This window comes from Convolutriloba macropyga, chromosome 9, assembly GCF_964194025.1.
Source record: "Convolutriloba macropyga chromosome 9, txConMacr16.3, whole genome shotgun sequence".
NCBI lineage: Eukaryota > Metazoa > Xenacoelomorpha > Acoela > Convolutidae > Convolutriloba > Convolutriloba macropyga.
In genome coordinates this window covers 10,104,807-10,226,818 of record NC_134476.1, presented here as the reverse complement: position 1 = coordinate 10,226,818, position 122,012 = coordinate 10,104,807, and the positions used below count along the sequence as shown (strand labels likewise).

Sequence of the window (122,012 nt, the reverse complement as noted above, 5' to 3'; positions counted from 1 at the left end):
GGAATAAAGGTAAGCAGCCAAAAACTCAGTGCAGCCCTCCCTCCTCCACGACGGCGCTAATCGAAGTCTCGCTTTTTTTAAATTAAAATTCCCTCGTATATAATCATAATTTTTTTCTTGATATCAATTGTTTTTCTTTTTATTTTGTGAAAAATACAGTGAAGTAATTAGTTTGTTTCATTAAGATGCAGGCTGCTCTCGTTTTAAGATCTGTTTCGTGTCCATTCACGGTTGACATTATACGTCTTTGTTTAGACAGAAGATTTTTTTATATACTTTAATGAAATCAGTGTCATCAACTAAAGGGAATATCAAGAACAGAGGCTTCCGCAATAGGAAACAGAGTAACAACAAAATTGATTAGAATTTTAACAAGAATCTTAAAAAAAACTAGGGGGCTACTTAAAAATAGGGGAAAAAACTTTTTCAACAAATGAAAACAATTAAAACAACTGAGGCTACCAGAACAGCTTTAAAGCGATAAAAACTATTCCGTCTGGAGAACCCATTGACTATGTAAACTGTTATTGGTGATTTTCACTGTTTCAAAAGTCATTACGATCTCCATTGTTTAGTTTCAGAGTTTTTAAAAAACGCAACAGTTTTGGCCTCATTCCTGCTAATAAAATGTATAAATTTTTGTCATCATTATATATTAGAAATCTGCAATTGGTACTCAAGTGTTTAAATAAAAACATTGTAAATTGGTAAACATAAATATTTATTTGACTTTACGATGTCTGTATGTCTCACTCCCTTAGCTGGTTACTAACTGAGTCAGACCTGATATAACGATAGTATATTTTCGTCGCTTCACTCCGCTCCTCGTTTAGATTAAGATATAAGTTAGATATTAGGATTGGGGCCGTGCACTGTCTACTGATGCTCAGAATAGACGAGCTCTAGAATAGAGACGCACAACTTTAATTAGTCAGGTAAGCCTGTAGATATTAGTAATAATATTTCTTGAGACGCCATAAGACCATCTTTAGATTACATAAAAGGTAATCTATAGGTCTTAACCGTTCTAAGCTATATGGCATGGAATCCGGAGGGAGCTATGAAATAGGCGTCCGCGACTATGGTTTAGAGGCTGTTTCCGCAAAATGACGTGATGTCGCTCTAATTACACTTAAATTTGGCGTGGCATCATGACAGTCTGGTTTATTAATAATTTTTGATTTCAGATTTGGTTGCTTTTAATCAGTGATTTCGTGGAATGTTAATTGTATAAGTGCATACGTTCTGTGACACTGTTTTCTTATCAGTCATAAAAGCAACATCAAATGTTACCAAAATGTCATCCAAAACAGGTGCCAAAAGCAGCGAATCTAGCAATGATAAAGCCCTGGCTACTACCGGACCGCCTTCAAGTCCAGCGCACAGAGCTGGCTCTTCTAACATGAACGCAACTGAATTTGGTCAAAGTACGATGGCTACAAATGTAAACAGTGAAATTAGCACCGGAGTGCCATTGACGAAAACGATGACAATATCGCCATATATGGACTTCAGACCTGACACTACGACAGGTGATGATGACTATCTACGAGAGACTCGAGGTTAGTGGTTTTGAGATATTGAGACAGAATTTTGAAATTCTTTGCAGAGTCACGAAACCTTGCTTAGGAGCAACTTGCAATTTGAAGACGCCAAAAGTTCGTGGCATTTTTACTTCTGGTGTTGTATAAAGGAACTTCTAGAATTGCAAATTTAAGCTCTGTAGGCTTAAAGCAGTTTCCAGCTCCAAGATTTCAGAAGTTTATAAATAACCTGAAACATTGATTGTCTGTGTTTAGAAAAAGCGCTCGAAAGCTACGAGCAACTTCGCCAGACACTCGATAGCTCGGGTGGTATGGCAGCCCAAATAGCCCAGGCCAATAAAGAGAAATCAAAACATCCCACAGACTCAACAGTTGACCTCCCTGACGTCCCCAAGGGCACTGAAGGTTCTTCTGCCAGTGGAGGGGCAAGTGTTGTAACGGGGGGATATCGTGGAGCAAGTGACAATTTGAGGAAGATGCTGAAGTCTCATGGGATTACAGTGTCGTCAGTTGATGAAATGCTTTCACCCTCTGAGCAGCCGTCTCAGGTTACTTAAAAAGTGAAATCTTGACAGATTTCTTTCCTGGAATGTCTTTTTTCCAAGGAAAAACCCTTTTTAATTGCGCTCAAACAAAGTGTAGCAATTATATTAATCCTGTTGTTCTTCGCGGTTGTTCATACTACAGACTTTTCTGCTAATAATTTTTTGATCATTTAACTTTTCATCATCAGAAGGGGGATAAACAGGCTATGAGGACATAGTCATGGTGCGACTGGCTGTTTGTTGGTGGTGTCTTGCTTTTGAGTTGACCTTACACATTTATTGTACCTAACCGCATTCTTGATGCCATATTCATTATTAATTGTTTGAATAGCCCAATTGAAGATAAATAAGTAACTTAAAAAAATAGTTTTCATTAGCCATTTGTGTGGCGAAATTGGACAAGATTCCTTTCTGCTACAATGTCCCCCGCGATAATTTACTCCTTCATTGCACGAATTGGATTTTCAATGGTGAAGACCCGGTTTTGAAGTAGTTTTCTTTTCCTCGTTAACAAAATATTTATCTTCATTGCCATCTGTCTCATAGTAATGTTTGTTTAATTTCTCTGGAACCAAATTCGAAGCAACTATTGCAGTCGTGTATGTCTGTCTTCCGGTTTTCATGCATTTTTTGCTTGATCTTTTCGATTGACGATTACTTTCTTGGCTTTGAGATTTGCGAGGTCTAAGTTGCTCCTAAATCACGATTTTAAGCAACTGAGCGCAATTGGCGACAGTTTACTACTAAAAGTCAAATGAAATATTATCGCTATTGGTTTCAGTTTTTCCGTTTTAAATCTTATTAGTTCTATATAATAATCGGATCTATTCTGTTTTGCTCCCCCAGCGTTTTTTACGCCCTCCAGTTACAAATTATCTGTTATATAGCACGTTACTATGTAAAATAGCAGGGGTGCCTGGGGGGGGGGGGGGGGGGGCATAAAAATGATCAACCCACTAAGCCTGGGGGCCGAAACAATAGATCCTAATAATCTATAGTATAGTGAGTGTTTAGCATTTGAGCTTTATAATGAGCGCTTTAACCCCGCCCCCTCCCTGAAAGGGACCACAATTATGGAATCGAGCCCTCGCCAGTCGTTAGAGAGCAATTCGTCCTCTATTAGCCATATATTGGTTGTTATAACATGCATTGCCTTCTAGAAGCATTTTATTCATTATTTGTGATTTCGAAAGCTTTTTGGTTAAAATGATCTGATGGCCCGCTTCCTAATTTGAAGAATGAGTTTCTGGTCGTTTTGGTAGTTCTGTCCGTTTTGTTTTTGTTTAAAAAATGTTCTATTTTTGATTGAGTTTTGCATCCGTTTATTTTTCTTGATCTCAATTGCTAACTCGCTCAATTTTAAGCATCTCTATTCATTTGGTGTTAGCAAAACTACCAAAAGTCAAATGACAAGTGCACAGAAGTTGGTTTCATGTTTAAGTGCTCTTGAATCAATTATTGTGACTATAAGGGTCTCTTTTAACGCTAAATTTTCGCCTAACCGGTTTTGCTCTATCGTTCCGGAACATTCTGTGACTTCGGAAGTGATATTTTTACGCTTCATTTCTTCATGTTGAGTAATTTCAATTGCTCTCATTCCGAAATAAAGTTTGTTTATAATATAAAAGTGATTATTAGCGGTTAAATCTCAAAGCCGTTGTAGCGTAGTGGTTAGAAGGCTTACTGCTATCGTGGAGGTTTCGGGTTGGAAGGCGTATGGGGTCCGAGTTTATGCACCCATAAAATAATTATTAGGCTACACCCCTAAAAAAGATTGCCCCTCGCCTGTCGTTTGAGAGCAATTCATCAGACGTTAATTGGTTTTTGTTTCCTTTTTAAATCCTTGCGGTTGTTTTTAATAAGCTCTAGTGATATCATTCGAAGCCGTGTGCGGAAATTACGCCCTCCCCAGCTTCAGCAAGCTACAACTGTATAGCTAAAAATGGCGAAACTAGGAAGTACAATTAATGCATTTCACGATGAAAGGAAGACGGAGCGGTTACCTGTAATTATGTTCTCGGGGGGAAAAGAGCAGGAAAGCTATAGTGTTTGATAATTTAACCCGAAAAATCTCAGAATTCTTTTCCAGGGCGAAGCATACCAACGTGCACATAACATTTTTACCTCTACGCCTGCTAACTTGGCAGAGATAGACAAGCGACTGAAGGGAGAGGAGGTGGTGACGAAAGAGTACTTAGATGATATACTAGACAGGATGAACAGTGATATCAGAAACTTAGAGAACGAAAATAAAGCACTCAAGGTAAAAATTTAACTATCCAATAGCTTGACTATCCAATAATTGATCAAAAATGACTGAAATCTACGACACACGACAAAAAAATTACGTACGCTTGCGAGTTAGACCTTGTTAGAAATTAATAAAAGTTTTATTGCTCTGTGGGCTATCAGCCTCATTTCAATCCATTAATATCTTGATAATAGTATAATAAAAACATCTTTTAAAGTATTTGCTTTTTTTTCTTCTTTTTTCTTGGGCGTTCTCTTTTGAGAGAAAACAACAATTTTTTAGTACTAATATTGCTTACATTCTCAAAGATCTGTTTAGGAATTCCAAATGAAGGTAATATCTATCCCTTTATTATTTCTCTGTATCACATTGACGCGTTTGCAAGCAACCCTATAGTCTTAAATTAATCAGTGCGTAGTATCTACAATGTTCATCAGCCAACGCTCATATGGTATCTTACTAACCATAAAACGGACCACAATTGTTTCCCATAAATTATCAGCTTCTCCATAAAAAGGAGAAAAAATGAAAACTTACTCATAAAATGAGCCAAATATGGAAACTTACGAATCATAGCAAGATCATAGAACGAAAACATTTTATGAATTTTAGGGACCATATATGTTCCGTTTTATGGTTAGTAATGAACCATATATGGTTTTTATGGTAAGTAAAGAACCATATATGGTTTTTTATGGTAATTAAGGAACCATATATGGTTTTTTATGGCAAGTAAGGTGGGTCGACCAGGGCAAATTTGCGAAAATGATCAAGAAGGGAATGAGCAGATATTACGAACGAGCCACAAAATGTTATCAATTAACTTTTCAAGTTGAAACGGCATTTGAGAATGTTTTATGGTACTTTCGGTAACATCTCGTTTGTGTTTACCCTTACGCTAATTTGAAGATAATGGCAATTTCCGGACCTCTGTTTTGATTCTGAAGTAGAAAGTGGCTTAATCGTTAACACTGCAGTTTTTTGCACTTTAGCACAAATTAGAAACTGGTTGTAATATTGAAGTATCATTTGCCAATTAAAAATGATTTACGAGGTTCGGCATTTCATTTCCTCAGTTTTGAATAAATCTTGGGTTTTTCCCATTTTAGCCCCCCATGAAAATATGGCCCCCATTATGGTATATTTACCGTGATTGGGGGGGGGGGGGGGGCTCTAGGTTATCTGACCACTAATCTGGGGGGCTATAATGCGAAAGAGCCGAAATCTTAGGAGATATCTCTCACTCCACCGGGAAATTGTGTAGAAAATTTGCTGAAAAGTGGCTCGTATGTCGGGATTTTTGGTATTCTTTTCCCAAGTTTCCCGCCACAAAAATTCGCAACAAAATTAGCTAAAGAGTATTGAGAATTTGCCACTTGCAACGAAAAAGGACAAATTTGGTGATATTGCAGAAAGAATTAGCGTCTTGTTACAGAAACGACTGCTCGTTTTTTAGAGTGAAAAATGGCTGTCGAAACACGCGCAAGAGTTGCTCGAGTCTGATGGGCCTAGAGTAACAACGGGAGCAGCGCCAGTAGCAAGCAATACTCCTAGCAATAGAGGTAGGGCGTCTACGAGGCAACAAGGCTACAACCGACAACAGCAGCAGCAACCATCTTCGAATGTCTTCCGACCCATGAGATCACAAAGTCCAGCAAGTGCGTCAGTAATGGAGCGACAGCGTAGGGTAAGAATTTATCGCTATTTAGAATAAAATTTCTGTCTTCAATTCGTGCCTGTGTGCATTTCTACGGGAGATTTAACACCTGTTAAGTCTGTAGTTGCTGCAGACTACTGCAAGCGGATCTACTTAGCCAGAAGTTCTGTAACGGCTGCTCTCCTTGTGTTTCACAAAGAAAGTTTTACACCGCCCAGTTCGTTCTGAGTGGTTACAAAATCTGTCCGGATACTTCGTTTATGCAGTTTGCTTTTGTAACTGTATATCCGTTCTGCTGTACTTACCGTTGCATTAACTATTTTAGTTCGTAACTATTCGCTGATCTTCGTTTTTTCAACTATCAATTTGAACTGGATTGCTACAGATCACACAATACGGGATCTCTTTATGTATACCACTTCAATCCGATAGAAAAAACAAATCGAAGACAAAGATATATGTCTAAGACCTGTTTGTCCAAAAATATTTAAATTTAAACTTAAGTCGGCTTTTGCTGTTTGTACTCACAAGCTGAGAATACCAGAAGTTGGGGTTGTAACAGTTGAATTTCAGCTCCAATAATTCGTAAATACAAGACACAGTAACAGAATTTACTGCTCAAGAATAATATTTTGAATACAAGACACAGTAACAATTTACTGCTCAGGAATATTTTTAGACACAGTAACACGTTATTTACTGCTCAAGACAATTTGTTTTTGCAATATTTTGCTGAGTTATACTTTAAGCCGTTTTCTGCGGCTGCTACGTTGAGTTCTGTGTGTTGCTTTTTGTTATTTCCCCCTTTTCTCTTTTTTCTCACGTGACAAACTGTAACTAGAACTAGAACTATAACTATTAAATGACTAGGACAACAGAAAGTTTTTTGTTTCTATTTTCCCGCCTACGCAAGGTTAGCGAGCTCAGCTCCAACATCGCCGGCCCTGTTTTCCTTCGTGAAAACATCTTCGTCCATTGATAGCACTGGAGCGAGCTTCACTACTGGTCTCTTGTAGTGTCCATCTTTCGTTCGGATTGTAGCTGATCGAATCACTCCGTCGGAACCTTCAAATGTTTCGGTTACTCGACCCAGATCGTAATATCCACGTTTGTCACTGTCTTCCACTAACCACACAAGATCACCATGCTGAAGACTTCTGTCCGTTGTGGTCTGCCATTTCTTTCGACTATTCAACGTTGTCAAGTACTCTTTGCGGAATCTGTCCCAGATGAGGTCTGCATAAGCTTGTGTTTGTCGGAAGAGCTTTCTATGATCAACAAATTGCTCTGCACCTGATAGATACGGTAAACAAAATTTCTTGTTGCCAAGTAGGAAATGGTTTGGAGTAATAGCTTCTAAATCCGTAGCATCAGAACTGACCTGTGTCAGCGGTCTAGCATTCAGCGTCTGTTCAACAAGACACATCGTGGTTGACGGAACATCTTCCGTGACTGATCGATTACCCAGCACTGCATACATTGCCTTCTTGCATTTCCTAACCAGTCTTTCCCACACTCCTCCAAAGTGTGGTGCTGCAGGTGGGTTGAACTTCCATCTGATACCTTGTTGAATCAGATGTTCTTCAATTCGCACCTTGTTCCATGCTGCTATATACTCTGCCAGTTCTCTTTCAGCTCCAACGAAGTTTGTCCCGTTATCGCTAATCATTTTGACCGGTTTGCCTCTTGGTGCAATGAATCGCATAATTGCGTTCAGACAGCAATCAGTGTCTAGTTTTGGTACAATCTGTATATGTACCGCACGTACAGTAAAGCATGTGAATAGACAGCACCAACGCTTTTCGTTTCTTCGACCAATCTTTACTGTGAATGGTCCGAAATAGTCTACGCCTACATTCGAAAATACTGTTGATGCGACTAATCGCTCTTCAGGTAGATCTGCCATTACTGGTGCCTTTGTTTGGGCTCTTCCTTTTCGACATCTAATGCATTTGATTTTGATCGATCTCAAAGCATTTCTTATGCCTAGGATCCAGAATTTCTGCTGAACTATGTTTCTGACATGTTCAGTACCTTCGTGATGATTATTCTTATGTTCATTTTGCAAGAATAATTCAACTACATGGTGCTTCCAATGTAACAGTATTGGATGCTTCGTTTCGAAGCTCAATTGACTTTTACCTATTCTGCCTTGGGCACGAATAAGTCCTTTGTGGTCTATGAATGGTGAAAACTGGAGGATTTTGCTGTTTTTTGGAATTTCCTTTCCAGCCTTGAGAGATTTCATCTCTTCAGCAAACTGTTCTTGCTGCAGTAGTCTGAAGATGCTTGCTTGTGCACCCTCTCTTTCTTCAACACTTAGTGTTTTGGTTGCCGGTTTGTTTTTTAAATACACGCTGTACGTATGCCATTGTATTTACTAGTCGATTGAAGTTGCTGAATCGTCCCCACTGAATCATCGGCTTCTCTTCAACTTTTGCTGAGAAGACCATTTCGTCGTTTTGTTCGTCTGAAGCTAATGTTAAATTCACCTGTTCAGGCCATTCGTTTTCTCGTTGCTTCAACCAGGCCGGCCCAGTGAGCCATTCGCTTCTCTTAAATTCGTCAACATTGATCGCTCGTGTCCCGATGTCAGCTGGATTGTTCATACCACTCACATGATTCCACTGTGAAACATTAGTTGTATCCAAAATCTCAGCCACTCTGTTTGCAACAAACACCTGTTGCTTACGGTGGGAGCTATGAATCCATTGCAGAACAGTAGTGGAGTCTGACAAAAAGTTGCAACTGTGAATCTTCGTTTCGTGTTCTTTCACTATCTGTTCTTCAAGTCTCACCGCCATCACTGCTGCTTGTAGTTCCAAGCGTGGTATGGAAAGGTGTCGCATCGGTGCAACTCTGCACTTTCCGATTTCAAATGCTAAGTCTGCTGAGTATTCTTTGGGCTTTGAACGTAGGTATGCCACTGCGCACATTGTGTCTTCAGATGCGTCGGCAAACACATGAAGTTCCCATTTGTCCTTGGCTGTGCTGAAGTATCTTCTATCAATGCTGGTTTCTGCTACTTCTGGGAGCTGGTCTTTCCAATTCAGAAACTCCTCTTCTTCGTTAGGTTCCACTGACTTGTCCCAATGTTGTCCATTTTTTGTCCAGATGCTCTTCAGGAGTCGTCTCATATGAACACTGAATGGTGCAAACAGTCCAAGAGGATCAAACACCGAAGAAACTAGAGATAAGATCTTCCTTTGGGTGATTGGGGTCTCAACTTCTTTGCTTGTACCTCTACAAACCTGTAGATTATCATCGATAATCGTCCACTGAAGCCCAAGCACGGATGAAACTTCCTTGCCGGGTTCTACTTCAACCTGCTTTGCGTTGCTGATTGATCTTAAGTCCTCTGGGATTGCATTGGTTACCGCTTCGCTGTTGGTGATCCACTTCTTCAGTTCAAATCCATGTTTTGAGAGAAGAGGTTGCAGTTGTTTGGAAACCTTGATTGCTTCTTCAGGTGTTTCGACCGACTTGATGAAATCATCCATGTAGAAGTTGTTTTGGATTGCTTTTGCTGCAATTGGGAACTCGTCCTCGTTATCGATCGCTACTCGCTTCAAAGCGTAGTTGGCTCATGTTGGTGAACTCTTTGCTCCGAAAACATGACGTCGATACTCGTAAATTTGCACAGGTTCGTTCATTGTTGGTCGCCACAGGAATCTCAAGCAGCTTTTATCCCGTTCAGGAACTTGCACTTGCAGAAACATTGATTCAATATCTGCGGTTAGGGCTACTGGTCCTTCTCGAAATCTGAATATTGTTCCAATCAATCCGTGTAGTAGATCGGGTCCGGCTAACAATTTGTCATTTAGGCATATATCCTTGTATTTTGCTGCAGCGTTGCAAACACGGCGAACTTTACCCGGTTTGTTGGGGTTTAGTACTGGATGGTGTGGCGAATACCATTCCTTCCCGAAAGTGCCTTTGACTTCCAATTTACCAAGGATCTTCACAAATCCCTTTTCAACGTCTGTATCAATTGACTGGTGATACAATTCTTTTAAATTTGGGTCTCGTTGGAATCTTCGTTCCAGTGAGTAGAGCTGACCAAGGGCTGAGCCGTAGTTGTTTGGAAGATTGGGTTCCGGTTGACTCCAGAGCATGCCCACTTCGTACCGCTCGCCTGTAAACTTTGTCGTGCTCTCTAGAAACTTCTGAGCTTGCTGCTCTTTCTTTGATTGACTTACAACATTTATTTTGGAAGCATAGGTTTCTATGTCCCACCATGATTGGATATTTTCTGCCACTTTCACATCTTCTGTGAAGGCAAAATGACAAACATTTTGACTTTTCTTGCCTGTCATGGGACCACTGACTACCCATCCTAATTCTGTTAAGACGGCGAAAGGCTCACTTCGTGTTCCAATCTTATAGTCCAATGGACGTTCAATTTCGTAGGCATCTTGTCCAAGTATGATGCCTACTTCCAGCAGGTTGAATGTTCTGTTAGTGAGAATATTCAGGTGTCTGAATTTGCTCTTCAGTTCCTTGTAATCATATGTTGTGTCTCCCAACGAGATTGATGGGTGTACAAACGCTTCAATTGAATGCACTTTTGAATGTAGTCCCTTTATTGTGATAGAAACCTTCTCTGTCCTCAAATCTTGCGTCCCATGTATGCCAGTTATGTTCAAGGTAACGTCCGTGCCTTTGGCTTGTAGTTGACCCTTAACACTTTGATCGATGAATGATACTGTTGACCCACTATCGAGGAAAGCGTAGGTAGTCAACCTGTTACCACCGCTCTGAACCGATACCGGAGCTATTTGAAGAAAACTAGTAACTTTATTACTCTGGTTGATCGTTGCTGCGCTTACATTAACTGCGTGACTACCCTCGTCCATTTGGTTTTCTGAGTGTAGCAGTCTGTTGTGCTTTTTGGTACATCCATTTATACCGCACGGGTGGACTTTACAATCTTTGATTACATGCCCTTTCCCCAGACATCCATAACATAAACGTTCCTTTCTCACTGCCGTATAGCGATCGGTGACATTCATATTCTTAAATATTGGACAGATCCATATTTTATGAGTGCCATCCGCTATTGGACAGTGGTTGTTTTGCGTCTGCTTGGTTTCTTGCAGATTTGAACTTGCACTGATGTTCGATGTCTTCGAGAATCGTTTTTCTCTATTTGTGTTGCGTCGGTCTTCTTCTTTTTGTTCCCCTTTAAACGATGAAAACCCTTCATGCACGAATGCCATTCGTGATAGCCATTTTTCAAACAAGATTAGATCAGGCCAGTCCTCGTCTTTGTCATCGACGTAGAACCACCATTTTTCTTTAAGAACTTGAGGTAGCTTATCAACTGCCATGTACAATGTCGAACTTGATTGCAAATCACCAATATGTTTGTACTCTTTGAGCACGTTCACGAAGTTAGATACAATAACAGAAAAATTAATCAGGCTGGTTGAATCATGAGGTTTCACTTGATTAGCTTTTTGTAGGCTCTCGAGCTGCGCATCTATAATTACATGCGGTCTTCCAAATTTTCTTTCTAAAATGTTCCAGGCAGCACTATAAAACTGTCCAGAATAGCCCATTCCCGAGATTGCAGATTTTGCTTTGCCTGTTAGCAGAGTCTTCAAATGGCTCATTTTCTCTGAGTCGGGAATCATGCGTTTATCTACTGTTGCTATGAACATGCTAGACCACTCAGGCCACTCCAGTGGGTTTCCGTCAAAGTTTTCCAACCTCAATTTTGGTAAACTACTGCTTGAATGTCCAGTGTTGTAGTGCCTTCCAGCTATCGGCGATATATCCCGCTCTTCAGCACTTACTGAGCGTTCACGAGAGTTTGGGTACCATGGGTAAAGCCTATGCTTATTTCGTTCAGGTCTGACGTCGAAGCGAGCTCTTGGTCGAATTGGTGTTTGCGTGTCGTTCTTCGATTTCGCCCACTCCGAGACATCTCTCCCTTTTGGGGTCCAATTGAAAGGTGACTTGTCACGCGCCTTAGTCGATTGAGAACGTAAGTCATCTTTCTCCAATGCTGTTCTTTGCAATTGGCGCTCTAGGTCTCGCTCCTTTTGCCGAAGCTGATGTTGCATCTCTAGTTCTTTCATTTCCATTTCTAGCTCCAACTTCTTTCGATCAAATTGGGCTCGTTCGATTTGCAACTTTCTTTCGAATTCAATTTCAAATTCCTTTATTCGTTCTTCAACCAGACGTTTCACTGAAGATGTTTCCGAAACGTTTTCTGTATCCTGGTTGATTGTCTGCACGATTCGTGTAACCGTATTCGTCGTTGCATAGCTTGTGCTATCATGGTTTTGGTTAAACTCTGTAATTCCAACGTTTTGTTCTAACTGATGCACATTATTCGCAGGCGGTTGCTCTTCCTTGGCATGAATAGTTGACTGGCTTTGCTGGCTTGACATGTTTGTCTCTCCGTGGATATACGGTAACCACTCTGCGTTCAAGTATTGAAAGTATTTTTCTGTCTCAAGTTTGCGTTTTCAAGAAATATCTGGGTCTCGGAGAGTCTCAGCTTTCTTATTCACGAGTTTTTGAACGCTGTCGTCCAATTGCAGTATCTGCTGATAAAGAGTCTTGAGCTTGCTTGGTCGATCTCGATTCTTAATGAGCTCAAAACCTTCTTCCTGCTTCTCAATCCAGTTGTTTCGCAAGTTGTTGATCTGTCGATCCAAAATGCTTTGACTCTGTGACGGAGTCACTTCTTGTGTACTTCGGTACTGCAGCTTGAATCTCTACAGCTCCTTTGTCTGTTTGCTTTAATTGAGTTATGCTTTTCAACGTTCCTATCTGCTTCGCCTAATTGGCTTTGCGTTGTTGAATTGCTTGTTGAGTTTTGTTCTCGTTCGTCGATGACTTCGTCACTTCGACTGTTGGGTTGGACAGCAGTTTATTCCACTTTACGGGTCGGCGGACCAAATGTAACGGCTGCTCTTCTTGTGTTTCACAAAGAAAGTTTTACACCGCCCAGTTCGTTCTGAGCGGTTACAAAATCTGTCCGGATACTTCGTTTATGCAGTTTGCTTTTGTAACTGTATATCCGTTCTGCTGTACTTACCGTTGCATTAAATATTTTAGTTCGTAACTATTCGCTGATCTTAGTTTTTTCAACTATCAGTTTGAACTGGATTGCTACAGATCACACAATACGGGATCTCTTTGTGTATACCAGTTCAATCCGATAGAAAAAACAAATCGAAGACAAAGATATATGTCTAAGACCTGTTTGTGCAAAAATATTTAAATTTAAACTTAAGTCGGCTTTTGCTGTTTGTACTCACAATCTGAGAATACCAGAAGTTGGGGTTGTAACAGTTGAATTTCAGCTCCAATAATTCGTAAATACAAGACACAGTAACAGAATTTACTGCTCAAGAATAATATTTTGAATACAAGACACAGTAACAATTTACTGCTCAGGAATATTTTTAGTTCGACAAAGTAACACGTTATTTACTGCTCAATACAATTTGTTTTTGCAATATTTTGCTGAGTTATACTTTAAGCCGTTTTCTGCGGCTGCTACGTTGAGTTCTTTGTGTTGATTTTCGTTATTTCCCCCTTTTCTCTTTTTTCTCACTTGACAAACTGTAACTAGAACTAGAACTACAACTATTAAGTGACTAGGACAACAGAAAGTTTTTTGTTTCTATTTTCCCGCCTACGCAAGCTTAGTGAGCTCAGCTCCAACAAGTTCACTTTTATTGACTTTCGCGTTTCGACATGCGCGTTTCGTGTTTTAGCATGGTTATGTGACTCTGCAGAAGTCACTTCGATATTCTGAAATAATATCTCGAACCGCGATAATATCTCGAGTCGTGGTTCTCGATAAACGCCAGAAGTTCTCAGTGACTTCAAGCAGACTTCATTTAGTCACGTAACCATTACTTCGCTCTCTTCAGCTATTTGAATTTAAGTCCTGAGAAACTGGATAAACTGTGAAGCGCGAGGGCATCAGATCTCTTTATAGCTCTCTTCAGAGCCGTTGTAGGCTCTAAGTGTACGGATCATCGACCTCCTGAAGATGCACAACTTCCTGGTTTGAAGGAAATTTGGGTTTTTGTATGTTTGGACGCCCCCTTCCTCCATTATTTGCCGTCCAACCCCTCCCCCTCTTATCCAGTAGGGGCTGGCTTCAGTCAGCTAAAACAAAAGCGGACCCCTCGCCTGGCGTCCGAGAGAGTCGTGCGACGGTAGTCGGTTTGTTTATCAAAATTTCTTTGATTGTTTCAGTCTCAATCAGCTGAGGGCATGCTGTCAGGACAACAGCATAATTTGAGAACAAGACCTCCCATTGGCACTGGTGCATTGAATGTGTCGCACATGAGTGATCAAGAAATTATCAGGCACAGCATGGACAGAGGGTTGTTAGATGCAGTTGATGGAAAAACTGTGAAAAGACTGCAATCAGAGATAGTTAGTGGTGTTTAATTTGATCTGGTTATAATTTAGTCTTATGATTTGATTTGTTTCCATTTTCACTGTCGCCTCCCTCCCCCCTTCAACAACTTCCGTTCTAATTAAGTACCATTTCGTGAGAGTCAATAATGCTGTACTGATAATGGTTTGTATAAGCTATTAAAAGGTTGATCTGGCTAATACAATTTCAATATTACTATCTCAAGATATCAGCTATATATGTTCATATTGTACCTTTTGCGAGTTATAGGTGAGGTTTTAGTCACATAGTATCGAAATACATATTATGCTGAGCTCGCTGTTTTTTTGAAAAGATGACGGAAGGTTTTCATTCCGTAGTCGAACTTCTCCGGGTATGTGAACCTGTAGAGTTTTGCAAGAATGTTGCAGCACCCGTTATCAAACTGCTTAGTCGTGGAATATTGTGCATAATTCTGGCATCATAACCGCTTTTTCTGAAGAAACTAAAACTAAGCAGTTTCATGCACGGTCATGTAAGATAGCGGAAGAACTGGACTACCGTATTTTTGTTTAAATAGAGTTCGGTGAAAGCAATGTACGAGGCCAAAATGACAAGATATGAAGACCACATTGAGTACCTCAAACAACAGATGCAATTCAACGCAAATGCGACTCAATCCTCGCCCCCGGGAACGCAGACCCATAGTGTCACTAAGAGACACGATGGTGATCAAGGGTTCGTTCAAGATGCAGGACTCTGTATCAAATGTGCCAAACGTGAAGCAGTCATTTCTACAACACATGGAGGCATTTACATGCAGAAGATTGATCACTTGGCAAAGTGAGTTTTTATAGTTGAGAAGCTTTAAGCTGAGCATAGCTGTGTTGCGGTTGTCTTGCTTTTCGTTCTTTGACGCTTATTTTTGGCTTCGACTATTTTCACACTGCAACTCAAAAGAGCAATCATGCTCATCTTTTCATGCAGCAAGGTTTTTTAGGCGTGATCTAAACTTCTCTGTTTTTCAAAATTTTATGCAATTGATCCAGCAAGGTTTTTTGTTGTTGCGTGATCTAAACTGCTCTTTTTTTCAAAATTTTATGCAATTGATCCAGCAAGATTTTTGTTGTTGCGTGATCTAAACTGCTCTTTTTTTCAAAATTTTATGCAATTGATCCAGCAAGGTTTTTTGTTGTTGCGTGATCTAAACTGCTCTTTTTTTCAAAATTTTATGCAATTGATCCAGCAAGGTTTTTGTTGTTGCGTGATCTAAACTGCTCTTTTCCCTTTTTTTATGCAATTGATCCAGCAAGGTTTTTTTGCTGTTGCGTGATCTAAACTGCTCTTCTTTTCAAAATTTTAGGCAATTGATCCAGCAAGGTTTTTTGTTGCGTGATCTAAACTGCTCTTTTCCTTTTTTTTATGCAATTGATCCAGCAAGGTTCTTTTGCTGTTGCGTGATCTAAACTGCTCTTCTTTTCAAAATATTAGGCAATTGATCCAGCAAGGCTTTTTGTTGTTGCGTGATCTAAACTGCTCTTTTTTCGCGATTTTATGCAATTGATCCAGCAAGGTTTTTTGTTGTTGCTTGATCTAAACTGCTTTTTTCGCAACTTTATGCAATTGATCCAGCAAGGTTTTCTGTTGTTGCTTGATCTAAACTGCTCTTCTTTTCACAATTTTATGCAATTGATCCAGCAAGGTTTTTTGTTGCGTGATCTAAACTGCTCTTTTCCCTTTTTTTATGCAATTGATCCAGCAAGGTTTTTTGTTGTTGCGTGATCTAAACTGCTCTTTTTTTCACAATTTTAGGCAATTGATCCAGCAAGGTTTTTTGTTGCGTGATCTAGACTGCTCTTTTCCTTTTTTTTATGCAATTGATCCAGCAAGGTTCTTTTGCTGTTGCGTGATCTAAACTGCTCTTCTTTTCAAAATATTAGGCAATTGATCCAGCAAGGCTTTTTGTTGTTGCGTGATCTAAACTGCTCTTTTTTCGCGATTTTATGCAATTGATCCAGCAAGGTTTTTTGTTGTTGCTTGATCTAAACTGCTTTTTTCGCAACTTTATGCAATTGATCCAGCAAGGTTTTCTGTTGTTGCTTGATCTAAACTGCTCTTCTTTTCACAATTTTATGCAATTGATCCAGCAAGGTTTTTTGTTGCGTGATCTAAACTGCTCTTTTCCCTTTTTTTATGCAATTGATCCAGCAAGGTTTTTTGTTGTTGCGTGATCTAAACTGCTCTTTTTTTCACAATTTTATGCAATTGATCCAGCAAGGTTTTTTGTTGCGTGATCTAAACTGCTCTTTTCCCTTTTTTTGCAATTGATCCAGCAAGGTTTTTTTGCTGTTGCGTGATCTAAACTGCTCTTCTTTTCAAAATTTTAGGCAATTGATCCAGCAAGGTTTTTTGTTGTTGCGTGATCTAAACTGCTTTTTTTTCACGATTTTATGCAATTGATCCAGCAAGGTTTTTTATTGTTGCTTGATCTAAACTGCTCTTTTCCCTTTTTTATGCAATTGATCCAGCAAGGTTTTTTTGTTGTTGCGTGATCTATGCTGCTCTTTTTTCACAATTTTATGCAATTGATCCAGCAAAGTTTTTTGTTGCGTGATCTAAACTGCTCTTTTCCCTTTTTTTGCAATTGATCCAGCAAGGTTTTTTTGCTGTTGCGTGATCTAAACTGCTCTTCTTTTCAAAATTTTAGGCAATTGATCCAGCAAGGTTTTTTGTTGTTGCGTGATCTAAACTGCTTTTTTTTCACGATTTCATGCAATTGATCCAGCAAGGTTTTTTGTTGTTGCTTGATCTAAACTGCTCTTTTCCCTTTTTTATGCAATTGATCCAGCAAGGTTTTTTGTTGTTGCGTGATCTAAACTGCTCTTTTTTACAATTTTACGCAATTGATCCAGCAAGGTTTTTGTTGTTGCGTGATCTAATCTGCTCTTTTTTTCACAATTTTATGCAATTGATCCAGCAAGGTTTTTTTTATTGTTGCGTGATCTAAACTGCTCTTTTTTCACAATTTTATGCAATTGATCCAGCAAGGTTTTTTGTTGCGTGATCTAAACTGCTATTTTCCCCTTTTTTATGCAATTGATCCAGCAAGGTTTTTTTGCTGTTGCGTGATCTAAACTGCTCTTCTTTTCAAAATTTTAGGCAATTGATCCAGCAAGGTTTTTTGTTGTTGCATGATCTAAACTGCTCTTTTTTCACGATTTTATGCAATTGACCCAGCAAGGTTTTTTGTTGTTGCTTGATCTAAACTGCTCTTTTCCCTTTTTTTATGCAATTGATCCAGCAAGGTTTTTTGTTGTTGCGTGATCTAAACTGCTCTTTTTTTCACAATTTTATGCAATTGATCCAGCAAGATTTTTTTGCTGTTGCGTGATCTAAACTGCTCTTCTTTACAAAATTTTAGGCAATTGATCCAGCAAGGTTTTTTGTTGTTGCGTGATCTAAACTGCTGTTTTTTTCACAATTTTATGCAATTGATCCAGCAAGGTTTTTTGTTGTTGCGTGATCTATACTGCTCTTTTTTCACATTTTTATGCAATTGATCCAGCAAAGTTTTTTGTTGCGTGATCTAAACTGCTCTTTTCCCTTTTTTTTTGCAATTGATCCAGCAAGGTTTTTTTGCTGTTGCGTGATCTAAACTGCTCTTCTTTTCAAAATTTTAGGCAATTGATCCAGCAAGGTTTTTTGTTGTTGCGTGATCTAAACTGCTTTTTTTTCACGATTTTATGCAATTGATCCAGCAAGGTTTTTTTGTTGTTGCTTGATCTAAACTGCTCTTTTCCCTTTTTTATGCAATTGATCCAGCAAGGTTTTTTGTTGTTGCGTGATCTAAACTGCTCTTTTTTACAATTTTATGCAATTGATCCAGCAAGGTTTTTGTTGTTGCGTGATCTAATCTGCTCTTTTTTTCACAATTATATGCAATTGATCCAGCAAGGTTTTTTTTTTGTTGTTGCGTGATCTAAACTGCTCTTTTTTCACAATTTTATGCAATTGATCCAGCAAGGCTTTTTGTTGCGTGATCTAAACTGCTCTTTTCCCTTTTTTTATGCAATTGATCCAGCAAGGTTTTTTTGCTGTTGCGTGATCTAAACTGCTCTTCTTTTCAAAATTTTAGGCAATTGATCCACAAAGGTTTTTTTTTTGCGTGATCTAAACTGATCTTTTTTCACGATTTTATGCAATTGATCCAGCAAGGCTTTTTGTTGCGTGATCTAAACTGCTCTTTTCCCTTTTTTTATGCAATTGATCCAGCAAGGTTTTTTTGTTGTTGCTTGATCTAAACTGCTCTTTTCCCTTTTTTATGCAATTGATCCAGCAAGGTTTTTTGTTGTTGCGTGATCTAAACTGCTCTTTTTTACAATTTTATGCAATTGATCCAGCAAGGTTTTTGTTGTTGCGTGATCTAATCTGCTCTTTTTTTCACAATTATATGCAATTGATCCAGCAAGGTTTTTTTGTTGTTGCGTGATCTAAACTGCTCTTTTTTCACAATTTTATGCAATTGATCCAGCAAGGCTTTTTGTTGCGTGATCTAAACTGCTCTTTTCCCTTTTTTTATGCAATTGATCCAGCAAGGTTTTTTTGCTGTTGCGTGATCTAAACTGCTCTTCTTTTCAAAATTTTAGGCAATTGATCCACAAAGGTTTTTTTGTTGCGTGATCTAAACTGATCTTTTTTCACGATTTTATGCAATTGATCCAGCAAGATTTTTTTGCTGTTGCGTGATCTAAACTGCTCTTCCTTTCAAAATTTTAGGCAATTGATCCAGCAAGGTTTTTTGTTGTTGCGTGATCTAATCTGCTCTTTTTTTCACAATTTTATGCAATTGATCCAGCAAGGTTTTTTTGTTGTTGCGTGATCTAAACTGCCACAATTTTATGCCATTGATCCAGCAAGGTTTTTTGTTGCGTGATCTAAACTGCTCTTTTCCCTTTTTTTATGCAATTGATCCAGCAAGGTTTTTTTGCTGTTGCGTGATCTAAACTGCTCTTCTTTTCAAAATTTTAGGCAATTGATCCAGCAAGGTTTTTTGTTGTTGCGTGATCTAAACTGCTCTTTTTTCACGATTTTATGCAATTGATCCAGCAAGGTTTTTTGTTGTTGCTTGATCTAAACTGCTCTTTTCCCTTTTTTTATGCAATTGATCCAGCAAGGTTTTTTGTTCTTGCGTGATCTAAACTGCTCTTTTTTTCATAATTTTATGCAATTGATCCAGCAAGGTTTTTTGCTGTTGCGTGATCTAAACTGCTCTTCTTTTCAAAATTTTAGGCAATTGATCCGGCAAAGTTTTTTGTTGTTGCGTGATCTAAAGTGCTCTTTTTTGACGATTTTATGCAATTGATCCAGCAAGGTTTTTTGTTGTTGCTTGATCTAAACTGCTCTTTTCCCTTTTTTTATGCAATTGATCCAGCAAGGTTTTTGGTTGTTGCGTGATCTAAACTGCTCTTTTTTTCACAATTTTATGCAATTGATCCAACAAGGTTTTTTGTTGTTGCGTGATCTATACTGCTCTTTTTTCACAATTTTATGCAATTGATCCAGCAAGGTTTTTTGTTGCGTGATCTAAACTGCTCTTTTCCCTTTTTTATGCAATTGATCCAGCAAGGTTTTTTGCTGTTGCGTGATCTAAACTGCTCTTCTTTTCAAAATTTTAGGCAATTGATCCAGCAAGGTTTTTTGTTGTTGCGTGATCTAAACTGCTCTTTTTTCGCGATTTTATGCAATTGATCCAGCAAGGTTTTTTGTTGTTGCTTGATCTAAACTGCTCTTTTCCCTTTTTTTATGCAATTGATCCAGCAAGGTTTTTGGTTGTTGCGTGATCTAAACTGCTCTTTTTTTCACAGTTTTATGCAATTGATCCAGCAAGGTTTTTTGTTGTTGCGTGATCTAAACTGCTCTTTTTTCACAATTTTATGCAATTGATCTAGCAAGATTTTTTTGCTGTTGCGTGATCTAAACTGCTCTTCTTTTCAAAATTTTAGGCAATTGATCCAGCAAGGTTTTTTGTTGTTGCGTGATCTAAACTGCTCTTTTCACAATTTTATGCAATTGATCCAGCAAGGTTTTTTGTTGTTGCGTGATCTATACTGCTCTTTTTTCACATTTTTATACAATTGACCCAGCAAAGTTTTTTGTTGCGTGATCTAAACTGCTCTTTTCCCTTTTTTTTGCAATTGATCCAGCAAGGTTTTTTTGCTGTTGCGTGATCTAAACTGCTCTTCTTTTCAAAATTTTAGGCAATTGATCCAGCAAGGTTTTTTGTTGTTGCGTGATCTAAACTGCTTTTTTTCACGATTTTATGCAATTGATCCAGCAAGGTTTTTTTGTTGTTGCTTGATCTAAACTGCTCTTTTCCCTTTTTTATGCAATTGATCCAGCAAGGTTTTTTGTTGTTGCATGATCTAAACTGCTCTTTTTTACAATTTTATGCAATTGATCCAGCAAGGTTTTTGTTGCGTGATCTAATCTGCTCTTTTTTTCACAATTATATGCAATTGATCCAGCAAGGTTTTTTTGTTGTTGCGTGATCTAAACTGCTCTTTTTTCACAATTTTATGCAATTGATCCAGCAAGGCTTTTTGTTGCGTGATCTAAACTGCTCTTTTCCCTTTTTTTATGCAATTGATCCAGCAAGGTTTTTTTGCTGTTGCGTGATCTAAACTGCTCTTCTTTTCAAAATTTTAGGCAATTGATCCACAAAGGTTTTTTTTTGTTGCGTGATCTAAACTGCTCTTTTTTCACGATTTTATGCAATTGATCCAGCAAGGTTTTTTTGTTGTTGCTTGATCTAAACTGCTCTTTTCCCTTTTTTTGCAATTGATCCAGCAAGGTTTTTTGTTGTTGCGTGATCTAAACTGCTCTTTTTTTCACAATTTTATGCAATTGATCCAGCAAGGTTTTTTTGCTGTTGCATGATCTAAACTGCTCTTCTTTTCAAAATTTTAGGCAATTGATCCAGCAAGGTTTTTTGTTGTTGCGTGATCTAAACTGCTCTTTTTTCACGATTTTTTGCAATTGATCCAGCAAGGTTTTTTGTTGTTGCTTGATCTAAACTGCTCTTTTCCCTTTTTTATGCAATTGATCCAGCAAGGTTTTTTGTTGTTGCGTGATCTAAACTGCTCTTTTTTTCACAGTTTTATGCAATTGATCCAGCAAGATTTTTTGTTGTTGCGTGATCTAAACTGCTCTTTTTTCACAATTTTTATGCAATTGATCCAGCAAGGTTTTTTGTTGCGTGATCTAAACTGCTCTTTCCCCTTTTTTAATGCAATTGATCCAGCAAGGTTTTTTTGCTGTTGCGTGATCTAAACTGCTCTTCTTTTCAAAATTTTAGGCAATTGATCCAGCAAGGTTTTTTGTTGTTGCGTGATCTAATCTGCTCTTTTTTTCACAATTTTATGCAATTGATCCAGCAAGGTTTTTTTGTTGTTGCGTGATCTAAACTGCCACAATTTTATGCCATTGATCCAGCAAGGTTTTTTGTTGCGTGATCTAAACTGCTCTTTTCCCTTTTTTTATGCAATTGATCCAGCAAGGTTTTTTTGCTGTTGCGTGATCTAAACTGCTCTTTTTTCACGATTTTATGCAATTGATCCAGCAAGGTTTTTTGTTGTTGCTTGATCTAAACTGCTCTTTTCCCTTTTTTTATGCAATTGATCCAGCAAGGTTTTTTGTTGTTGCGTGATCTAAACTGCTCTTTTTTCACGATTTTATGCAATTGATCCAGCAAGGTTTTTTGTTGTTGCTTGATCTAAACTGCTCTTTTCCCTTTTTTTATGCAATTGATCCAGCAAGGTTTTTTGTTGTTGCGTGATCTAAACTGCTCTTTTTTCACAATTTTTATGCAATTGATCCAGCAAGGTTTTTTGTTGCGTGATCTAAACTGCTCTTTCCCCTTTTTTTATGCAATTGATCCAGCAAGGTTTTTTTGCTGTTGCGTGATCTAAACTGCTCTTCTTTTCAAAATTTTAGGCAATTGATCCAGCAAGGTTTTTTGTTGTTGCGTGATCTAATCTGCTCTTTTTTTCACAATTTTATGCAATTGATCCAGCAAGGTTTTTTTGTTGTTGCGTGATCTAAACTGCCACAATTTTATGCCATTGATCCAGCAAGGTTTTTTGTTGCGTGATCTAAACTGCTCTTTTCCCTTTTTTTATGCAATTGATCCAGCAAGGTTTTTTTGCTGTTGCGTGATCTAAACTGCTCTTTTTTCACGATTTTATGCAATTGATCCAGCAAGGTTTTTTGTTGTTGCTTGATCTAAACTGCTCTTTTCCCTTTTTTTATGCAATTGATCCAGCAAGGTTTTTTGTTGTTGCGTGATCTAAACTGCTCTTTTTTCACGATTTTTATGCAATTGATCCAGCAAGGTTTTTTGTTGCGTGATCTAAACTGCTCTTTCCCCTTTTTTAATGCAATTGATCCAGCAAGGTTTTTTTGCTGTTGCGTGATCTAAACTGCTCTTCTTTTCAAAATTTTAGGCAATTGATCCAGCAAGGTTTTTTGTTGTTGCGTGATCTAATCTGCTCTTTTTTTCACAATTTTATGCAATTGATCCAGCAAGGTTTTTTTGTTGTTGCGTGATCTAAACTGCCACAATTTTATGCCATTGATCCAGCAAGGTTTTTTGTTGCGTGATCTAAACTGCTCTTTTCCCTTTTTTTATGCAATTGATCCAGCAAGGTTTTTTTGCTGTTGCGTGATCTAAACTGCTCTTTTTTCACGATTTTATGCAATTGATCCAGCAAGGTTTTTTGTTGTTGCTTGATCTAAACTGCTCTTTTCCCTTTTTTTATGCAATTGATCCAGCAAGGTTTTTTGTTGTTGCGTGATCTAAACTGCTCTTTTTTCACGATTTTATGCAATTGATCCAGCAAGGTTTTTTGTTGTTGCTTGATCTAAACTGCTCTTTTTTCACAATTTTTATGCAATTGATCCAGCAAGGTTTTTTGTTGCGTGATCTAAACTGCTCTTTCCCCTTTTTTTATGCAATTGATCCAGCAAGGTTTTTTTGCTGTTGCGTGATCTAAACTGCTCTTCTTTTCAAAATTTTAGGCAATTGATCCAGCAAGGTTTTTTGTTGTTGCGTGATCTAATCTGCTCTTTTTTTCACAATTTTTATGCAATTGATCCAGCAAGGTTTTTTGTTGCGTGATCTAAACTGCTCTTTCCCCTTTTTTTATGCAATTGATCCAGCAAGGTTTTTTTGCTGTTGCGTGATCTAAACTGCTCTTCTTTTCAAAATTTTAGGCAATTGATCCAGCAAGGTTTTTTGTTGTTGCGTGATCTAATCTGCTCTTTTTTTCACAATTTTATGCAATTGATCCAGCAAGGTTTTTTTGTTGTTGCGTGATCTAAACTGCCACAATTTTATGCCATTGATCCAGCAAGGTTTTTTGTTGTTGCGTGATCTAAACTGCTCTTTTTTCACAATTTTTATGCAATTGATCCAGCAAGGTTTTTTGTTGCGTGATCTAAACTGCTCTTTCCCCTTTTTTTATGCAATTGATCCAGCAAGGTTTTTTTGCTGTTGCGTGATCTAAACTGCTCTTCTTTTCAAAATTTTAGGCAATTGATCCAGCAAGGTTTTTTGTTGTTGCGTGATCTAATCTGCTCTTTTTTTCACAATTTTATGCAATTGATCCAGCAAGGTTTTTTTGTTGTTGCGTGATCTAAACTGCCACAATTTTATGCCATTGATCCAGCAAGGTTTTTTGTTGCGTGATCTAAACTGCTCTTTTCCCTTTTTTTATGCAATTGATCCAGCAAGGTTTTTTTGCTGTTGCGTGATCTAAACTGCTCTTTTTTCACGATTTTATGCAATTGATCCAGCAAGGTTTTTTGTTGTTGCTTGATCTAAACTGCTCTTTTCCCTTTTTTTATGCAATTGATCCAGCAAGGTTTTTTGTTGTTGCGTGATCTAAACTGCTCTTTTTTCACGATTTTATGCAATTGATCCAGCAAGGTTTTTTGTTGTTGCTTGATCTAAACTGCTCTTTTCCCTTTTTTTATGCAATTGATCCAGCAAGGTTTTTTGTTCTTGCGTGATCTAAACTGCTCTTTTTTTCATAATTTTATGCAATTGATCCAGCAAGGTTTTTTGCTGTTGCGTGATCTAAACTGCTCTTCTTTTCAAAATTTTAGGCAATTGATCCAGCAAAGTTTTTTGTTGTTGCGTGATCTAAAGTGCTCTTTTTTCACGATTTTATGCAATTGATCCAGCAAGGTTTTTTGTTGTTGCGTGATCTATACTGCTCTTTTTTCACAATTTTATGCAATTGATCCAGCAAGGTTTTTTGTTGCGTGATCTAAACTGCTCTTTTCCCTTTTTTATGCAATTGATCCAGCAAGGTTTTTTTGCTGTTGCGTGATCTAAACTGCTCTTCTTTTCAAAATTTTAGGCAATTGATCCAGCAAGGTTTTTTGTTGTTGCGTGATCTAAACTGCTCTTTTTTCGCGATTTTATGCAATTGATCCAGCAAGGTTTTTTGTTGTTGCTTGATCTAAACTGCTCTTTTCCCTTTTTTTATGCAATTGATCCAGCAAGGTTTTTGGTTGTTGCGTGATCTAAACTGCTCTTTTTTTCACAATTTTATGCAATTGATCCAGCAAGGTTTTTTGTTGTTGCGTGATCTAAACTGCTCTTTTTGCACAATTTTATGCAATTGATCTAGCAAGGTTTTTTGTTGCGTGATCTAAACTGCTCTCCCTTTTTTTATGCAATTGATCCAGCAAGGTTTTTTTGCTGTTGCGTGATCTAAACTGCTCTTTTTTCACGATTTTATGCAATTGATCCAGCAAGGTTTTTTGTTGTTGCTTGATCTAAACTGCTCTTCCCTTTTTTATGCAATTGATCCAGCAAAGGTTTTTGTTGTTGCGTGATCTAAAGTGCTCTTTTTTCACGATTTTTTGCAATTGATCCAGCAAGGTTTTTTGTTGTTGCTTGATCTAAACTGCTCTTTTCCCTTTTTTATGCAATTGATCCAGCAAGGTTTTTGGTTGTTGCGTGATCTAAACTGCTCTTCTTTTCAAAATTTTAGGCAATTGATCCAGCAAGGTTTTTTGTTGTTGCGTGATCTAAACTGCTCTTTTTTCACGATTTTATGCAATTGATCCAGCAAGGTTTTTTGTTGTTGCTTGATCTAAACTGCTCTTCCCTTTTTTATGCAATTGATCCAGCAAAGGTTTTTGTTGTTGCGTGATCTAAAGTGCTCTTTTTTCACGATTTTTTGCAATTGATCCAGCAAGGTTTTTTGTTGTTGCTTGATCTAAACTGCTCTTTTCCCTTTTTTATGCAATTGATCCAGCAAGGTTTTTGGTTGTTGCGTGATCTAAACTGCTCTTTTTTCACAATTTTATGCAATTGATCCAACAAGGTTTTTTGTTGTTGCGTGATCTATACTGCTCTTTTTTCACAATTTTATGCAATTGATCCAGCATGGTTTTTTGTTGTTGCGTTATCTAAACTGCTCTTTTTTCACAATTTTATGCAATTGATCCAGCATGGTTTTTTGTTGCGTGATCTGAACTGCTCTTTTCCCTTTTTTATGCAATTGATCCAGCAAGGTTTTTTTGCTGTTGCGTGATCTAAACTGCTCTTCTTTTCAAAATTTTAGGCAATTGATCCAGCAAGGTTTTTTGTTGTTGCGTGATCTAAACTGCTCTTTTTTCACGATTTTATGCAATTGATCCAGCAAGGTTTTTTGTTGTTGCTTGATCTAAACTGCTCTTTTCCCTTTTTTTATGCAATTGATCCAGCAAGGTTTTTTGTTGTTGCGTGATCTGAACTGCTCTTTTCCCTTTTTTTATGCAATTGATCCAGCAAGGTTTTTTGTTGCTGCGTGATCTAAACTGCTCTTCTTTTCAAAATTTTAGGCAATTGATCCAGCAAGGTTTTTTGTTGTTGCTTGATCTGAACTGCTCTTTTCCCTTTTTTTATGCAATTGATCCAGCAAGGTTTTTGGTTGTTGCGTGATCTAAACTGCTCTTTTTTTCACAATTTTATGCAATTGATCCAACAAGGTTTTTTGTTGTTGCGTGATCTATACTGCTCTTTTTTCACAATTTTATGCAATTGATCCAGCAAGGTTTTTTGTTGCGTGATCTAAACTGCTCTTTTCCCTTCTTTTATGCAATTGATCCAGCAAGGTTTTTGGTTGTTGCGTGATCTAAACTGCTCTTTTTTTCACAATTTTATGCAATTGATCCAACAAGGTTTTTTGTTGTTGCGTGATCTATACTGCTCTTTTTTCACAATTTTATGCAATTGATCCAGCAAGGTTTTTTGTTGCGTGATCTAAACTGCTCTTTTCCCTTCTTTTATGCAATTGATCCAGCAAGGTTTTTTTGCTGTTGCGTGATCTAAACTGCTCTTCTTTTCAAAATTTTAGGCAATTGATCCAGCAAGGTTTTTTGTTGTTGCGTGATCTAAACTGCTCTTTTTTCACGATTTTATGCAATTGATCCAGCAAGGTTTTTTGTTGTTGCTTGATCTAAACTGCTCTTTTCCCTTTTTATGCAATTGATCCAGCAAAGTTTTTTTGTTGTTGCGTGATCTAAAGTGCTCTTTTTTCACGATTTTATGCAATTGATCCAGCAAGGTTTTTTGTTGTTGCTTGATCTAAACTGCTCTTTTCCCTTTTTTTATGCAATTGATCCAGCAAGGTTTTTGGTTGTTGCGTGATCTAAACTGCTCTTTTTTTCACAATTTTATGCAATTGATCCTACAAGGTTTTTTGTTGTTGCGTGATCTATACTGCTCTTTTTTCACAATTTTATGCAATTGATCCAGCAAGGTTTTTTGTTGCGTGATCTAAACTGCTCTTTTCCCTTCTTTTATGCAATTGATCCAGCAAGGTTTTTTTGCTGTTGCGTGATCTAAACTGCTCTTCTTTTCAAAATTTTAGGCAATTGATCCAGCAAGGTTTTTTGTTGTTGCGTGATCTAAACTGCTCTTTTTTCACGATTTTATGCAATTGATCCAGCAAGGTTTTTTGTTGTTGCTTGATCTAAACTGCTCTTTTCCCTTTTTTATGCAATTGATCCAGCAAAGTTTTTTGTTGTTGCGTGATCTAAAGTGCTCTTTTTTCACGATTTTATGCAATTGATCCAGCAAGGTTTTTTGTTGTTGCTTGATCTAAACTGCTCTTTTCCCTTTTTTTATGCAATTGATCCAGCAAGGTTTTTGGTTGTTGCGTGATCTAAACTGCTCTTTTTTTCACAATTTTATGCAATTGATCCAACAAGGTTTTTTGTTGTTGCGTGATCTAAACTGCTCTTTTTTCACAATTTTATGCAATTGATCTAGCAAGGTTTTTTGTTGCGTGATCTAAACTGCTCTTTTCCCTTTTTTTATGCAATTGATCCTGCAAGGTTTTTTTGCTGTTGCGTGATCAAAACTGCTCTTCTTTTCAAAATTTTAGGCAATTGATCCAGCAAGGTTTTTTGTTGTTGCGTGATCTAAACTGCTCTTTTTTCACGATTTTATGCAATTGATCCAGCAAGGTTTGTTGTTGCGTGATCTAAACTGCTCTTTTTTCACAATTTTATGCAATTGATCCAGCAAGGTTTTTTGTTGCGTGATCTAAACTGCTCTTTTCCCTTTTTTTATGCAATTGATCCTGCAAGGTTTTTGGTTGTTGCGTGATCTAAACTGCTCTTTTTTTCACAATTTTATGCAATTGATCCAACAAGGTTTTTTGTTGTTGCGTGATCTATACTGCTCTTTTTTCACAATTTTATGCAATTGATCCAGCAAGGTTTTTTGTTGTTGCTTGATCTAAACTGCTCTTTTCCCTTTTTTTATGCAATTGATCCAGCAAGGTTTTTGGTTGTTGCGTGATCTAAACTGCTCTTTTTTTCACAATTTTATGCAATTGATCCAACAAGGTTTTTTGTTGTTGCGTGATCTATACTGCTTTTTTCACAATTTTATGCAATTGATCCAGCAAGGTTTTTTGTTGCGTGATCTAAACTGCTCTTTTCCCTTCTTTTATGCAATTGATCCAGCAAGGTTTTTTTGCTGTTGCGTGATCTAAACTGCTCTTCTTTTCAAAATTTTAGGCAATTGATCCAGCAAGGTTTTTTGTTGTTGCGTGATCTAAGCTGCTCTTTTTTCACGATTTTATGCAATTGATCCAGCAAGGTTTTTTGTTGTTGCTTGATCTAAACTGCTCTTTTCCCTTTTTTATGCAATTGATCCAGCAAAGTTTTTTGTTGTTGCGTGATCTAAAGTGCTCTTTTTTCACGATTTTATGCAATTGATCCGGCAAGGTTTTTTGTTGTTGCTTGATCTAAACTGCTCTTTTCCCTTTTTTTATGCAATTGATCCAGCAAGGTTTTTGGTTGTTGCGTGATCTAAACTGCTCTTTTTTTCACAATTTTATGCAATTGATCCAACAAGGTTTTTTGTTGTTGCGTGATCTATACTGCTCTTTTTTCACAATTTTATGCAATTGATCCAGCAAGGTTTTTTTGTTGTTGCGTGATCTAAACTGCTCTTTTTTCACAATTTTATGCAATTGATCTAGCAAGGTTTTTTGTTGCGTGATCTAAACTGCTCTTTTCCCTTTTTTTATGCAATTGATCCTGCAAGGTTTTTTTGCTGTTGCGTGATCAAAACTGCTCTTCTTTTCAAAATTTTAGGCAATTGATCCAGCAAGGTTTTTGGTTGTTGCGTGATCTAAACTGCTCTTTTTTTCACAATTTTATGCAATTGATCCAACAAGGTTTTTTGTTGTTGCGTGATCTATACTGCTCTTTTTTCACAATTTTATGCAATTGATCCAGCAAGGTTTTTTTGTTGTTGCGTGATCTAAACTGCTCTTTTTTCACAATTTTATGCAATTGATCTAGCAAGGTTTTTTGTTGCGTGATCTAAACTGCTCTTTTCCCTTTTTTTATGCAATTGATCCTGCAAGGTTTTTTTGCTGTTGCGTGATCAAAACTGCTCTTCTTTTCAAAATTTTAGGCAATTGATCCAGCAAGGTTTTTTGTTGTTGCGTGATCTAAACTGCTCTTTTTTCACGATTTTATGCAATTGATCCAGCAAGGTTTTTTGTTGTTGCTTGATCTAAACTGCTCTTTTCCCTTTTTTATGCAATTGATCCAGCAAGGTTTTTTGTTGTTGCGTGATCTAAACTGCTCTTTTCCCTTTTTTTATGCAATTGATCCAGCAAGGTTTTTTGTTGCTGCGTGATCTAAACTGCTCTTCTTTTCAAAATTTTAGGCAATTGATCCAGCAAGGTTTTTTGTTGTTGCGTGATCTAAAGTGCTCTTTTTTCACGATTTTATGCAATTGATCCAGCAAGGTTTTTTGTTGTTGCTTGATCTAAACTGCTCTTTTCCCTGTTTTTATGCAATTGATCCAGCAAGGTTTTTGGTTGTTGCGTGATCTAAACTGCTCTTTTTCACAATTTTATGCAATTGATCCAGCAAGGTTTTTTGTTGTTGCGTGATCTTAAACTGCTCTTTTTTCACAATTTCATGCAATTGATCCAGCAAGGTTTTTTGTTGCGTGATCTAAACTGCTCTTTTCCCTTTTTTTATGCAATTGATCCAGCAAGGTTTTTTTTGCTGTTGCGTGATCTAAACTGCTCTTCTTTTCAAAATTTTAGGCAATTGATCCAGCAAGGTTTTTTGTTGTTGCGTGATCTAAACTGCTCTTTTTTCACGATTTTATGCAATTGATCCAGCAAGGTTTTTTGTTGTTGCTTGATCTAAACTGCTCTTTTCCCTTTTTATGCAATTGATCCAGCAAAGTTTTTTTGTTGTTGCGTGATCTATACTGCTCTTTTTTCACAATTTTATGCAATTGATCCAGCAAGGTTTTTTTGTTGTTGCGTGATCTAAACTGCTCTTTTTTCACAATTTTATGCAATTGATCTAGCAAGGTTTTTTGTTGCGTGATCTAAACTGCTCTTTTCCCTTTTTTTATGCAATTGATCCTGCAAGGTTTTTTTGCTGTTGCGTGATCAAAACTGCTCTTCTTTTCAAAATTTTAGGCAATTGATCCAGCAAGGTTTTTTGTTGTTGCGTGATCTAAACTGCTCTTTTTTCACGATTTTATGCAATTGATCCAGCAAGGTTTTTTGTTGTTGCTTGATCTAAACTGCTCTTTTCCCTTTTTTATGCAATTGATCCAGCAAGGTTTTTTGTTGTTGCGTGATCTAAACTGCTCTTTTCCCTTTTTTTATGCAATTGATCCAGCAAGGTTTTTTGTTGCTGCGTGATCTAAACTGCTCTTCTTTTCAAAATTTTAGGCAATTGATCCAGCAAGGTTTTTTGTTGTTGCGTGATCTAAAGTGCTCTTTTTTCACGATTTTATGCAATTGATCCAGCAAGGTTTTTTGTTGTTGCTTGATCTAAACTGCTCTTTTCCCTGTTTTTATGCAATTGATCCAGCAAGGTTTTTGGTTGTTGCGTGATCTAAACTGCTCTTTTTTTCACAATTTTATGCAATTGATCCAGCAAGGTTTTTTGTTGTTGCGTGATCTTAAACTGCTCTTTTTTCACAATTTCATGCAATTGATCCAGCAAGGTTTTTTGTTGCGTGATCTAAACTGCTCTTTTCCCTTTTTTTATGCAATTGATCCAGCAAGGTTTTTTTTGCTGTTGCGTGATCTAAACTGCTCTTCTTTTCAAAATTTTAGGCAATTGATCCAGCAAGGTTTTTTGTTGTTGCGTGATCTAAACAGCTCTTTTTTCACGATTTTATGCAATTGATCCAGCAAGGTTTTTTGTTGTTGCTTGATCTAAACTGCTCTTTTCCCTTTTTTATGCAATTGATCCAGCAAGGTTTTTTGTTGTTGCGTGATCTAAACTGCTCTTTTTCCCTTTTTTTATGCAATTGATCCAGCAAGGTTTTTTGTTGCTGCGTGATCTAAACTGCTCTTTTTTTCACAATTTTATGCAATTGATCCAGCAAAGTTTTTTGTTGTTGCGTGATCTAAACTGCTCTTTTTTTCACAATTTTATGCAATTGATCCAGCAAGGTTTTTTGTTGTTGCGTGATCTTAAACTGCTCTTTTTTCACAATTTCATGCAATTGATCCAGCAAGGTTTTTTGTTGCGTGATCTAAACTGCTCTTTTCCCTTTTTTTATGCAATTGATCCAGCAAGGTTTTTTTTGCTGTTGCGTGATCTAAACTGCTCTTCTTTTCAAAATTTTAGGCAATTGATCCAGCAAGGTTTTTTGTTGTTGCGTGATCTAAACAGCTCTTTTTTCACGATTTTATGCAATTGATCCAGCAAGGTTTTTTGTTGTTGCTTGATCTAAACTGCTCTTTTCCCTTTTTTATGCAATTGATCCAGCAAGGTTTTTTGTTGTTGCGTGATCTAAACTGCTCTTTTTCCCTTTTTTTATGCAATTGATCCAGCAAGGTTTTTTGTTGCTGCGTGATCTAAACTGCTCTTTTTTTCACAATTTTATGCAATTGATCCAGCAAAGTTTTTTGTTGTTGCGTGATCTAAACTGCTCTTTTTTCACGATTTTATGCAATTGTTCCAGCAAGGTTTTTTGTTGTTGCTTGATCTAAACTGCTCTTTTCCCTTTTTTTATGCAATTGATCCAGCAAGGTTTTTTGTTGTTGCGTGATCTAAACTGCTCTTTTTTTCACAATTTTATGCAATTGATCCAGCAAGGTTTTTTGTTGTTGCGTGATCTAAACTGCTCTTTTTTCACAATTTTATGCAATTGATCCAGCAAGGTTTTTTGTTGCGTGATCTAAACTGCACTTTTCCCTTTTTTTATGCAATTGATCCAGCAAGGTTTTTTTGCTGTTGCGTGATCTAAACTGCTCTTCTTTTCAAAATTTTAGGCAATTGATCCAGCAAGGTTTTTTGTTGTTGCGTGATCTAAACTGCTCTTTTTTCACAATTTTATGCAATTGATCCAGCAATGTTTTTTGTTGTTGCTTGATCTAAACTGCTCTTTTCTCTTTTTTATGCAATTGATCCAGCAAGGTTTTTTGTTGTTGCGTGATCTAAACTGCTCTTTTTTACAATTTTATGCAATTGATCCAGCAAGGTTTTTTATTGTTGCGTGATCTAATCTGCTCTTTTTTTCACAATTTTATGCAATTGATCCAGCAAGGTTTTTTTATTGTTGCGTGATCTAAACTGCTCTGTTTTTCAAAATTTTATGCAATTGATCCAGCAAGGTTTTTTGTTGTTGCGTGATCTAAACTGCTCTTTTTTCGAAATTTTATGTAATTGATCCAGCAAGGTTTTTTGTTGTTGCGTGATCTAAACTGCTCTTTTTTCACAATTTTTATGCAATTGATCCAGCAAGGTTTTTTGTTGCGTGATCTAAACTGCTCTTTTCCCTTTTTTTATGCAATTGATCCAGCAAGGTTTTTTTGCTGTTGCGTGATCTAAACTGCTCTTCTTTTCAAAATTTTAGGCAATTGATCCAGCAAGGTTTTTTTGCTGTTGCGTGATCTAAACTGCTCTTCTTTTCAAAGTTTTAGGCAATTGATCCAGCAAGGTTTTTTGTTGTTGCGTGATCTAAACTGCTCTTTTTTCACAATTTTATGCAATTGATCCAGCAATGTTTTTTGTTGTTGCTTGATCTAAACTGCTCTTTTCCCTTTTTTATGCAATTGATCCAGCAAGGTTTTTTGTTGTTGCGTGATCTAAACTGCTCTTTTTTACAATTTTATGCAATTGATCCAGCAAGGTTTTTTATTGTTGCGTGATCTAATCTGCTCTTTTTTTCACAATTTTATGCAATTGATCCAGCAAGGTTTTTTATTGTTGCGTGATCTAAACTGCTCTGTTTTTCAAAATTTTATGCAATTGATCCAGCAAGGTTTTTTGTTGTTGCGTGATCTAAACTGCTCTTTTTTCGAAATTTTATGCAATTGATCCAGCAAGGTTTTTTTGTTGTTGCGTGATCTAAACTGCTCTTTTTTTTCACAATTTTATGCAGTTGATCCAGCAAGATTTTTTGTTGTTGCTTGATCTAAACTGCTCTTTTTTCACAACTTTATGCAATTGATCCAGCAAGGTTTTTTGTTGCGTGATCTAAACTGCTCTTTTCCCTTTTTTTATGCAATTGATCCAGCAAGGTTTTTTGCTGTTGCGTGATCTAAACTGCTCTTTTTTCACGATTTTATGCAATTGATCCAGCAAGATTTTTTGTTGTTGCGTGATCTTAACTGCTCTTCTTTTCACAATTCTATGCAATTGATCCAGCAAGGTTTTTTGTTGCGTGATCTAAACTGCTCTTTTCCCTTTTTTTTATGCAATTGATCCAGCAAGGTTTTTTGTTGTTGCGTGATCTAAACTGCTCTTTTTTCACAATTTTATGCAATTGATCCAGCAAGGTTTTTTATTGTTGCGTGATCTAAACTGCTCTGTTTTTCAAAAATTTATGCAATTGATCCAGCAAGGTTTTTTGTTGTTGCGTGATCTAAGCTGCTCTTTTTTCAAAATTTTATGCAATTGATCCAGCAAGATTTTTTGTTGTTGCGTGATCTAAGCTGCTCTTTTTTTTTCACAATTTTATGCAATTGATCCAGCAAGATTTTTTGTTGCTTGATCTAAACTGCTCTTTTTTCACAACTTTATGCAATTGATCCAGCAAGGTTTTTTGTTGCGTGATCTAAACTGCTCTTTTCCCTTTTTTTATGCAATTGATCCAGCAAGGTTTTTTTGCTGTTGCGTGATCTAAACTGCTCTTCTTTTCAAAATTTTAGGCAATTGATCCAGCAAGGTTTTTTTGCTGTTGCGTGATCTAAACTGCTCTTCTTTTCAAAATTTTAGGCAATTGATCCAGCAAGGTTTTTTGTTGTTGCGTGATCTAAACTGCTCTTTTTTCACAATTTTATGCAATTGATCCAGCAATGTTTTTTGTTGTTGCTTGATCTAAACTGCTCTTTTCCCTTTTTTATGCAATTGATCCAGCAAGGTTTTTTGTTGTTGCGTGATCTAAACTGCTCTTTTTTACAATTTTATGCAATTGATCCAGCAAGGTTTTTTATTGTTGCGTGATCTAATCTGCTCTTTTTTTCACAATTTTATGCAATTGATCCAGCAAGGTTTTTTTTATTGTTGCGTGATCTAAACTGCTCTGTTTTTCAAAATTTTATGCAATTGATCCAGCAAGGTTTTTTGTTGTTGCGTGATCTAAACTGCTCTTTTTTCGAAATTTTATGCAATTGATCCAGCAAGGTTTTTTGTTGTTGCGTGATCTAAACTGCTCTTTTCACAATTTTATGCAGTTGATCCAGCAAGATTTTTTGTTGTTGCTTGATCTAAACTGCTCTTTTTTCACAACTTTATGCAATTGATCCAGCAAGGTTTTTTGTTGCGTGATCTAAACTGCTCTTTTCCCTTTTTTTATGCAATTGATCCAGCAAGGTTTTTTGCTGTTGCGTGATCTAAACTGCTCTTTTTTCACGATTTTATGCAATTGATCCAGCAAGATTTTTTGTTGTTGCGTGATCTTAACTGCTCTTCTTTTCACAATTCTATGCAATTGATCCAGCAAGGTTTTTTGTTGCGTGATCTAAACTGCTCTTTTCCCTTTTTTTTATGCAATTGATCCAGCAAGGTTTTTTGTTGTTGCGTGATCTAAACTGCTCTTTTTTCACAATTTTATGCAATTGATCCAGCAAGGTTTTTTATTGTTGCGTGATCTAAACTGCTCTGTTTTTCAAAAATTTATGCAATTGATCCAGCAAGGTTTTTTGTTGTTGCGTGATCTAAACTGCTCTTTTTTCAAAATTTTATGCAATTGATCCAGCAAGGTTTTTTGTTGTTGCGTGATCAAAGCTGCTCTTTTTTTTCACAATTTTATGCAATTGATCCAGCAAGATTTTTTGTTGCTTGATCTAAACTGCTCTTTTTTCACAACTTTATGCAATTGATCCAGCAAGGTTTTTTGTTGCGTGATCTAAGCTGCTCTTTTCCCTTTTTTTATGCAATTGATCCAGCAAGGTTTTCAGTTGTTGCGTGATCTAAACTGCTCTTTTTTACAATTTTATGCAATTGATCCAGCAAGGTTTTTTGTTGTTGCGTGATGTAAACTGCTCTTTTTTTCACAATTTTATGCAATTGATCCAGCAAGGTTTTTTATTGTTGCGTGATCTAAACTGCTCTGTTTTCAAAATTTTATGCAATTGATGCAGCAAGGTTTTTTGTTGCTTGATCTAAACTGCTCTTTTTTGACAACTTTATGCAATTGATCCAGCAAGGTTTTTTGTTGCGTGATCTAAGCTGCTCTTTTCCCTTTTTTATGCAATTGATCCAGCAAGGTTTTCAGTTCTTGCGTGATCTAAACTGCTCTTTTTTACAATTTTATGCAATTGATCCAGCAAGGTTTTTTATTGTTGCGTGATCTAAACTGCTCTGTTTTCAAAATTTTATGCAATTGATGCAGCAAGGTTTTTGTTGTTGCGTGATCTAAACTGCTCTTTTCTTTTTTTTTATGCAATTGATCCAGCAAGGTTTTTTGTTGTTGCGTGATCTAAACTGCTCTTTTTTCACAATTTTATGCAATTGATCCAGCAAGGTTTTTTTTATTGTTGCGTGATCTAAACTGCTCTGTTTTTCAAAAATTTATGCAATTGATCCAGCAAGGTTTTTTTGTTGTTGCGTGATCTAAACTGCTCTTTTTTCAAAATTTTATGCAATTGATCCAGCAAGGTTTTTTGTTGTTGCGTGATCTAAGCTGCTCTTTTTTTTCACAATTTTATGCAATTGATCCAGCAAGATTTTTTGTTGCTTGATCTAAACTGCTCTTTTTTCACAACTTTATGCAATTGATCCAGCAAGGTTTTTTGTTGCGTGATCTAAGCTGCTCTTTTCCCTTTTTTTATGCAATTGATCCAGCAAGGTTTTCAGTTGTTGCGTGATCTAAACTGCTCTTTTTTACAATTTTATGCAATTGATCTAGCAAGGTTTTTTGTTGTTGCGTGATCTAAACTGCTCTTTTTTTCACAATTTTATGCAATTGATCCAGCAAGGTTTTTTATTGTTGCGTGATCTAAACTGCTCTGTTTTCAAAATTTTATGCAATTGATGCAGCAAGGTTTTTGTTGTTGCGTGATCTAAACTGCTCTTCTCCCTTTTTTATGCAATTGATTCAGCAAGGTTTTTTTGCTGTTGCGTGATCTAAACTGCTCTTCTTTTCAAAATTTTAGGCAATTGATCCAGCAAGGTTTTTTGTTGCGTGATTTAAACTGCTCTTTTTTTATGCAATTGATCCAGCAAGGTTTTTTGTTGTTGCGTGATCTAAACTGTTCTTCTTTTCACAATTTTATTCAATTGATCCAGCAAGGTTTTTTGTTGTTGCGTGATCTAAACTGCTCTTTTTTCACAATTATATGCAATTGATCCAGCAAGGTTTTTTGTTGCGTGATCTAAACTGTTCTTTTCCCTTTTTTTATGCAATTGATCGAGCAATGTTTTTTTGCTGTTGCGTGATCTAAACTGCTCTTCTTTTCAAAATTTTAGGCAATTGATCCAGCGAGGTTTTTTGTTGTTGCGTCATCTAAACTGCTCTTTTTTTCACATTTTTGCAATTGATCCAGCAAGGTTTTTTGTCTTTGTTTGATCAAAACTGCTCTTTTTTCACAATTTTATGCAATTGATCCTGCAAGGTTTTTTGTTGTTGCGTGATCTAAACTGCTCTTTTTTCACAATTTTATGCAATTGATCCAGCAAGGTTTTTTATTGTTGCGTGATCTAAACTGCTCTGTTTTTCAAAAATTTATGCAATTGATCCAGCAAGGTTTTTTGTTGTTGCGTGATCTAAACTGCTCTTTTTTCAAAATTTTATGCAATTGATCCAGCAAGGTTTTTTGTTGTTGCGTGATCTAAGCTGCTCTTCTTTTTCACAATTTTATGCAATTGATCCAGCAAGATTTTTTGTTGCTTGATCTAAACTGCTCTTTTTTCACAACTTTATGCAATTGATCCAGCAAGGTTTTTTGTTGCGTGATCTAAGCTCTTCTTTTCCCTTTTTTTATGCAATTGATCCAGCAAGGTTTTCAGTTGTTGCGTGATCTAAACTGCTCTTTTTTTACAATTTTATGCAATTGATCCAGCAAGGTTTTTTGTTGTTGCGTGATCTAAACTGCTCTTTTTTTCACAATTTTATGCAATTGATCCAGCAAGGTTTTTTATTGTTGCGTGATCTAAACTGCTCTGTTTTCAAAATTTTATGCAATTGATGCAGCAAGGTTTTTGTTGTTGCGTGATCTAAACTGCTCTTTTCCCTTTTTTATGCAATTGATTCAGCAAGGTTTTTTGCTGTTGCGTGATCTAAACTGCTCTTCTTTTCAAAATTTTAGGCAATTGATCCAGCAAGGGTTTTTGTTGTTGCGTGATTTAAACTGCTCTTTTTTTATGCAATTGATCCAGCAATGTTTTTTGTTGTTGCGTGATCTAAACTGTTCTTCTTTTCACAATTTTATTCAATTGATCCAGCAAGGTTTTTTGTTGTTGCGTGATCTAAACTGCTCTTTTTTCACAATTATATGCAATTGATCCAGCAAGGTTTTTTGTTGCGTGATCTAAACTGCTCTTTTCCCTTTTTTTATGCAATTGATCCAGCAAGGTTTTTTGTTGTTGCGTGATCTAAACTGCTCTTTTTTTCACAATTTTGCAATTGATCCAGCAAGGTTTTTTGTCTTTGTTTGATCAAAACTGCTCTTTTTTCACAATTTTATGCAATTGATGCTGCAAGGTTTTTTTGTTTTTTGCGTGATCTAAACTGCTCTTCTTTTCACAATTTTATGCAATTGATCCAGCAAGGTTTTTTGTTGCGTGATCTAAACTGCTCTTTTCCCTTTTTTTATGCAATTGATCCAGCAAGGTTTTTTGTTGTTGCGTGATCTAAACTGCTCTTTTTTTCACAATTTTATGCAATTGATCCAGCAAGGTTTTTTGTTGTTGAGTGATCTAAACTGCTCTTTTTTCACAATTATATGCAATTGATCCAGCAAGGTTTTTTGTTGCATGATCTAATCTGCTCTTTTCCCTTTTTTATGCAATTGATCCAGCAAGGTTTTTTTGCTGTTGCGTGATCTAAACTGCTCTTTTTTCACATTTTTATGCAATTGATCCAGCAAGATTTTTTGTTGTTGTTGCGTGATCTAATCTGCTCTTCTTTTCACAATTCTATGCAATTGATCCAGCAAGATTTTTTGTTGTTGTTGCGTGATCTAATCTGCTCTTCTTTTCACAATTCTATGCAATTGATCCAGCAAGATTTTTTGTTGTTGCGTCATCTAAACTGCTCTTTTTTCACATTTTTATGCAATTGATCCAGCAAGATTTTTTGTTGTTGTTGCGTGATCTAATCTGCTCTTCTTTTCACAATTCTATGCAATTGATCCAGCAAGGTTTTTTGTTGCGTGATCTAAACTGCTCTTTTCCCTTTTTTTATGCAATTGATCCAGCAAGGTTTTTAGTTGTTGCGTGATCTAAACTGCTCTTTTTTAAAATTTTATGCAATTGATCCTGCAAGGTTTTTTGTTGTTGCGTGATCTAAACTGCTCTTTTTTTCACAATTCTATGCAATTGATCCAGCAAGGTTTTTTATTGTTGCGTGATCTAAACTGCTCTGTTTTCAAAATTTTATGCAATTGATCCAGCAAGGTTTTTGTTGTTGCGTGATCTAAACTGCTCTTTTCCCTTTTTTATGCAATTGATCCAGCAAGGTTTTTTTTGCTGTTGCGTGATCTAAACTGCTCTTTTTTCACAATTTTGTGCAATTGATCCAGCAATGTTTTTTGTTTTTGCGTGATCTAAACTGCTCTTTTCACAATTTTATGCATCTGATCCAGCAAGGTTTTTGTTGCGTGATCTAAACTGCTCTTTTCCCTTTTTTTATGCAATTGATCCAGCAAGGTTTTTTGTTGTTGCGTGATCTAAACTGTTCTTCTTTTCACAATTTTATGCAATTGATCCAGCAAGGTTTTTTGTTGTTGCGTGATCTAAACTCCTCTTTTTTCACAATTTTGTGCAATTGATCCAGCAATGTTTTTTGTTTTTGCGTGATCTAAACTGCTCTTTTCACAATTTTATGCAACTGATCCAGCAAGGTTTTTTGTTGCGTGATCTAATCTGCTCTTTTCCCTTTTTTTATGCAATTGATCCAGCAAGGTTTTTTGTTGTTGCGTGATCTAAACTGTTCTTCTTTTCACAATTTTATGCAATTGATCCAGCAAGGCTTTTTGTTGTTGCGTGATCTAAACTGCTCTTTTTTCACAATTATATGCAATTGATACAGCAAGGTTTTTTGTTGCGTGATCTAAACTACTCTTACTTTTTTTATGCAATTGATCCAGCAAGGTTTTTTGCTGTTGCGTGATCTAAACTGCTCTTCTTTTCAAAATTTTAGGCAATTGATCCAGCAAGGTTTTTTGTTGTTGCGTCGTCTAAACTGCTCTTCTTATCAAAATTTTAGGCAATTGATCCAGCAAGGTTTTTTGTTGTTGCGTCATCTAAACTGCTCTTTTTTCACATTTTTATGCAATTGATCCAGCAAGATTTTTTGTTGTTGCGTGATCTAAACGGCTCTTCTTTTCACAATTCTATGCAATTGATCCAGCAAGGTTTTTTGTTGCGTGATCTAAACTGCTCATTTCCCTTTTTTTATGCAATTGATCCAGCAAGGTTTTTAGTTGTTGCGTGATCTAAACTGCTCTTTTTTACACTTTTATGCAATTGATCCTGCAAGGTTTTTTGTTGTTGCGTGATTTGAACTGCTCTTTTTTCACAATTTTATGCAATTGATCCAGCAAGGTTTTTTATTGATGCGTGATCTAAACTGCTCTGTTTTCAAAATTTTATGCAATTGATCCAGCAAGGTTTTTGTTGTTGCGTGATCTAAACTGCTCTTTTCCCTTTGTTATGCAATTGATCCAGCAAGGTTTTTTGCTGTTGCGTGATCTAAACTGCTCTTCTTTTCAAAATTTTAGGCAATTGATCCAGCAAGGTTTTTTGTTGTTGCGTGATCTAAACTCCTCTTTTTTCACAATTTTATGCAATTGATCCAGCAAGGTTTTTTGTTTTTGCGTGATCTGAACTGCTCTTTTCACAATTTTATGCAATTGATCCAGCAAGGTTTTTTATTGCGTGATCTAAACTGCTCTTTTCCCTTTTTTATGCAATTGATCCAGCAAGGTTTTTTGTTGTTGCGTGATCTAAACTGCTCTTTTCACAATTTTATGCAATTGATCCAGCAACGTTTTTTGTTGTTGTGTGATCTAAACTGTTCTTTTTTTCACAATTTTATGCAATTAATCCAGCAATATTTTTTGTTGCATGATCTAAACTGCTCTTTTCCCCTTTTTTATGCAATTGATCCGGCAAGGTTTTTTGTTGTTGCGTGATCTAAACTGCTCTTTTTTTCACAATTTTATGCAATTGATCCAGCAAGGTTTTTTGTTGTTGCGTGATCTAAACTGCTCTTTTTTCACAATTTTATGCAATTGATCCAGCAAGGTTTTTTGTTGTTGCGTGATCTAAATTGCTCTTTTTTTCAAAATTTTATGCAATTGATCCAGCAAGGTTTTTGTTGTTGCGTGATCTAAACTGCTCTTTTCCTTTTTTTATGCAATTGATCCGGCAATATTTTTTGTTGCGTGATCTAAACTGCTCTTTTCCCTTTTTTTATGCAATTGATCCAGCAAGGTTTTTTGTTGTTGCGTGATCTAAACTGCTCTTTTTTTCACAATTTTATGCAATTGATCCAGCAAGGTTTTTTGCTGTTGCGTGATCTAAACTGCTCTTCTTTTCAAAATTTTAGGCAATTGATCCAGCAAGGTTTTTGTTGTTGCGTGATCTAAACTGCTCTTTTTTTTCACAATTTTATGCAATTGATCCAGCAAGGTTTTTTGTTGTTGCGTGATCTAAACTGCTCTTCTTTTCACAATTTTATGCAATTGATCCAGCAAGGTTTTTTGTTGCGTGATCTAAACTGCTCTTTTCCCTTTTTTTAATGCAATTGATCCAGCAAGGTTTTTTGTTGTTGCGTGATCTAAACTGCTCTTTTTTTTACAATTTTATTCAATTGATCCAGCAAGGTTTTTTTGTTGTTGCGTGATCTAAACTGCTCTTTTTTCACAATTTCATGCAATTGATCCAGCAAGGTTTTTTGTTGCGTGATCTAAACTGCTCTTTTCCTTTTTTATGCAATTGATCCAGCAAGGTTCTTTTGCTGTTGCGTGATCTAAACTGCTCTTCTTTTCAAAATTTTAGGCAATTGATCCAGCAAGGCTTTTTGTTGTTGCGTGATCTAAACTGCTCTTTTTTCACAATTTTATGCAATTGATCCAGCAAGGTTTTTTGTTGTTGCTTGATCTAAACTGCTCTTTTTTCACAATTTTATGCAATTGATCCAGCAAGGTTTTTTGTTGCGTGATCTAAACTGCTCTTCTCACAATTTTATGCAATTGCTCCAGCAAGGTTTTTTGTTGTTGCGTGATCTAAACTGCTCTTTTTTTCACAGTTTTATGCAATTGATCCAGCAATGTTTTTTGTTGCGTGATCTAAACTGCTCTTTTCCCTTTTTTTATGCAATTGATCCAGCAAGGTTTTTTGTTGTTGCGTGATCTAAACTGCTCTTTTTTTCACAATTTTATGCAATTGATCCAGCAAGGTTTTTTGTTGTTGCGTGATCTAAACTGCTCATTTTTCACAATTTTATGCAATTGATCCAGCAAGGTTTTTTGTTGTTGCGTGATCTAAACTGCTCATTTTTCACAATTTTATGCAATTGATCCATCAAGGTTTTTTGTTGTTGCGTGATCTAAAATGCTCTTTTTTTCAAAAATTTTTGCAATTGATCCTGCAACGTTTTTGTTGTTGAGTGATCTAAACTGCTGTTTTTTTCACATTTTTTTGCAATTGAACTTAATTGGCGGAAGTTTACTTTCAAAGGTTATCCGGAAGTGTTCTCATTATTTGCTAGGATCATTTCAAGTTCTGCCCCCTCCCTTGTACGTTATGCACCCCCAGTTATTGAGCACGTGCCATTACATAGTTAATTTTTATATAAAAATATGGCACGTGAGTCTTGGGTATGCAAATAATTTTCACCCACTAAACGGGGGGGGGGGGGGGGGGGGGGAGGAGGCATAAACGGAAAAGATCAATTTGATTATATAGTTTTTTTTACTATATATTTTTTTTATCTGATCATATGCGTTTTGTTCCAGAAGTAAAGTGCACAGCATTAGCTAAATCTTCTGCGACTCCCATTGTGTTATATAATGGTAATTCCCACTCAAGACCCAAACATGGAGTACATCGGAGTACATTGGAGTACTCAAAACAATAGTATACTCAAGTAGACTATTAAAGAAATTATTTATTTGCTCTCGGACGAAGTTTGAAGCTTCTATTTTTTGTGCGAGATTTTTGCTTGACCTTTTGACTTCTGAAGTGAAATGTTCTTCCTTGAGTTGTCCGATTTTGTTTAATCTAAGTTGTTCTTTCATTCTCAATTTCATGCAACTGAACTCAATTAGCAGCAGTTTTCTTCTAGAATTGAGACTCCGTCCGTAGTTCGAGAGCAATTCTTCGGACATTCGGTTATGTTTATAACTTGACAACAGCTTCCCTTTTTTTTTTCTTTTCTGATGTTTCTCCGTTTCTCCATTCCAGAGAAGTGGCATCATTAACAGAGAAGAACGAGAGTCTGAAAGAGAGATGTTCCTCAATGCAGCAGAGGGAGTTTGACTCCTACAACCAAGTTAAACATTCTGTTCAATTAGTGGAGCAGGCTCAGTTGGAGAGGACGCAGGCTGTCCTGGAATGTCAACAGATGAAGGAAGAACTGAATAGGTATGGAAACATAGCATTGATTATAATAATTTGAGGCTCTCGCTTTGAAGTCAACGATAAAATCGAAAGACTGATTTTTGCATTTGCTAATAACGAAGAGTGCAAGCAAAGATGACCAATAACACTGTCTAGTGATAAATTGGAAATATAATCGAACTCAAAAAGACGTACCTATGAAGTAGGATTTTCAAATTAGCTGAGTTTTGTGAGCTTCATTGAAGGTCACTTTGTAGCCTAAAGTTCTTTCAATGAATTAGTAACTAGATCTGTCGAAAAATGGGAATCTAGTATTCACCTGCATGGGGCTTTTTAACCTTATTTGAAGTGTAATAATTTATTACATTGACCACGTGTGATTTAATTCTGAAGGACAATACAAACCTGACTTATTATAGTTTTTAATTGCGCTTATACATGGTGATATTTTAAGGCAAAATTTTTGCTCGACCGTTTTCTTCTAGAACACTCTTTTGATTTCACTTCTCGAGTGACTTCTTTTCATGCTAGTCGTTTTATTTTTCTAAGTGATTTGAGAAGCCCCCATTAAGAAATTTAGTCTGTTGCTAAAATAAAACCGATTGTTAGATAAGTTTGCGTCAAAACAGTTTTCTTAGCTAGTATCTTTTCCAGTCGCCATCAAGATTCTCCTATCAATAACCTATCAATGTGCTTCTCAGGTGCCAAAGAAAACTGCAGGATTCATACACTGATGCAAAGCAGAGAGCCAATCAAGAGAGGGAGAGTGTGCGAAATGAAGTCAGACGAGAAATCGACACGCTCAATGCTAAGGTAGGATCACGATGTTTTAGCTAGAAAGAGAATTTGACCTTTTTCTGTTGTGTAGTTCGGATGGAGTTTGCTGGGGAAATGTCATTGAATTACCCTTGAAGAATCTTCTTGGTAACATTACGATTCGGCGATTGAATTGTTCTGACGGTGTCGTGTTTTTTTGAAAAAAAAATCGTGTTGATTTAAGATTTCGACTATGATTCTTTTTCTACTATGTTTTTTTAATAGCTACACAGCGATAGCTGGATCTATTGTTGGCCTTCTCTTGGTTTTTTATTACGACTCGAAGAACAGCATTGGTTTTCTTAAGCTTTTTTAACCGGATTTGTTCAGACAACGCTTTGACCTAAAAGCGAAAGAGTAAAATTGCCGTTGAGTTAATTTTTTCTGACCGAGAGAAGTTTTTAGATCATGCGCTTCGATCAGTGAATGACTTTTCAACTTTTAAAGAAGTTTTTTTTGACAGAATGCGGCATAGATAACCATTTTTAGCCGTTTTTTGTCCGATTTGCCCATTTTTTGCTTATAATTTAGTTTTTTTGTAGAAATAGTTTTTAATAGACGCTGTATTAATGACAAATTTAAGCAAATTTTTGGATAAAACTTGCATTTTTTCAAGTTTTTTGAAGTTTGTCAATTTTAGGTTTCTCCAGCCTCAAGAGCCACCGAACCTCCTTCAGGGTTTGATAATAGTTTACTGCATAGTTTCTAGTGGTAATAGAACGGTTTTTCAACATTTTAACATCGCGAATTTTAGCAATTTTTTTGTAAAACATTTTTCAAATTATAAAATTTATTGTCATTATCTAAGTTTTCCGAGCTCCAGGAGCCAGGAAGTTTCCTATAGCGTTTCTTAATAGGGTACTTAAATTTTTTATTGGCCATGGAATGGTTTTCATCATTAATCACAAATTTTAGCAGAATTTTGATAAAACTTGCAATTTTTTCTTCAGGTTATTTGAAATTTTGTCATTTTTCAGGTTTCTCCAACCTCAAGGGCCAATGAACCTCCTGCAGGGTTTGATAATAGTTTACTGCGTAGCTTCTAAAGGTAATGGAAGGGTTTTCAACATTTTATCATCACGAATTTTAGCATTTTTTGACAAAACCTGCAATTTTTTACAACTTTCTTGAAAATTTGTCGTTTTTTAGGTTTCTCCAAACTCAAGGTCCAGCAAACCTCTTTGAGGGTTTGATTATAAGTTACTCAATAGCTTCTAGATGTAATTGAATGATTTTCAAGTTTTTAATATCAAGATTTATTAAAAATGTTTGCAATTTTTTCCTTTTTTTAATCTTTTTAAGTTTTTGTCGTTTTTTTCTGACACCAGGATCCTAGTTATCTTCTAAAATTTGATGATAGGATGTGACATAGTTTCTAGAGTGAATGGAATGGTTATCAATTTTTCAAGGACTCCAGCTTTAGCAATTTGTTGATGAAATTTAATTTTTTTGTCAAATTTTTGGAAAATTATTATCATTGTTTATGGATCTTTATGAGCCAGTGAAACTATTTAAAGAGAGAGAGAGAGAGAGAGAGAGAGAGAGAGAGTCTCTTGAGAACACGAAATGGTTTTGAAGATTGTAATATTTTGAATTTCAGCAAGATTTTGTTAAAATTTGCGATCTTTTTCAAAATTTTTGAATATTTACAATCATTACTGGCCAACGAAGCTTTTCAAGTCATGCAGATGAGTTGCTTGACATAAGTCCAGAGACAAAAATAGTTTTGAACATTTTCACTGCGAAATCTGAAAGCTTTTTAAAATTTTGCAATTTGCAATTTTTCAAAGTATCAGTTTTTTGACTAAAAAGGCTAGAAAAGAAAAAGTTACAGAGTCGAATCAAGCTAAAGCTAGCCTCATTCAACTCTGGCTAGCTCTTGACAAATCCAACCGCTCGCCGGTCGTTTGACAGCAATTCGCCCTACATTAATTGGTTATGTTATAGAATTGTACACATGCTTGCCCGATTTTGGCAGTTATTTGTCCAATTTTTCTGGTTTTGTTTGCTTTTTGGATTTAATTACTAGAATGGGCTTGGTGTACACTGTCACTGATCCTAATTTATTTTAACTAATTATCGAATGGTTTTGTGGCGTTCAGTATTTGAAATTCAGCAAGGTTTTTTTCTTAAGTGCAATGTTGAATAAATTTTTGACAATTTAATGTTAAAAATTTTCTTGTTTCCAATCTTTGAACTATAATTCTACATTTTAATCTATACAGAAGGATACTTACATAATTGTATACGAAATAAGGAAATGTATTTGTTCATATTTTTATCAGTTTGATTTTAAACTTCAAAAAATCATAAACATGTTTTTGTTTTTCGTGTGTTTTTGCTTCTGTCCTTACTCTCCGCATTCTAACATGTATCAGTCTCATTTTTTTGAGACCTATAGTTCTAATCAGCGCTGCTTTTTTCAGTTGTAAAAATTAAGGATTTAGCCTTTTTTTCTCAAGACTTTTAACAGCCGCTGTCAGCCTCTCAACGGGTATTATGTTGTCGCTCTCCTTTTTAAATTCGCTTTACCTTTTGATCACGTTTTTTAATAGCCGCACAGCGATAACTGGGGCTATTATTGGCCTTGTCTTGGTTTTTTTATTTCGTCGTCGCGATTTTTGTTACGAATATATGACGTCCGAACCACTTCAAATCTGCTTTTTGTTCATTCGTTCATGCAATTTCAACTGAAGTGCGTGTGTGACGTCATTTTTCGCTCTTAGTGGAGCGAGTTTTTTCATCATTCGCGTGATTAAATTTTTGGTCACATTTGACTTACCTCAGTCTCAAAAATGACTTCCTCACTCTGAAATTGACTTTTATCTGCTTTAATTCAAAGAGATAAGGTCAAATGGGTGTGTGTCACTCTAAATGAAGGTTATTTGAGAGCAGCTAATAGAGGCAGCGAAAACTTATACAGATTTTAACTCAAAAGATAACATATCAGCCTTCAATGGAAAAACGAATATTTTTGGTCTGTCTTTTTTCCTGTTTTTTTAGACTGCAGATCTATGAAGCTATTGCGGCTATTTTCTGGCAATCTGCCAGCTATGTTTGTTTTACATAAGTCAAGATTTTCACGTTTGACTTCTGACTTACTTCACTCACATTCAGTTACGCAATGTGGTGAATACTGTTAAAGTCAAAAGATCAAAAGAGACGGGATAAACCCATAAAGAGCGGTCATTATGCAATTGAGAATTAGGTTATCGAAGTTCATTAGAGTGTTTGCTAGCTGACATTGGCATTAAACTTATTAGCTTCCAGTTTAGAAGCTAAGTTAATTTTCGTTTTAGAATCCAACTGAAACTGCAGGCTAAATTAGAACACTTTTTGACACTGAAACAAAAACAATAATTTCGGTCAATTTATCTTTTTTCCTTTTTTTTGTTTCTATTCTGATGTGTATCAAATGCTTCAACGGTGGCTATTTTCCGGCAATCTGGTATGTTTTTCTTTGCAATTCGTTTCATTTGTCATAATGCGGCATTAACAAATTGCATGAAACGCCGTTGAGAAATTTGGGCTGGTAATTACTTTCTACGAACAATATTGGGGTATTAGTTTTTGTTCTAAACGTTTTTTGCCTGTATATCCTTTTTCTTTTGTCTTTTTGGTGAGTAATTTGTAAATTTTTCAACTACTTGGCTGATTTTCAAGTCTTTCAGATTTTTGGCCCATTGTATCGTTTTTTTGATTTTATTGTCAATTGAATTGAGGGCTTATGACTGCAGGCCTTATTACTACAAATGTTACAAGTTTCTTTTGCTACAGTGGTCTGTTTCTATGCATTTCGACAAAAATTGAGAATTTTATTCACAATTTTCCCTAAATTTTTCCTTTTCAAAAATAGAGGTGTTTGTGAGCCCATTAAGGCTTGGCTGATATTTTGTAGTTGAATAACTGGTTATCATAGCATGAAACAACGTTTTTCGTTTGTATGTGTATTTGTACTACATGAAAAATCAATTGAATTTTCCAATTTTTTTTTCTTTTGCCGAAATTTTCTCGTTGTTTGACTTTAGATTGTTGTTTTCTCTGCTTTGATATTTTTTTGCATGGAGACATTAGCTATCTGAAAAACCAGTTCTTTCGGTGATACGACTTCGAGTCGTTTCCGTAATTCTTGCGGCTATGTTTTTTATTTCGTCGTGAAGATTTTTATTACCAGCATATGACCTCCCAACCACTTCAAATCTGCTTTTTGTTCATTTATGCAATTCAACTGAATTGCGTGCGTGACGTGATTTTTCACTCTTTATGGAGCGAGTTTTTGTTCATTCGCGTGATGAAGTTTGTGGTCTTACGTGACTTACCTCACTTCGAAAATGACTTCCTGATTCTAAAATGGACGTTTCTTTACTTTAATTCCAAGAGATAGTCAAGTGAGTGTGTGCCAATCAATTTGAAGGTTATTTGAGAGCAGCTATTAGAAGCGGCAATAAGTTTAACCGATTCTTAATCAAAATGTAACATCTGCCAGCTATGTTATTCCATTCTGGTCTGTAAAAACTACTCATCTAATTTTGTCAATTTTTGTCAAAAGCCTGAATTGTCTTCAGATAGCTGATCTGATTGACCAAGAAGCGTCTCTACGAGTGGCTGCTGAGAAGTCAGAGAAAGACAAACAGGAGATGAAAAAACAATTGGAAAAGGCCAAGAGAGACGTAGAAGATAGTTACTTCAATGTGAACAAAGTAAGATTCCTCAACTTTTGTTCATGATTCGCTCGTTGGTCTCGGCTGTTGAGAGTATTATGAACTCGAAAGCACTTTGTAACTGACTTAAAAAAGGTAAAGGAGACCAGCGCCCTCGTTAAAATTTTTGGTGCGTTGACCAAATTCTGCTCCTTTAAGCTAGCGTCTTTCATATTTAGAAGGTCTAACTTTTTCAAGTAAAATTAAGTACCTATTTTTCAGACAGAACATAGACCTTAGGACAAATCTAGACAGAATTGACTTGGCTTAGAGGGCAAATCTCCGAACAGTAGAATATTTTGGACAGTTCCTTTAAAAAATACGATGGGAAACTGGGTTTTGTGTCCAAAAATCGGATTTAATCTCCAACCCTTGTTCCTTTTACTCATACTGGCGTAGTTAAAACTAGTTAAACGTTCTGGTCTAAACTGAAAGGCGAGATTATTAATGATGAATGGATGTTGCAGGTATCGGACAGTCTGAAATCGGAGCTAGCAGCTGCTATTGTGGAGAGAGATGATGCGAAACAGGATCTGGAGAACACAAAGAGACAATTCAGGCAAGAATCTAGAGAAAATCAACAGGTACAAATCAGTTCTCATCTCTTTTATTTGCTGGCTAATATCTGGCCAATTTTGAACTGTGCTACTTGAAACACTCAACTGGCAGTTTTAATTTACCAGAACTCTTTTGACTTGCACATTGAACCGCTATCTGTTCGCTCGGTTATCGACCATATTTCGCAGTGACTGCATCAGAGTCTCAAAACCTGTATATTGAAATTGGTTGCAATAATCCATGAATATTACCACACAGTTGGTATCGCCATTGAGAAGCTCTCGAACTCGAGTAGCTGAGACGAGTTCGAGAAGGGGAGGCCCATTAGGTGAAGAACTTTGCGATAACAACTGTGTGGTTATTCGCTTAAGTTACCGATGGGATAAATTGTTGCGACCGACGCATAAAACTAAAATCCGAAACAGTGGCTGAACTGTGCTTTGTGATTAGTTATCTTTTTTCACCGCTCTTTTCTCGTAACTGTTGCTATATGAAGAGTGGCATATAAAAGATAGTTTAATCAGCTACAATGTGGCTTAAGTTATGCTAATGTTGTGATCACAACGAGAGTTGATTAAAGTGAATTGGACTTTCGTTATCTGTTCTCATTATCCGCCTAGTTTTTCAGCTTTTAGAGATTTTCTTGAATTACTGTTAACATGTCCTCTTCTTTTGAATAGTAGTGAAGCGCGTTTTCTTCTGATCAATAGTCGCAAATTGATAGCTGAGGCTATTATTTGCCTTCTCATGGTTTTTTACGACTCGAAGAGTATTGATTTTTAATTGCTCTCAAACGAAGTTTGTAGCAATTATATTAGTCCTCTCGGTCTTTTTTTATGCGATTTTTCGCTAGACCGATTTTTCGTCTGACGCTTTTGACTTTTCGTCCTCAAAAACGGGATAAACACGTAGCGCCCAGCGGGCATTAAATGATCTTAGAGCCTTTCAGCTCTGTTTCAGCTCAAACTCTTTTGGAGAGCTATACTTGTGGTGTGAAGGGCGGTTCTTAGAGGTTGAAGACACCCCACCCCCACTGTTGACCCCCCCCCCCCCACTATTGCCCCACCCCCACCACCGACGCTGTTGCCCCCACTCCACTGCTGCCCAACCCCCCTCCCTCCCCTTCAGCCCCCAGTGCAATGCCCCCCCCCCCCCCCCCGGTGGCTACTGACGAACAACCGATCGCTAAAAACACGCAATTTTATACTATTTTTCGCAGTTTTTTTCAAGCTTTTTGAAATTTTTTGTCAGTTTTTGAATACCTTCAGCTCTGGGTGTCCAGGAACCTTCTCTAGGGTTTTATAATAAGTTACTGCATAGTTTCTTATGGTAGTGCAATTGTTTCAATAAATTTAACATCACGAGTTTTACCATTTGACAAAACGTGCAAATTTTTCAATTTTTTTATTCATTTTTCATTATTCACGTCTTTCCGGACGCAAGGAGCAGAAAACTTCCTTAAGGGTTTGATAATAAGTTACTGAAAAATTTTTTTTGGCATGTAATAGCTTTCAATTTTTCAATATGACACATTTAAACAATTTTTTTGAAGAAACTAGCATTTTTTCATGTTTTTGGAAGTTTTTTTTCGTCTTTTTTAGGTTTTTCCGGTCTCAAAAGCCAGCGAAGCTCCTGAAGGGTTTGGTAATAGGTTACTTCCTTGCTTCTAGTGGTAATAGAATGGTATTACTTGTTTTAACATCACGAACTTTGGCAATTTTTTTGATGGAACTCGGAATTTTTTTTCAAATTTATCAAATTTATTGTCTTTGTCTAAGTTTTCCGAGAGGCAGAAAGTCTCCTATAGCGTTTGATAATAGGGTATTAAAAATTTTTATTGGCCATAGAATGGTTTTTCATTATTTTATTATTACAAATTTTGGCAAAATTTTGATAAAACTGTCAATTTTTTTTTCAATTTTATTGAAATTTTTCATTTTTTTCAGGTTTTTTGAACCTCAAGGCCAACGAACCTCCTGCAGGGTTTGATAATAGGTTACTGCACAGCTTCTAGTGGAAATAGAAGGGTTCTCAACATTTTAACATCACGAGTTTTAGCAATTTTTTTTTCAATTTTTATAAATATTTTGTCATTTTTGGGCTTCTCCAACCTCAAGGGCCACCCAATCTCCACCAGGGTTTGTTAATAGGTTACTGCATACTTTCTAGTGGTAATGGAATGGTTTTTCAACATTTTACCATCACGAGTTTTAGCAATTTTTTTTGACAAAATCTGCAATTTTTTCAAGTGTTTTGAAAATTTGTCATTTTTAGGTTTCTCCCACCTGAAGGGCCAGCGAACCTCCTCGAGCGTTTGATTATTAGTGCATAGCTTTTAGATTTAATTGAATGTTTGTTAAGATTTTAATATCAACAATTATTAGAAAATATTTGCAATTTTTTCAAGTTTTTTTTAAGCTTTCTGATTTTTTTTTGTCATTTTTCCGGCACCAGGGTCCTAGTTCTCCTCCAAGGTTTTATGATAGGCTGTCGCATAATTTCTAGAGTTAATGGAATGATTATCAATATTTTAATGACTCCAGCTTAAACAATTTTCTAGCAATTTAATTTTTGTCACTTTTTCAGAAAACTATTGTTCCCAGTTTATTGATCTTTATGAGTCAGTGAAACTATTTAAAGCTTGAAATAGGGATACTTGATTGTCTCTTGAGACAATGAAATTGTTTTGAAGAATTTACTATATTGAGTTTATCAAGATTTTGGTAAAATTTGTGATTTTCAAAATCTTTGAATATTTTTGTCCTACGATCATTACTTGCCAACGAAGCTTTTCAAGTCAAGCAGATGAGTTACTTGACATAAATCCAGAGAAAAAATAGTTTTGAACATTTTCACTGTGAAATCAGGAACCTTTTTTAAAAAAAAATTTGCAATATTTTGCTGTTTTCAAAATATCTTTTTTTTTATTTACTAAAAAGGCTGTAAAACTAAAAGATGCAGAGTCGAATCAAGCTAAAGCTAGCCTCACTAAACTCTGGCTAGCTACTGACAAAGCTAACCGCTCGCTGGTCATTTGAAAGCAATTCGCCCGACGTTAGTCGGTTATGTTCTTAAGGTTTGTGCCGTGTTATCATTTCTCGCCTTAATTTTTCCATTCTGGCATGTATCAGTCTACCATTTTCTGAAACGTATAGTTCTAACTGCTCTGTTTTTATCAGTTGGTAAAAATATTCTAAGTTTTTATTAAAAGCCGCACAGCGATAGCTGGGGCTTTTATTGAGCTTCTCTTGGTTTTTTTTTACAATTCAAAGAATTTGAATTGTATTTGGGCGCTGTCTTTTTTTTAAGATCTGTTCACACATTTTTATGATTTTTGAAGTCAAATTGGAGTAGTGATTATGATCACGCCGAAACAGGAAGTGGAGCGAAAAAGCGAGTGGTTTTGCGGCGTGAAATTTTCTTGCTCTAATTTTAAAGTAGAGTAAGAAAACGGAGTTTAAACAAAAATTCGCTTTCTCGCTAGTGGTTTCTTTGTTCACATGCGGCAATTTGAGTTTTACTGTTTGTTCGTTTTTTTGGATAGGTATTTTTTTAAATGGTTTTCCCAATCCTTTCATGGATCGTTCTAGGCCTAGTTTTTGTTTGAACCAAATTTCCTTTTCTCGCTACTTGTTTTTTGTTTACATGCGTCGATTTGGCATTGATTTTTTAAATTTTTTTATCTGATTTTTTTAGAAATGGTTTTCCAATTCGCTCATTGTCTGTTCTAGGTGTTGTTTTTTGTCTAGTCAATGAAAATTTTTTTGAATTGTATGTCAGGACTTGTCCTGCTTTGTTTTATTTCGTCGTCACGACCATATGACGTCACAACAACTTTTTCAGTCGCTCATGCAATGTCAACTGAAATGCGTGCGTGACGTCCTTTTTCGCTCTTAGTGGAGCGAGTTTTTTTGTTCATTCGCGTGATTGAATTTTTGCTCACACGTGACGTACCTCACTCTCAAAAATGACTTCTCACTTTGAAATTGACTTTTATTTACTTTAATTCAAAGAGGTAAGGTCGAGTGAATTTGTGTCACTCTAAATGAGGGTTATTTGAGAGCAGCTAATAGAGGCAGCGAAAACTAATACAGATTCTTAAACAAAATATAACATCTCAGCCTTCGATGAAAAGACAAATTTTTTGGTCTTTTTTTACTGTTTTTTTTGAGACTGCAGATCTGCGAAGCTATTGTGGCTATTTTCTGACAATCTGCCAGCTATGTTTCTGTTTGCAATTGATTTCATTTGACATAGTGCGGCACTGAGGATTTGTTTGAAATGCCGTTTCAATGCTTGAAATGCCGAATTTGCTTGAAATGCCGTTTAAACATAAAATGCTGAATTTGCTTGAAATGCCGTTTGCTTGAAATGCCGAATTTGCTTGAAATGCCGAATTTGCTTGAAATGCCGAATTTGCTTGAAATGCCGAATTTGCTTAAAATGCAGTTTCAATGCTTGAAATGCCGAATTTGCTTGAAATGCCGTTTGCTTGAAATGCTGAATTTGCTTGAAATGCCGTTTAAATGCCGAATTTGCTTGAAATGCCGTTTAAACATGAAATGCCAAATTTGATTTAAATGCCGTTTGCTTGAAATGCCGTTTAAACATGAAATGCTGAATTTGCTTGAAATGCCGTTTGCTTGAAATGCCGAATTTGCTTGAAATGCCGAATTTGCTTGAAATGCCGAATTTGCTTAAAATGCAGTTTCACTGCTTGAAATGCCGAATTTGCTTGAAATGCCATTTGCTTGAAATGCCGAATTTGCTTGAAATGCCGTTTAAATGCCGAATTTGCTTGAAATGCCGTTTAAACATGAATTACCAAATTTGATTGAAATGCCGTTTGCTTGAAATGCCGAATTTGCTTGAAATGCCGTTTAAATGCCGAATTTGCTTGAAATGCCGTTTAAACATGAAATGCCGAATTTGCTTGAAATGCCGTTTGCTTGAAATGCCGAATTTGCTTGAAGTGCCGTTTAAATGCCGAATTTGCTTGAAATGCCGTTTAAACATGAAATGCTGAATTTGCTTGAAATGCCGTTTAAACATGAAATGCTGAATTTGCTTGAAATGCCGTTTGCTTGAAATGCCGAATTTGCTTGAAATGCCGAATTTGCTTGGAATGCCGTTTAAACATGAAATGCCGAATTTGCTTGAAATGCCGTTTGCTTGAAATGCCGAATTTGCTTGAAATGCCGAATTTGCTTGAAATGCCGTTTAAATGCCGAAATTGCTTGAAATGCCGTTTAAACATGAAATGCTGAATTTGCTGGAAATGCCGTTTGCTTGAAATGCCGTTTAAACATGAAATGCTGAATTTGCTTGAAATGCCGTTTAAATGCCGAATTTGCTTGAAATGCCGTTTAAACATGAAATGCCAAATTTGATTTAAATGCCGTTTGCTTGAAATGCCGTTTAAACATGAAATGCTGAATTTGCTTGAAATGCCGTTTGCTTGAAATGCCGAATTTGCTTGAAATGCCGAATTTGCTTGAAATGCCGAATTTGCCTAAAATGCAGTTTCAATGCTTGAAATGCCGAATTTGCTTGAAATGCCATTTGCTTGAAATGCCGAATTTGCTTGAAATGCCGTTTAAATGCCGAATTTGCTTGAAATGCCGTTTACTTGAAATGCCGAATTTGCTTGAAATGCCGTTTAAATGCCGAATTTGCTTGAAATGCCGTTTAAACATGAAATGCCGAATTTGCATGAAATGCCGTTTGCTTGAAATGCCGAGTTTGCTTGAAATGCCGTTTAAATGCCGAATTTGCTTGAAATGCCGTTTAAACATGAAATGCTGAATTTGCTTGAAATGCCGTTTGCTTGAAATGCCGTTTAAACATGAAATGCTGAATTTGCTTGAAATGCCGTTTGCTTGAAATGCCGAATTTGCTTGAAATGCCGAATTTGCTTGAAATGCCGTTTAAACATGAAATGCCGAATTTGCTTGAAATGCCGTTTGCTTGAAATGCCGAATTTGCTTGAAATGCCGTTTGCTTGAAATGCCGAATTTGCTTGAAATGCCGTTTAAATGTCGAATTTGCTTGAAATGCCGTTTAAACATGAAATGCTGAATTTGCTGGAAATGCCGTTTGCTTGAAATGCCGTTTAAACATGAAATGCTGAATTTGCTTGAAATGCCGTTTGCTTGAAATGCCGAATTTGCTTGAAATGCCGAATTTGCTTAAAATGCAGTTTCAATTCTTGAAATGCCGAATTTGCTTGAAATGCCGTTTGCTTGAAATGCCGAATTTGCTTGAAATGCCGAATTTGCTTGAAATGCCGTTTAATTATGAAATGCCGAATTTGCTTGAAATGCCGTTTGCTTGAAATGCCGAATTTGCTTGAAATGCCGAATTTGCTTGAAATGCCGTTTAAATGCCGAATTTGCTTGAAATGCCGTTTAAACATGAAATGCTGAATTTGCTGGAAATGCCGTTTGCTTGAAATGCCGTTTAAACATGAAATGCTGAATTTGCTTGAAATGCCGTTTAAATGCCGAATTTGCTTGAAATGCCGTTTAAACATGAAATGCCAAATTTGATTTAAATGCCGTTTGCTTGAAATGCCGTTGAAACATGAAATGCTGAATTTGCTTGAAATGCCGTTTGCTTGAAATGCCGAATTTGCTTGAAATGCCGAATTTGCTTGAAATGCCGAATTTGCTTAAAATGCAGTTTCAATGCTTGAAATGCCGAATTTGCGTGAAATGCCATTTGCTTGAAATGCCGAATTTGCTTGAAATGCCGTTTAAATGCCGAATTTGCTTGAAATGCCGTTTAAACATGAATTACCAAATTTGATTGAAATGCCGTTTGCTTGAAATGCCGAATTTGCTTGAAATGCCGTTTAAATGCTGAATTTGCTTGAAATGCCTTTTAAACATGAAATGCCGAATTTGCTTGAAATGCCGTTTGCTTGAAATGCCGAGTTTGCTTGAAATGCCGTTTAAATGCCGAATTTGCTTGAAATGCCGTTTAAACATGAAATGCTGAATTTGCTTGAAATGCCGTTTGCTTGAAATGCCGTTTAAACATGAAATGCTGAATTTGCTTGAAATGCCGTTTGCTTGAAATGCCGAATTTGCTTGAAATGCCGAATTTGCTTGAAATGCCGTTTAAACATGAAATGCCGAATTTGCTTGAAATGCCGTTTGCTTGAAATGCCGAATTTGCTTGAAATGCCGTTTGCTTGAAATGCCGAATTTGCTTGAAATGCCGTTTAAATGCCGAATTTGCTTGAAATGCCGTTTAAACATGAATTGCTGAATTTGCTGGAAATGCCGTTTGCTTGAAATGCCGTTTAAACATGAAATGCTGAATTTGCTTGAAATGCCGTTTGCTTGAAATGCCGAATTTGCTTGAAATGCCGAATTTGCTTAAAATGCAGTTTCAATTCTTGAAATGCCGAATTTGCTTGAAATGCCGTTTGCTTGAAATGCCGAATTTGCTTGAAATGCTGTTTAAATGCCGAATTTGCTTGAAATGCCGTTTGCTTGAAATGCCGACTTTGCTGGAAATGCTGTTTAAATGCCGAATTTGCTTGAAATGCCGTTTAAACATGAAATGCCAAATTTGATTGAAATGCCGTTTGCTTGAAATGCCGTTTAAATTTGCTTGAAATTCCGTTGAGAATCTGCTTGAAATGCGGTTTAAACTGCTAATTCCTATTAATATTTTTGGGGTCTTAGTAGTTTTGATTTTAAACGATTTTTTGCCTTTTTTTGCGATTTTGACCTATTATATCGTTTTTATTGAATTTATGGGTAATTGAAATAAAGCCTGTCTGTAGGCTCTGTTTACGACAAAGGATTGTCAGTATCTTTTGCTACAAAGTTGTCTCTTTCTTTGCAATTTGACAATATATTGAGAAATTTTACACCACTTTCTCCTTTTCTTCAACTATGGAAACTTTTTACTTTCTTTCAATCTTCATAATTACTGGTTCACCGCAGGGTATTTCCATAAGCTCTTGTAAATACACTAAAAATAAACTTCAAATTTATTTTGAATACAAACGTTTCTTTTTATGATCACCTATGTTTGTATCGTGTTGTAGGAAATGAACCTTCTGCGCAGTGAGATAGACGAGCTGAGAAGACGGCTGAATGTGGCAGAGTCCAATGAGAAAGACAGCAAAGAACAACTGCTAAATTTGACAGAGTATGTGGGCAAACTGGAGAAAGAGGTTAGTCAAATATCTAGCGACAATTGGTTTTTTAAAAGTCAATAAAAATGGCAATAAGAAACTTGGGCTTATTTAAGTGCCTGAGATCTTTTCCGTTTGTGACCCCAGCTTAGTGGGTGCATATTATTTGCAACCACCAGATGCACGTGCCATATTTTTACGCAATGGCTTACAATGTAATCGCGCATGCTTTGTATTTGGTGGCGCATAACGTACTGGGGGGGGGGGGGGGGTACGGAAAAGATCCAAGTGCTGTCATTAGGCCTTGATCGTTGCTGTTTGGTCCCTTCTCATATTGGAATTCAATTAAATTTGATGGGTTAGTAATAGCACAAGAGCTCAGATACCGAGCCTTGTTTTATACCTCATTAATTGCTCTCAAACCAAGTTTGTAGCAATTATACTAGTCTTGTTTTTTTGTGCAGTTTTTCACTTGATGAATTTTTGTCTGTTGCTTTTAACTTTTCTTCATCAAAAACGGGATCAACAGGTAAAGCCCGGAGGACAGAGAGTGGCTGAGCAGCTCTTAGAGTCGTACGCTTTGCTAGTCTCTAAGTTTGCGATTCACCGAAACTGTTCAGGAGACATAAATTCATGGTTTGAAGGATGGTTCCTAATCTTAATATTTCGACACCCTCACCCCCCCCCCCCCCCCCGTGCGAGACCCCCAACTCACTTCGCCCCCTCCCCCCATTGCTAGCATCCCAAGCCCCAGCTGGCATCTACCAAAGTCATCAGCGCCTTGGTCGTTTGGGAGCAATTTGCCCGGACCGACGTTAGTTGGTTATGTTTAGTTTAGCCAGTGTCTTTAAACAGATATCTCTGATTTTTAGGCTTATCAATCAAAGCGCAGTCGTGAGCAGGCGGAAATTCAGTTTAAAGACCAGCTTCAAAAGGCTAAAGACACGGAGGACAGTTTGAAGCAGTCTATGGCTCAACAGAAAAACAAATTTGGTACGTTGCTCCTCAATCATCTCCATTATTGAAAGGGCAAAAATGTTATATTTGTCTCACCGAATGTGCGGGGAGTCACTTAAAATATAAGTGTAAGACCCCAATACTCTCAAAATTCAGGTGAGAGAAAGAGCTAAATAAAGTCGAAGATAAGAAGCATCTGAGAAATATGAGTAAATTTTTGCAGATTAAGATGGGAATGCCATTCAAACATTGAATAGTTTATTAATAGCCGCCCTCATCTTCTCAGCCGGCTATTATAGCGCTCCTAATTTTTTTACAATTCAAAAAATTTGAATGGTATTGGGGCGCTGTCTCTTTAAGATCTGTTCACACATTTTCATCATTTTTGAAGTCAAATTGGAGTAGTGATTTTGGTCACGCCGAAACTGGAAATGGAGCGAAAAAGCGAGTGGTTTTGCGGCGTGAAGTTTTTTCGCTCTAATTTTAATGTAGTGAGAAAACGGTGTTTGAACAAAAAATCGCTCTCTCGCTAGTGGTTTTTTGTTCACATGCGGCAATTTCACTTCGGTTTTTATTTTTTTTCGATTTTTGGATCAAATTTTTTTCTAAATGTTTTTCCCAATTCACTCATAGTCCGTTCTAGGTCTAGTTTTTTGTTTAGTCAATGAAAATTCTTTGAATTGTACGTCAGGACTTGTCCTGCTATGTTTTTTTTTACTTCGTCGAACTTTTTTTCGCTTTACCATTTTGCCGCTTTTTCGACATTCTGCGTGAAATCTTTTTGACTTCTCTAGGCTAGTTTCTTTCTTCTCTCATTCTGCTAAAAGTGAATTTGAACATCAGTTGCTCAGCAAAGCAATTCAAAATGAACAGAGTCAGTATAAAAAATTGAAGTCAGAAAGAGAACCGGGATAAACCCAAAAAGCCCAATTTTAGATGCCCGCTATTTGAACGTCGTTCCTATAAGTCTTAGTTACCATACCTTATGCTTATTGGTATTGATAGTAGCCCCTGTAGCCTCTCTCTAAGAAACAAGTATGTTCAACTACGAAATGCCATCAAAATAAATCGGACTTAAAAAATATGTTTTTTTTTTCAATATCTATTCTTTCAATCCCATTCATGCTTATTGAAATCAACGGCGGCTATTTTCCGGCAATCTGTCGGGTATGTTTTGCTTTTTGAATCTAATTTGCTTTGTAAATGAACAATTGACGATCAACCAAGTTCTACTAAAGCAGGTTGAGAATTATCATCAGTGTTATCTGAGAAACTAAAAATTTTAAGTCGCATGAGATTTTCAAAATCTTAGCAAAGAACTACTAGTAATGTCTTAGTAAGAGCCGAGGTAGATCCATGAAGTTCAGAATAATTTAAAAGCAACAAAAAGAGACAACAAAAACTACTTGTCTGGAAAAAAAATTTCAGTAAAGAAACAAAATTTAATGGTTTTTTAATCTGTTTTAGAGGGTGCTTCCAAATAATTTTTAATATGTTTTTGGCAGAGAAATATTTAATCTGTACTTCCAACATTTTTGATGTTTGTGAATTCTGTCGGGGTTTCTAACGTTTGGAACAAGTAGATTGCGACATATTAAGCACATTTCGATTAAGAAAATTTTTAACAATAAAGTGTCGCGGCACACGTACACGCGCAACATACGAAAGCTCCTTGTATATCTTACCAATGGGCAGTCGTTGATGTACCGCAAATGGTACAAGTAGTGGAAAAAGAAAGTGTCTGCCGCACAGATTGAGACACATTTGTGGTAAAACCCCCTGTTCCCACCGGGATTCGAACCCTTTCTGCCACCAATGTGTCTCAATCTGTGCGACAGACACCCTCTTTATGACTACTGTTTTGTGTATATGTTAACAATCCGTTTGTGTGTCTGTTTGCAGATATTGTGAGCAAAGACATGGATGATCTAATGTGTTCTCAGAATGTGTTGATTGGGAAACTGAAGACCGAGTGCAAATTCCTCCTTGATCAACTTCAAACGCTTTCCTTCAAATACCAGTCAGTTTAATGTCAATTGTTTAGCCACCGCTCGCTTGTTATCTGTTGTTCGGGACGAGTTTAACTGACAGCGATTTTGCTTTTTAAGCGTCTATTAACTCCTCGCTAACGCAATAAAAGCCATGTTGTAGCCAGTACGTCTTTTAGAAAGTTGTACTTATACTGGAATGCTTGATTTGATATAGGTGTGTTTAATTGCTCTCGAACGAAGTTCGAAGCAATTGTTGCAGATTTTGACTGACTTTCCGTCCTGAAAAAGACGGGATAAACTGGGCTATCACTCCGAGGGCTATCAGTGTCTAGGCAGTTGACAGAGTTTTAGTTGGCTCTTAGTGTACGGTTCACCGAAGCTGCGAATTGAGCAGAACTTCAGGGTGTGAATAGGAATTTTGAATTAGTGTAGGTTTGGGACCCCTTATTTCTACTCCCACCAACGCACCGAGGCGTGGCTGTTAAACTCCTTCAGTCCAACGCAATTTTTGCTGCTACCCCCACGCACTGTGGCTGTGCCTAATCTTAAGCTAGCTGCAAACAAACAAGCCAACCCTGCTCCAGTTCGAAGGCAACTCGTCTGACGCTAGACAGTTACGTTTAATTCCTCTCGAACGAAGTTTGAAGCTATTATTATAACCATGTTTTTTATGCAAAAATTTTTGCTTGACCGTTTTGCACTAGAACATTCTTTCGATTTTACTTCTCGAGTGAATTTTAGCCTTGTTTTGCGTGACCTAAATTGCTCTTATTCAAAAATTAAGTTTGTTGATAGAACAAAACAACTTGTAAGATACGCTGGTACAAGGCCTTGGTAGCCTAGTGGTTATTGCTTCAGGCAATTACGCCGGAGGTCAGGTTTTTTAACCCCTACTAGGGCGGAACTTTTGCACCCATAAAAATTATCTAATCCGCAGCCCCTCTGATTTAATTTTCCCCGCCTATCTTTCAAGTACAATTTGTCTGATGTTTTTCAGTTTGTGTTCTTTCTGGCTGCGAAGAAGGGAGAAGCTATATTGCGTTGTTTCCAAGAGTTTAAATGGTGTTCAATTGCTCTCGAATGAGAATCATTATTGTAAACATAAGTGTTTTTTAAGCAAATTTATGGCTTGACCGTTTTTGCGCTTTAAAATAATCTTTTTGACTTCTCAAGTGACTTTTTCACGCACTTCTTCTTGATTTTTGAGTGATTTCAATGGCGCTCACTCCAAAATGAAGTTTGTCTTTGAAACAAAACCTTGTTAGAGATACCGTCACAGAACCTGATAGCCGAATGGTTAAGGCCGTTGTCGAGGAGAAGTAATCGGAATCAGGAGGCGGGGGTTCGAACCCTACCTTTGTCTGATGATTTTGCACCCATAAAGAACAATTTCCGCCTGCCTGTCATTAGAGAGCAATTTTTCCGGCATTAGTCGGTTTATGTTTTAAAGAATTTAAATAGCGTTTAAAATTTTTTTTTTGGTTATTCGAGATTTTTTTATGAGAAATTATTTTTTAGTGGTTTTTGCGATCTTGTTATGTAAATCAAATAAGTCAATTTGTGCCTTTTATTTTTTCTGCTTATTAATAGCCGCCTCATCTTCTCAGCCGGCTATTATAGCGCTCCTATTTTTTTTTTTACTTCGTCGAATAAAAAAATTTTTCGCTTTACCTCATTTTGCCGCTTTTTCAACATTTTGCGTGATATCTTTTTGACTTCTCTAGACTAGTTTCTCTCTTCTCTCATTCTGCTAAAAGTGATTTTGAACATCAGTTGCTCAGCAAAGCAATTCAAAATGTACAGAGTCAGTGTAAAAAATTGAAGTCAGAAGTAGAAACGGGATAAACCCATAAAGCCCAATTTTAGATGCCCCCTATTTGAACGTCGTTCCTATAAGTCTTAGTTACCATCTCTAATGCTTATTGGTATTGATAGTAGCCCCTGTAGCCTCTCTCTAAGAAACAGAAGTACGTTATGTTCAACTACGAAATGCCATCAAAATAAATCGGACTTAAAAAATGTTTTTGTATAAAAAATCTTTTTTTTTTCAATATCTTCTATTCTTTCAATCCCAATCATGCTTATTGGAATCAACGGCGGCTATTTTCCGGCAATCTGCCGGGTATGTTCTCTTCTTGTTTTTGTGCTTTTTCAACAGTTTTTGGTGTTGAAGCGTTTAATGAGATTTGTTTCTGTGGTTTTTAACAAATGGTGACACTTGACTGTTAAAAGGGCAGATTTTACTGAAAAAATTGAAACAATTTTAAATGTTTGCTTTTGTTGATAAGTTTATGGCTGTCGGGTATTGATAGGGTCACTGATCAAGCAAACACTAGTAGGCGATATTTAGTCGCTTCATGTCACCGCGACGAACGCAATTTTAATGTGGGAGCCCTTTGCTAATACGACTTAATGTATCTTAGTACTCTCATTTTGTCGTGTCGTAGCCGCATTTATAACAATATGCGTTTGTCTTGTACTGAAAATTTTTTTTATACGTTCTGTTCAGAACAGTTTTGGTCGTAGCACTTTGTAGCAAATTTTGTAAAAATTATCAGGTTTTGATTTTTTCGTTTCTTTGCCTTGGTTTATTATATGTAAAGTTTTGGTAATTTTGACTCTATGGGATGGTCTGTTTGGAATAATTAATTTGACGTTGCAACTTTTGAAGAGCTTTTAGCAAAAAAGTTAACTTTTTCTCCGCTTCTTACTTAGTGGCTGGGACTTAATTGTGTTTCTATTTGCATTTTGCTGCACAGTCTTATAGAGATCGGTTCATTTATTTTGAATTTTCTTTAAGTCAAATCCGATTGATGACCTTGGTAACGCGGAAACAGAATTGGGATTTTTGAGCAAAGGTTTGCCTTTTCAATAGTTAATGGACTCTCTCATCTTCACACGCAGCTATTATCGGAAGCCCTTTTTTACTTCGTCAATCAAAAATATGTGTTCCTATTCACATTGTGAATGATGGGTCGGGACTTTTCGGGAACAGTTCCAAGTATTTGGATTATGTTGGTGCGCTTTTTTAGATCTGTTAATACTCTTCAGTTTTTTCAAATTAGTGAATAGTCAAAGTAGAGTAGTGATTTTAATCACGCTGGGGTAGTAGAAGCAGCGAAAAAGAGAATAGGTTTGAAGAGTGTTTTTTGTTCAAATCAGCTTTCAAGTGCAGTCAGATAACAGGTATTTGTACAGATATTCGGTTTTTGAAAGCGATATTTATTCTTGTTTCATCTCTTGGATGCCATTAATTTAATACATATTTGCTCTAATTGCGCCTAGTTGCAATTGCCAGAATTCATAAATGGGAATTCAGCTAATGTTTTTAAAGCTCAGAAGCTGTAAGCTGAGAAGCTGTAAGCTGAGATGACTACTATTGTTTCGGTGCTCTTTTTTAAAAGTTCGCTACTATTTTAGAGAAGTCTCTAGTATCACACATGATGACTTCTGAGTTACCTCACTCACTATTTCAACTGAACGCATTTTAAATTTTTTCACGCTTAGAGTTACGCAATGTAGTGAGTACAGTGAAAGTCAAAAGAGCAAAATGAAAGGAAACGGTATAAACCAATAAATACTGTTCATAAAGTCATTGTGCATTAGGTTGGCAAAGTGGAGTCAAAAGTGGGCATTTTAACAAGTTTTTTTTTGTTTTCAAAAGCGAATTTTTTTCACGTGCTTCAATTTGACTTCTGTGTTCAGTTTTTCTTCTCTTCAGTGCTTTTATTTTAATTTATATGTGATCTAATTGCGCCTATTTGCAATTGCTCGAATTTCTCCATCGGCAGCTAATGTATTTTAGGATTTTGGCAGTATTTGCGACATAAGTTTAAGTAAATATTGGATTTTCGCCCTATTTTTAATCATTTCTGTTTTCTTCGCATCATTAATGAGAGATGTCATTAGTTTCTTGCGAGACATAAACAGCCTAATTACTGGTTTGAGTTCGTGGCTAGTGGTTTTCATGACAACTTTTTCTTCTGAATTATTTTTGATGATTTTGAATTTTGAGTGTATTTGTTGTACGTATTGTTGTCTTATTAATTGCTCTCAAACGAAGTTCGTAGCAATTTATTAGTCCTGTTGTCCTTTTTTATTGCGATTTTTCGCTTGACCGATTGTTCTTCTGACCCATTTGACTTTTCGTCCACAAAAACGGGATACAGATAATGAGCTTTCAGCTCACTAGTCTCCAAGTATGCGATTCACAGAAACTGTTTTTAATCTTATACTTATTGTGTGGAGGGCGGTTCTTAGAGGTTAACTCCCCAATCCCCACCCTGCACATCGTACAGGCCGTAAGGGCCCCCGTGCAGCCAAAGACCCCCCTACCGCCGGTGCCCCCCCCCCCCGCTGTGCTCACCTCACACCCCTTCAATTAAGCTAAAGCTAGCCTCACTAAACCGTAACTACCTACTGACGAAGCCAACTGCTCGCCGGTCGTTTGCGAGCAGTTCGCTATGACCTTAGTCGGTTATGTTTTTTTTACTAGGTTGATTTTCTTCACGGTTTTGATCTCAACCGAAAGGCCTCAGAAAGTCAGCCTAACTTGAATTACTCAGAACAATGATTTGATACTCAATTAAAGTTAAGTACATGTTTCAAGATTAGTTTCAAGATTAGTTTGAGGTCACGGGAAGGGCGAGGGTATATCAGTCTTGGCTTCATTTTTTGATTTTTATAAAGTTTTGGCCACCCTCTCCACCAAGGTTCTCTGCCCGATTAAGACTCCTATCTACAACCTCCCATCACCCACCTCGCCTACATGTCCGCCCGACTAAACCCTAGCCCAACCGAAACTACCAAGCTCCCACCTACCTAACTCCCAGATCCACGCTCGCCTTCCTACCCTCCACCTAATCAGTCACTCCCCCACCCACTCGAGCCTGCGCACATCTAACCCCTAAGCACGCACGTACCCCCCACAACTACACTACGCCCATCTAGAAATAATGTTTGCATTTCATAAAAAATCTTCTCTGGTTTAATTAGGGAAACTTCGTTTTTTTAAAAAAAATATTTTTTATTCGGGTAAGCTAAAGCTAGCTACTGACAAAGCCAACCGCTCGCCGGTCGTTTGAGAGAAATTCTCTGCGACGTTAGTCGGTTATGTTTACTGTTTCTTGCTGGTAGTGCTGCTATAGATATCAAAAAATAACTTGTCCTGTAATTTAGTACACTGTTGTTTGACAGGAGCGACGTTGAAAGTCTGGAAGTTGCGAATGGGGAATTGGTTACGAGTCTGAAAAAGAGACACAAACAAGTGAAGCACTTTGAGAAAGAGGCTGTCAAACATGGCCGCCTCCATCAGAGAATGAAGACACAGCTCAACAAAATGGCCTCTGCCTCACAATATGCGCAAAATGAGGTAAGACCGGAATTATTATTAGCAATAATTTCTTAATCATGATTTTTCTACAATCCGTTTTTTGTGGATTTAGTCTACAGTTTGTTAGATAAATTTTAAGATTATCGAGATTATCTTTTAACTCAAATCATTGTCAAATTTAGGAGTCTGAAATGCAAATGTACCGCTTAAATGGCCGTCTAAAAACCTTTCCTGAACCATTTTTGCTTATGGGGGCTTCGAAAAATGACCTTTTTTCTAGTTAAATGTTTTCGAACTATATATGTTTGCATTCGAACTTTATAAAAAGCACTTAAAACTGAAGTAAATTCTGTGGTAGAATATATAAATTGTTTTAGTTTCTGTTTATAATTTTTTGGTTTTTTTCGTGTTTAGGTCGCCCATTTGGCAGTTAAGCACAATACTTTAATACGCGAGAGAGACGCGATGGCCCAGGAGTTGAGTTTGTTCAAGCATGAAAATATCGGGGGTTTACTAAACCCTGCTGACATTCAACGTCACTTGGACCACACCACGGCTCTTAAGGAGGCCTCTGATGTGTTGAACTACCCGGAACTGTTCGGGTTCCAACATAGTGATGTTCAAAACAAAGATTTTGACATCAATGTAGGTTTATAAAATTGCAACTCCTGCTTAGGACTGCGTGAGAACGGCTCAAGATTTTACGTCAATGTAAATAGTTGAAATTGGGGGTATTCTACCGCACAGAAAAAGGATCCCTTCACTTATTAGTCTCGAACCCAGTCTTTTGGTAATTTCAAACGTTTCTCATACTTTTTTAGCATATGTGTCTCATTCAGTTATTGGTCTGGAACTATATCTGTGCGGTAGACCACCTCATTTTCCATTACGAATATAGGTTTATAAAATTGAATATTGCAACTCCTGCTTCGGACTGCGTGGAGGCGGATTAAGATTTTCTTAAATTTTCTCATCAGGAAGTTAATCACCTAATTTAATGAACTTGGAAAGGAATGTTATCAGAGCCAGATTTTGCCCATAACTCGTTTTTAGGACGATATTGACGAATGTATAATTGGAAACTGAAGTGAAGAGTTTTGTATGCTCAGAGGTTTATGCTCACCATCTAAGATATAATGTTAAAATATGGGGGTCAAATGAATCGGGGTGAAAATAGGTGCAACTATTGTAACCAATAGGCCATTTAATGCTTAAAAGTGGTTTTAGGATGCATCCATATTTTGTTATCGTGGGTGTGTAATATGCGAATTTGAAAAAAGTCCCAGGAAGATAATTGATAATTATAGGTTGAAGAGTTGATGGGAGAAACAGAACGTCAAATTGCAGCCAATGTATTTAACCCAGAAGAGAAAGCACAAACTTAACCAGAGTATTTCAGACAAGACGTCTGATGTTTAGCCTGAATGCATTCCGAATTGTAAATTCTGTTGTAAATGTGTACACTTTATGATTAATAGTTGTCCTGTATAAATAGAACCCTAATTTAGTTTTCTGCATTTTTTCACGATTGTTAATAGTCGCTAAGCGATGGCGAGGCTGTTATTGTTCACATCGTTGTTTTCAAAATCCAAAGATCTGGAGTGTAATTGGTCTCTGTTTTTTTAAGATCCTTGCAAACATTTTTTAAATATTTCTCAATGAAATCTCAAATTAGATCTGGATTAGAGTGGTGATTCAATCACGCCGCAGGAGTACAGGGCTAAAAAGGTATTAGGTTTCAAATGTTTCTGTTTTCAAATTTCTTTTGAGGTGGAGTGAGGAATTGGTTTCTGTATGAGAATTTTTCACCGTCAATTTGACTTCTGTTTTCAGTGTTTAATTGCTCTCAAACAAAGTTTTTAATTGCTCTCAACGAAGTATAGTAATTATATTAGTCCGGTTGGTCTTTTTTAATGCAATTTTTTGCTTGACCGAATTGTCGTTTGAGCAATTTGAGTTTTCGTCATCAAAAATGAGATAAACAGGTAGCGCCCAGTCGTTAAGTGCTCTCAGAACTTTTCAGCTCACTAGTCTCCAAGTATGCGATTCACAGAAACTGTTTTGGAGACATATTATTGTGGAGATCAGTAGCTCGAACCCATGCGTGATCTTTTTCGGACTTATAAAACGTTTCAAATCTATACCCCTCTAGATTAAACAGCCAACTTGTCGTTGGTGAGGAATTCATCCGATTTAGTCGTGTATCTTATCAATTAGTATCATTGCCAACAAGTCACATTTTTTGCTAGCGAGGCAAAATGGAGTTCATTTTTTGGTTGTGTTATCTGCTAGGCGTTTTTGTTAATATAATACATGTTTAATTGCTCTAAAACGAGTTTTTTTTAGCAAATCATAAGTCTTGTGGACTTTTACGCGTTTTTTCGCCTGACGGAATTTTGTGTCAGACCAATTGATAAGCCCGAGGGCCATAATTTCTCTTAAAGCCTTACGCTTTGCCAGATACCAAGAATGCAGTGCTCTTGTCCACCCTCCTGCACTTGTTGATTTGAACACCCCTCTTGCCCAGCCCTCCGAAATCGACCCCCCTCGTCCGCCCCTGATCAACGCTTCCAACCCCACTACGGCATGCTTTCGATCGAAGGTTTGCGCATTTAATGTAAACATACTGGTCTTTTTATGCAACATTTTTGCTTGACAGTTTTTGCGCTTTTTTGTAGGTTCCCTGACTTCCTCAGTGACGTTTTGGCACATCGTTCCTTCCCTTTTGACTGATCTAGTTTACTCTCATTCTTAAATCAAGTTCGTTGGTTTCAGCCACTGTGAGCTCATGGAAAGGTACGCCATCGTAGTCGAGTGGTTAAAATTTTCATTCTTGCCATCTGGAGGTGGTCAATAGTTCGAACCCCTGTGTGGTCGTATCTTTCGGACCTATAAGTCATTTCAAAGCTATACTTTATCTAAATTGAACTGCCAACCTGTCCTTCAAGAGCGTTTCATCCAACTTAGTTGTTTTTAATGGTGTCTTATCACTTGGTTTTTGCTAATATAATACATAAGTTTATTTGCTCTCAAGCGAAAGTTCTAGCATTTATAAGTTTTGTGTTCTGTTTTGAGCGATTGCTTGATTGTGTTTTCGTCTGACCCATTTGACATTTCGTCATCAAAAATGGGAGATGAACAAGCAAGAATCAAAGAGCATTCAGTTCTCTTAATGATGCGATTCACCAAAACTGATTTGGGGAGCCATTTTCGAGGTGTGACTGGCGCTCTCAATCCTAAAACTTTGAACCCTCAGTCACATCAGAACCGCGCAAAATCTATTCTCAATTTTTTTTTGAATTTCTAATTTGACGTGTATTTGTTGTCTTGTAATTTAATCTCATTAGCGATATGTTTCTTTGATTGGCGGCGAGGATTACGGTAGTTTACTCATTTGTTTCAGATCAAAGTTGATGTCGTCTGTGACTTTGAGACATAATGTTTTCAAAAAATCTTTATCGAATTTGAGACCTTTGCGTGTTTCTATTGTCAACGTTGTATTTTTTTAAAATCATTAGACTCATTAGTGTCAGGATGATATAGTAATTTGGGTACGAAACGGTTTTTTTAGTTTTTGGTTATCTCTTGATTTGGTTGACAATTAAGTCAAAAATATAGATCAGCTCGGATCGGAACTCCATGTGCGAACGCACATTAACGATCCTCCTTGTTTCCTGTCTACAATTAAGTGGGGTTTCGTTCCTTGCAGTTTTCCGAAACTTCTTTGCATTTTTATTTTAATGCAATTCCTCACGCTTGAATTTCTGTACTCATTCATTGGTTTTAGGGGGCCTTTATCTTGCGCACAACCATCGCGAACGTGCTAGTCGCTCAGGCACGTACAATCATCATCAAAAATTAAAGATTTTGTTCGTCAAAAAATGGAGACTTGGAGCTTCTGCTGGCCGGCAGAGGCAGGCATGCACTGTAAAGTCTTTTGTATGTTCAATTAGAAGCTGAGTAGTATTTTTGCGTACTACTTCTATCAATATTAGATTTTCAAGCAGATCAAAAAAAATTCTTTTCAAAATAATTTTGCCAGAAAAAATAAAATATCCATAGTTTTGATAAGTCCACTAATGACATTAGTGTCTGAAGGGTGTCAATTTCGAATTGTATTTACCTGAGTCTGAGATTTTTTCAGAGTTTTGCATTGACTTTGTACAGTTTGGTTGGAAAAGAAAACGCTAGTTCTGCAGTCCGCGTTTAAAGATTGGATTTTCAAAAAAATAATAAGCAAACAGGGGTGTCTTAAGGAGCAAAGTTTTCAACTCCTCGCTAAAAGGTCGTGTCACCTCTCGTTCAATCGAAGCAAACAGTTAATCAAAGGGTGCTAGATTTGACCTTTTTGACAACAGTCTTTTTCATAGAGAATGCAGGTTGTTTGCCTAGTCTGATCATTTGACCTTTTTGACAACAGTCTTTTTCATAGAGAATGCAGGTTGTTTGCCTAGTCTGATCATTTGACCTTTTTGACAACAGTCTTTTTCATAGAGAATGCAGGTTGTTTGCCTAGTCTGATCATTTGACCTTTTTGACAACAGTCTTTTTCATAGAGAATGCAGGTTGTTTGCCTAGTCTGATCATTTGACCTTGCAAAAAAAACATCATCTAGGTAACAAGTCTGCTGTTTAAGATTTGGAAAGGCTTTTTATAATTCCGAAAAATATCAATTCGCCTTATAAATAGTTATAAAGTTAGCGAAAACTTAGCAAGCGTTGCTAAGGGACAAACCTGTTCACGTGATTCTTCTAAATATGAAAATTTTCAATAAAAGAGTTGAAGGCGCTCAGAGTATACAATGCTTTAGCAGTCATAAGAAAAACTGCCGGAGCGTGAGCCGCTTTGAGTAATTGTACAGACTTATCTGAGCTGATTGTGTCGGAAATCAATGCAGAGCGGACCTTCAATTGATTCAGTGCTGAGATTTTTCTCTTTCATGCGTTAATTTTCCTCGATGGGTGATTTCCTTCGCGCTTCATTTGCCCTAAAATTCTAATTGGAAAGTTTCAAACAACTCATTAGCTTTAGGTAATTTCTTGTTCTGACCCACTTCATTGGGGGCGAGATTATATGCTCAAAAAGTTTTTTTGTTCAGACGATTTTGGCCGATCGATAGATTCATTGTAGAGGGTTGTGAATGGTATCATTAGAAAGCCCGTCCAGCGTAGAATATAGAATTTAAAAGATTTTTTTTTAGTTTCGGTATTTACACGCAGTTAACGAGGTTTAAATTTCTGTTCTCATTTTCCGCAGTTTTACGCAACTTCTGCCAATTTCGCACAGAAAATTATGTTAAAAATGGTAACGAAGGTGTTGTTGGTTTTACCTGTAAAAACGAAAGAGTTGAAGTGGTCGATTCAATTTTTGTAATCAGTCGAGTTTTCTTTAACCATTTTGTCACTTTTTGTTTCTTTTTTACATTAATTGCCAAAAAATCCTAACCAGGGTGTACTAATGGCAGGTCCAATTGGCCTCCTAGAGAGTTTCAAGGAAGTCTATCTAGTTCTTTAGTCGGAAACTTGTGTATACTTTTGGTCGTTTCTACTTTTACAAATACGTATTTTTAAAATAAACAATGGATTAATGAGTTTTGCGTTTTTTTGGCCAACTCGTCTGTAAACACAGGTTGTATCGTATTTCTAATGAATTAAAATTTAATATTTTTCGCGGCTGTACGTTTTAAGTAACGATTTTGCTTTGATATTTGCAGTTTTCACGAAAAAGTGTTTTTTTTTTCTCGTGTTACATTATTGAAAGTTCAGATGTCACACTCTTGGCATTGAAAAAACGAAAAATTGAACAACTCAGTGCTTCAGAGAATAGATTTTGGTTTCAAGGTCCTCAAAACCGTTTTTTAGCAGAGCTTAATGGAATTTATATCTTGTCGTTCTTTTCTCTTCATTCTGGATAATTGTTGGCCTAACCGGCTTCCCCTGGATAAACAAAGGAACCTATATAATGATTTCATTTCAAAGCTAGAATTTTTCAAGCCTTTGAAGTCAAATGTTTTTACAAAATTGCGTAGACAAATTATATAATATTGCACTTTGCTGTGCTTTTTTGTCTCCTTATTACCTAGTGTCAATAATATCAGGTTGCATATCAAAATTGGCGTTGAGTAAAAGTAAAATTGAATAAATTGAATATTCTTAGCACATCGCTTATTGTTTTAACGACCGCGTTACCGGTTTTCTACAAACGGTTATTTAATTTTTGATTTTTGTGTTTGTTTGTCGTTCTTTTGTCCATCAAATGATAATTTTGGGATAATTTTGGGCCTTAGCGGTCACCTATGAAAGGAAACAAGAACATCTTTACTGATTTAATTGATAACTAAAGTGCTAAATTTTTCATGAATTTGGAAGCAAATGTTTTATAAAACAATAGATGCTTTTTAAAATTTAAATTTTCGATGTTTTTCGTCTATTTGTTACCTAGTCTCATTAACTACTAGTTGCAAATCAAATTTTTCGCGCTGGATAATGGCATAATTGAAGACATCTAAGTTCTTTTGTGCAATGCTTTTTGTTTTAAGGGCTTCGATACCATTTTTCGCAGAAGGTTTAATTAATTTTTTATCGATCTTTTTGTAGACGCATGATTGCATAATGACAGATCGCAATGTTTTTTTTCTGAGAATTAAAAGAACTGATTGAATGATATCAGTTGCTAGCTGTATCTTTTTGTCTTTGAAGTTAATTGTTTTTGAAAGTTACCCTTGTCTATTTTTTAATTTCCCCTTTTGTTCTTCTTTCTAAAATTGTTATCTATTCTCGTTATTCGGAGACCATATTTCTCCACAATGTTGTTCAAGCAAAAAGGAGGTAATTTTATCTTGTTTTTCAAGGATTAGACTTTGGTTTTAACGCCTTCGACACCATTGTCTTGCAAATTTTAACGGAATATTTTTACGTCTGAATTTGTCGCTTTTTTTTGTAGATGAACGACCTATTTTGGATGACAACAAGTCTCAAAGAAATCACATTGCAGTATAAATGAGCAGAAACCTGATTAAAGATTTCAGTTGACACCTAATGGTTATCATTATTTGGAATTATTTTTTTTCAAGAAAAATTCAACGTATTTTTTCAAATATGTCGCTTTTGTTCTTTTTTTTTGTCTACGTGTTACCGAGGACTGGTCATCAACGACTGGTGCCTTGTTTAGTCTGGTAAAGAACAAACTGATTTGTATAGTTTTTTGACACTTTTTTGACTTTGTTGTTATGTAGTTTTTTTCAACAAAAATGGACATTGAGATCTGGATTTGAATGTTTTTTGATAATTGAAACGTTTTGTTTTTCTTTATGCGTATTCTTAGCAATTGCCAATCACATCGGCCCATTTACGTTGCATTATTTACTTTGCTAAATGATTTGAATTGGGAGCAATTTTTGGTTCGTACGCCAATTATTTTTATCAATGTGTGAGATTTTTTGAAAATTATCTATCGCTTCCTGATTTGGTGGAAAATTAAGCCAAACTTGATAAAGGCGAAGGGGGAGGTCGGAAGATATTGTGCAGATGCACATTGCCGACTGAGCCTCCTTGTTTTATTCAGAATTTATCAATAAGTTTCAAAAAGCGTTTACTATCAGTTTCTCTGTTCACTGTATCTTTCTTCCTCTGGAAAGTGACGAGCGAAGTGTCACAGAACACAACACCTCTGGCAGAAATATTCATGGGACATCTGCGTTCTCCATTCACAAGTTTTGTAATAGCTTTGAGAGTACCATTCACAGACAGTTGCGCTTTTCTCCGACAGACAGTTGCGCTTTTCTAACAAAGACAGTTGCGCTTTTCTATCACAGACAGTTGCGCTTTTCTATTACACAGTTGATCTCTTCACAGCTAAAATGACCTTCTAATTTCACTGTTTTTTCTGCATTCATACTCTGACTAAAACATAGCTTCTCTTTGATTTATTCTCAATTTGATTTATTCTCTCTGATTTTATATCTCGAATTCTACCATGGTTTTGTTCTATCCATAATAAAATTCAAATTCAATCGAAAATGAAACTCCCTCAAGAAGCCTTCATGAAGCTCAATCGAGAGCAAACGTATGATTTATACAAGCTAGTCTATGAAAATTTAGAACAGAAAGAAAAGTTTGTTGAAGACTTCTGTCCACCAAAAATTATCCAGCCTCGGGAGTAACGAGGCAAGCTCTAGTACCACCACATAAGTATCAATAGAGGAACAAATGGTAGAAACTTTCACAATAATAAAACCCCCCGGAGGCAAAAAATATTATTTTTGGGGAGTAGCATTATCAGAAAATTAGAAACCGACAAAACTACTCCAACCGATATAACAGTTCATGCAAACAGGGGCTCGTAGACAATAGAAAAATTGGAATTACTGAAAAAACACACAGAGACAAGAATGAAAACAATAATATTGCAAGATGGGACAAACAGCTTTCTCAAATTCGAACGCAAACCCAGAGATGTATTTGAACAATACAAACATCCGGTCAAATTATGTCGGGAAAAATTCAATCATTAAAGACAAATTTTACCTGATGACAGTAATCCCGATGAAAAATACCAGCGCGAATATGTCAAAAAATAGGATGTATGATGAGTTCATTGACTTAATCAAAACTTACTACGAAAATGATCCTGATATCTATAATTTGGATTGCAACAAATTGATTAAAGAGATTGGGGCAAAAACAGATACCATTGGTCGCTAAATTGATTTAACGGACTACGAGAACAGCGAGTGCAATAAACTGTATCACGACAATGTTCACCTAAATTATCGAAGTGTGATTCCTTTGTTAAAAACCATATAATGCGAATTCTATTGGACACCTCCAATGGTCTGATCTCAAAAACCCGAGAGACACATCCTACTTATGCCAATACGACAAACACTTTCATCTCTAACACTTCAAGCTACAAAAAAATGTCGTCGAGATACCCTCTTTTAAACAGAGAGTACTCTAACACCTCATAGGCATATCCATACAACAACAATGCTTTCTATAGATATTCACCATATCAACGTGAGCTATGTTGAGGTCAGAAATGAGTAGAAAAACATGAAACCCTTCAACAATCAACAATATTTTTTCGTTTTGGTTTCCTTGCTGCTGTTTGAGGCCTTTCTTCGTCCCGCGTCTCTGTCAGCAGTGGGGCGACCACTTTGGGCACATCTAAATTGCAAAAAAGTTCTATACATCAAAAATTAAATGCCTTGCTCTACGACGTAGCGCTTTGATTATGTTTAAGAAATTTTTAAGTAGTTATATTCTATTTGGCTTATTCATTTACCTGTTAAATTTTGGTGATGTTGAAAGTAATCCTGGGCCACTGCTAAACTATGAAAATTTCCTCTCCAAACATCAAAAATTTAAAGATCCATTATGTTTCTTTCAATTAAATTGCCGGAGTTCAGTCAATTAAAGATAACAACTGAAAAAGATGTTAAGAGATTGCTCAAACAAAACTGTATTTGTTTTTACGGAAACATTGTTGACTACTGAAGATGATATTAAGCTATGATGCATAGACAGCATTTAAAATTCTTGCTTTAGATGTGTCCGAATATCTAAAAAGTCAAAGGGGGTGGTGTAATGCTGCTAATCCCCAAAAATTTCAATCAAAAAAACCGTAATGATTTTCCAAAAACGGGCAAAGACTTCGAAACACTTTGGGTTGAGCTCGTTCTGCCCTACAAAAAAATTTCCTTCACTACTTGTGAATGTTTCATATAATCCTGTAAAATCTAAAACTGACATCTTTCTCGAAGAATTAGCATTACAAATAGAGTATGGAATAACAAAAAAGCAAAAAAAAACTATTACTTGGTGATTTCAATATAAATTACCTTAACCACAACGAAAGAAACAAATTGGACACAATTCTCGTACCTTATGGTCTATCAGTGGTCAACAAACACCTACAAGGGGGAAAAATCTGATTGATTTTGTAATCAAAGACGATGAGCTGCCTCATTCCAATGTTTTTACGCTTGAATCACCCCTTACTTCGGACCACAAAATTATTGCAATGATAACGGATGTAACTAAAAAAAAGCAGCCTCCAAGCAGAAAATTAACCTTCGACAAATCAAAATTTTGTAAAAATTTATACCTACAAGACCTGAAACCAATTGATTGAGATGTTCTTTACACGGCATCTGACGCTGAAGACTTGTATCGTATCCTTAAGAAAATTTTAACTAAAGTGATCCACTACCATGCCCCTCCTAAAACAGTCTTCTTACGGACTGAAAAATCCAAAATTAAACTAGATAAAGAATTCATAAAGAGCATCTCTAAAAAAGCAGATTCGGAAAAAAACAAAGTGGAATATTATAAATGACTCAAGAAACTCTACTAAGTTCTCCCAAAATATCTTTTACCTCAAAAACTGTTTTGATGATATTGTTACTGATATCTACAACATGGCTCAATGGCTCAATTTTCTAAATTAGGTGATTACATTGCAAGCGCTTGTATTTTTTTCCCACCAACCATAGGTCATATCAAAACAATTTTGATTTTAGATTCGTAACCACAAAAGAAGTCTTACTGACTCTAAAAAATTTAAACCCAAAAAAGCCATCAGGTCCTTCAGATATCCCATCATGGGCCCTTAAAGATGGGTTTTTCTTTTTAGCTGATCCAATTAAATTGCTTATCAACCAATTTTTAGCTGAAGGAAAATTTACTGAAGATCTTAAAAAGGCTGTTGTTACTCCAATTTTCAAAAAGGAGAAAAAACACTTTGCCTGAGAACTACAGACCAATATCAATTACAAGCTCACTAGCAAAAGTTTTTGAGCATTTGCTTCGTGAGCAAACTTCAGAATATCTCTAAAAGTTTGGGCTGCTTTCTATTACTCAATTTGGTTTTCTTAACAAAGTCTCAACGATTGATGCTCTCCTTTACTGTACTGAAACTATAAGGTACCATTTAAATAAAAATAAATTTATCACTGCAGCTCTACTAGATCTCTCTAAAGCTTTCAATTCCATAAATCGCAAGATCCTTCTTCATAAACTGCATGACTTAGGATTTTTCAAAAATGCGTTAAACATAATAGAAAGTTATCTATCAAACAGGCTACAAAAAACCATAGTGAATCACGTGGAATCCGATTGGATTGGGTTATATCAAGGTGTCCCACAGGGAACAATTTTGGGTCCCCTTCTTTTTAACCTGTACATTAATGACTTGAACAAACAAATACTTGCTAAAACAAAAATAATTCAATACGCCGATGACACTATTATTCGTACATACAACACGGACCTAAATTTAGCAACATAAAATTTTGAAAAATCCTTCAAAAATATATCTGAATATTACGAAAGACACCGTCTAATGCTCAATCACTCAAAAACTCAATTTATTACATTCTAAAAAAATCCAAACTAGAAGAAGCCAAAAGAAACAATCTGTTATTTGGTACTTACAAAATACCAAACGTCAATTGCGTAAAATACCTCGGTATATATCTTGATTTTACATTAAATTTTCAAGAAGAATTAAAACACGTGTTACGGAAAATCGCTACAGGGGTAAAAACAATAAAACGTATTTCACGCCCGTTCCCTAAAAAGACAAGACTACTAATTCTGTACGCTTTAGTGATAAGTCTTTTACACTACTCAGGCCTTTTACTGGCCAGCTCAAAAAACAATTGCTTTACTACTTTGGAGAAACAATTAAGCTGGGCTGTAAACATGTGCTTCAATCGCAAAAAAAACTACAGTTCTTCTGAACTAAAACTAAAACATCAAATTCTGCAAATAAAAAAATTTTTCTTGGAATTCTAAGTACTAAATTATTTTATGAAACTTACCAGTAACCAGCTTCCGATTTTCGAAAAACTATATATACCAACATCAAATCTACGGTACAGCCAGCGACCCAAAAATGAGTGCTTCAACCACAAAATAAACTCATCTGCACTAGAAAACTCTTTCCTGAATATCGGCTCAACCCTTCATGATAAATTTTTTAACGTGAGTTTTTAAAAATATAATTGAAATGGATGCAAGACCAATAGTTCTAGAGAAACATCTTAAAATATTTTTATTTCATTTATTTAAACAAAACTCGAATAATGCGTCGTACGGCAAGGCGTCAAGGAAAAGTTTTAAGTTTTCATAGTACCACTGTCTCAATTTAAACCGTGATATATTTAATTTATTTCTTTTATTCTCTGACCTACACTGCCCATTTAGTTGTTTTGCTGTTAATAACTTAATGGGAATTCAATGTTTTTTTCGTTATCTCAGACTGACTGAGAGCAGTGCAGTCTGCAACAAATGTTTTTGAAAAATATATGGTGAGGTGGGGGGGGGGGGTGCCAGCTCATTAATCTCTAAAACGAAAAGAAAGGAGCAGCTTATTGTGATAGCAGTTGCTTTTCCTGTTGTTATTGTGCTTTGAAATAAGTACTAACTATGAAAAAAGTTAAACTCCGCTGAGAAACAGAAGCGAATGTTTATTTTGGCTTGTGCTTTAGAATTATTCAATAATATTTTTGAGTCATTCCCATTGTAGCCCCCACGAACTTATAGCCCCCCGTTATGGTATAATTTTCATGATTGGGGCTCTGGGATTTATGACCACTAAGCTGGGGGTGGGGGAGGGGGTGTTAAAATAAGAAAGACCCATGTTTTTAGTTGAAGCAAAGTAACGTTTTTCAGTTCATAAAAAGCGCAATTAACGTTCCTGGCAAATAATTGACTGCTATAAACTTCAGTTAGCGAAAGTTTTTAGTTAAACAATTTTGTTGTAAACATTGAAAAGCAGCTAAATTTGCACATAACTGCTTTTAATTTAAAACTCTCACATGAAAAGGCTGTTCAATTTAAATTCCTCTAATTTTCCATTGTTAAGCTCTGGAAAAACAATAGCTTTCAATTACCAGTAGGCGGTAACATTAAGTCAAAATGTGCCAAAATCCAAAATTGATATCCAAAATTTATAAAAAATGGTTGCCAAATTAATCCAAAAACATAAATGTTTAAGTGTTTCGCTCCAGGTGATTTGAACCTTAATCCAACGTTTAAGCTGTCCCCAAATAATAAATTTTTTATTCTCTCTCGTCGACTTTGCTGAAAGAAAACCATGAAAATGAATAAAAATACAGCAAAAAACGTCAATAATTTCTTTAAAAAATGAAACCTATAAAAGAGAACACGTTTTAGCGTTTGAGTGTCGCATTTAAAAAAGCAGGCTTGAATTATGGTACAAGATTATTGGCTAAACATCAAATTTTTACGTCTATTTTACAATGGAAGGTATCAAAAATGGATAATATTTACAATAATGACGGCATATTTGATACGCTAAACAACACAGCTGTTTTTTTAAATAGATAAAACAAAACCGTTTCCATCTTATAAATAATGCTCATACAAAAGCAACATGGAAATATTGCATCCAGCTAATCAAATATTATTTTTCCAATATCTGCAAAAACTGGATAAGTTTATCATTTTGCTTGGAAGCAGGAAAAATAAACAACGGTTCAGTTTTCAACGCTGAATAAGTTCAAATATTTTGTAAGATGTTTTTTTTTTCATTTGGTGTGGTGTACCATGACATATACATAGTTACCGTCAAGATAATTTAATTATTGATATTTCCTTAAAAAAATTTCTGTTCGGATTTAAATCAATGCTGTTTTATCATTCTGTCAACAATTTTTTTTCGAAATTTATTGTTTACATTACCATACAAAAAAAACATACAAATTAAACTTTCACCTTCATTAAATCATTCCTATATTCCATCATTTCTAACAACAATTTTTTCGTAAATTTGTTGCTGTTGTTGTTGTTGTTGTTTACTTTTGTACGGCACATATAATCGATGGCCACCATCAAAATTTGCATTGAGAAGTGTTCAGATTCGAGACCTAAATTGAAGTGCGTATCATTGTTGAAAAAACAAAGACGAATTTGAATTTTATGGTCTGTTAAACTACAATCAAGACAAACAGAAACCAAATTGAAAACAATCAACGTTTATCTATTTTTCATCAGCGAATTCTCAACAAGCGCTTTTGGATGTGCGTGTTTATTACAATTTAGCAAAAAAATGAAACAAAAACAAATGCGAATAACGCATAGTAATACATATGTTGTAATTTATCTAATTACTCAAACAATTTTTACTGCTTTGATTTATTAATTTTAGTCTACCGTTCGTTAACTGGAATCGATTATCATTTTGGCGTCGAAATTAGAAGCGCACACCTGTACTGAACTCCAAGTACGAATCAAAACTGGACAATTCTAAATAAAATTCCTCATCAGTACTGATTAGCGCACAGATTCATGTCAATTTTCTTACCTGCCAGACGTTCGTTCATAATGATTTTGTAATTGTCATTCTGATTTTTTAACTGCCAGACTGGGGCCAATTATGATTTTACAATGCCCACACTTGCACCAATTCTGATTTTTCACCTGCCAGACTTGCGCTAATTCTGATTTTTCACTTGCCAGATTGGGGTCAATTCCGATTTGTGTGAAATATTTTAATCATTCTTCAATTAAATGTTATCGATAACTGCAATTGATTGAAGAAAAGCGAAAAATGAAATAAAATAAAAATTACCTGTCCTGCCAAAGTTTGAAAATTAGCAAAAATGAGAATATTTATTGTTTTTGACAAGGACAGACACGCGGTTGATATAAATGACGGCCAGACAGTTAAAGAAATTCTGGACCACTTACAGAAAAAGTTGCGAATGAACTTTAACGTTGACGCTCAACAGAAGAAATACTTGACCCTCGAAATCCAGGGTTCAGAACTGAAAAATGATTGGATTGTGACTGACCTGGGGTTCGAACCAGGGACCACTTTTAAGTGTTACCTGAAAGAGGAAGAGCAACCGAGTTTGAGAATCTATCTGTCGTTTTCGGGTGATACGATTCCAATTTTTGATGATATTGATTTTTACCATGAACAAGTATCGGATGTGAGGACTGTTATTCAAAGCCACACAGGTAAGGATCAACTTTATTGTCTTTTTAAAGAAATGTTGGAAGTTTCAATTTGCAATAAAAATGTTTATTGAAAAAATGTTGTTCAAATCAGAAACTAGACACTTAAAAAAATTTTGATACAAAATTAAGCTTCCTTGTTTACTGTGCGAAAAATTTTCAGTATATGCAACTACTAAATGCCCATTTTAAATATGTTATGGTAGTTAAATCATGAAAAATGTTCAGATGGAGCTTAGTAATTTACGCCTTCATGATACGAAATGAAGCTTCCATATTAACTGTGCGAAACACTTTTTGGCAATTTCAACTGCTAAAATGCCAATTTTACATAAGTTATGGTAGTAAATTAATCATGAAAATGGTTCAGAAAAGTCTTTCAACGCCGGTTTTTATAATATATAATAATATAATAATACTTTGGTTCCTGCGTAATCGCAGCGGAACAGCATTAGGCTACAGCGGCCCGTTTTCAGCTGCCCTTTTTCTTATTATTTTCTGAAAAAAATTGCTCGCTTTCAAAGCTCGTTTCCATTTTTGTTTTAATTACATTCTTAAAATGCACTGTACTGACGAATTTTTTCAAATAGTTTGTTAAGAAAAGCCTTGATATGTGACGAGTTTTAGAGAGGCAGCAAAACAATTAATTCTCAGAAAATTAAAGGAAAAACAACTTTGGTTTTTTTGGCTAAACCTAGGACAACAAAGAAAGAAAACCCTGAGAATGCTATTCCTGTTTTGTTTATGAAAAATATACGTTAACCACGGTTTTTCGGTTCCCGGGATTATGATTAAAAAAGAGGGAAAAAACTCAATTGCAACAGATGAGCATAAAGTTTAGAAAAACAAATTGACAGTAATTTTCAAAGGTTTAAGTTTATGCAATGAGTTTTGAATTGGAGACCAACTATTGAAAAGTGAATTTAACTTTCGGAGAAAATTCAACTAAAATAATGACTCAGGTAATCGGGAAAATGTTTCTCAAATTTTCTTTTTCCCTCATCAAAAAATTGCAAAATGCCCATTGATCAGGTTATGCCTCAAAGATTTATGCATCTCATGGCTTATTTTTTTAACGTGGAGATATTCATCATTGTTTACGCACCTTTAATCAAATATTCTTAAAATGTGAACGCCAGGTTTTTTTTCATTGTATCTTTGTTAATTGAAAATTCGAACTAGAAATTTCAGGCTAAATTGTAGGAAGAGAAAAAGTTATGCCAAACACTGCTGCGATCTATTTTTTTCTTAAATAAATCTGCGCAATAGGAATAAGAAAATCTGCAGATTTAAAGATCCGTATATTTACATAGAACAGGGCATTAGGGAATTATCTACACCCTACAAACGATGCAGCTCACAGTGCTCCTATTGCGCAGCTTAAAAAATTTTTAATAATCAAAGTAGTCAAGAAAGGGTTTGAATACTAAGGACCATACAAAAGTTCAAAGTAGTTGAATGTAACCAAAACAATATAAGAATGAGAAAATATTTTTTCTCATTCAACTACTATCCGTGAGGCAAAAAATTTGTTTTTGTAAACTTTAGAAAGTGTTGCAATTACAGAAATAAGAAAAATTTTTTGTAATACCAGAAAATTATGATTGAGGCAACTTGTGAGAAAATTGTCAGTCAACAACTTTCAACCATTTTGTCAGAAGTTTTAGAAATACTGCAAACATAAGTTGGAACTGAATGATGATAACTGATGTCAAATCAATTTTGATTTAAATTGTTTTGAAAGTGATTTATAGGCATATCATTGCAGGATTCATCTCCTTATAGCTATCTACTGTTTCGTTACGATCATTAAATGTCCGACTGTTATCTATTCGTTCAATCATTTTTGAAAAAAAAGACAGAAATTTTATTCGAGCCGCTTTCTTTTTTTATTCAGACACTTTTTGATTTTTATGAGAGCATACCAGACTAGCACATAAGGTATCAAATATAAAGCTCTCAGCGTCCAAGAAAACACTGCAAGAAAACTTCAGTAATTTTGCTCTTTTTTTGGAAAAAATTAAATCGGGCCACAATTCAATTACAAAAAAAAGAGATTTTTTTAAGAAAAATATTTCGAAACAATTTGATCAGCATTTTAATTTGAACCACTTTTCTGTTCCTTTTAGAACAACCTGAAAATTTGAGAAACTAAAGGAAGAAGAGGAAAATTGTTTGTAATGTGTCAAAGTTGGTTAATTCTTGATAATTTTTTGACAAAAAAATCACTAAAGTTTTGTATTTGACACATATCGAGCTTTAAAAAGTAAGAATAAGTGCGTGTTCGAAGCGCAATTTTTTCCTCTTGTTCCATGATGTGAATTTAAAAAGTCAGTTGCATAAACTTCAGTAGCCTAACCATAATTAAAAATACTTTTCACTTAAATACACTTCTTTCATAATTTTGAGAAATTTGGAAATATGTTTTCGAACGATATCTTTTGTCAAAATGAGCTTTTTCTCTTTTTTAATCGCGGATATCAATGATACCATTTTTCTTGAGAATTTTTTTTATTGTAGGAAAATTATTCTGAATACTAATTAACATCAGTACGAGCAAATTTTTGGGCAATTTTACGATCAGAGTTTGAGCATAAATTAAAACACTTCTGCTCTTGAGGAAGTATATTTTTCAGCTTTTCTAAGATATTTGGATGAAAATAAAAGCGAGGATAGATTTACAAAAAAACAAAGATGTTCAAACTCAATCCCAACCCTGTGCAAAGACCAGCGCTAACAGATCCAAGATCTTGAAAAGATACACAACAAGACTTGCCAGATCTTACCAGATCTTGGCGTGGTGAATGTGGGTTGACGCACTGGTAATTTTTATTAGTTTTTTCTTCTGACTAGTAAAAGTGCCTTGATCGCAATATGCTTTGAATATTGATTTGGATGTGTGTTTAAGTTATTCAAACCCGTTTTATGTAAAATTGAACTATCAAAAGGTTTTTTTTTTAAAAACTTGTCAAATTTATACAATCGATAGTCAAACAAATTCATGTTGGCGCAGGCAAACCAGTTGAAATTTTTTGTCTTTATTTTAATTCCGCCCTTAATGCCAACTCTTTTCAATTATTTTTTTATGTTTTAAAAAAACTTTTGTGTAGCAGTAGCAATATAAAAAATGTTTAGTTAGAACGCAGGGGATCAGGGAAAAATGTGAACTTTCCCTCAGCTGCCAGGAAAAATTCCTGTCCCAAGAAATTTTGCAGCTTAATAGTTGGCCGAGCTTTCAATGTCAATTGATCACTCTAGTGTAAATGCAATTCCACAGGAAAATGCAAAACTCGGAATAAAAATTCTTTCAGAAGTACGAAAAAGTCAAGCCCAGTTGACGTTTTATAATATCAGACAGCTACATTGTTTCCTTTTTGTTATGATTGTTCCTTTCATCAACCAATAATATTTGCCCCTCACTAATACTGTTCACATAAAGCTTAAAGGTTCTGATATGGTTGGAAGAATAAAGAAGAAGAAAATTTAGAAAAAAGTTTACAATCCTTCTTGTTGATATAAATATTTTGCTGAGATTTAGAAATACAGTTTCTTAAATTTACTTTGATAGCAGCTATATTAGGAAAAGGAAACAATAGCGAACTTTACCAGAAATAGAAGGGTTTTCGACCAAGTTAGCCAAAAGTAACTACTTGTCAAAAAATTGTCTTAACTTGCACATGTTAAGGATGAAACGTTTTTTTTTAGTTTTTCTCTTCAATTAATTTTAGCCTTCAATATCAATTCTTTGCAAATGATCTTTTATTAAAAATGTCTATTAGCTTTTTAATTTATCAGTAGGTAAATATTAGCAGTTTAGTCAGAAAATTGTTGTAAATTACTTATGCTCCGACAAATTTAAAAGCGGTTAATCAAATTCTTTTAAAGTTAACACTTTAAGTTGATTGCTTTTGCATTAATCCACTATTGGAACTTTTGAAATTGCTCTAGCATACACGTTATCTGTGGATCATAAAAAATTGAAAAAACGAACTTCTGGGTGAATAAATATGAGAAATTTTTTTAAAATTTTGTTTCACTCTTTTTCATCCATCTTTGCCTTTCATATAAAAATAAATTAATCTGTTATCTATCGGTTTTCCTATATTTAACTCCATTTTCTGCCTCCTAACGCTTTTCGAATTGCAAAATTGTTAAATTCAAGTTTCAGCTTTTGGGTTGCTGCACTTCACAAAACGTTTGTACTACTGAAGGGGTACGTTTGTACTACAATTTAAAATAAGTTCATAGTCGATGCAGGAGTAGATGGGGTTGTTTATTTCTCTTTATTATATGTTGATATTGTTAGCATTTTAGGTATTCCAGTGTCTGCATTCAAGCTTGTGTGTGACAAGAACAAGAAGCAGTTGTTTGATGGCATGACTTTGTACGACTATGAAGTGAGACACGGAGACATTCTCAATTTGGAAACTTGGGATGGGTGGGGGCCATTGCTGCATGCAGCATTGATGGACCTGCCTCACAAGGTTGAAAACAGTTTTTTAATGAATAAAGTAATTGAATTAATCAAGCTGGGGTCTCAATATAGTCAGGTCAATTGAAGGCAATAATTAGGAATATCGAATCAAAGCGGGTTGGGATGTTAATCTTGCCAGATTTTCTGCAGGTCTTGCAAGATTTACATCAGTCCTGCAAAAATCTTGCTAGATTAACTTATACATCTTGCAAGTTTTTTTTTGCATGCTTAGCATCAAAAATGGAACCGATGGAGACAAAAAAGAAGAAAAAAGCTCAAAATTACGAAAAAAACTGCAAGAATGCCAAAGAAAAGATGGACAAGCATATGACGCAAGGAAAATTTTCCAACATTTTTTCCATAATAACCTAGGGTTATCGTAATGCAGGGATGAAATCCCCCTTGCCAGAATCTTGCAAGATCTTGAATGATTAACAGCCGGTCCGGGCCATGGAAACCATATATTGTGTACCCAATTATATCCAGAGTTCTGCTTCGACAGGGAGATAACTCGACTTTTTCACGCTACAATTCCTCCCATTTGTATTTGAAAGTTTTGTTTTGTATCCGTTTTCAATCTTTCCACTCATTTGTTGAGATGTTAGTATTGGAGCACAGAAAAGAACTTAGAAAATATCTTAGACCTTAGAAACTTAACTTATGTTAAAAGACTCAGAAAGAAATGTTTATAATTTCTTGTTAGATTGTAAACGTATTTAAGACGTTAAGGAAGGTTTTCAATATCAATTATTCAAGATACCTAGACTGTAACAGTAACAGTTCGGTTGTCTAAGGCAACATGAGGATAGATAATTTTCAACCAACAGTAGAACAAAGTCCTGAAATAAGTTTTTCATTTGTTTTTCTCGGTGGTTTTTTTTAGTCTGAGAGAGAACTTAATGCCCTCCGGGCTTTACTTGTTTATACCGATTTTGAGCACAAAATTTAGAAACATCAGACGAAAAACCGGTGCAAAAAAATTGCATTAAAAACAGCACTAATATAAATGCTTCAATTTTCGTTTGAGAGAAATGTCACTTAAGCCTTAATGTAGCTGTAAGAATTCAAAACAGTCTACCAAATTCAAGTTTCCAATTCAATCTTTTTTTATAGTCAACGTCATAAGTTCGTATAAAGCAACGTATAAGTATTGGCGAACATAGCAACAAGTGGTTTTTTAGACGGCAATTTTTGATGCTCATTTGGCCGGTATTTTGTCTGATAACGCATTAGTTCAATGCCAGTCACCATTTTGTACCAATGAATCCAAAAACCCGAAAATTATTGAGCCGAATCATGTCTTATTTGATAGGTCTTATGATTAGATTTACTTGAAATTATGTTAATTGCACTTTTTCCGAGCTTTGTACGTAAATCGGAACGATTTCTATGCATATTTAAATACTTGAATCTGATTGGTTAATATTCTCTCGCTTAGATTTATTTAGTTACTAACATCCTCCGGCCCAGAAGAAGATGCTGGGAGAATGGGTACTAATTTCACAAGCGGGCGAACGAGCGATCCGGAGGACGTGCGCAATAAGGCGGAGCGTGCGACACTGTCGGAACCGTAACGAAGTTCAGTGATCCGAGCAGTGGGGTAGTAACCCCTTGGGTTGGTCTCTTCAACTACCCAAACCAAATCACCGGTCTTAAGGTGATGCTCGGCAGGCGTCTGCCACTTGGAACGTCGGTTTAGCGCCGGTACATATTCTTTGATCCAACGAGACCAAATAGCGTTAGCGTAAGACTGCGCGCGGGCGTAACGCTTACGGTGATCAAACTCATCTACACCAATGATGGAAGGAAGACTACGTGCTTGGTTACCGAAGAGAAAGTGATTAGGTGTTAATGCGCCTAGGTCGGACGGATCGGCGCTTACGGGCGTTAACGGACGTGAATTAAGTGCATGTTCGACCAGACAAAAAGTGGTACTTAAAACATCATCTGTGAGGCGACGTGTTCCAAGGATTGTGTAAAGTACGCGCTTGAAACTACGTACTAGCCTCTCCCAGATGCCACCTTGGTGTGGCGCACTGGGCGGATTGAACCTCCACTTAATGCCTTTGTGGGCAAGTTCGACGGCGATGTTGATGGTATTCCACTTCTCGATATTCTCGCGTAGTTCTTTTTCCGCGCCAACAAAGTTAGTGCCATTGTCTGACCAAATGATGGCAGGTGTACCTCGACGGGAGACAAAACGCTCCACTCCCATTACACACGAACTGGCGTCCATGGACGGAACAATTTCAACATGAACGGCACGAGTAGTTAAGCATGTGAAGAGGAAACCCCACCTCTTCTCGGTAGTCCTACGCACAGTAACGTAAAACGGGCCGAAGTAGTCGACCCCGGTGTTCGTGAAGGGAGGAGACTGGTATGCGAGTCTTTCTACTGGGAGGTCAGCCATGATGGGTTGAATAGTGGCAGCGCGGAACATCCTGCACGTAAGGCAGTTAGATTTAATGGAACGTAGTGAGGAGCGTAATTTAAGGATGGTATAACGTTCTTGTACTTTTGCCCGCAGGTAATCAATACCCTGATGATGATGTTTAACGTGGGTGTGCCTGAGGAACAGCTTTACAAATGCATGGCGTGCGTCCAGAACGATAGGGTGTTTTACATCAAAGTCAACTTCGACCAACCGCTTGATGCGGCCTGCCGATCGGATTAGACGGTTTGGCCCAATAAAGGGAGAAAACGGGGCAATACGGCTACTCCGTTTAACGGGTTTGTTTTCGAGAAGATCTTTTCTCTCTGCATTGAATGACTCCCCTTGCACAAGATACTGGAGATGACTCTCGGCTTCGTCAAGCTCCGTGGGGTCTATGATGAGAAGGTAACATGCTACCATCGACGCATGTTACATTCGTGAGAAGGTAACATGCTACCATCGACGTTACGGTAACATTCGTGAGAAGGTAACAAGCGGCGGAGTGCGTACGCTGTTATCCGTAGCAACTTCTGATAAGAACTATACTTATCGGAGGGAATTAGTTGCGGGGGCGGTTCCTTAGTTGACTTGGTTACGGATGCGGCCAATGATGTATTGGTTTCGTCAGTTTCCTTAGTTACTATACCAAGTTTGATGTTTTTAACTACTTCGATGCTTGGTTCGAACGGGAATTCCTTGGTTCTTAAGAAATCTGGACCCCTCACCCAGCTACTTGATTGCAAAACCTCAGCGGACATACCACGAGTACCGGCATCTGCTGGATTATCGCTTGAGGCAACGTGGTTCCATTCGTCAACGCTAGTGTGTTCTAAAATCTCGCATACGCGGTTTGCAACAAATATTGGCTGCTTGCTTGTGGAGTTGAGCCACTGCAAGACAGTAGTGCTGTCGGTCCACATATAAACTTTGTTGACATGCACAGTAAGGGCTCGACAGATATCTTGTTTCAACCCAGCGGAGAGTAAAGCAGCTTGCAGCTCTAGCTTTGGAATTGTCATCACCTTCATAGGTGCTACACGAGCTTTACCCAGGACAGAAGCAAGCTCTGTTTTTGGCCCACTAGAAGTGTTTACTTCAGCTCGGAGAAATGCAACAGCGCTGAAGACCTCTTGGGAACTATCGCCAAACATGTGTAGTTCCAGGTGTTTAAAGTTTCCCGAAAAGTAGCTCCTCGGTATAGTGATTTCTGCAAGCTTGGGTAGTTCTATACTCCATTCGAGGAACCTTTCAACAGTGTCTTTTGGTAATTCTTCATCCCAGTGCTGCCCGCTGACACGTCAGATGTCCTTTAGTAACAATCGGGCACCAACAGTAAATGGTGCCACTAGGCCGATGGGATCAAATACCTTAGACACTAGGCTCAATACCAAGCATTGTGTTAAAGACTTAGTTACTGTACTGGAGGTACCCCGACTCACAACTAGAGTATCATTGTTGTGATCCCATTTCAACCCAAGCACGTGCGAAGAATCCTCCTTAGATGAGGCAATTAATTTTGGTTCAGTAGACTGAGTTGACCCATCAATTCGATCAGCCAGATTTGGTACGTTGCTTACAAACTTAGTAAGCTTGAACCCACCTAGATGGAGAAGATGTACCAACTCCTTCGATCTTTTGAGAGCCCTCTCAGGTGACTACACCGAATCCAAGTAATCGTCCATGTAGAAGTTTTCTAGGACGGCTTTGGTTGCTTCCGGGTACTGATTAACATTGTCTCGGGCCGTGCGTTGCAGTGCATAGTTAGCGCATGTGGGCGAGTCTTTAGCTCCGAATATATGGCGCGTGTATTGATACACTACAACATTTGTTGTGGGGTCCTCCCGCCACAAAAAACGCAGTGATGGTTGGTCCCAATCAGGGACACCCACTTGGAGGAACATACCATCGATATCTGCGGACACGGCAAATTGATGTTGACGGAACCTAAGTAGTACATGGATTAGGTTTTGGAGCAGGTCGGGGCCAGTGAGCAAAGATTTATTCAAAGAAGTACCGTGGAATTTTGCTGCACCATTTAATACCCTACGCACTTTCCCCGGTTTGTTCGGATTGATTACGGGATGATGTGGTAGGTACCACTCTTTATCCGACCGCTGCTCGACCTTGTGAGAATCAGGGACTGTAATCAAGTAACTTTTTTCCAAGTCTTCACGGATGCTATTAGCATAATTTTCTTTCAATGATGTATCTCTGGAGAGCCGCTTTTCGAGAGACTTGAGCTGTACCAGTGCCGAAAAGTAGTTATTTGGGAGCTGGATGTTGTCATCAGCCCATAACATACCGACATCGTATCTTTGGCCGTTATGGAAAGTTGTTGTTTCAAGTATTTCCTGCGCGCGAGCATCCGCTGCGGATCGTGGGTCAACTTGCTTGAACGCGCCGTACGATTCCATATCATACCAAGATTTAACCTGACAAGCTAATTCAAAATCCTGTTCAATACTGGCTTTGAAACACACCGAGACTAAACTTAAACTTGACGGGAGTGGGCCACTTAAAACCCAACCTATGGGCAAGCGGACAGCGAACGGTGAGCACTTTTTGTCGGCTGAAAAATACTCTAACGGGCGGATGGCATGGTAGACATCCTGTCCAAGTATCATCTCAATTTCTCCATAACTATATCTTACTGGATCTAGGACTGCCAGATCTGGGTACGTTTCTTGCATGGACTTGACGTCAATGATGTCGGAACCTACGTTTAATGTTTCCCTCACGTAGGGACGAACAGTGAATGCTTCGAAGTCTTGATCTTTATGAGGTGTCACAGTCAATTGAACCACCTTTGTGTCTATGAGTTCTTCCGTGTTTATACCCTTGACGGTCAGTTTTAATGCGGTACCCTGCAAACCGAGTCTAGCTGCGAGACTATCGGACACCCAAGAGTTACTGCAAGCGGTATCGCATAAAACCAACGCCGTAGTACTAGTACCAGAAGAATTAGTAACTTTCAGTTCCGTGACCTGGAGGAGGCCTTTGACATCCGTCACGGAAGACAAAGTGGTTGTTTTGCTTGGTTGCTGTTGACCAGTAGATGGCCTACTTGTACCTGCGTTCGACTTCGAAGTATCGATGTTGTTGTTTGTTGAGGGTTTAGCTGGAAAAACCCTTTCAGCTCCATGAAGTAGCGTGTTATGGGAGCTGTTGCAACCATCTTTCCTACATTTACGGGGACTTGGGCATTGCCTAAACATGTGTTTATCACGCAAACAAGTGAAACAGAGCTTTGCCTCAGCCACGACCTTGGCTCTCTGTGTGGGGGTCTTTTCCTTAAAGACACGGCATTCCCACAACCAGTGGCTGCCTTTGCATACAATGCAACTAGAGATTGATGTTGACGGAGATCTCTGTTGCGGCTTAGGGTTACTCTTCTGTTGCGTATTTGCAGCAAATGCCTTTGAAGCAACTTTTGATCTTGTTACTGAGTTGTTGGTATCCTCGGTCCTTGCTTTAGTTGCGGTATTCTTCATTAAATCGTGCGCTTCGGCCTTCTCTTCTAACCAATCGTTGAAATCAAGAAAAGTAGGTTTCACCCAATGCATTTTGACCGTGAAGAGTGACCATGACTCCTTCATGTTGGGTGGTAGCTTCTGTACGGCAGTGTTGAGAAGCGCAGCACTCTTTAAATCCGAATCGTATGACAGCGATTTAAATACCCCGACAAGACTTGAAATACACCCCGAGTAGTTAATGATGTTATCGCTATTGTGCATCTTCAGTGGTGGAAAGCTGTTGAGTTTGTCCACATGTGCACTTACAACCGCCTGTGGTTGGCCAAATTTACGTTCTAAGGTCCTCAGTGCGTCTTTGTACATTGCGCCGCAGTAGGCGAACTCAGCTATAGCTGTTTTAGCTTTACCTGTTACGAGGGTCTTAAGGTATGTCAATTTTACATCATCAGTTAAGGACTGAGAGTCAATTGCGCTTTTAAATTGACCATACCATTCGTGCCACTGTAGAGGATCCCCACAGTATTGTGACAACTTCCATTCGGGTAGTGGGTCATTCCTCTTGCTAGATAAGGCGTCAGTGAATGCCTTAATCAAGCTTGCATTTTCAGATGCTGGCGCTGGAGGCGTGGGATGCGGTGGGCCACCCCAACACAATGGTATCGGGGCAGTATGCCCATATGTGGGCTGTAAAACTGGCGTGACAAAAGGTGGCGCTATGTTAGTAGTTGTACTAAAGGGGTTAACAGGGATGCTACAAGTTGCTACGTTGTTGCTATTTGGATTATGTTGTGCACTCATTTGCAAGATGGGATGGCTGATAGTGGGGTTAGCTGTGCTTTGGTGTAGGTACGTTTGAACATTTTTATAGACGGTAGCATTATTTGTCGCCTGGTTTACGTTTGGGGGTTTATTCTGAGGAAAACTCCACAAGTTTAGGTCAAGGTTACAGTTCTGGGGAGGTCTTTGTTCTGTTGGACACGGTACCAGGCGGGTTTGAGGTGAATGGACAATGTTTTGTTGTGGAATGTTGGGGACGTGTAAGTATGCTGTTGCGCTCGCTGGAATTGGCGACGGAACCATGGGAGGCTGAGGATTATATAATTGTTGAGGCGGGAATACAGGAGGCGGGTTCACGAGTGGATTTAGAAGTGGAGGTACATTTTGCGTGGAATGGGCAATAGGGATTTGTGTTTGGTGTGGAATATTACTTTGAGGTGGATTCTGTTGTTGCGGAACATGAGGCATCGACATATGTAATTGACAAGGCACACTGGAGCTCTTCGGACCCAAGAACTGATTTACCTGTGGGTTTTTTGAAAAATCAGGTACGAAAATGGAGTTCATTGGTGCCATAACGGGTGTTGGTGGCCGGGGAGGTTGCATAGGTGGTTGAGGTGATGGGAGTGCGACATTTTGTACGTCGACTGGTACTTGGTACACTTGGTTCACCTTACCACTGCCTGAGGGACTATGTGCTTGCTCGACTCTTTGATCAGTGAGTGGTTGCTGCAGTTGAGCCTGGAGGTATTCCCGATACAACGCTTCTTGCTGAGCAACAGAAATTGCAACTCCTGGCCGGGTGTACTGAGAAAGCATTTCAAGATGATGTAAGTTATCGGCAACATTACTTGGGTTTTATGGAGGATTACTAGGGGAAATATCCTTAACAGGAGGGTCGGCGGTTGCTGAACCAGGACGAGAAAAGTTTAACTCACTTGAATTACCTGCTGGAAACGAATTTACCCAATCCTGAACAAGTCCCTGACTTCTATCTGATCCCCTATCTTTAAACAAATTCAGTTCACTTGCGTGGTGACTAAACAATGAATGATTATCCGTTAAATCAGCCTCATCTAATTTAGCTGCTGCAACACGCTGGCGGTGGTCTTCCTCCAATTCTCGAAGTGCCATCTGTTCCATTTGTATTTCAAGCTCCTTTTTTCTCACGGCAATTTCGTGTTTTTGCTTAGCGAGGCGCATGTCAGCTTGTTCTTGTTTCTCGGCCTCTTCGCGTTTTAGTTTTGCCATTAGAAATTCATGTTTACGCTGGCTAGACATTGATGATGTTGTCCGGCGTGAACTTCTCTTAGATTGCCCTTGAGGATTAACGTCCTCACATACGGTGTCTCGGTCAGCAACTGAGTCAATATAGCTTCTAGCCGCAAGCAAGAATTTATCATTGTTCTTGGTTACATCATCCAACCATTGCTCAAGGACAGGGTAAATTGAATCTGGGTCCTCCGCTTTACTGGCTAAGTCAAACAGTTCTTCATTCTTCTGCACTAGTTTACTGAAAACATCCTTCAACTTAGAAACCAAGCGTTCAACTTTAACCCTCCTGTCTTGACGATCTATGGCATCTGTGATGTCCTTATGGATGTTACATAACTCAGATTCTAGATTAGATCTTGCATTAAAGAGTTTTTTCAATTTTTCTTGCTGTTCGGCCATGATATTGAAATGGCTAATTTATCAATGAAGAGTACTTTCAGCCAAACACGTGGAATGAGGGTTATACCGAACCCAAATGACGACGACTTGATAATCAAGACGTCGAAGAGCAGAAAAGAAGTTACCGAGTAAAGAATTACTCGGCGAAAGTGAGTAAGAAATTATAGAGTGCGTCTAACGTGCTTGAAAGCAACGTAAGACTAAACAGGGACACAGGCAACCGGGGAAAGAGGACTGAGTGGACGAAGCACGACAAAACGGGGAACGAGGCGGACGGCGCGGGAAGGACGGGCGAACGGCGCGCAACGCAACAGGGAACGGAACTGGCGAAAACGCGGGTAGTAAACGGGCGACGCAACGGACGGGACGGAAACGCTGAACGAGCGACGCACGAAGAAACGAGACGGGCAAATCGGAGGCGTTGAGCGAGTAGCGCGCAACGAAACGGAAAGGCGGGTCGGAACGGGCGGGAGACGATTACGCAGCGAGCGGGGAGGTCGAGAACCACTATGCTAGCAGACCACAGCAACAAACTCAACCAAACAAACTAGCCGTAACTCCAGAACAAACTTAAGTCACACCCTAGGTAGAAGGAGAGATGCTACTGCAAGAGACAAACTAGCACAAGTCATCATGAGGCTTAACATATGAAAATAACAAACTAAATTACGGCAAATAGTAGTATACTAAAAGGATGAAAAGAGCAAGAAAATTACTAGCCGTAACTCCAGAACAAACTTAAGTCACACCCTAGCAATAATCAAACCTAAACAACCGATCAGCATACCAACAGTATTATACAAACTACAGCAAATATTAATTAATATCCAGCGCTTTTGTAGTCTATGAAAGCTGGAAAAGTGAAGAAACAATCTAGCCGTAACTCGAAAATAAACTTAAGTCACACCCTAGAAGTCAAAAGACCAAACCAACTAACAAGCATACAGTTACACGCAAACATACAGCAGCAAAAATTAATGTACTACAACAGGAAGGCTAGTAAATTAGTAAAGTCGAAAAGTCAAAGGACAATCCAGCCGTAACTCGAGAATAAACTTAAGTCACACCCTAGAAAGCTATAAGACCTAAAAAACAAACAAGCATACTAGCTTACTCAACATACTACAGCAAAGACAACAACATACTTCATCACATATGACATACTTCATCGAAAATCGGAAAAGTAGTGAAGAAAACGAAAAGCGAAGTTTTGGGAGAGCGACGTTATTGGAAAAAAAATGGAACACGGAGAATTGGAAAGATAAAGAACGAAAAGAACGCGGACGAAAAACGGTATATAAATGAGCGACGAGAAAAATTATGGGAATTCGGTGATTTTTTTGTAGGCCGGAGGTTGTGAAAATTTTCACAACTTTTTCTGTGTAATAAGTTTCACTCAATTAACGAACCTTCTAGTTGAAAAATCATAATTATGACAAATTTGTCAGAATTTTGTGCTTCGGTCCAATTTTTTCAAGTTCTGGTCAATTTTTTGCAAATTCTTGATTACGGAACGGTAATCCAGTAAACTGGATGGTTTTAAGCTCGAAAATACGGTTTATCAATATTTGGGATTAATTTTCTGAAGTTTTTAGAAGTCCATCAAAATTGACCAAAAATTTTCAAAATTGGACAATTTAGCATAATTTTTTCTCTATTTTTTCACTATCAGATGTTATTATTTAATATACGAACCGACTTGATCACTTTTTACAAATTTTCGACAATTCGACTAAAAATTTTCAGAATCGATTTTTTTTCGTCTGAAAAATTATGTTTGTGGGGGGGGGGGGGGTTATGGTGACCGGTTATCTAAATAGCGTAATTCTTACAAATTTCCCTTTAAAAATTACGGAGCTCTTAAGATTTCCGCGCTGAAAACCGCGGAACTCCTAATTTAGGATTTCCGCGTTGAAAATCACGGAATTCTTAAGGTTTCCGTATCGAAAATCACGGAATTCTTAGGGGTTGGAGTTTGCCGTCTAAAGTAACTTTAAAATCAATTTAAGACTGGCAAAATTTGAGAAAAAAATTAGGTCCGTCTTACAGTTTTTTTTGTCAACTGAGGATGTCATAACGTCACACCACGTGTATTTAGTTCCGGCCGACAAGGCAGTTGTGTCGTGTAGGGTCCAACCAGAAGTGGCTACGACATGCGTTGATAGCTGTCGGTTGTTGGTCAGGTTTTTGATACTGTATGCCTCTATTCTCCTCTCTTGCGCCCACTTGAACTGAATTGTGGTGGTCGAGCCCTCAGTAAATTGTTGACTTCCGACTGTGAAAGTAAATTGTCGTAATCTTCAAGAGTGGCCGCACCTTTGATCATAGACACAGGAACCATCGGATATGTGTACCCGGAATAGTCGTATTGCCTCTTTAGAGGGCTGGGACCTCTGCTTTCAGATGACACTTACCAAGAGTAGGCCGAACCAGGAACCATGTCCGTAAATATGAAGGAGAGCTGCATACTGAATGGAGCGGCACCAAAATGTAGCTGTAAGAATTCAAAAGAGTCTACCAAATTCAAGTTTCCGATTCAATCTTTTTTTTATAGTCAACGTCATAAGTTCGTATAAAGCAACGTATAAGTATTGGCGAACATAGCAACAAGTGGTTTGTTAGACGGCAATTTCTGATGCTCATTTGGCCGGTATTTTGTCTGATAACGCATTAGTTCAATGCCAGTCACCATTTTGTACCAATGAATCCAAAAACCCGAAAATTATTGAGCCGAATCATGTCTTATTTGATAGGTCTTATGATTAGATTTACTTGAAATTATGTTAATTGCACTTTTTCCGAGCTTTGTACGTAAATTGGAACGATTTCTATGCATATTTAAATACTTGAATCTGATTGGTTAATATTCTCTCGCTTAGATTTATTTAGTTACTAACACTTAACGATTTGCAAACGTTTACAAGAACTTGATTTGCAGAGATAAAAATTGGGTTTTTTGAAATTTTATTCTAAATTTGTGAAAAAATAAATCAAGAGATGCACAATACTCTTGAAATTTGGAATTCCTATACCAAATAATCTCACTTGCAAAGTATGTATATTGCCTTTTTCTCAATAAATTGTTGAACAACTTTTAAGGTGCACAAGTTCCTTGTATCGGAGGATGACCCAATGATAGCCCGATTCCAAGCAAGAGTGGCATTGTCTATTGCAGCACATTACGGACTCATTGACTTGGCCTCAAAACTGGCAATTTTCCAAAATTAAACCAAAATCTGATTTTCCTAGCAAAATTGTAACAATTGGGTTGCTTGCAAAATTTTCAAATCAAGATTTTATTCTCAATTTTATACTGGATAAAGTTCAATTTTTCTGGAGTATACGTTACTTGATTTTGGGGGAATCTCTGGAACTTCTGAATTTCTGGCAATGACGTAATTCCTAATGTAACAACCCAACTGTGGCATTAGCTAACTCCATATACTGCTAAAGATTTAGAGCTTAGAGGACTCGAACCTACTTTCTCCAGAACCGCGATCAAGCATGCTACCGTTGCACCAAAACTCTACTGAAGTAGCAACTGTGATAGCTTGATATACCACAAACTGGGCTATAACACTAAGATCAAAATTAGAGAGGTAACATTTGCACCGTTATATGGGCGTGGAAATTTGCCACGAGCACAAAAATTGAAGCTCTTTTTTAGTTTCTTATCTGTGTTCAAAAGAGAAAAATCATCAAGAATATCATCAGATATCAAAATTGAAACACGAAACGCGCACATTCAAAGTGGCGAAGGTTCATGGAAGTCAAGCTTTTGGTTAAGTAAATAGAAACTTCAGGCATTTTACATTTCAGCAGACTTTCGGCATTTTAAAATATGCATGCGAGAGTTTTTAATTTGATTTCTGGTGATATAATTGATAATATCTATTTTTCTAAACAAAGATCTGCAACTAGAAAAGCGCCCGGTCCGAGTTCACATTGTTTCAGTGCTAAATCATACTATTTTTTATTCTGTAGTTTAATCTGTCAGTTGTCATGATCATGCCAAATTTTATAATGATCAGAGCAAACAACAAAGATAGCCTGGTTTCTTTGGTTTTTTTCTGATCTACATGCCGAAATTATACTGTGGCATAACTTCGAAAATAATATTAACCATAAAAAGGTCTCAGAAAAAAATTCATCTTTGAGGCAGTCTGATTCAACTATGACAATAAACTAAAAAAAATTTTTCAATCCAATAAAAATTTTTTAGTCCAGTTATTTATAACATATGCGTTGAAATATTGTGAGATTTGCTATTCTTAGCGGTGAATTCTTTTCATTCACCGCTTTCAACGCTAAAAATTGCAATACTTACATATTTTTATCGCATTCACCGCCGTTACTACTATATTAGCGTTTTTAACGTTTACACCTCGACCCGGGGAAAGATGCAAAGAATTTGACTGAAATAAAACAAACCAGAGCCAAAACTAGAGTTCAAATAATTTATATAGCATGTTACCAAGTAGAAATTAGCACATAACGGTGCGAGAATTACCACTTTGCTTTCGAATTAAGTCTGTACCGTCCTTTGAAATATGTCACGTTTTCTTGGTCAATCGCCCTAATCTTTTTTAGGATCCAAATTTTACATGGGTGATTTTGTTTCGTCTTCTGGAATTTCTTCTCATTTGAATCTCATTCTCATCTTTGAATTCATTTGATGAATAACAAAATCTGCGCTTTTTGAATCTTTTTTGTATCTCTTGGCTTTTTACGTGTAAATTTTAGGGAAAGAAACCTGGTTAAAAAATTGACTGCAACCGTTTAATAAACAAAATTTTTTCGAACATTACTGGTTATTCGACTTTTTTTATTTTTCCCTCTATAGCCCCTTTATCTAGTGGTCATATAGCATAAAACTCCCGCACCTTATTTCCGTAAATATACCATAATGGGGGCTTATTTTTTTTTTGGGGGGGGGGGGGGGGAACTGAAACGGGAAAGAACTCTCTTCTTGCCGCCAGAGCTTATTTTCTGAAATACTCCTACAAATCTTTTAAGTTCATGCAAATCTTGAAGTTTTCTTATCCTTAACTTTCAAAATTTTAACAAGTTAGGGATAAGATAGGACTCAGGGCAGGGCACTTTCGGCTATTTGTGAGCGCTTTTTAAACTCTTTTCGAGCCAATTTTCTCCAAAAAGATATTCTGGGGAGAAAAAGTTAAAAAAGTTAATTCATGCAAGATTTTGCAAGAGAGTTAATCTTGCAAGATCTTGTAAGAGAGAGTTAATTTTGCAAGATTCTTGCAAGAATCTTGCAAGATTGACGTTTGTTTCCAAATCGGGAAGTCAGGTTTTGTTTCATAGGGTTTTTTGTTGTTTTCCCAGGTAATTGGAATGGGCGTCCGGCCGGATATCCCGATCGGAACCCACCCAGCGACCCAATGGTGCGTGGGGGACCGTTCCCACGTCGAGACCCAAAAAGCCCCAATTCACGTAGCCGCAGAACGTGATCAACTTGCCTTTCTCAAATTAATCATAGCCCACAATGTAACATACTGCGTCGCTAGGGATGGAAAACAACTCACAGCTTTGAGTGTCGCTTTGAGGAAAAATAACAGGAAAAGTGCATCCTTGTTGATTACAAAAGCGTGGAGTAAACAACCGCCCTCTAGTGAAATAACGTTTCCTTTACCGATTTATACGAAGCTGAAAAGTTGGTGTGAGTTGGCGAAAGATGAGATTTTTACAATGTACAGTGGAGAAAAATCGTCAGCAAAATCTAGAAAATGGTGAGTAATTTTTCTCGGCTGTTGCAAAAACTCATTGCTAGTAAATAGGCAACTTTCAATATTTTCTATTTCACCCAATCGGTTTTGTATTTATTAAAAATAATTCCAACTAAGACTAATTTTTCAGACAGCTCTTTTATTACTACTATGCAACACAAGAAAGGAAAAACTAACATATTCAAAAAAGTATATTAAATCGAATTTCAACGCATTTGCTAAAATTTGGTGGTAGTTCGCTGTACACCAAAGTCATATGCTTGATTCGAAGCTAAAAAAAACTGATGTTTTTGGAAACCGCAATAAAAAATTTTGAATTTTTTTGTAAATCTTTCATTCCTTAACGTTTTCCTAAATGTTCAATAATTTGGTTAAAATCAAAGCGTAAATTTGTGGGGGTTTTCTAAATTGACGACCAGTTCTAACTTTTCCGGCAAATTGCGAAAACTTTGTTGTTGTTTTCGCAGGTATCACAAAACAAAAGCCAACATGAACCTTGTCGGTCAACCATTACTTTTGGAAGGATTTTCAGAAGACATTATGCAATCCAAACTCACCCGATCAAAAACTATCAAAAGTTACGATTTCAACTACAGGGCCGCAACTGCCCAACCCAGAGCTCGGCTACCAGCCATTAGGATTGAAACGCCGCCATTGGTCAAACGAGAGCGAATCAAATATGAGGCACGAAAGTCGGGAATAGCCACTCACGACATTCCGAACATTCTAGAAGCTGCTTTGAGCGACTTTAGAAAACCGCATACAGAACCAAGGCCGAATTTATCCCGGCGAAAAAGTCGTTTTTTCGACGCCGCAAGTTTTATAAGACGCGAAAATACAAACATAACCTTTGAATCAAATACGAAATTTGCAGATACGACTTTCGATTCGTTAAACTCGAACGACGAAACGGGCAAAAAGCAACGACCAATGAGCGTAATTTCACGACTTTCAACCCGCAATAGCGATCGACAGATTTTACTACCACCCCAAGCTAACAAAGCCCACATAAGTCGGCCCCCCGTTTTTGACGCTAATGGGGGTGCTACCCACGACGCTTTATACCAGACTATTAATGCAGTTGAAAGAAAAATGGGACAAAGTTTAAGAGAAAAAGCGATTGAGAGCTTAAATATTGCTTCGACGTTTAAAAAGAAAGCGTGGCTCCATCAAATTAATTTGGCGAATAATTTGTCGAGAAATGCTATACAGAGACCAATCACACAGTCTAAATAAACAAAAAAAGACAAATGGGACATTTTCGCTCGGTTGCAATTAATCGAAAATGTTTGGCGCATTTTAAATGGTTGATTAGCCAGTAATTTCTATTAGAATTTTTTTTCCGTTACTTCAATATTAACAAGACTTGAAGAAATGTGAGAGAAAATGTTCCAAATTATTAACGAAGCTGAATTTAGTTTTATTAGAAACTGACAACTTGGTAAAAAATGACGAATTGATGAACTCTGTAAAAATTTTTGACAAACAAACAAATGAATTTTACAAAAAAAAAGGAACTAATGAGTCACTATTTTTATATTCCTTAATTTACAATATTCGATTTGCTTGTGCAGTAAATGAGTGCCTTTTCAAACCCGATCGTGCTTAATTTGCTTATTTTGAATTGAATTTCATATAATCGTAATTTCTTCCATCCTTTTTTTAAAACATGAAAATGACACCGGGGTAGAAGTTTCTTTGATTTCATATGATATTTGGCGGTTGATTTGTTAGTACGAAGCAAGCATGAAACCAAAGAAATACACAATCCATGTACGACTATGAAGAAGTTATATATGTTCTCGGAGGTTGGTGGCAGAGTAAATCAACGCTGAATCAGTATAGAGACATTCTGTCTTTTTAGGATGACCAGTACTCTGTTCATGTCCCAAATTACGCGGGTCAGTCTTTATTTTGGAAAAATATTATGCTCAGCTTAACTCCCGCCAACATAGTTTGATTTATATGGGATTCGAACTTCCGCGTGGGTAACATTTTAACTTGTAACATTTTATTTGCGTAGCTGAGCTGAGTAATCACTGAGCTAAATAGGCTTTGTGGTAATTGCCTAAAACTATCTTATATATAAGTAGTGTGTATACTACTATAGTAATTACCAGTTATAAGATACAAATGTATGACATTACTGTGCTCTAATTTAATTTTGGGGTATGCGTAACTTTCAGACTGTACAGGATAATAATAGTCTGGGCTAACTCTATGATCTTAATTAAATCATAATAAAGAAGAGTTGCAAATAAAGAAACTTAAAATATTCTGAAGATGCAATGTTTCAGAACTGAATTAAGTTTTTACACTTGAAATTTGCTGGTTCAGCGCTGAAATGCTCTGAGACTCAAGTCCGGGATCCCAGTATGATTACCCAGAAACATACATCTTTCTTTCCTTCATTGTAAAATGTTGCTTTTATCGATAAAGTATCACTCATGTAATTATTCGACATAACTTTGTGATACTCCAAAATGCAATAGTTGAATGCAATAGCTTGAATTGCAATTGTTTTCGCAAAGTTGGGTGCTAAATGAAAATAAAAAGAGTCCAAGTATGTAACTAAAGTTTCCATATTCTCTGGAGCTCCCATAAATGATCATTGTAAAATGAGATCAGTTTAATGCATCTATTTTATCCATGTTTTATGCATACTTGTTTTTAGGTAGCTTTAGAATCATTGTTTGAGCGTACTCAAATAGTCATTTGTGGACTGCGCATATAAAATATTCAAAAATCAATGTCCTCTGCCTACTTTTAACCATAACGTTTTGCAAGGTTTTTTTTGTACCATATTTGACCTTGTATTTTTTATCAATTTCCACCGATAAGGAAAATTATCCAATTTTTTGGCTTTTGTTTTTTTGTTTGATTCCTGTAATATTTCGGGAAATCAGACCTGATTTTTTAAATACTAATCATATATGACCTAACATGATTATTAGAATCATATATAACCTAGCATGATTACTAGAATCTTATATAAACTAGTACGATTACTATGAACTATATATGGCCAGTGGAAAATTTTAGAAAGTTGGGATCTTTTTCGTTTTTGTCCCCCCCCCGCAGTTAAATGGGTGCAAGTTATTTGCAACCCGCAGACGCACGTGTTTTTTTTACATAATAATTTACTATTAAAGGAATTGTGCTCTGTAATTGGGAGTTGCATAACGTACTGGGGGGCACAAACAGAAAGATCCAAAATTTGTATATTTCGAGATAAAAATCGAAAAAGAACTTGCGTTCAATTGTTTTTAAGATCATTAATTTGATAAACCACAGAAATTTAGGCATTGTGAGCAGTCATATTTTCCCGACAGCTCTTATCCTCAAACAAAACAAAATTTGGGTAACCTATGCGTCATCCACGTCGTCAAGGTAAAAGTGCGCGGTGGCTCAAGAGAACTAAGAATTCTGAAGATTCCTACATACCTAAAAACCAAAAACTGATGCCACCAATAATCTATTGCGCATTTTACGTTTAAAAAAGTTCAATAATTTTTCGTTTGCGTTTTTTGAAAACGAGTGACATATTTCGTCAGAAATTTCAATTTTTTGGAACCATTTTCCGCGATTGAACATTTTTACTGAAAATGTGGAAAAAAAGTACTTATATCTAGAACAATTCTTACAATTTGTAACAAGTGTCAACAATGAACGCAAACCAGTTCCACAACTTTGATTATGCAACTAAGCTTAATTTTTTCCCGATTTTGTTTAGTAATTACTTGAGAGCAAACTCAGAGTCCTAGTTGTTGTTGTGAACCGTGATGTGTCATAGGAAAACTGCTAATTGTCTTCTTAATCCACAATTAGTATCAAGTGTCACACTTCTGATATTAATCTCTAATTAGTGTTTGGTCAATTTTTTGTCTAACTGAAATATCTGAGTTATTAGATACTGCAACCCTGGATAAAAGTTTTGCGAGCAAATGAGTTGCTTTTTTGTGGCAATTAGTTGCAAATTATTGTCATTTTTGTCACGCTAGTCCCAAGAACACAATCGTAGAATCCTCTTGCGGATATATGCAATATTGAGATAAATTTGAAACAAGTTGTTTAATATAGCTAGTTTTTACACACGCTCAAGATTCCAATGTTAAAACATGGGTTCGGAAAGACAATCTATTTCTATGGATTGAAAAAATTTCCACGATAACAGTTAAGTAAAATTGAAAAAAGTAGTTAGTTTGAGTCGCAACCTAACAGAAAAACCTGCAGATTAAAAACGGGGCTAATTTTGCCTCAAAATTGTTGTTCTTTTTTGTTATTTGAGGTTTCCGTTTTCAATTGACAAGAAATTTTATTTTTTTGTTCTCTTGGGTTTGGCAAGATTATCATGGCTGAAGTATAGTTTCTCCTTGAATTGATTCAACGCATGCGCATTTTTAAAACTCAAAAGCTCTTCAAAACACAAAAAAAATTAATCAATTATTCCCCGCTAGACGATCAACTTTCCTAGTGGACATTGCAATCTTGTGGTGCAATTATTAAAAACATCTCTAAAAGACCGTCTCTCATGAACAAAAATCAACTTATAAGATTATGCAGAAAATCAGAGTTTTGTGATAAGTTTTGAGATAAAATAATGATAGTTTTGTTTTTGGCGCTTGCCCGGAAGATGAACCATAGGTTATTAGCAGACAAAAAATGAATTAGTAAATTTTTTTAAAACAATTCGAGAGAAAGTTCGTTCAAAATATTACCAAAGCTGAACGACTCACCAGGTGGTTTAATCTACTGGAATGTAAACACTGCAAGGATTTTAGCAAATAATCGACGGGGGTCAGGTTCTAATTTTTTCAAACCGAATATTTCTTTATGCTAGGTTTTGATTGTTTGTGAGGTTGGGTTTTAGGTGTCTGACCCAGTCGATATTTTGAATCTTTCCTAATATAGCAAACGGCGTTTTCTACTTTCTGTTAATACGTAGAAAAAAAAACGATGTTGTTTTTGTTGATTTTGTCATTGAAAAAGTGCATTGCTTTTACTGTATGGCAGTTTATATGCAGAAACCATTGTGATAAAAGTTCCAAGAAATAAGAAAATTCCAAAAAAGCTATTTTAAGTGAAAAAATCAACAATATATAACAATTCTTCTGCAAAATTGACCGTTTCTCTTTGAATAATTTTATTTTTTCTTTTAAAAACAGAGTGTTTCGCTGAGGGTTTTATCTGCATTAATAACAAATAATTTTTGAACACATTAAAGAATGAAAAGTTGACTAGAATTTAGATATTAAGATAAACTGGAAGCTCTGAACTTCTCTTGCGCCCTCTAGAGAAGTCTTGACTTTTTCAAATAATTAGAGGAGAAAAATAGGGTATCAAAAAAACATTTGTTATGTTTAATCAGGATTAAAGCAATTGCAAAATAATGAGTTGTACGATATCCATAGGCAGATGAGGATACACGTTTGATTGGAAAGAATAAGACACAGGAAAGATGATAAAAAAATTACACAAAAGCCAATAAAGCATTAGCTTTGGCATTTTTGAGCTTGTAAAAGGCCAAGATTTTTTTTAAGTAACCAAACAAACAGATTAGAATCAGTGTAAATCTTGAAAATTAATATTTTCGAGAAAGTTATCTGTGGAAACAGAAGGTCATCAATTTTAATTTACAAAAATCAAAATTTATAAAATTATGCTGCCTATTAACTTGAGGAAGCTGCTGGTTTTCTTAACTGGCTCTCCTTACAAAAAATTAACTTCGCAATCTAATCTTGCCAAAGTTTAGTTTTTTTCACAGACGATTACTGCGACCACCTTTTTTTCCCAAAAATTGCTTTAAAAAGTTTTTCCGTTGATAAAGGGATTTCGTTTTCCAACCGTTTGGTTTCCAGATAATTCAGGGACGTTTGATATATTTAGCCAAAAGATTCGACACTTCGACAGCAGGTATTGTGTCTTTTATCCACTGTCTTATGACATGACTACAAAAAACTGGCTCTCCTAGCTATGCAATTAAGCAGATGTGGATGAAATATTGATGACAAAAAACCGTCATATCGCCAAAAGAGGCATTGCTACGCTTCGTTTTTCGGTCGCTAAAAAGTTGAAAGGCCGATAATGTGTTGACGTCTGATTTCATCCGTTCATTTATATAACAAATATATTTATATTAAAAAGTCAAACAAAAAAATTAATCAAGAATGGAACGAAAATGACTGATACGCAATGAAGAACGGAAATTTTTTTGGGAAAATCTCATTTTAAACAAATCATTGAATTACTGCAAGAAAAAATCGCGAGCTCAGCGGTTTTAAAAGTGGTCGAGTTAGTGCCAAGTTTGAGGAAATGTGGCTAACTTGGCCTTAATTTGTCTAAAAACTGTTTCCGACGTTCAGACGTGCACTTCTCAGGTTCGGTTTAGCGAGAAATAGTAACATACTGATGATGAGTTTGTCACACTCTAATCTAGCAAAAAATTCAAACGTTTGTTATCTCACTGTTAGAAAAAACATTATTTTAATTAAATGGGTTACTCGTAAGTGATTTCTTTTTTGGCTAGTAACATGAAACTTTACTTATTAAAGATTTCGGAACAACTATTAGGAAAAAAATACAGAATATCAAACGATCTAATAGGGCTCTCAGACGCTTTCTGGTGTTATTGCTTTTCATAGTCATTGGAATAGGGTTCAAAAATTTAAGTGCTTTATCTATTTCTGTTACATTTTTTTCACAAAGGTAAGTAAATCGTCGGTACAATCGGTTTTTAAACGTAGGAAATTGTCGGTATATTCAGTTTGTTAGATTAGGTATGTTCGGTATCTTATATTTGGAAAGTTCGATTTAAAACGAAAGAAAACGTCGGTATGTTCGGTTTCTCGTAATTTTACTTTCTTTTTTAAATGTAAGAAACAGTTGGCATTGTCAGACCACAAGAAGTGACAAGAAAATAAACATTTTACTTGATTTCTCATAATAACAACGAGACAGAATATCCATAAATCTTCAACATGTCTATTTATTTTTGTGCTTCGGAAACAAACGGAAAACTTATATCTGTTCAGCTAATTTGATAAACGAGCAGCAGAAGAAATTGATACAATTTTTTTGAAATTCCTGCGATTACATATTAAATAGAAAAACTAAATTTTTCTATAAAACAACCAATACTTTCATACGTTTCAAACCAAAAATTGGATCTAAGAAACCGAGAGATCAGATAGAATGTCGATATATTACTTTTGACACCAAACATATCGAAAATATCGAAAAACCGAACATACTGACTCTTTCATACGTGGAAAACCAAAAGTACCCAAAATTTTCGAGTCCTTTTTTGGATCGCCCGGACTAGGGATGTAATAAATTGAGCTTTTTGTTTCTTCATTTTTCCGCTACCAAAATCTAGGTGAACACGTTTTTCACTTTTTTTTCTGTCTTTTCTGTTTTTTCGGCCATTCCGCAAATTTCTCATTTCTTTGTCATATCACTTTTTGATCACTGCAAACTAGGTAATTTTTTTCGCGGAAAACAGGCATCAGATTTTACTCATGTCAACATGTCAACTCACAATTAGTTGTGAAAAAAACAATAGTTGAGGACACCAATTAGAAAATTAATTGAAATTGAATAAACATCAGCTTTGTTATTATCCAAAAAGTGATAATTAATAAGTCTCTTTCAAAAAAGAAAAAACTTCCGATATCGCTATTTGTTTAATATAACTAAACATGTTTTTTAGTGCCCTTTAGAAAAAATTTTTGCCGACTCATCTTTTTTTTCTTGTTTTTTCTTTCATTTGATCAAATAAACATATAAATTCATATTTAATTTAGAAAAGAAAAGAAAAGGACTAAAGATCTATATCAGATGGCAGTTTTTTGTGTATTTTTTTATTTGCCAATCAATAAACTGGCATTCAATTTCCACCTCCGTCAAGAGAAATGAATTTTTCGAAAATCGAAATAAAACACTGGATTCCATTTTGAACAACAGGCAGCTGCAACTGTTCTTTATCCCCTGCCTTCTAAAAATTTCAGTAGCTCTCAGTTCCTCAACCAAAAAAATAATTATTTTAAAAAATACTTATTTGTCTACAAATTTGTTACTCTTAGAAAGAAAAACACATCTTAAAAATTTAAGGAAAAAAAAATTTAATATTGTATACTTCCTTCAAACTTTGTTACTTCCAACCCGGTTAACTTCACTTAAGTTGACGGACAATTTGAAGTTAGGTAGCTATTTTTTTAATCAAGTTCCACGGCTATCGTAGTAATTTATAGACTTTTTTAAATTATATTTCTGAATTTTTTTGAAATATAAAATGGGAGAATTTTTGCTTTTAATAACATGCATTGAACGAGGCGCCAAGCATTGCATTGTTTAAATGCTTTGTGAATGCTAAGCAAAATTATGAAACAGAATGTTTTTTTATAGAATTTTGGAATGTTCAACAAAAAAGGATTAATTGTTTAGCACAAATGATTCTACACCCGGGTTGAAGTTTCTTTGATTCCATACAAGGATCATATATGATTTCATACTGTCCATACTTGATTTCTTAGTACGATCCTTGTATGAAACCAAAGAAATCATATATGATACATGTATGATTACCAAGAAATCATATATGATCCTAGTACGAATACCAAGAATCACACATCTATTTTTTGAAAAAATTTTACCATTCATGTTTCTTGTTTTTATTCGGTAGGGCATCACCTATATGATACCCCGTCATCACATTGTGATCCGCCATAAACCCTAACGTACAATATCATTTGCAAAGTTTGGCACTAAATAAAAGAGTAAGTCTCAAAAAGATAACAACAATTTTGACATACTCTCTGATGCTCATTTATAAAAAATAATCAAGGAAAAATTTGCACATAACCTCAAATTCGTTTTCTGAATATGTTTAAACCACTAAGTTATTCTTTTAGCGCACACAAAAAATCAAATGTGGTTTGCAATTGCGATATAATAGTTTAATAAGTCCCCTGACTACATTATACAAGAATTTGTGGCACCAGTCAATGTGTTGTGTCATATATGACTTTGTATGATTTCCAAGAGATTTTTTCAACTTCAATAGAAAATCAAAATTATACAGTTTTTAGTCTTTGAAGTTTTTTTTGCATGATCCCTGTATGATTTCTAGGAAATCATATATGGTCCTTGTATGACTACCAAGAATTCATACAAATCATATATGACCTAGTATGATTACTAAGAATCATATATGACCTAGTACGAAATCAAAGGAAGTTGTATGATCATTGACCCGGACATCAATCATTTTTAACAAAATAAAAATCAACTTGGTTATGCTCGAAAAAAACGGGCTTTTCCCATTTTAGCAACAACCCCCCCCCCCCCCCCCCCCCCCATAAAATTATAGCCCACATTATTGTATATTTACTATGATGGGTGTATTTATACATCACAAGCTGGGGGGGGGGGGGGGGTATAATGGAAAAGACCCAAGAAAACTTTGCAACCAATCGTTGTTTGAATCTCACATATCCCTACCTCTACTAATGAAAACAGAACTCTCGACCAAAAACTGTATGAAAAGATCGCGCTTACAAACCATCCCCCACTGTAATTTTAAAATCTTTTCATAACTCGAGGTCTAGACCTGGGCTGTTATGCTCAATAATCAAGCTGTCAAAAATATTGAAATGATTAACAATAGTAATTTGACGATGGTACTTTTCCGCTAAACAATAAATATGCACAACAAGAAAATTAACTATAATTTATTATAATTGATCAAATTTTGGACTGGTTTTTGGCATACAATTTAAATAAGACTTAAACAAAAGCCTTGTTGTTGTAAAACTTTATACATTTTCAAGTCAATTTTGATAGCCACACAAAAACTGTGTTCATTAGCTCTGTTCAAAAATGCACGCTTGTTTTAATCTTTTAATAAATAATAACTTTGGTTAGTACAAAATTGTAGCTTAATGGCTGCAACGGGCGGCCATTTAAGCTCAAGTTTCAGTGTTCTTGGAGACGAAATACGAGCTCAGCGCCTATCAGTGAAAACACCCGATTTTACCCGTGAATGCTGTGAACAAAAACGAAGCCGACGCGATAGCGATTTGTACATAAACGAGGGATGGGACCGCCCGAAGACAGGTAGGTCCCATGATCTGCCCCCCCCCCCCCGAAAAAAATTGTTTTTTTTTAATATGTTTGTGAGGAAACTAAAAATACTAACCCCTCCGCCCTCCCACCCACCAAAGCAGTACCTGTTTAGTTACACCAACACTGATGTGCAATTTTAAGATAAACTAGGTAACAAGTTATTACGCCGAAAAAATTAAATTATATGCAACACAGGGATGCAAATACCATTAACGCTGTAGACGAGAGAGGGGGGGGGGTGGGGGTGTGGATAGTTCTGGGCTATATATAAGGAAAAAACGAAAAAAGTTAGTCGAAATATCAATTATTAATGGTCATATTTTACGGGAAATATGAAATAGTTATATTTCTCCTGCAGGTCGGATTAAAGAACCCTTCAGAAACTACAAGTACGAATTCCGATCCGGATCCATGACAGTGTTTGAAATGTCAAAACGGAAGTCCTGCTGTCGAAGCGCTGATTGGTCAGAACGAAAACGAGCGAAAGAAGAACAAAAAGTGCTGAAAAGTTTAGAAAGGCGAGACTGTTTTTACTGCAATTGTAGCCACTGCTCTGCGTTTTACAGACAAGTGTTGGCAAAGCACAAAATTCCCTACATGAGGGAAAATCGAAGTACCCCGAGTGCGTTGACTGTGCAGAGACAGTACCACAGCAGGAGAAGTTGGAAAGACGAGTATGGAGTCAAAAAAGGTGGGGAAAAATGGCTTCCCTCTTTATTTAATGGGGGGTATCTTCTGTTATTAATATGCAAAATGGGTTTTAAGGCATAAGGCAAGGTAGGACCGTTTGAGTATTAGATAGCAACAGTCGATGCGTTAAGTCGTAGCAGATTATTATGTGCTCGTTATAATGATAATTTCAGATAAATATAATTATAATAAGTGATATTAACGTTCACAGCTTCAGTTAAGAGATCAGTTGGTTAATGGCTAACGTATCTTAAGTAATGGTTAAGTGACTCTGCTTGAAGTCACTGAGAACTTCTGGCGTTAATCGAGAACCGCGAAGCGGTTCGAGATAATAAGTCAGAAATTCGAAGTGACTTCTGCAGAGTCACTTAACCATGCTTAAAACCCGAAACGCGCACATTTTAAAATGACGAAAGTCAACGAAATTCAACTTCTGGCTAAGTAGCAACTTCTGGCATTTCAATTTCTGGCGCTACAGACTTTCGGCATTTTTAAATATGCACATGAGTGTTTTAATTTTTTTTACAGTCTCTCTCACATCCTTCAAACAGATTGAGTGTCATGATCATTTTGTAACAGGCAGCTTCGCTGACAAGAATAGCTTACTGCTGTTTCCAAGCACACAAGCACTGTCAAAATTGATGGGCCTTTTGTGCAGGGACCTTCTAGGCCTAAGAGTTTCTTTTCGGATGAAAACATTAAAAACCTTTGAGTTGTAAAACTGAATAGGCATCTTTATATAGCCTATGTGACTCTGCTTGAAGTAACTGAGAACTTCTGGTGTTAATCCGGAACCACGTAACAGTTCAAGATAATAAGTCAGAATTTCGAATTGACTTCTGCAGAATCACGCAACCCTTCTTAAAACACGCAACTTGCACATTTCAAAATGACGAAAGTAAGTGGAAGTCAACTTCTGGCTACGTATACAGGAACTGTTGGCATTTTACAGTGCATTTTACTGGCACTGCAGACTTTTGGTATTTTATAGCGTGCAGGTGTGTGTCTTAAAAAAATGTAATAAAAACTGAATAACGGTGGCCGTCTCTGTTATACTATGATAACGCTGATTTTATGATTCACCGGGTCAAAAAATTTTAATTCATAGCTTTTTCGAAAATTATGTGTGAAAATTAGCTGGCTGCCGTTCTAAAAATTTTTCTTTTAAGGGCTGCTATTTTTCCAACGCTAAAATTTGTGAAGATCCATATAAGAGCCTGAAAAGTTGGCTGGAACTCTTAGCTAAACTATTTTTTGTATAATTGTAAGAAACAAATGGATATATTGCACCAACAAAAAGATCCGCGAAACATTAAAGTGGCTATTCTATGGCTATTCTATACCCTGATCTATTACCGATGGTTATCTTGCAAGATCTTGCACAAAATTTGTAAGATTCCTGTTAGAATACACACCAAGAATAGTATAAACCAATATAAACACAGTTGAAAGCCTCTGCAGGCTTTCATATTACCCCTTTTGGTATCTACTAACCCAATCACGCTTGGTGTATGCATTGTTGTTGAACAAACATTTATTGAATACAAGTATTTGAAATTTACTTAGTTGATATGAAACTTTTTATTAAATCCCGGGAGCAAAAGTAAATTCTGGCAAAAAAGTTCTGAACCTAATTTTCCCATTTTAACTATGTGTTAATCTAGTAGAGCCACCGTTATGCTAGAGAAGCGTTTAGAATGAATTGAAACGTGGACAAAATTGACCATTTACGATTTTCGCCAGGTTGCACATTTAAACAGTGAAAAACTTTATCTTATTGTAACTGAAAGCGTAATATTTACGTTTTGGCAGTTATTATGTATTCCCTCACTCTCATCAGACAGTTGAATTGTGTGGTACTTGCTACCTAATAATGATTCAAAATGAATGGAGTCACAGAAAAGTCTCATTTAATGAACAAAAAGTTGAATAAAACATCTTATATCATAAGCTGGAAGGCACTGGAGATCTTCCAGTGGCCTTTTTTTAGTGTTTACCAACCCATTCACACCTGGTTTTCACAGAATAAACCAGAGCAAACTGCTTTAACCAATAGAAAATTATTCTTGAAACGAGGGTTTGAAATACGTTTTTGAAGGTAGAAATGATATAAAGTTTTCTTTTGAAGCGGCGAGAGCTCTCTTTAAATGACTGAAGTCATAAAAGAATATGATCTTTGAGCTAATCAGTCTTTAAAATAGCTTTTTTTTCTAACATTTTTCGACACCATAGGTGTTCGACTCTTGCATCTTGCAAGACAAGCGTCATTTGCAAGAATCTTACAAGATCTTGCATGATAAGCGTCGGAGTTCGTCTAGGGTAATTGACTACACTGCCTGAACTTCATATTGGTACTTTACTCTGTATTAATAATAGTTACCTAGGTCATGTTCAAAGTTTATTTTCCTATTTTAGATAATATGTTGAGAACAGGTTTGCTCTTTCATAGATGCCCCTATAGCTCAAAAGCGCCCTAGCCTAAGCTGCAATTTGAAATTTCTTCCCGGATTAGACGCTTCCAAGTATTGAATAGTGGTACTTTCTACTATAGCCATATTCTAGTCTCTTCATGCCTGTCATTTTCATTATGCCAAGACAAAAATAATACTGAAAAAATGGCTAATATCTGAGAAAGTCTGGAACAGTTTTTTCCAAGTCTGATTTTCCTCTGCGCAGCTGCAATATAAATATTGTAAATCATCTATTAAATCATTGAATAATTTGAACACTGTAAATATTAAATGGAGATAGTTTTTTCTGTTAAAAAATAAATGACTGATCTAACTACGATAATACTCTGACCGATAGATTATAGTGTCTTATCTATTACTTTACTTTTCTTCCTCTAATTGCTGAAATAATTATGAATTAATTTTTGTTCAAGTTTGGTTCCGTTTTCAGGCGACAGGGTTATTATTGAGGGGAAGCACAGCGGGAGGGTCAAATTCATCGGACCCTTAAACGACAACCTTCTTGTTTCCGAACTCTACGTCGGAGTCAAACTTGACGAACCCGACGCCAAATTTGGAACCGGACTCTATCACGGGAAATACTACTTCGACGCACCCAAAGGGTTCGGGGTGTTCGTCAAATACGAACAAATAACGAAGTGTAAAAAGTTCGACCCGACGATTGAAGGTGGACCACATAAAAAGGTTCTCAAAAACCAATCGTCACTGGCTTGGCTTTACGGACAGAGTCTGGACGAAGCAGAAATCAAAGAACATACATCGTCCGTCAGATCCAAAACTTCGTCTCCGAAACCCTCGAACCGAGTCGACGCCAAAACTGTGATGCGTGAACGTCAGCAAAAAGCTCTGCTAAGAGAATGGACCGAAGAATACGGACCTAAACACAGCATGATAATGTTGAACAAATTTAACGAGCTTTCATTGGCTGTTAAGAAAGAAGAAGAAAGACTTCTCGAAGAAGAGGAGGAAAGGTTACGAGAGGAACGGGAACTTCTAGAGGCAAAAGACTTTGAGGGTTCTGAAGGTCACGATGAGCCGGATTTTGAACTAGAGACCGCTTCTAGTCGATGAATGTTTAAACTAAGTTAATGCTTTCATATACCAATTAAAAATTGATTATTTGATATGATTAAATCATTTTTCAAACCAACCGATCTAGAAATTAGTTTGAAAAAATTCAAAACTAGGAAAACTGGATTTCAGATCACAAAGGCGGTTTGAATTCATCAACTTTTGAAAAAAATACAGAAAATGCGTTGCAAAAAAAAGGTTTTGAAGAAATATTAATTTCGACAAATTGATGATAAAATTAGTTCGATCCCTTAAAAAGTTCAATCCCTACGCGAAGTGGGAAAAAATTTCGTTAAAATAATATTTTTAGCTCATTTCTAAAAAAATTTTTCCGCAATTTACCAAAAAAATTACCAGTTCTTTTACGTAAATTTTGTAAAATTTCCCATGAATTTAGAATCGGATCTTGCATGACAACATTCGACGCTCTGTTATAGGTGAAAGCAATTTTTCTCAAAATGGATGCAAAGAAATTGTTCATAAGATGTCGCTTCTGCGAGGAAAGCCTGATTGCCAAGTCTCACTTGTAAAATTGAGCACAATATTCGAATTTATTAGAAACTTTCTATCATTTTATCATATCATTGAATGGTACCTTTGACTTCAAATTGAAAATATCCTACCAATCTAGCATTTTGAAATCTGTTACAAAATATGATCAATGCCTTAGTCTTAAGTTATTAGTGTTACGTAGTAAATGAACGAATTATTAGCCAATCAGAATTGAGTATTTAGATTCGAATTTAAATGCGTATAAAACGTTCTAATATACATAGAAAGTTCCGAAAAAGTTCAATTAACCTAATTTTAAGTAAATATAACCACGATATGTACCGATTGAGGTGGTTTTCGGCTTAATATTTTTAGGTTTTCTAGACAATTGCCGATTGAATACGAACTGATTTGACGTCAATAACGTCAGACAAAAAACCAGTAAAAGAGCATCGAAAAAACCTTGCCGTCTAAGCTTTCACTTGTTGCTATGATCATCGTTAATGCTAATACGTTACTTGATATGGCTTACTGTTGCTTATTATAGCGAATTGAATCTTCGAAAGAGTGGTTTTACACCTTTAACATGGTGCCGCTACTTACAGTTCCACCTTTAACAAAAACCTGATTCGATATACATTGCTAAAACTTAATTGTTCTGATAACTTATTCAACAGATTGAGCTTGCATATAGCTACAATACGATGTTCAGGTCAGCGCGATGAGCGCTGCTAATGGTATTGTGACGACATACGTGTGAATGTTGGTTGTTACCTAAAATACGAAAAGGTGAAATACATTCGAAAAGATTTTGAAACGTGAAGTTCAGAAATGGCAAAGAGGGTGGGTGGCGGTAAACTAATATTAGTTATGAGAAAAAGTCATTCACGGAAGAGGAGATTGCAGGAACTAGACAGGCATTCTCGCATTTCAACAAAGAACTTGAGGGCACAATCACAACTCAGGGACACTTATGTGATCACTTGGCCGAACACCCACCCGAAAAGGAGTTAAAAGGCAGTATCAATGAAGCTTTGAACAGCTCTCAATTTCACCTTGTCCTGAAAAAATTGCGGAGTAAATGGCAAAAATCCAGGGCTTTGTAGCTTCAAAAACTGTGAGACAAAATCTTTCGCAAACTATATTGCAGTAAATGTTTTTTTTTGAATTTAGACGGCAAGAAACCCAATCCCTGATTTTCATATTTCTTGGGGGGTGAAATTAAACCATATCTTAAAAAATATCCGTAACAGATCACCACTAATCCCCGTAGACATAATTTTGAGACGAAAAAAACATCGATTTTGAAAATTTTTGGCCGATTTACCAAAAATTCGAGAAAAATGTTATAGTCGGTTCGTATATCAAAAATAACCTCTGATATATAGAAAATTGAGAGAAAATAAGGCTAAATTGTTCAATTTTGAAAATTTTTGGTCAATTTTGAGTAATTCAAAAAACTTAAGATATTCAATACCGAAAATAGATAAACCATTTTTTTGAGTTTATAACCGTCCAGTTTACTGGATTACCGTTCCGTAAACAAGAATTTGCAAAAAAACTGACCAAAATTTGAAAAAAATTTGACAAATGCAAAAAATTTTGAAAAATTTGTCAAAAAATCATTTTCTCAACAAGAAGGTTCGTTAATTGAGTGAAAATCAAACAGAAAAAGTTGTGAGAATTTTTACAACCTCCGGCCTACAAAAAAAATATATCGAAATCCCATAATTTTTAACGTCGATCGTTTATGAACCATTTTGCCATCGTCCTTTTCGTCCTTTCGCTTTTTAGTTTTCCGTGTTACAATTTTTTTCTCAATAACGTCGCTCTCCCAAAACTTCGCTTTTCGTTTTCTTCCGCTTATTTTCCAGATTTCAGTGTAGTATATCATATGTGATGAAGTATGTTGTTGTTTTTGCTGTAGTATGTTGAGTTTGCTAGTATGCTGGTTGTTGTTTAGGTCTTATATCTTTCCAGGGTGTGACTTAAGTTTATTCTCGAGTTACGGCTGGATTGTTCTTTGACTTTTCAATTTTACTAGTTTACTAGCCCTCCTGTTGTAGTATTTTGATTTTGCTGCTCTATGTTTGTGTGTACCTGTATGATTGCTAGTTGGTTTGGTCTTGTTACCTTCTAGGGTGTGACTTAAGTTTATTCTCGAGTTACGGCTGGGTTGTTTCTTGACTTTTCCAACTGTCTTAGTCTACAAATACACTATTGTAGTTCATTCAATTTTGCTGTAGTTTGTTTAATACCGTTAGTATGCTGATTGTTTGTTTCGGTTTGGGTTTTGATAGGATGTGACTTAAGTTTATTCTGGAGTTACGGCTAGTAAATTTCTTGACCTTTACATCCTTTTAGTGTACTACTGCATTGCCGTAAATTAGTTTGTCGTTAAATTTGTCGCTATAGACCCATTATGAACTATGTTAGATTGTCTTGCAGCAGCTTTTCTCTTTCTTCCTAGGGTGTGACCTAAGTTTGCTCTGGAGTCACGCCTAGGTTGTTTGGTTGAGTTTTTTGCTGCGGTCTGCTAACATAGTTTCTCCCGCCCGTTCTTTCCCACTGTCCCGTTTCGTTTTTGCGCGTTTTTCGCTCGCTTTCCCGCACGTCCCGTTTCCCCTCCGTCACGCACTGCTCGCTCGACTTCTCTTGTGTTCCGTTGCCGTTGCCTTGCGCGTTCCTCGCTCGACTTCCCGTCTTTAACGTTTCCGTTTCGTCGCGCGTTGCTCGCTTGACTTCCCGTGTGTCTTTAGTCTCCCTCCGCGTTGAACGCCTAGCGTTCAGCGCCCCACTTCTGTTTTTGTCGGGCACTGTGTGCTCGACGACCTTTTTCCTCTTTGGGCGGTTTGTTTTACAGACTGTCTACAGTGTGCTGTGTTTGGTGCTTTTTTGCGTTGGGATTGTTTTGTTTGGGTTTGATTTGTTTGGAGTGTGTTTATAAAAGATAACCGTTTGCAGTGGTAGTTTTGCTGGTATTTGGAAAAAATAACATCGTGATGTCTAACAGTCTTGGCCAAAAAGTCAAAAAGTTGTACGCTGCCAGGTCAAAGCGTGAAGCTGAATTGCATGCTATACATGAAGATATTCTTCAATGTATAAATAGTCAAAGTAGGCGAGTGAAAGTTGAACGCCTAGTAACAAAGTGCAACGAAGCATTTATGACTGTTGTAGACAAAAATGAGGACCTGATTGCATTTGCTGGAAAAACGGAGGATCCAAGTGCACTTGTTCCTTCATTAGAGTCTTACTTGGAGGCAATGACAACTAAGAATGACAAGATACTCACTTCAGCACGAAACTACATCAACTCTGCTGATGATAAAGTGAGTGAGCTCCAGGAACCAAGGGCTCCTATTCTTTCTAGACTTCCTCCAGTTATGACCTCGTCAAAAACATCTAGTCAGCGTAAACATGACTACGTAATTGCTAAAATGAAGCGCGAAAAAATTGAAAAACAGAATGAGGCAGCCATTTGTCTTGCTAAACAGAAAAAGCAAATGGAATTAGATGAACTGGAGGAAAACAACAGGAAACGGTTGGCAGAGGCAACTCTGCAAGAATTAGACTTGCTGGACGCCGTTTCTAAAGGTAGCCAATCTGAAACAACCGCTAGTGCTAGGAGCTCAATGAGAAGTGAAAAGGCTGTCCAAGACTGGATCAACACCTCACTTGGTTTAAGTTTTCACAATGAGGAGAAAACTAGTGAACCACAGGTTATGATTGACCCTCCAAAATGTCCTAGCCACAACAACGGCAAAACAGTGGAAGATCAGAACACTGAAATTTCAAGGCATTCCATTCCAAAAAATTGTCGAGGCAATTACATTTTAAGCAATGAGACCTTGCAACAACTCAGCCCCTATTATACTCCACCTGAAAATTTTTTGGCTGCTGCTAACACACAGGCGTTGTACCAGGCGCACCTAAGGGCGCAAATGAATCAAACAGGCCAGCAAGGCACGGCGCTCCCAAGCATAACTAACCAAGGAACCGCGGATAGTCAGCCGCCTTCTGTACACGCCCCAGGGGCTTCTTCACCACCGATTCAACAGCCCATTCCACAGACATTCGCACCACTAGAAAATCAAAATAATGCATCCGAGTTTTTTCCACACGCACAAAACAGGGGACCTGAAACAAGTCTGCCGAAGAATAATTTGGACCAGCAAATATGCTCCAGACAACAAATTAATTGTGTCCCCCGAGCACCAAACGCCACTCTTCCTCCTTTCCCGACAACAAATCATCCAGTTCCCGTAATAAACGTTCCCTTGCACCCAAGCGCCCCACCAAGTCCAAACACTCAACAGCACAACACCGAACCCGCTCATCCTAATGACCTTCCCATTCCGAACCCAGTCTTCGCACCTAACCTCACTGCTCCCATCTCACACGCCCCTTTGACTAATCAGCCTCTCGTCAACAATATTTTTCAGAATTATAATAACCGAGTACACAAAGTCGTACGTTCCGTTGCTCCTCCTTCCCCAAATATGCCTAATATCCCTCTTGGCCAAAATTTTGTCCCAAATATGAGTCATTGGTGGTTTCCACAGCACAGACCATCAATAGTCAACCAAAACGTTAATACCGTAAATAATGTTGCTCCAAATGCACAGGCAAACATCGCACCATCAGTTACGAATTTTCCACAACAAATATATTCGAATTCGCACATTTTGATTGATATGCAATCACCATCCGGCGCACAACAAGAAAACCCGATCGCGACTACTAGTAATGTTGTACCTGGTCTAGCCAGTCCGGTTTTTCAGCCAACATACTCCTATGTTGTGCCCACTCCGTTGAGTTGGAGCGGTCTGCAGGTTTCTGCAACTGCCCCTCCGATACCGGACAATGCGTCATTGATTAGGGAATTGGCTGATGCAATAACCAACAAGAAAAATGACCCCTTGCCAGAATGGAAATTTGCTCAGTATAATGGCGATCCATTACAATGGCACGAGTGGTATGGTCAATTCAAAAGCGCGATTGACTCGCAGTCGCTCCCTGATGACGTTAAATTGACGTACATTAAAACACTCGTCATCGGTAAAGCAAAGATTGCAATAGCCGAATTTGCTTACTGTGGTTTAATGTACAAGGATGCACTGAGGACTTTAGAACGTAAATTTGGCCAGCCACAGGCAGTCGTAAGTGCACACTTGGATAAACTAAGCAATTTTCCGCCTCTTAAAATGCACAATAGTGATAACATCATCAACTAATCTGCAGCCAAATCCAGCCTAGTTGATGCTGACTTGAAGAGCGCTTCCCTACTTAACCAAGCGGTACAGAAGCTAAACCACCAAACATGAAAGAGTCATGGTCGCTCTTTACGGTTAAAAGCACTGGGTTAAGCCTACCCTCCTTGACTTTAACGATTGGCTTAAAGAAAAGGCAGAGGCCCATGATCTTATGAAACAAAGCGCAACCAAGGCAAAACCTGAAGATAACAGCACTTCAGTAACCAAGACCAAAACAGCCTCAAAAGTGTTTGCATCAAATTCACAACAAAGGGAAACAAAGAAGCAATTGCCACCTTCTTCCACAAACACTTATTCTCGGTGCATTGTATGCAAAGGTAACCACCGGCTATGGGAGTGTCGAGTTTTCAAGGAAAAGACTCCAACCCAGAGAGCTAAGTTGGTGGCGGATAACAAACTTTGCTTTTCGTGCTTAAGGGACAAGCACACGTTCCGCCAGTGCCCTCAGCTTAAGAAAGTGCCGAGCAGAGGGGTGTAATAGTTCGCATAACTCACTATTGCATGGAGCAGATAGGGTTTTCCCAACAAAACAGTCAACAAATCCCAATATTATCCAGTCTTCTGGCAACACAGGTCAAAGCAAAGCAACTACTAGTCAACAGCCGTCTAATAAGACCACAACAATATCTTCCGTTACTGATGTTAGGGGGCTCCTTCAGGTTACGGAATTGCAGTTGGTCAATTCGTCCGGTTTAGATACCAAGGCTTTAGTATTGTATGATACCTCCTGCAGTAACTCTTGGGTGGCCGGTAGTCTCGCAGAGAGACTCGGTTTGCACGGTAAAGCACTAATGCTAACTGTCAAGGGTATTAATACCGAAGAAGTAGTTGACACTAGGATTGTCGAAGTTACTGTGAAACCCAGAGAACATCAAGATTTCGAACCATTTACTATCAACCTTTTCGTTAAAGAGAGTCTGAACGTCGGCTCTGATATAATTAAGGTACAGGCCCTGCAAGAGACTTACCCACACTTGGCGGTCCTTGATCCCGTGATATATTCCTATAGAGACATTGAGATGATACTCGGACAAGATGTCTATCACGCCATCCGCCCGTTAGAATACTTCTCTGCCGATGAGAAGCGTTCACCCGTTGCCGTACGCTTACCCATAGGTTGGGTCTTAAGCGGACCGTTACCATCAAGTTCGTGTTTAACTTCAACGTGCTTTAAAGTGAATATCGAACATGACAATGAGTTAGCAAGTCAAGTAAAGTCATGGTACGAAATTGAATCATTCGGAGCAAACAAGCAGGTCGACTCCAGATCTGCAGCAGACGCAAGGGCTCACGAGATCCTTTAGAATACCACCATACACAATGGCCTGAGATACGATGTCGGAATGCTGTGGGCAGCAGACAACATCCAGCTCCCAAATAATTACTTCTCCTCCCTTGTGCAACTAAAATCGCTCGAAAAACGTTTGGCCAAGGATGAAGACCTCAGAGAAGTATACTAGTACCATCAAAGAAGACCTAAATAAGGGGTATGTAATTGAGGTTCCGGACGCTCACAAGGTTGAGAGCGGTCCGATAAAGAGTGGTATCTACCCCACCATCCGGTTTTAAACCCGAACAAGCCGGGTAAGGTGCGTAGGGTGCTCAATGGAGCAGCAAAATTTCATGGCGCCTCACTGAATAAATCTTTGCTCACTGGCCCTGATCTGCTCCAAAACCTTATTTACGTACTTCTTCGCTTCCGACAGCATCCATATGCCGTCTCTGCCGACATCGAGGGAATGTTTCTACAGGTTGGCGTATTACCATCAGATCAACCATCACTTCGCTTTCTATGGCGGGAGGACCCCACAATTAACATTGTAGTGTATCAATATACGCGCCACATATTCGGGGCTAAAGATTCGCCCCCATGCGCCAACTATGCATTACAACGCAATGCGAGAGACAATGCCAAGTTTTACCCCGAAGCTGCAAAACCGTCCTTGAAAAGTTCTACATGGACGATTACATTGACTCAGTGGAGTCTCCTGAGAAAGCCATAAATAGATCGAAGGAATTGGTACATCTTCTCCATCTCGGTGGGTTTAAACTTCCCAAATTTGTAAGCAGTGTGCCAAATCTGGCTGATCGAATTGATGGCTCTCCTCAATCTACTGAGCCCAAGGTTATTGCTTCATGTCAGGAGCATTTATCGCATGTGCTAGGGTTAAAGTGGGATCACACTAATGACACTTTAGTTGTGAGTCGGGGTACAAGCGGCGCTATCACCAAGTCCCTCACGCAACGCATGGTCCTAAGTCTTGTCTCGAAAGTTTTTGACCCCATTGGTCTCGTCGCACCTTTTACGGTCGGTGCGCGACTGCTCTTAAAAGACATCTGGCGTGTCACAGGACAACAATGGGATGACGAGCTCCCACAGGACATCGTTCAAAGATTTTTGGTTTGGAGTGCGGACTTACCAAAGCTTCAAAACATCAAAATTCCCCGAAGTTACTTTAGTGGACCCTTTGATAATATATAGTTGCATATGTTCGGTGACAGTTCGCAGGATATTTTCAGTGCGGTCGCATTCTTGCGAGCCCGTGTAATAACACCTACGGGCGAAGAAATAACAGAGCTTGCGTTTGTTTTGGGGAAAGCGCGCGTGGCGCCAATGAAAGTAATGACTGTCCCAAAACTGGAGCTGCAAGCAGCTCTA

The 122,012-nt window shown here is 36.8% G+C and overlaps 3 protein-coding genes across 4 annotated transcripts; all 3 read left to right on the top strand.

The window, feature by feature from the left end:
* Positions 1 to 1,191: 1,191 nt before the first annotated feature.
* LOC142345595 (uncharacterized) lies at positions 1,192 to 67,192 on the top strand. The gene is made up of 16 exons (XM_075397724.1): positions 1,192 to 1,562; positions 1,800 to 2,092; positions 4,179 to 4,352; positions 5,797 to 6,027; positions 14,224 to 14,406; positions 14,949 to 15,211; positions 43,010 to 43,189; positions 43,867 to 43,978; positions 48,547 to 48,681; positions 49,149 to 49,265; positions 57,302 to 57,430; positions 58,264 to 58,384; positions 60,251 to 60,368; positions 65,536 to 65,710; positions 66,086 to 66,316; positions 66,979 to 67,192. Exons 1-16 carry the CDS (start codon positions 1,298 to 1,300, stop codon positions 67,054 to 67,056), a joined length of 2,805 nt encoding a protein of 934 aa, XP_075253839.1. The 5' UTR covers positions 1,192 to 1,297; the 3' UTR covers positions 67,057 to 67,192.
* A 12,065-nt stretch (positions 67,193 to 79,257) lies between these two features.
* Positions 79,258 to 100,525, top strand: LOC142346025 (protein ANKUB1-like). Its single transcript, XM_075398505.1, has 4 exons — positions 79,258 to 80,661; positions 84,973 to 85,142; positions 98,834 to 99,237; positions 99,702 to 100,525. Exons 1-4 carry the CDS (start codon positions 80,301 to 80,303, stop codon positions 100,468 to 100,470), a joined length of 1,704 nt encoding a protein of 567 aa, XP_075254620.1. The 5' UTR covers positions 79,258 to 80,300; the 3' UTR covers positions 100,471 to 100,525.
* An 8,484-nt stretch (positions 100,526 to 109,009) lies between these two features.
* On the top strand, positions 109,010 to 113,651 carry LOC142346024 (uncharacterized). Of its 2 annotated transcripts, XM_075398503.1 has the most exons (4): positions 109,010 to 109,347; positions 109,715 to 110,047; positions 112,462 to 112,479; positions 112,948 to 113,651. In XM_075398503.1, the coding sequence occupies exons 1-4, from the start codon at positions 109,173 to 109,175 to the stop codon at positions 113,586 to 113,588; spliced, it is 1,167 nt and encodes a 388-aa protein (XP_075254618.1). In that variant the 5' UTR covers positions 109,010 to 109,172; the 3' UTR covers positions 113,589 to 113,651. The 2 variants fall into 2 exon arrangements, with proteins under 2 accessions (XP_075254618.1, XP_075254619.1); XM_075398504.1 differs by lacking the exon at positions 112,462 to 112,479 and having other exon boundaries at positions 109,012 to 109,347.
* The last annotated feature ends 8,361 nt before the right edge of the window (positions 113,652 to 122,012 follow it).

Bases quoted from the DNA above. Each gene is read 5' to 3' on its own strand.
- LOC142345595 (XM_075397724.1), top strand. From the start codon at position 1,298: ATGTCATCCAAAACAGGTGCCAAAAGCAGCGAATCTAGCAATGATAAA. The intron at 49,266-57,301 runs GTACAAATCAGT...ATCGTGTTGTAG, and splicing joins AATCTAGAGAAAATCAACAG to GAAATGAACCTTCTGCGCAG. The intron at 65,711-66,085 runs GTAAGACCGGAA...TTTCGTGTTTAG, and splicing joins CACAATATGCGCAAAATGAG to GTCGCCCATTTGGCAGTTAA.
- LOC142346025 (XM_075398505.1), top strand. From the start codon at position 80,301: ATGAGAATATTTATTGTTTTTGACAAGGACAGACACGCGGTTGATATA. The intron at 80,662-84,972 runs GTAAGGATCAAC...TTAGCATTTTAG, and splicing joins TGTTATTCAAAGCCACACAG to GTATTCCAGTGTCTGCATTC. The intron at 99,238-99,701 runs GTGAGTAATTTT...TTGTTTTCGCAG, and splicing joins TCAGCAAAATCTAGAAAATG to GTATCACAAAACAAAAGCCA.
- LOC142346024 (XM_075398503.1), top strand. From the start codon at position 109,173: ATGGCTGCAACGGGCGGCCATTTAAGCTCAAGTTTCAGTGTTCTTGGA. The intron at 109,348-109,714 runs GTAGGTCCCATG...TTTCTCCTGCAG, and splicing joins ATGGGACCGCCCGAAGACAG to GTCGGATTAAAGAACCCTTC.